At 41.7% G+C, this 119,450-nt stretch overlaps 11 protein-coding genes and 2 long non-coding RNA genes across 16 annotated transcripts; 5 read left to right on the forward strand and 8 right to left on the reverse strand.

Moving 5' to 3' along the window:
- Nucleotides 1-846: 846 nt before the first annotated feature.
- rheb (Ras homolog, mTORC1 binding) lies at nucleotides 847-7,429 on the forward strand. The gene is made up of 8 exons (XM_020099178.2): nucleotides 847-1,182; nucleotides 2,330-2,401; nucleotides 4,092-4,159; nucleotides 4,350-4,432; nucleotides 4,529-4,585; nucleotides 4,717-4,764; nucleotides 5,160-5,241; nucleotides 6,587-7,429. Exons 1-8 carry the CDS (start codon nucleotides 1,131-1,133, stop codon nucleotides 6,677-6,679), a joined length of 555 nt encoding a protein of 184 aa, XP_019954737.1. The 5' UTR covers nucleotides 847-1,130; the 3' UTR covers nucleotides 6,680-7,429.
- Nucleotides 7,430-8,735: 1,306 nt separating this feature from the next.
- On the reverse strand, nucleotides 8,736-10,283 carry ly97.3 (lymphocyte antigen 97, tandem duplicate 3). Its single transcript, XM_020106585.2, has 4 exons — nucleotides 10,146-10,283; nucleotides 9,744-9,814; nucleotides 9,279-9,401; nucleotides 8,736-8,981 (listed from the first exon to the last, which is right to left on the reverse strand). Exons 2-4 carry the CDS (start codon nucleotides 9,790-9,792, stop codon nucleotides 8,863-8,865), a joined length of 291 nt encoding a protein of 96 aa, XP_019962144.2. The 5' UTR covers nucleotides 9,793-9,814; nucleotides 10,146-10,283; the 3' UTR covers nucleotides 8,736-8,862.
- Nucleotides 10,284-12,174: 1,891 nt separating this feature from the next.
- Nucleotides 12,175-14,516, forward strand: LOC109646939 (gamma-crystallin N-A). Its single transcript, XM_020112714.2, has 4 exons — nucleotides 12,175-12,326; nucleotides 12,521-12,769; nucleotides 13,171-13,316; nucleotides 14,273-14,516. Exons 1-4 carry the CDS (start codon nucleotides 12,306-12,308, stop codon nucleotides 14,406-14,408), a joined length of 552 nt encoding a protein of 183 aa, XP_019968273.1. The 5' UTR covers nucleotides 12,175-12,305; the 3' UTR covers nucleotides 14,409-14,516.
- A 2,535-nt stretch (nucleotides 14,517-17,051) lies between these two features.
- On the forward strand, nucleotides 17,052-27,858 carry acvr2ba (activin A receptor type 2Ba). Its single transcript, XM_020112704.2, has 11 exons — nucleotides 17,052-17,537; nucleotides 19,530-19,737; nucleotides 21,764-21,879; nucleotides 22,424-22,575; nucleotides 22,804-22,947; nucleotides 23,479-23,622; nucleotides 25,172-25,320; nucleotides 25,502-25,616; nucleotides 26,124-26,262; nucleotides 26,525-26,655; nucleotides 27,118-27,858. The coding sequence occupies exons 1-11, from the start codon at nucleotides 17,486-17,488 to the stop codon at nucleotides 27,310-27,312; spliced, it is 1,545 nt and encodes a 514-aa protein (XP_019968263.1). The 5' UTR covers nucleotides 17,052-17,485; the 3' UTR covers nucleotides 27,313-27,858.
- A 3,842-nt stretch (nucleotides 27,859-31,700) lies between these two features.
- On the forward strand, nucleotides 31,701-59,792 carry LOC109644233 (rho GTPase-activating protein 29-like). 2 transcript variants are annotated; one of them, XM_020109584.2, is made up of 22 exons: nucleotides 31,701-31,907; nucleotides 32,729-33,077; nucleotides 45,716-45,859; nucleotides 49,385-49,481; nucleotides 49,779-49,851; nucleotides 50,106-50,166; nucleotides 50,669-50,818; nucleotides 51,263-51,327; nucleotides 51,422-51,532; nucleotides 51,904-51,984; nucleotides 52,197-52,370; nucleotides 52,482-52,619; nucleotides 52,912-53,099; nucleotides 54,158-54,327; nucleotides 54,866-55,000; nucleotides 55,420-55,518; nucleotides 56,067-56,230; nucleotides 56,333-56,521; nucleotides 56,620-56,757; nucleotides 57,007-57,239; nucleotides 57,530-57,830; nucleotides 57,918-59,792. In XM_020109584.2, the coding sequence occupies exons 2-22, from the start codon at nucleotides 32,792-32,794 to the stop codon at nucleotides 59,070-59,072; spliced, it is 4,152 nt and encodes a 1,383-aa protein (XP_019965143.2). In that variant the 5' UTR covers nucleotides 31,701-31,907; nucleotides 32,729-32,791; the 3' UTR covers nucleotides 59,073-59,792. The 2 variants fall into 2 exon arrangements, with proteins under 2 accessions (XP_019965143.2, XP_069366935.1); XM_069510834.1 differs by lacking the exons at nucleotides 31,701-31,907; nucleotides 32,729-33,077; nucleotides 45,716-45,859 and adding an exon at nucleotides 48,276-48,672.
- Nucleotides 59,793-61,047: 1,255 nt separating this feature from the next.
- On the forward strand, nucleotides 61,048-108,167 carry LOC109646879 (retinal-specific phospholipid-transporting ATPase ABCA4-like). 2 transcript variants are annotated; one of them, XM_069510832.1, is made up of 50 exons: nucleotides 61,048-61,184; nucleotides 62,121-62,233; nucleotides 62,727-62,820; nucleotides 62,952-63,093; nucleotides 63,531-63,670; nucleotides 64,147-64,274; nucleotides 64,405-64,602; nucleotides 66,704-66,793; nucleotides 68,699-68,936; nucleotides 69,341-69,480; nucleotides 69,866-69,982; nucleotides 70,149-70,346; nucleotides 89,521-89,726; nucleotides 90,653-90,829; nucleotides 91,312-91,534; nucleotides 91,714-91,935; nucleotides 92,107-92,311; nucleotides 92,398-92,490; nucleotides 92,645-92,848; nucleotides 93,261-93,438; nucleotides 93,527-93,658; nucleotides 93,869-94,008; nucleotides 94,128-94,265; nucleotides 94,916-95,097; nucleotides 95,181-95,286; nucleotides 95,613-95,818; nucleotides 96,147-96,201; nucleotides 96,434-96,487; nucleotides 97,319-97,482; nucleotides 97,573-97,697; nucleotides 97,817-97,915; nucleotides 98,374-98,655; nucleotides 98,823-98,855; nucleotides 99,374-99,479; nucleotides 99,564-99,638; nucleotides 99,913-100,082; nucleotides 100,264-100,441; nucleotides 100,572-100,687; nucleotides 100,879-101,026; nucleotides 101,521-101,644; nucleotides 101,874-102,003; nucleotides 102,145-102,265; nucleotides 103,223-103,285; nucleotides 103,547-103,653; nucleotides 104,523-104,664; nucleotides 105,444-105,578; nucleotides 105,846-105,949; nucleotides 106,136-106,228; nucleotides 106,825-107,074; nucleotides 107,501-108,167. In XM_069510832.1, the coding sequence occupies exons 2-50, from the start codon at nucleotides 62,168-62,170 to the stop codon at nucleotides 107,615-107,617; spliced, it is 6,954 nt and encodes a 2,317-aa protein (XP_069366933.1). In that variant the 5' UTR covers nucleotides 61,048-61,184; nucleotides 62,121-62,167; the 3' UTR covers nucleotides 107,618-108,167. The 2 variants fall into 2 exon arrangements, with proteins under 2 accessions (XP_069366933.1, XP_069366934.1); XM_069510833.1 differs by lacking the exon at nucleotides 96,434-96,487.
- Nucleotides 71,748-74,250, reverse strand: LOC109646891 (DNA ligase 1-like). The gene is made up of 3 exons (XM_069510839.1): nucleotides 74,078-74,250; nucleotides 72,085-73,311; nucleotides 71,748-71,968 (listed from the first exon to the last, which is right to left on the reverse strand). The coding sequence occupies exons 1-3, from the start codon at nucleotides 74,099-74,101 to the stop codon at nucleotides 71,843-71,845; spliced, it is 1,377 nt and encodes a 458-aa protein (XP_069366940.1). The 5' UTR covers nucleotides 74,102-74,250; the 3' UTR covers nucleotides 71,748-71,842.
- LOC138405044 (flagellar attachment zone protein 1-like) lies at nucleotides 75,074-77,775 on the reverse strand. The gene is made up of 3 exons (XM_069510837.1): nucleotides 77,593-77,775; nucleotides 75,411-76,826; nucleotides 75,074-75,294 (listed from the first exon to the last, which is right to left on the reverse strand). Exons 1-3 carry the CDS (start codon nucleotides 77,614-77,616, stop codon nucleotides 75,169-75,171), a joined length of 1,566 nt encoding a protein of 521 aa, XP_069366938.1. The 5' UTR covers nucleotides 77,617-77,775; the 3' UTR covers nucleotides 75,074-75,168.
- LOC138405042 (flagellar attachment zone protein 1-like) lies at nucleotides 78,587-81,364 on the reverse strand. The gene is made up of 3 exons (XM_069510835.1): nucleotides 81,169-81,364; nucleotides 78,924-80,402; nucleotides 78,587-78,807 (listed from the first exon to the last, which is right to left on the reverse strand). The coding sequence occupies exons 1-3, from the start codon at nucleotides 81,190-81,192 to the stop codon at nucleotides 78,682-78,684; spliced, it is 1,629 nt and encodes a 542-aa protein (XP_069366936.1). The 5' UTR covers nucleotides 81,193-81,364; the 3' UTR covers nucleotides 78,587-78,681.
- On the reverse strand, nucleotides 82,117-84,839 carry LOC138405043 (flagellar attachment zone protein 1-like). The gene is made up of 3 exons (XM_069510836.1): nucleotides 84,636-84,839; nucleotides 82,454-83,869; nucleotides 82,117-82,337 (listed from the first exon to the last, which is right to left on the reverse strand). The coding sequence occupies exons 1-3, from the start codon at nucleotides 84,657-84,659 to the stop codon at nucleotides 82,212-82,214; spliced, it is 1,566 nt and encodes a 521-aa protein (XP_069366937.1). The 5' UTR covers nucleotides 84,660-84,839; the 3' UTR covers nucleotides 82,117-82,211.
- On the reverse strand, nucleotides 85,633-88,125 carry LOC138405045 (flagellar attachment zone protein 1-like). Its single transcript, XM_069510838.1, has 3 exons — nucleotides 87,977-88,125; nucleotides 85,921-87,210; nucleotides 85,633-85,804 (listed from the first exon to the last, which is right to left on the reverse strand). The coding sequence occupies exons 1-3, from the start codon at nucleotides 87,998-88,000 to the stop codon at nucleotides 85,679-85,681; spliced, it is 1,440 nt and encodes a 479-aa protein (XP_069366939.1). The 5' UTR covers nucleotides 88,001-88,125; the 3' UTR covers nucleotides 85,633-85,678.
- On the reverse strand, nucleotides 102,865-104,598 carry LOC138405046 (uncharacterized). 2 transcript variants are annotated; one of them, XR_011238703.1, is made up of 4 exons: nucleotides 104,456-104,598; nucleotides 103,935-103,985; nucleotides 103,756-103,824; nucleotides 102,865-103,680 (listed from the first exon to the last, which is right to left on the reverse strand). It is a non-coding gene; the product is annotated as an uncharacterized lncRNA (long non-coding RNA). The 2 variants fall into 2 exon arrangements; XR_011238702.1 differs by lacking the exon at nucleotides 104,456-104,598 and having other exon boundaries at nucleotides 103,935-104,071.
- A 95-nt stretch (nucleotides 108,168-108,262) lies between the features above and the next one.
- Nucleotides 108,263-117,900, reverse strand: LOC138405047 (uncharacterized). The gene is made up of 3 exons (XR_011238704.1): nucleotides 117,807-117,900; nucleotides 109,672-109,730; nucleotides 108,263-108,663 (listed from the first exon to the last, which is right to left on the reverse strand). It is a non-coding gene; the product is annotated as an uncharacterized lncRNA (long non-coding RNA).
- Between the last annotated feature and the right edge of the window lie 1,550 nt (nucleotides 117,901-119,450).

Consider the following 119,450-nt stretch of genomic DNA (forward strand, 5'->3'; position numbering starts at 1 on the left):
GACAAGCTGATAAATAAACCAAGTTTATTTTGTTTGTGTACTGTTGGGTAGTCGACACAATACAAAAGTCATATTTTGTAAGCTCGTGTGTTTGTGACGACCAAAGAAGCAGAAAATGATTTTTTTTTTAAATTTGTTTTCACATTTGCTTTTCTGATCATTCTATTTTTGTTTTCCCTTTTGCTGCTGGAACACGAAATTTTTTTTGTTGAAGTAATATAGAATTTTATAATTGATCGATTAAAATTTTCTATTTTAATCAATTTATAAGCATTATATTTGTCATGTTACGTTATAGGATGTCATGTGATATTATGTTATGTTACGTTACTTTATGTTATATTATGTAATATGATGTTAGGCTATGCTACGTTATATTACATTACTATATTGTATTGTGTGGTATTATATTTTATTATATTATGTTATATTAATAAGTACCATACAGCTGCCCTAGTTAGATGCACTTATCTTTCACCACAGCTTGTATGTTTGTCTTAATCACTTTAAGACACCTATGATTGTAATTCCCTCTGTTTGCAGCCTCTGTATAACCTGTATGATACACAATACTCTGATCTATGTTGTGTATTTCTACACAGAGTGTGTATATTTATCACATGACGTCCTCATCACTCGGGCCTGTATCCCTGCTCCCTGACCCTTAGCACATGAATGACATTGTTTCCATCCACCCAGCGCGTCATAATGCCTCCAACAGCCAATGACATTCCAGGAACGTCGCACTGTTTCTTGACGGGCACCCTTCTCGTCCAATCCGAGCTTTACAACAGGCTCATAGACCCGCCCTCTATCTGCGCGCAGCCAATCACCGAGCAGAAGTAATTACTAATTCATTACATTGCAAAGGGGAGTGACGCAGTTGTTGTAGATCCACAGACGCTCCATGCCTTTTTTCCCCCCTCTTCTCTATGACCTGAAATAACATTTTAATTTCTTCCGCCAGCCGTGGACGTCAAGCATCCCAGTCCAGCCCAGGAAACACGAAGGATTCCCGGCGTCATCTGGAGGCTGTATGTCCCATCTGCGCGCCTCTTGAAATTTGGATGCCAGTCCGGTTGGAGGTTGCGGTGCACCCCGAGGACTAGATGCGATAACCAGGACGAGATATGCCGCAGCCGAAATCACGAAAGATCGCCATCCTCGGGTACAGATCCGTAGGTGAGTCCCGTCCACATGAATTCACACCTTCATCTGCACCTCAGAGGCCTCGGATGCGACGCACAGCCTCAGTTTCAGCGGCCTCGCGGGTCCGTTTAAGTCCATCATGAGGGCGGTGTACGCCTCCTATAATAAACTTAAATTATAGGGAGCAGGGTCGACATCTCTGCGCGCCACCAGGTGAGACGCGGCCTCGTGGTTTCTGTCCCTCCAAAGCACATGGGTCCCCCCGTAATATCCACCACATATATCGATAAGATATAATCGATACGTGTCTCATCAATGACCCCCCCCCCCCCCAACCCGGGCTGCGTAAGTTTGGTGCCACGCTGCGTAAAAAGGGGCCCGTTGGATTTGACGCATTACTCTGCACTTTGTTTGATCCTATCTGTGACCAATGGAAGCGCAATGTGTCTGCGGTAAAAAGGGATGTTGAGGATGGCACACACACACACACACACACACACACACACACACACACACACACACACACACACACACACACACACACACACACACACACACACACACACACACACACACGCCACTGCTAAGCACTGCGACTGGAGGCCCATGCAGCCAGAAACACCCATGTAGCCACATACTCCCCATGGGGACTCGGATTGTTTCAATGACGATTCTATAACCTCTGTAAACATGTCACATGGCTTCACTGGAGGGTGTGTATAATGTATTCACTGACCTTATATAGGTAAGGTTCAGCTTTACTAGTATTATAATTATTTTATTCGTATCATAAGTCACTCATCTCTATCTATTCTCTGTTTATTGAATATTCACCTGAGCCTCTGATCATGATACGCTTACACTCAATTATTAACTATTTCTATACTCACCACAATTTCCTTTCTACTGAGGGGTCCATTTATCTAATTATTAATATTATTATTTTCATAATGTTGTCAGGTCACCATTCACTCACCTTCTTTGTTCTTGACCCTCTTACTCACATACTTTTGCTGGATTGATGGACTATACTGGTTGACTTAAACTAGTTTCACAAATGTATGAATAATTGTATTCATTTGTTTCATTCATATAATTTTATGATAATTTTCGTACAACTGAAGTCTTATTTTCGATGATTATTGTTTTAAATGTCGTTGGTTTTGTTTTTGTTTTGTAGGAAAGTCCTCTCTGACCATTCAGTTTGTGGAAGGCCAGTTTGTCGACTCCTATGACCCAACAATAGAAAACAGTAAGTGTGGAGCGAGTGGGTTGTTACACCTTCATACGCAAAGAAGCACTCAGATCTCATGGTATGATCCATTGTTGATCTGTCATCAACAGCTACATTAAATATTATGACTTTATAACTTCACAGCTGCTCTGTTCTTCAAGGTAAATGCTGTATTTCTTAAATATGCATTGATTTATATTACATCCTGAAACTGTACAATGTAAAATGAAGGCAGGCTTTATTGCAGGATTGCTGTATTAGACAGCATTAGCTCGGTGTACCTAATAAACTGACAGCTGAGTGTACATCATCTCTACAAAGCGGCAACTGATAATAGTTTTTATCTATCAGTTGAGGGGTTTTTAAAGTGTCAGAAAATTGTGAAAAATGCTCGTTTCTTAAAGCGATAATGTCCAACCAACGCTCCAAAACCTACAAATATTCAGTTTAGAAGCGAAGCCGCAACAACAGAGGGTGGAAATTGGGAAATTTGTCGTTATGCTTTAAATACTTCTTTATTTATTCAGAAATTATCAAAATAGTTGCACATTATTTATCTTTCAATCAGTGGAAAGCCTTCCGCTGCAAGTATGGAACATCTGTATCCATGATATTCACTTTTTTTCAACCTATAATTGAGAAAATAGAGAAAATGTCATATTCTTTTGTGATGTTATTTCTTATTCTCTTGACCAACAACTGCAAAGTCAGATTTTAGATCTATAAAATATTTGGCAATTTTGTTTATAAAAATACAAACAATGATTCAGGTATAAAAATAGTTGGGTGTTTTGACTGGCAGGGAATTGATGAATCATTCAAATCTAATACAGTATCACAATATAATTTTGAGATCATTATTATATTATTGCATCGCCATCAGATTCTGCAGCGTGATAACTCTCTGACATGATTTCCCTGAAAGATAATAAAGGATACGACTTGAAGTGTTACCAGCAGGGTGTAATGTTCCCTCTGAACCATTGTGTCCAAACACCACAGCAGCTCATTTCACCAGTTCCCACACGTCCACACTCAGACTGAGGAACTTTTCTTCAGAGAAACTTTCCAGAAATCAGCTGGTAAATAACGTGTGGTGGAAATTAAATCCCTCTCTGATTCTTATATGACTGGACATCCCGGACTCAGACAGGGCGGCTGTGCTTAAAGGAACCTTTAACAGTATTTATGTTCTGAAGGGGAGAACACACAGCGATCCATCAACCTCCTAAACACACATCTTCCCAGACACTCTGGAGATTCGAGTCCAAACTTACCTGTAGGCTGTTTCTATTTTTTGCCGGCGTGTTTACTCACATCACCACCCTGCGTTTCCTCGAAATGTGTGGTCCTGTCTCTATCTATAAATAATCCTTGGATGGTGGACATAAAGTGAAGTATCAGCATTATCTACGAGGAGCCTCGGGCGCAGCTATCGCTCTGTCCCGCTATAGATAATATACCCATCTCCGGGCAGATATCGACATTCCTGCACCAAATGAACTCAGTGGTCCCAGTCCTACCAAGATGGATCCATAACAGGGTTGTGTCTTGGATGTCTCGGGATCTGCAGACTGGAAACATGCAGTAAATTAGACACTGTCGGCTGTGAGGCGCTGGTTCTCACCGTTTTTATCTTGCTCTCCATCTATTAAAATTTTAATTTTCCTTTGGTTGATTTCAAATTTGTCTTTTCTCTTAACTGCAGCGTTTACTAAAATGATCACAATAAACGGACAGGAGTACCATCTTCAGCTGGTCGACACAGCAGGACAGGTATGATACACTGCATTCTTTATCAGCCCCCGAGTGCTTAATGGATTTCTATGTGAAAATTGGATTTTATTTCATAGTTCGGTGTTAACTCTGCTCCATTAATCCGTCATTATCAGGCACTGATTTCTTCAAACTGTAAAACTGGACACTGTTCCCTTCTCTCTCTCTCTCTCTCTCCGTCTCCCCGTAGGATGAATACTCTATCTTCCCACAGACTTACTCCATAGATATCAATGGTTACATTCTGGTCTATTCAGTTACATCTAATAAAAGGTATAATTTCACATCAAACTTTCAAAGAGAAATTAATTTGGATTCTAAATGATGAGGTGGAGTGCGTAAAGTAAATATTCCGTTCGTTTCTTCCAGCTTTGAAGTCGTACAAGTTATCCACGAAAAACTGTTGGACATGGTGGGAAAGGTTCAGTGAGTATTATCAATGCATTCTGGGACATACTATGTTTATGATTATTTATATCGTATACTATGTTATACACTGTATTTAACATATAACATATAAAAATGCGTTGTGCCATTTATTTTTTCCTCCGATGCAGAGTACCAATTATGCTCGTTGGGAACAAGAATGACCTACATATGGAGCGGTATGTGACACACACTGTACCTTAGATCCACTACATACATCAAGGATATACGTTCTATAGGTTTGCAATAGGTTTACATATACAGTAGGTGCATAAATGGGTCAAAGCACTTACAGTTTAAATCATCATTTCTCTTCAACTTCTCATTATTTCAAAAGGCAGAAAAGCAAAACTCATAGAGCAGAGAGAATGAAGAGCAGATGTTAATATTTGGTTTGCAGACCCAAATAAAGAGCAGCGATTACAAATGTGTGTAATCTCTCAAACACAGCACATCCAGGACAAGGCCGTCAGGAGCGTTTATAAGAGCAGAATTCGCAGGAAATAAACTCTGTGGGTTTGTAAAAGACAAGCCTTTATAGTAAAATATTGGTGCTTTATTTTTCTTTCTGTAGAGTAATCAGTTGTGAAGAGGGAAAAGCATTAGCTGAATCCTGGAACGCTGCCTTCATGGAGTCCTCAGCTAAAGAGAACCAGGTAAGAGCCGAGGCTGTACGGATAATCCTAATCTTTAAAACAACACAAAACAAAACAACAACAGTTCCAGTTTAGCTCTGTCATCGTCCAGCAGGAAGGTTTGAACCTGTTCACTCACTCTGTCAGGGCCCGATCACACTCATCTGTGTGTCCACTTGATGCTTACTGCTTTGGTCTGCCTGGCGTTAATGTCCTCATCCGTCCATGTTCATGTGGACTCTATGCAAATGTTGAAGCAGGCCAAAATTTGTGACTGCACGTACTGTTCGCAGACAAGTGCCCTGACTCTGCACGCTCCAGATAACAAAATGGATTCTTGTTTTTGCGGTGAAACAGTTCTTTAGTTCACTAAGTGCTGGTAAGTGCTTCTTACCATAGTGCACGTCCCACAGGTGCTTGCAAGAAGGTTGAGGTGTTGTGTTTGTGCAGCTCATGTTGCTCGTGCTGTGGACAACTGCCTCGGACAGCTTCTTCAACTTCTTAATTTTATACCAGTTGGCAAACAGTGTTGTTGTTGTAGCCATCAGGTGGGGTTCAGTGAATGCTTTGAATTAGAGACCACTGCAGACCCTCAGTTGTAATGTGGATGAAACGTAGCTATCATGTGAGTAGAGACAAGTCTGCTGCTGTCCATAGATGGACATCCAGTTGTTGAGTGATACATGTCATGTGACAAAGGTCTTGGTCTCATCTACATTGATTATCCCTAAAGGGGACACACTTATTATTGAGAGTCATTACACACACACACACAAACACACAAAAACACAGTTGTGTGACGTCCACTGTGGCGCTGAGGGGAATTTTACCAAAGTCTAAGAATAATTTGACAAGACAAATTCTTACAATTTGAGGACATGGACATTGAAAGACATTTACCAGTTACAGGTTTAAATTATGTTGCATTTTGGATTCTACAGACACATAAACATGTCGGGAACAGAAAAAGTAAGCAACTAGCAATCGAACATAGTGGAGCATTAAGCAGCTAAAGATCGGGAATATGATACCACATATGTGGTATAACATGATACCACAATGTTAGTGTTATTATAAACAGTTTGTAATGCTGCCCCCAGGTGGCCAGAAAACCATTTATAAAACTGTCTTTCCCCTTTCTGGTGGATTTATTCCCCTCCGCAGAGAAGTTGCACATTCAGGAAGTCAGTTAATCTGCTTCAAATCAAGTCACGAAGCGGCTCTGCGTGGTTGTGTTCAAACGCACATACGAAACAACGCCATCTCTGTTGTCTGGCTGGATGTAGTGTGTGTGCTGCCGGAAAATTCAAAGCGGTGCGACCTAGACATGTGACAGCATCTTGTGTGTGTCTCGTTTTCTTCTCAGACGGCCGTGGAAGTTTTCCGGAGGATGATCCTGGAGGCAGAGAAGATGGACGGCGGCGTGCAGCCAGGAAAAACCTCCTGCTCCATGATGTAGAGCCGCCCAATCAACACACAGGACACTGCACTGGGATATCCCGTTACTTGAAGGCTAGCTGCCAGTTCTCCTCCACCTCAGCTGACTCCACCCCCCCCCCCCAGAGTCCTAAATATCCAATACTGTCTATTTATGGCTCTGAATCCACTGTTATTTATCAGTATTTCCAATCCCCCCCCCTCCATTGTCATCCTTGTTTTTCTTCATGTGTTTGATAAAAAAGAGTGGTGGTTCCCTTGTCTCATAATTACCCACAATCCACCCCTTCTCCATTTCTGTGTTGGGCACTGGTGCAAAAAACACAGAGCATCATTTGGGTGTATCAGATAAAAAATGTTTTCCTGTGCTGAGAAATGACGAGAACCGCAACCGAGGCCAGAGACGGTATGGGCTTGATTTATCTTAGCATCTCATTATGCAGCTTCCATCAGAGGCTGCGAGCCCAATCAGTTTAAACAACACGAGGTGGGAGAAGACGAGGGGAAATGTCATGTCTGCCATGCAAATGCTCTGAGAACGGTTTAGTAAACACAGACGTTTCTTCTGGTACATCACCAAGCTGTTTGGTCCCTCCAGTAAACAGCTCTTTTTCTACTTCATCCCCCACCTCCCCTCTCCACCTCAGTTTGTTTTCTTAGCAGTTACTGTCAGCCAAAACAAAAAAAAAGATCTGCATCCATTTTCTAATGTTGAAAATGTTGTACAAATGTTTTTGATTGTAATCATTAAAGCAAAAAGTGGTTATGTAAAGCAGGCTGGAGTGGGGATCGTTCGTTTTGCTGACCTCTGTGATATTTTTGGTCCCCTGTTGTTTATTTATCTAACAGTTGTCCAAGATAATTCAGTAATAAATACAGTAGATACACAATATTAAAAGTTTAAAACAAACTGAATTGTTGTGCAGTAAAGAAAACACATGAGCTACTGTATGAAAACAGAAAATAATTACAGTAAAGCAAAAAGAACCACAAAGTGAAATAAGTAAAACTAAACAGTCCCATTAAATTCAATCAAGCTGCACCAAATAGCACAAATTCAGTAATCAGTCCCCTACATATGCTCGATTCTCCTCATCAAGCTCTGTGAATGATTCTCCCAGAAAATGTATGTAACCCTCAAAAAAATTACTTCTCCCGCAACGCTAAAGAAAAATCCTGGATCCATCCCTTTGTGCAGATCCGTGCCAAAATTTCACAGACTCTTTCTTGGCCCGTGTCCCATCCCTCTGACAAGTTTTGCAGAAATGTGTTTGGGGGTTTGTGTGTAACCCTGCAGACAAACAAGCAAAGCAACGGACGGAGATTAAAACATAACCTCTTTGGCAGAGGTAACTACAAACATGCACCCATGTATGTCAGTCAGTGCAGGAAGTAAGTTTGCAACAGCAAAAGTATCCAACGATTTTCTGTACATTTGTTAACTGATGTGTTCTGTGAGTCCTCAGTAAAGTAACATGGAGAATAAATGTTCTGTAGTAGCAGGAGCCGTTTCTAGCTTCTTCTGAACCAGATGCTGCACCACTGATGCTGTGTGGATGCAAACCAACTCACCACACTGCAACTTACCATGGGAGCATCTGTCTGACAGATTTCCAGTTTCTGCTTTTCACTCCAAAAATGAACAAATCCACATCCTCATAACCTCCATACAGTCCTCTAACACGGACTCGTTTGGTCTGAGAGCGCCTAAGTATTTCACCCATATTTATTCAAACCTTTGAATGTTTGCTCCGAGTGTTGGAATGATTTCAAAACTCAAGTCCTGAGAATTTGACCAGACCCATTATCCGTCTTTTTCTTTGTGTCCATCTTTTGTTCATCAACAATCTGGTCAGAGAGAGATGAGATCTGTTGTACTGAGAACCTTTGAGTATCTCATAGAAATCAACAAGCAGAAATCATGTTGGGCTGTTTAATGAAAGCATGAATGAGCCTCTCTCTAACTCCCGTGTGTGAATCCTATGATTTACTGCTATTTTCAGGATCATCATATGGCAGTTAAAAAGAAATTCTCAAACAAAAGCTGGGATTCAAACACTTTATTAGTCTCAGGGTGATTGGGTTTACAGTGTTTATTATTTTCTTATTATAGCGCTTAGTAGCTGTTTGATTTCAGACATGTGCTCTGCTGAGGTCCTCGGGGGACGGAGCTTCTCCAATTCATCGTCATGCTCTTTGAATTCTTTATGCTGGATCGTCAGAGGTGTTGCACATGTCATCGCCACAGCACTTTATATCGATGTAGGCATTCATCTTCAGCATTTCACAGTCTGACAGAGCCATGCATTTCTGGTAATGGCCATCTAAGAAATAAAAAAAGAGAAAAGAACTGTGACCTTTCACTGTGTGGGAAGCAACTCACTGTAGTAGAGCATGATTCACAAACATCTCACACTCAGTTAACGTCCTGTTTACCTTTTTTGAAACTATCTTAGACCTTTTAAGGAAGTTCCTGATTTACATTGTTGAGGGCTTTTCAAAAGTTTATACAATCGAGTGCCAAGGTGTGCAGGCAAATGTTTTTCTTTAACTAAACTCTGATTCACTGCAGAGATAATATGTTCCACTGTAGTTTACGTGTAGTATTTTGAGAAACTCACGTGGAGCTTTGAGGAATTTGGCCGCGGCACAGCCGTCTTTCTCTGGTGCACAGGTTTCGACAGTGAGCTCGCAGGTTCCTTTGGCCATCCTGGGGACACATCGGTGGCAGTTCAGGGCCTCACCTGGGAACAGAAACGGCAACAACGTTTTTCAGTCATTGTTTTTCCTCTGGCCTCACTGACTCTCATTCAACTCTGTCAAGATTTGGCCTGTTTTTATTTGACCCAGGAATCAGACATACAGGATTACATCCCCGCTCGGACCATCACCAGTAAATCAGTTGTTTTTCACATGCAGTAATTACTTTAGTTTTTCAGATACGTTGCCGTGTTGCAAAGTGAAAAGAATTGCGTTTGGTTTTCAGACAGGTCTGCTGTGATTGTGCTTCCAGAGAAAGCACCATCTCCCTGTTGCACAGCAGCAGGGCTTGTGTTAGCTCAGTGGAGAATCAGTGACAGACTCACCGGCTGTAAACAGCAAGGTGATGCTTAGAGCTAAGACCAGCAGCTTCATTGTTCTCCTCAACAAAGCAGTACTAGGAGAGACAAAGCACAGGTTTGATAAAACATGTTATGTACTTCTGCGTTTCCTGGTTATACCTTCAAATGGAAGGTCTAACTTTTCTTTTTACAGCAATTAACCTTGTAAATTTATGGATTGATTGATTTGAAAAGTAACGTCGACACAAACTGAGCTGACACGCAATGAAAATGACATTTGACAGCAGATATACGGTTTACAATTCTAGCTCACACTGATTTTACATTGATTGTCATTTAACATACTTCAAGAAAAGCAGTGAAAATGGTTAAACATAAAAAAAGATAACTTGAATATGAGAGAAATGTAGTTTTATATGTACATACCAGGCTGATTTGTTTGTCTATCTTGGTTTCTGCCAGTGACTGAGATGCATTCAAAGATGTCTCCTCTTTTTATACCTGTTCATACTTTGTCCTGTCATGGCAACGTCCCATTAAGCGGCATATCTCTGTTAAGTCATATTTACTTAGCACCTCACTCGCCTTGAGCACACTGTGTTCAGGGGTTAAAGTTTCCAATGTTCAGTTGCCTGCATTATGCAAGACTCGTACACCCTTTGTCCATTTATCATTATTGTCAATATCAACGTATGCATTTGTCACAGACTCAAATAAAGATTTATATAGTGGGATTTGTACCTTGAAAGGACAAGAGGTTATTAGTCAAAGGTACAGTATGTATGCATGTAAGTATGTTTGCTTCAGGTGGATTATGTCTGACCCATATGAGGTATAATACCTTTGGCTTAGTGGTCTTCAACCCACATCCACGCCATGAATAGACTTGATAAATACAGTGCAGAGTCTGGAAAGACTTGAAGGAGCACTTGATATGAAGCTAATGCAAGTGAAGGCAAAGCTGTGAAACTCGCTGGCTGTGATATCCTCAAAGAAATACTTCTAAGTCTTACAGAGATAATGCACCAAAGACTCAAATATTTTATTCAGAGTAGATTCCATTAGTTTTTTTCTCAAGTCCACAAAGAGAATTTATCAAATTATCTAAAATGACAGACGTGCTACAATTATACAGCAATTAAGAATCTATGTTAAAACCTAAGCCTCCTGAAGAGACTGGATGACGTCTCTGGTGTATTTCCTTTAAAGATTAAAACCACACAGATACTAACAGATGTCTTTATAGAGGAATTAGTCTTATAATTTTAAATAAACCGATTTAAAATGTAAAATCTAAACAAACTGTGCTGATACACAGCAGTATTGACATTTGATATTGATTGCTACTGGGCATATTTCAAGAGATAGTGCAAAGGTTAAATACACATTTATCAAATTCACGAAGAGCTGACTGAAAAACACACATTAGAGCTTTACAAGAGAAATAAGAATGAATTTTAAATAAAAGCTCCTGCATGTGCTAAACACCTCGTCCGGAGTCATTCCTGTAAATAATCCGATAGAAAGAGAAACATTAAACCACCAGACATCAACTGACTCTGAGCTGATACACAGTGATACTGACATTTAGTATTGATTGTTATTGAACATATTTCACGAAAAGCACTGCAAAGGTCAAACACACATTGACCAAAATAATGAATGACTGACTGAAAAATAAAATAACATCAAGAATCTATTTTAAAACCTAAAGTATGGGCTTGAATATCTTGTCAGGTGTATTTTCTGTAAATAATCTGATCAGATTTAAAGTGATTTATTCAAACCGGTGTGTGGGACCAAGGTTTTACACAATTCATGGGTTCGATTCACAGCTTTAAAATAAATACTGACTGACTAATCTGTAAAAATCTGTTTTGGCCTTTTCAAGTTGTGTGTTTGACGTCTGGTGGTACTTGGGGGGGCACCTGAAAAACAGGTTTTATTTCCTGTGTATCCTGCTCCTCCACCAGCTTTAAATCTTCTGGTATTTGGTGTTGTAACCGAGTCTCTTCCCAGATTTGCATGAGTCAGGCTAAATTGATTCCTCTCTGGATCATAAACAACAGAGAGGAAACCAAAAAAAGAAAAAAGCTCGGAGGGGAAGCAGCGTTTTGAACCATGACACCAGCGGCAGCCATTAAAACTCAGACGGGGATAAGTAGCTAGAAATGAACAAGGACCACACCTGTTTTCATACTTTCACTTTTTATTTACCATGAATGTCATTTGATCTGCATGTGTGCTTTAACGTTTGCTCTCCGTGTTTTCCTCCACATCTGGACGCGACCCACATATTACAGTGCGGCTCCAGCTCAGTGCAGCAGCATCACTCTCAAAGCCCAATCAAAGCAAAATCCCCCGCTCCATTGTTTCGCTGTCAAGAGCCAAAGTCCAATATCAGCAGTGGCACATGTAAGAGAAAGTGCCCATGTGGCAAAACGTCTAAACCCCCCATTGTTGTGCCTTTGTTGCGACGGCCTCGCGATACCACCGCGCTCTGTGTCGGCCATATATATCTGGGTGTCCAAAAATTTTTTCTATTCCTATACTGTGTGACTTGTCTGGAAGAGCTATCAGGGGAAAATGTCTCAGTACTCAGGAAAGGTGAGTATCTCTGAAGCCTGTGTACCGAAGGTGTTTCACAAACAAATGTCTATTAAAAAAGACGGTAATTTGGTCGAACCTCAGGTGGAACGTGGAATTTTTGTGAGATATCTTTCTGTTTAACTGCAGCTCAGTGTTTAATTCCATCAATTGCCTCTTTTAATCTTCACTGTTGTGGGGGAAACAAAAAACAGATCGTGTTCTATGAGGGGAAATGTTTCACTGGGCGGAAGCTGGAGGTTTGCAGCGACTGTGACAACTTCCAGGACCGAGGCTTCATGAACAGGGTCAACTCTGTCCGTGTGGAGAGCGGGGCCTTCATCTGCTTTGACCACCCAGACTTCAAGGGTCAACAGTACATTCTGGAGCACGGGGAGTACCCGGAATTCCAGCGCTGGAATGCCCACAATGATCACATGGGCTCCTGCAAGCCAATCAGGATGGTAAGACTGTGTGTGTGTGTGTGAGAGACCCCAGGGACAGACAAATATTTGGACAGTAAAAAAAAAAAAAAAAGAGGCAGATCTCTTTTGTGAGACAAATCAAAGTCAGAATAGTGATGCATGAAATTATTCTGGCAGCACAGACTCATATCGGCTTCTCACATCTTGTAAAGACAGAAAGAAAAAGCATTTGGTTCACTTCAGACAAACTATGGGCTGTAAATATATATATATATATAGTTATTCACATATACAGGGAACCTTTAGATTTCAACAAGCAAGTGCCTGATGCACACAATGTGATCACTGCCACAATGAGAAGGCCTTGGCTCTTTGCAGTGAGGTGAAGTCGAACACTGTTGCTATGACTCAGCGAACCGGCATGTCATTATCCTCCCCAGCATGGAGAGCACTACAGGATGGAGCTGTTCGACGGAGACAACTTCGGCGGCCAGTGCGTGGAGCTGTGCGACGACTGTCCATTTCTGCAGGCGCGAGGCCTGAGCAAGAACTGCATCAACTCCATCAAGGTCTACGGAGATGGAGCGTACGTATCTCTGTGGAGAGTGGTTTGATTTAAGACTTTTTAACATCTGACAGAGTATTCTGGTTCAGTTTACTTCTCTGATGGATGCACTGCAAATTGTTTAAAAGTCATGTCACGCAAATTGCAAAAGCCATATTTTGTCACATGCCTCTTTTGTTGTTTAATCATGCAGATAGTTTCATTTGTCAAGAATGTGTAAAAATCCAACTGTGAGGGAAATGATTTTGTCTGTGGTGCTCTGAGCATTGAAAATGATTATTGTTGATTACTTTTTTCATTTTTTAGAAGAGAGTAGCAGGCAGGGGGGGACTTTAAACACAAGTCACTATGGCAAAGCTACAACTCAAATCAGGGACGATGTGGTGACATGGTCACAAACATTAAACAGAAAATGTTTGAGTGTCCTTGTTGCTGTGGACATGTCACTAACGCGTTTAGAAAATATTGTGAGAAGCTAACACAAATACTTCTCCTAATAACTGAGGGCAAGATAAACAGAGTTACATTGAATAAAATATTAGGAGAAAACAATGAGAAAATGTTTTCAGACATTAAACTTGCCATTCAAACCATAAACATCAATTTCAGATACAAGGGTTCATACCATCACACTGATTGAAAAATATAGACTTTAATAAAACATGGTTGGTTTTCTCGATTCTATTAAATGTGCAGCACAAAGGAAGAATAACTTTTTTTTAACCCCAATTTACTACTAGCTACTCTGGCAATAGCTACTTCATATTATCTGGCAGGTATGACGCATTAAGTGATTATTTCTAGGGTATATCAAGGAAGTATTCACTAGTAAGTGTAAAGTAGTACTTGACAATGCCCTTGTGAATATACTTAGAGTTTGAAACCAATGCCCTTTTGATTATCACATGTCCAAGCTTTACTTTGTAATGTATATATTTTGTTCACACTAAATATTGCACATTTATTTTTCCAAACAGCTGGGTGTTGTACGAGGAGCCCAACTACCGTGGCCGCATGTACATCGTGGAGAGAGGAAACTACTGCACCCACATGGAGTGGCAGGCGGAGAACCCCAACATCCAGTCTGTCCGCAGGGTTGCAAACTACTTCTGAAACCATCCCACTGTCACACAACCACATGACCGAGGACACACACTGTCACTTACTCTCACCCTGACTCTGTGAGGCTGCAAAATAATAAAAGATGAAGAAAATGTCTGACATTGCTTGTTGTTTTATTTTTGTACTGATTGATTCAAAAGGCTTGAATAAAGGAGTGATCCTACAATTTCTTCAATCTTATTTTCCCTTTTTGATACTTGCTCAGTGTGAAACTCCGAACTTAACCATCATATCTCACTGGAGAAACGGCTGCAGGCTATGATTCTGGTAATTGCTTTCTATTATGCGCCATAAGTACAGAACCTTTAAGTGCTGTGCCTTTCCTCATACTAATGGATCCATTACCAGGTTATATGAGGTATTCTGGATACCACTGAGAACAGATGATCAAATAGATAGATGGGCATTTTATTTATCCAGGAGGTAAATTAAAATGTTTTGATTGTAAAAGAAAAACTTGTGGCCGACTAAGCAACAAAACAAAATGCCATAATTAAAACTAAGAAAGCAGCCACACGGCCTTTTAACACAAACACACAAACACACATTGCCTCGTACTGATAAATGTTTGGTGGTGAACAATAGAAAGTGTGTATTTTCTCTATATACAGAGGATAAATCAAGGGTGAAAGACAGATATTGCACAGGTTGAGGGGGATCAGCGCCTGCCCCAGGGAGCTCTGCTACCACCTAGTGTCATTTATCTATTTTACTGTGACGTCTTGACGCTCACCTCAGGGTCCTCAAAGTGATCACAATGGAAAGTTTCAGCTGCAGTGACGCAAACACATGAAAATAACTAGAAGCTTTGGATAAATAAAGAAAACACAAGGACAGAAATGTTGATTTATTAATTAATCGATGAATATGTGGACGTCATCATTTATATTATGCATAAAGCCTGTATGTATTGTGTGTTGATGTGTGTAACTGAGGTCAGATTGTGTTTTTACCACACAATCGGCTCACAGTTCATAGCTCATGTTTGTTTTAAACACCACTGCATCATCTCGCCCCTTGTGCTCTCATTCTTCTAGGAATGTCACACCATGGCTGTGGCTGCTGGACCTTTAATGAGAACTCATGTGCTTTCTCTTCCAACTGTCATGACAACAGAGCATCCGTCTTTACAAGGTTTCACTCGAGGCCTCTATCGAGTTACCGGGTCAATATAGGATAGCTTAATAAGGAAATGCTTGGTCTTGAGTTACACTCCACGGCACTAGTTTAACAGCGATTACCTATAGCTAACCTTATTCCTGGGCCATTTGCTGCATGAATTGGCCGAGTGTCACCAACACGCCATTAGTCTGGATGTCAAAGACGAGTAAGGGAGAGGGACCTGCGAGCAAGGCCTAATGGCATTTTAACGACGTCACTGTTGATTTGTCTGTGATAATGGGATTTATTATTCTACACAGAGGACTCCAGATTTGAGAAAGCGTCTCTTAAATGCTACGCGGAAACTTGCGTGCCACGATACTCGATTACTATTGACAACTGTTTGTATTCAGAGATCTGGATGACTTGATTTAATGGAAGTAAAAAAACTTCTTAAGAAATGCTAAGGGGGGGGGGGGATATACTGTAATTGAAATGAGACATGTTTGTTGACATGGGGACAGATAGGGGACACATTACTTGACATTAAACGCACTATTTTAATGCAATGTCATAGTTTATACAACGATTAAGATAATAGTCTATTCAAAAAATGCAATATTTACATACATACATATACATTTCCAGTGTAAATAAATTGAAAAAGACATAGATACATTAAAATAATAATAATTCTAGTCAATTAAATAATATATTTAAATGAAAAAATATATATTATATAATCTTGAAGGTTATTGTTAAACATCATGTTTTGTGATGGGGATAAAATATGGATTCGTGTTGCACTGGTTAAATTTGTAATTTGTAATTATTGTATCACTCCAAATGAGGTCAGCTATTTATAGCACTGCTGCTTATGCATAAAAGATCATTCAGATAGAAAAAATATGATTTTATAATATTACGTGTGGATGTGAAGTTATTCATCACATAAAATAAGCCCATGTTGCTGTACAGGCTCTGATTTAATGTGTTTAGTGTGTAAGTGTTAGTTCATTGTACGAGTTCCTCTAAATAAATGTAATACTCAGGCTGTGTGTCTTCACTGTCTTTGTATCTGGTGTTGCAGCTGTTTCGCAACCAAAACATTGCATCACATCGTTTTCAAAGATTTTAAAAGAACAAGTCCAACGTGTTGCACTTTTCCCTCGACGCAAATGTGCGTAAACTCTCATTTAAAACCCTCGAGTTTGAGGATAGAACCCGAAAGAAGTCAACAACAACAAACAAAAAAAAAAACTCTGTCGAACACAAAGTGCCAGTGTTTGTGCGTTTTTCCTGAGCCCGGGACAAACAGCGACGAGGAGAGCGCACGACTTCCACAAACACCTCCCTCCATCCTCCCTAAGTGTCCCTGCGCGTAAAATAATGCGAACATGGTGAAAATTGAGGCTAAAATAAAGTGGGATCGGGCGTGAGTGTGTCTGCGGTGTCGTGTTAAGGTCACTCGCTGGCTGCCTGAATTCCCCTCTTTGTGTTTACACATCCGGGTTTCCCTGTTTGCAGCCCATTCCCCATTTAGAAGCCATTTTGGACACAGATCAGTAACATGCATGTAAACCCCGACCGACCTCCCGACGCAGCGGCGCGACTACCCGAGTGAGCAACCCCGAGAAAAAGAGCGCCGAGCGGCCGCCTCGGATGGTCCCACGGCTCGGTGTTCGGGCTCGGATGCGAAAGGCTGCGGCTGTGCCCCGGACTCACCGCCTGGAAGTCACCTCGGTCGCTCCCGTCGTTTTTCCTCCCAACATTGTTGCGCCGTCGCGGCTGCTGACACGCGCTGTGCCGCTGGTGCCCGGACCGCTGCTGGAGGGACCGGGGCGGGAGGAGAAGGCCCCGTGGTCGCGTTGGGTTCGATCCCGGACCGATGTTGCGGGCCAGCTGAGTTTGAATGTTGGCCACGGACACTCGGGGGAACGCGGTGTTTGCTGTATTCGAAAGGGAACATGTCTTTTTCATGGCTGACTTGTTCACTTCTTCTGGGAACTTTGTGCGCAGGTAAGCGGCTATTGTTGGACTCGGACCCTTCGCGACTCTTGTGTTTTCTCCTTTATTCTCACGTTTAAACATTTACACGTGTGCGTAACTGTTTGAAATCTCAACCCGGGGAACGAGTTTACGTCAGTTTGAACTTTGTTGGCACCGTTCAGCTCCGGCTTTATCCAATTCCCCCCCTTAATCGCCTTTTCCTCCATTTGTCCCTTAAACGCATCTCGACCCCCCCCCCACCCCCAACTCCAGCTTTTATTAGACCAGCAGCTGCTTCTTCCATTTTAAAACAATTGCGTTTTAACTGCTTTTAAATGCTTTGTGCGACGTTAAACATTAAAAAAAAAACACACACGTTTACTAATCCAAATTTAAAACTGTTGCGTCCCCCTTTATTAACAGAGGCAGGAATAGAAAGCAGCAGCTGCATCAACATCCCGAAACCTTAGAGGCTCCATCTCTTGTTTTGTGGCTGCACCCTGAGCTGCAGCCACACTTCCCCTTCTCCTGTTCCTTTTCTCCTTCTTTTCAACAAATCAATGGCGTTTGATTTGACATCAGCTGTTCTGTCTCCAGTCAGGTCTTCACCCTGGATTGAGGTTACTGTTACACACACAACACACAGATCTTGTTCCAAAAAGGCTGGGACTTGCTCACCACGTGAAATTGAGCATGAGGGTTGTTTTTCTTTTGTTTGGCTGTTTCCTCACAACTCACACTGGCTGATCTTCATGTGCAAATTCACCTTGGGTCACTAACAACAAACAAACAACACAATTTCCCCTTCGTGCGACGTGTGTGTGCGTTTTTTTTTCCTTATAGTTTTTCCTGTAATAATAATAAAAAAGAAATTGTGGCACAGCTGTCTCCTGTGTGCCAAATTGCGCACTGGGGCTGGTGCCTTTATGGTTTATAGATTACTTAGTGTTGTGTAGTAAGCTGCTTCTCCACAATTCGTGTTGTTGTGGTGTAAGCCTCGGTTAAGTGACACAGGGAGGGGGGTTGGGGAATGATCTAGTAGTAAAAGTCCTCCTGGATCATGTGACCACAGATATCACAAATGCCATCTCGGCTCAATGGAGCATTGAGCATCTCTGTTGTGTGTATTTTTTTATTATCTTCCTCCCTTTTAATATTGAGCAGAGATGTTTGCCCATTGCGTGAATCCTTATTATGAAGTCCATTGTATGGCTGCTGGACAACTAAATGCATGTATGTTTAAGTGGATGTGTGCCTGTGAGTGTGTGCGTGCGTAATGGGTTGGTGGGGGTAACACTGGGGGGATGGGCAGCCTCCTATAGGCATGGATTTAAAGAGACAGGCACTATTTTTTCCCCTGAACAAAGCTCAGGCATGGATGTCCATAGGATATATTGTGAATGACATGTACGGCTGAGTGTTATCTGCTTTACACGTCTCCTACCCGCTGCTCGAGTGTGTCCACCCTTAATCCACGAAGATGAATAATAAAAAAACCCTTTTTCCCCCCCTTTAAGGAATTCAGCATTAGGAGACTGACAGCCATTGTTACGTTTCGGCTTGGTTTCCCCTTAAAGAAGAAGCTCTTATCTGTTCTTTCCAGATGTGTCACACTCCAGGAGAATGCAGGAGTCGTTGTTATCTATAGAAGTGGCGTGTCGGTGTGTGTATGTGTGTGTTTCTACACCACAGCAGAGCAGATCATTGTTCTTCTATCGCTAATTAAATTCTGTCACCCCCCCCCCTCCTTATTTTTGCCTTGTCACTCTCGGACATGAGTTTTTATTGAATTATTTTAAGCAGAGAAACTATTCAGCGAAAATTTCCGAGCCCTGAGGAACTCCCGTTTCACTACAGAGACCTCCCAAAATTTGGCCGCGTGCCTTCAGAGATGAGAGAGGCTCGGCTCAAGTGATGTTTCTTGGTGGCACTGAGCGGAGCCTGCGCCATATGTCCGCGCTTCCGCCACTGAGTATCAATTCATTACGGTGTGAGCTGACTGAGGCCTTCTGTCCATCGCAGGGTACAGTCTGGGCGAAGCAGAGACCCGGGAGTGTGTGTACTACAATGACAACTGGCGCACGGAGAGGACCAACCAGAGCGGCTTCGAGCGCTGCGAGGGGGAGAAGGACAAGCGACTGCACTGTTACGCCTCCTGGCTCAACTCCTCAGGGACCATCAAGTTGGTGAAGAAAGGCTGCTGGCTGGACGACTTCAACTGCTATGACAGGTGGGGTCACGGAGCAAGGGTGCCGCCAACCCATGCATTTATAGTTTAGGTGTGTGGCTCGTGTCCTGAGTGAACGGCAGCGAGTACAACGGCCTCAGGTTCAGTCCATTATTATTTCCATGACCTGAAGTCAGAGATGCTAAAATAATTCCTTCATTTACTGATCACTTGAATATTTCCTGGTTGCAGCGCTTCAAATGTGACGATCAGCTGTTTTTCCTCTTCATGTTATAATGTAAACAATGGATCAACACATTCAAAATGATTAGATGCAACAAACATAGCTCTACAGAAAAAACATGACACAAAACAAAGAGATACAGGATACATACATTGGCAGATTAACTTGACCATTTAGAGATTGATTTGCTTTAAAATACGGATTTAACCGCCAGCATTTCTCTGAGTTCACATGGTCCATGGTTTTACTGCCACACTGCACACAGACCTAAGGCTACATCAGTACTACTAGAAGATAATGACAGGGCTGCTACTAATAATTGTTTTGATCATCAATCAATCTATAAAATATCAATCTAATGTCCAAAGATTGCTCATTTTTATGATTAATGTTTACAACCACTTGGATATTACTTTTACCGTGATATAAAATAAAGAGAGGCGGTAAATATATACATTTGAGAAGGTAATCAGCAAATCTTTTCCTATTTTTGATTGTGAAATTACTCAAACCTTTAATGAATACTCTAGATAGCTATGGATTAATATTCTGGCACGCAATTCCTCTGATATTTGTTTCATTTCATACATAAAATCTAACAAACTAGAACTCAGCCATCCACAAACACGAAGAGAGAGAAAACTAATTATACTGAGAGTAAGTCATTTAATATGTTACATGATACAAACGGTAAGGCCAGCCACACAGGTTGAGGGTAGACTGGAGTCATTTCAAAATTAAGTTTCCAGGCCTTCTATAAAAGCATTTACAGAAGCAGACTCCATTAGATGGGGGAAGTGATTTCCACAAGTAGAGATTTATTTTGGGAAAATGCTGTGCAACCAGCACAGCTCCTATTTATTCTTTCTGGAAATAACCAGGCAGCTCTGTGATGGCAGATAGATGCGGTGGCACCAGGCCGCTCAGGAGGAGAATTTGATCAGAAGTCAGAGTTGTGTGGCATCATCAAACCATCTAATCTTTCATATTCAAGCCACAGGGTTTTGAAGTAGTTCAGCTGCAGTAATCCGCCCCAGATGACCCAGCTGAGGGACCTGCAGTTTCCGCGTATTTCAGGTTCAAGACTCAAGTCGTTGAATAGCAGTTTAACGACAGCAATTTTCATTTCACAGTCAATATTTGATGATGATCCACGTTACATCAAAAAAGCCGATTTTTCACAAGCTCTGCCAGAATGGGATGCACACATACACATCCTAGGTTCAGATGCTGCTGCAAAAATGTTGACGGTTTCCAGGGAATCGCTCGGGGCCTGAAGTGCTGTTGGGCTGTAATTACAACCACTGGGGGAATATAATGGGACTCGCAAAAGTAAATTTGCTCCCGGTCAATTTAATCTGAGTGAAAAGCTCCGTAAAATAGCGGCAGACAATGAAAGGTGATTAAAAAGGTTGGGCAGGGTCGAGCGAGTCGAGAGACGATGTCACAAAGATTAATTGTGGCATTAAAGAGCAGAGATGGGCAGTTATGTGCGTATGGTATTAGAAATCCTGCGATTCCTCTCAATATGGAACATTTGCTGAGTTAGGAGGAATAAGATCGTTTGTTCTCATTAAAAAGAAGCTATTAAATAACTCAACAAATGTAGTCTTTTCTTACCAGGAACCAAAATAAAGGAGCGAAAAAGGTCAAAGATTGGATAAATGGGATAAACATTAATTTGCCGTTAAGTCACGGAAGCACTGTCTAGATGTGGAAAGGCAATCCTGGTTTGTGATGTGTAATTTGCTCTAAATTATTAAAACAGTTAAACGCGTATCTTGTTTTGACATTTTATTTAACTGTGCGATAATGTGTGTGTGTGTGTTTCATCTGTTGTTTTAGGCAAGAGTGTGTTTCCATGGATGAAAACCCTCAGGTCTTCTTCTGCTGCTGCGAGGGCAACTACTGCAATGAGCGATTCACCCACCTTCCTGACATGATTGGCATTGGCAACCGAGGTGAGCGGCAAACGCATCCTACATATAGAACAAGCAAAAAATAGGTCTTTGCTTTTCCCCTCTGATCAGTGGGAGCTTATCCCTGCAGCTACAGTATTAGGAAAAGAAAAATGCCACGATTGTGATATTATGATCCCTTTTACACACGCTTTGATTTTTTTCCTTTTTAAATGTCGCTAAATTATCCCCTGTAAGCTTTGTGTGTACCATAATCACATCCCTTGCAATTTGTCTCGCCGGTATTGTGTTGTTTTGCAAGCGGAATCCGAGACTAAGGCCGAAGCATTCTGTTTTAAGCGCTTGCACAGTCCACAGTGATATTCATCTGTCTAGAAGGTGACTAAGTGAAGCCTCTCACCTGCCTGTTTGCAGCATTTCCACAGACTAATCACTTTCCAGTCGAAGATCAAGGTTGAGCAGTCTGGATAGAATGTTGCTCTGCTCTTTTAAAATCTGATCTCAGTCTGGGAGGGATATTTGCGATGCCACCGGTAACCTACACGCCATGAAGCTGACAGGCTTTAATTATTATGCTCCTTGACAGTGAAAATCCGGCCTCCACCTCGGGTACCGTCCCTGCTCAACGTGCTGGTGTACTCCCTGCTGCCTTTGTGTGTGCTGTCCCTGGCCCTCGTCCTGGCCTTGTGGATGTACCGCCACCGCAAACCTCCCTACGGCCACGTAGACCTTAGCGAGGTGAGACACTCAACTCCGACTCTCATCTAAAGTGGTGACACGTGAGATCAATCTTTCACTGCAGAGGTTTTTCTTTTTAATTTCTTTTGTTGGAAGTTTCCTCTCTGCTCATCCGCCGTGTTGGCTGTTTCTGTCTATGCCGGTCACCCAGGTCATTAAATATTTGGTGTCACATTTGAGATACGTGTGGCAGGAGAATGACATGTGTTTTCCTCGTCTGTGATGTAGGATCCAGGACCCACTCCTCCATCCCCACTGGTGGGTCTGAAACCTCTGCAGCTGCTGGAAATCAAAGCCAGGGGGCGCTTTGGTTGTGTTTGGAAGGCCCAACTGATGAGCGAGTATGTTGCTGTAAAGATCTTCCCTATTCAGGTACGAAAGAAATATTAATATTACATTTATATGGTTTTATCTTGTCAAATGCTGTTTTGTGGCCCTGGTTTTTAAAACCAAGGTCGCCACTGGATCACACACTCAAATCTCTGTCTTCTGGGCAAGATGGCAGCGTATATATTTATTTTTGGATAGCGGGAGGAAGTGGAGATACGTCATCCCTCTTCACAGACACTCCATGGTTATAACTGATGTTTCTTTTCATTTAATGAAAAAATAGCAGCCACTTGAGAAATGGGTTAAAACATCTCACACTGTTGTATAGTTGACACACAACATATATTTTTCATTTAGGATTTTGGAAATGCCTTTTTATCACTCTCAGGTTTTTCATGGATTACTGGGCACTCGTAATCAGTTGTCACACTGCTTGAATGTAATCTCAATATAAGAGGCGCAAACGGAGGCTGTTTCTACTTAAGGGATGGACCAGGTTATTTTCAAAAGAGCTTGTAGAAATCCCGAAGCACTAAACCTAACTCTCTGGTTTGTATATCATGTTTTGTATAGGACAAACAGTCATGGCAGAACGAGCGGGACATTTTCTTGACTCCTGGGATGCGACATGAAAACCTCTTGCGTTACATCGCTGCAGAGAAACATGGATCCAACCTGGAGACGGAGCTGTGGCTTATCACAGAGTTTCATGAGAGGGTGAGAACACGTCTACTTCTACACATCCATATACACATACACATATATTCAATTCACTGTTATTTGTATATTGTGCTCAAATCATAATACACATTATCTCAAGGCACTTTACATAGAAGGTCAAGACCATAAAAATCTTATTTAATATAGAGAAACTCAACAGTTCCCACAATGAGCAGCACTTCGGCGAATGTGGAGGAAAAAGTCCCTTGTTAACCTCTAGAACCAGGCTCAATGTGGGCGCTCATCTGCCTCCACTGGTTGGGGTGAGCGGAGAAAAATGGGGAGGAGAGGGGAGATGGGTTGAAAAGAGGGGAGAGAAGAGAGAGATAGTTCTCTCACACACAATTCATGGTAAGGTACAGGGCTTCGATGTTGACCTGGACCTCCTTCCTATATTGGCTGATGCCTTTTATTTACCTGAACAAAAGACGCTCACAGCTTTTCATTAAAGATGGGATTTTATTACTTATGGCAGCTTTGCAGTGCCCAGTGTGCCTTTAAGAGATGTGTTGCTCAGATCGAGTTTAAAAATAATACACACATCTATGTCAAATACGAGCAGCCATAAGCCCACTAGAACTCTGCTCGTCGCTCTGGTCTTAAACACTCAATGCAATAACCACGAATGCAGCATTACAATCGTTCAGTGACTTTTTATGGCCTTTCAGACATTTTGACATGTAATAAGGAAAATAAGGAAATGTAAAATGGCTCAGTTCAATTTAATCTGCATCAGGTTTCTGGTTATTTGTCCTTGCTTGCTCACCCTAACACTTACTGGGACACTCGAACTGAACAGAGACATTTGTAATGCTAACAGGAACTCGTGCTTTTCCTATGATAACATTTCAAAATGTCTGCTGTGAAAAAAGACCTTTAGCCACAGTTAATTGCTTTAGTTCTGTCTGTGCCTTCGTCGTGTCTGTTAAGTTCAATGTTCATTTTCGTCAACACTTGGGATGATATTTAAAGGTACAGTGTGTAGAATTGTGTGATATCTAGTGTTGAAATTGCATGTTGCAGCTGAACACCCCTCACCTCCCCCTCCTCTTCCAAACATGACAGAGAACCTGTGGTAGCTTCAGTTGTCATAAAACCTCCAGGTGTTTAGTTTTTCCAGTCTGGACTAACGTAAAAAACATGGCGGCCACCGTACAGAGGGTCCCCTCGATGTAAATATAAAGTATTTGAATATAAAGGGTTTTTTCTGAGGTAAAGAAAACTACAATTCATACAATTTAGTTGAAACAAACTAGTGAAAACATCATGATTGGGTTATTCTACATTAAATTTCTGCCAATAGTTCCCTTTCACCTAAATCTTACACACTGGACCTTTCAAGCTCATGCTTTATGAATTTTCACTGGCTCGAACCTCAAAGCAAAAAATAACCTACTCCTGCTCCTTTTGTGCATTGAATGTCCGTTCTCAGGGTCACGGTCGACTAACTCCTTGTACTCTGACTAAGATTCCTGCAGATGGATTAAAGATTAGATTCTCGGGCGGTTGTTAATCCTTGTCCCTGAATCTGCTTGTGTGTGCCCAGGGCTCACTGACGGACCACCTGAAGGGTAACATGGTGTCCTGGGGTGAGCTGTGTCACATAGCGGAGAGCATGTCCCGCGGCTTGGCCTACCTCCATGAGGACATTCCCAGCTACAAGGGCGAGGGGCCAAAACCCACTATTGCACACAGGTAAGAGAAACATGAGCCATTTCTGTCTTTCCTGACTTCTGTACCCGATCCGCCCAGTACAGTGCACTCCTGTGGTTTTACCTGATTTCCCAATTTCACCCTGAAATCCAGGAATTAATTTGTTTGACGTTCTGTCTCTAGAGTTACGTCATTTTAATACCCTCTGAAACTGTTTTCCCAGGGACTTCAAGAGTAAGAATGTGATGCTTAGCGATGATTTAACTGCAATCATTGGAGATTTTGGGCTCGCTGTACGATTTGAACCAGGAAAACCTCCAGGAGACACTCATGGCCAGGTATGAAATGACCACACTGTGTTTTTAATGTCTGCTTGAACACTGATGCATGCACAAATAACCCTGCCCTTCTTTTTCTTGGAGCATAACACAGGTTCACTACCTATGCAGTCAGTTACTTGATTCATACTTTATTTGTATGACTCCAGGGGTGCGATGAAAAAAATCTTTCATTGCATCACTGAAAAAAACGTGAAAAATTTCAAGTGTCAGTGTTTATACAATAAGTAGGAGTCATGAATAAAACACACAGAGGTTGTTTCCTATTGCAGAGGAAAACACTGAGTTAATGATTCATCATGAAAAGAATTCTAAGCTGTTTATTCAGGCGACAGAGTAACAGGATAAGTTTGGAGACTGTTGCCTCAAATCGAGCCGGTTTACCCTGCAGCCTGTCTCCATGTTGTTTGATACTAAAGCATTGTTTTGCATTAAGGATGGTTGCATGTTAAATGTAAAAGGTTACCGCAAACACTCACAAAGACTTGAATCCATTTTTCCTGCCAGGTGGGTACGAGGCGTTACATGGCCCCAGAGGTGCTGGAGGGAGCCATCAACTTCCAGCGAGACTCCTTCTTGAGGATAGACATGTACGCCATGGGCTTGGTGCTTTGGGAGCTGGTGTCCCGCTGCTCGGAATCTGATGGTGAGTCAAACAGTGCAGGAATGCTGCTTCCCCCACAGGTGATAGGTCACTGTGCCTCAGGCCGACCTAATAAACAAAGGATTAGTTTTCGTTTTGTCTCCGAACGCCGTCTGACCCAGGTGAATGGTGTAATGTGGGTAAAGTTACTGTTTAAATATATAACTAGTTGATTTTTTTTGCTCCGTCCTTTTAAAGTTAGAAATACTGCGCATTACCCCTGTGTAACGTTTTTCCATCCTGTGGCCTCGCTGCGTCTCTTCAGGTACGATTGGTGAGTACATGCTGCCGTTCGAGGAGGAGATTGGCCAGCATCCCACCCTGGATGATCTGCAGGATGTGGTCGTGCACAAGAAGATGCGTCCAGCCATCAAGGAGTGCTGGCTCAAACATCCTGTGAGTAACAGTGGAAGAATAGCTCCTGGAATTTTAAATGCAATCCCAGGATGCATTGCATCCTTTGTTCCAGTGAATCGAGCTGTATTTACTGGAAACGTGTTCATAGTTCCCTGAATCAGTTATGACTGTTATTTTGGAAGCTTTGTCAGTTGGGTCTTCACCTTTAGATAATGGAGAAAGTGAGGGATTACCTTTCTAAATATATCAACAGAATTCTGTCACTTTTTCTTTATCAACCTCTTCTTTGGTTTCTTCGGTGGCTCTGCCCTGATGTCAGCTCTTAGAATGGCGAGATTTAGCTCGCTGCTCTGGTTGTCGGTGTGTGACATATGCCATAAAGCAAGTCATACCAGCCTGTTATTTGAAGGTGTATAAACAACCTAGTGTTGCCTTAATAAGATAAGAAATAATAAAGATCTACAATTTGTAACTTTTCTAATGTCTTGGTTGTGACTCCAGGGTTTGAGCCAGATGTGCGAGACCATCGAGGAATGCTGGGACCACGACGCAGAGGCCCGATTATCAGCCGGCTGCGTCGAGGAGCGCATCGGCCAAATCTCCAGGATGATCAGCAGCACTACCTCAGACAGCCCCGTCTGCATCGTGACGTCTCTCACCAACGAGGACCTACCTCCCAAAGAGTCCAGCACCTGAACGGGTGACACCATCCTTCACCTGAGCTCCTGACTTTTTATTTTTCAATCCCAAACTCAGCGGATCTCCGTGAATATTTAAAAACATGAAAAAAAGAGACAACAACTAGCCACTTGAATGCAGCTGCTATTTTATCCCAATACTGGTATTTTTTCCTGTTTTAATGTTTTCCGTGTTTAAAGTCAGATCCTACTAACACATCCATCTGCTGTAGTTTTGAAGTAGTAATAAGCTATGCGATGGGCACATCCGATAACACCCATGTGTCAAATCTTTAATGTTTTCATTACCTCATGTATTTCTTTTGTGTTAGTCTATTTTTTTTTTTTTTTATTACCTCATCAGTTATCGTTTTTCCTGTCTTGGTCATGACCGTCTGTGGCCAAATGAAATGAATCTTTGCTCCAAACCTTGGACAACGTGCTGCACACCTCGGAGGAACCGTTTTGAGACTGTTAGACGAAATATATTCATCTTCCTCAGGGGTCGAAGCTTCTCGATTTTTAAGCTTGAGTGTGCTCCCTTATTTTAAACCGGCGAACGCCTCAAAAAGAAAAAAAAAAGATCAAAAAGAAACGGAGCACAGCTGTTTTATCGAATGGGAAGGAGCTAAAATGGAAGTTGAACAGTTGCATTGGACGTTTATGAACTTTTTTGAAGATTTGGGACAACCGCCTTGTCCCGGGGGAACTACCTCTCAGGTATCCAGTAGGTTTCTTTGGAACATTTTCTCTAATTTGAGAGCCAAGCTATCCAGCTCGCTATCATGGACATATTCCTGGATTCTTTTTTTTTTTTTTTTTTTTAATTGTAGAAATTCAGAGTTACTCCTTTGCCAGTGCCAGGGGCATTGATGGATGCTGTCTGGAGTTGCAATGTTACACATTTTTGATTTTAAGCGTGTGTGTGCGCGTGTGCGTGGTTGAGCGAGTGCAAGAGAAGCAGAAGACAAAATGAAATGAGATTTTTAGTGTTTTAACGTAAGAATCAGTTGGGTTTTATCTTTGCGAGGGCCATACTTGAGTAAGCAACATGTCTGTTTTTTAATTTTCATGGGTGTTTGTTCAATAGACTCAGTTCGGACACCAGTCCCCAGATACCTCAGTCACTGTACGTCATGCAAGGAGAGCTCAGATGGTTGCCTTTGTCTCAAATGCAATGCCATAGTTGTACCATAACATGAATACCATACATTGAATGTCCGTTATGCTGCTGTGACTATTCCAGGATACTCAAGGATATGTAGATGTACATGTATTCTTTGTTAATATAACGCTAACATGTGATAACTATCCATGATATTATGTGAGGCTAATATTCTGTTTTTGTGTTGTTGTTTTTTTTTCGACTGGGTAAGCCCTCAGCTGCTTACTCCTCCAGACTGACCTCAGATATTCTGACAAGTACCTCAGGCCTTTTCTACGTGTATATCAAGTCGTGTTATGTATTTTATTGTGTTTTAGTAGTTGAGATATTTTATTGCCGGCTTGGCCTCTTTGTCTGTGGAGATTTGTTTTTAAAAATAGAGCCTGACCAGTTGGCACAGTGTTAATGCTGTACAAACCCTAAAAGAAGAGAGGCAGATTCTTGTAAATAGACGTGCACACACACTGATGTGGAACCATGATCTGTTTTTATTAGAAAAAGACAAAAAATCAGGGCATTACAGTTCTCAGAAATAGAAAGGGATATCTCATTTCCACCCCTTCACATTTAAAAGTCATTTGGACAACTAAATTAGCCCTGTGGTGTTTTTTTTTTTTTTTTTCTTTCAGGAATTGTGGTTGTGTTACAGATTTTTATGAATAATGGTATCAGTTCCTCTGAATCAGAAGTTGTGTGGGTAGCACTTGCATCAGAAAGTTTTGTTAATATCCTTAAAAGAAAAAAAGGCAACAAGGAAATCGTAATGTTCGGGGCGGGCGGCTTCCGCGTTTGGCCGCCTGTTTAAAATGCCAGTATGAACAGTATTACCTCAATATTAACCTGCTGATGTGATGTTCAGACCTGTTCAGTGTTCAGCCATGTTGGACAACACACAGGCTCATCTGTTGTGCTTTGATTAGTGCTGTGCAAACATGGTGATTTTTATTTTTTTGACAGTGGTCTGTAACGCTTGCTCTTGTGCAGTTTTGGTAACGAACATGCGGAACAAAAAAAAAAACATAAATTAAGACGGAGCAATGTTTTTAGTGTTTGGAAATTATCAAAGTGTCTCTAACCACTTGATGGATTGGTTTTTGATAGTGCAGCCCCGTTAGGAGTGATGTAAACTGTGGCATATGCGTGGTCCAAGGGTCCAGCAATATTTATTATACAGCAATAGTCATTTGAACTTCATAGTTCAAAGTCATTCAACTCACCTGTGACTTAGCGGTTTTCCTCCTGCAGATCAGTGGAGTACATCTCATCACACCTGGATCATGTTCTGACGAGGACACGTGTCAGAGTCGGGGGTTGAATTTATTTTTGCGTGTGAGCTGAACGTGACCCAGGTGCTTCTTACGTATTGTGCCAGAAAAACAGCAAAAGACGTGAGAAAGTCTGCTGTGATCGGTGGTAACTTCCAAATGCTGTCTTACACCCGGCTCCTCTGAACAGAAAAACCAGTTACCTCATGCAGTACCTCATTAGTAACACTAACATGGAGTCGGTCTCATCTTTGAAAAGAAAAAAAATAAAAAAATAATCAGTTATCGTGTATATATTTACTTGACAAATGTAAAGGGTTTCTTCCTTTTCATGTGTGAATCCTGTGAAAGCAAAGCCTTTTTTTTTTTTTTTTTTGATTTACAGTCAACATATTGTTCATTTCTTCTGGTGTGAATGGATGTTGGACTGAACTGTGTGACCTTCCCTGTTTATGTGAACTGTGCGTGTGTGAGAGCGTGTGTGCAGGTATGTTGGTCGGTTTCACTAAAACAGTACGAATGGAAACTATCTGTGAGTTGAAATGCTTAGAAATATAAACTAGATGAGAATACATCCATCTTTTTGTATATTTAAATAAAGACACACTGATTAACCATAAAAATGAGATTTGAATTTTTTTTTTTATCCAGTTCACATTTGCAGACACATACACGACACCACCTTCACATGAAAACGGGTCAGAACATACAACCGAGATGAAGCTGTGGAACATGCAAATAGCTTTTAAGAAGCATGACACTATTTTATTTTAACTTAAAGCTTCTTATATGTTTGTGTTCTATGTAAAAATGTATGTACAATAAATATATGCAACGCTTAGTATCTCGCTGTAACACTGGGCTCTATTTCTACATTTGTGCACCAGGTGGCAGCAGTGGTATCAGCACGTTGACTTGGTTGATTCTTTTTTTTTAAATATCTTTACATGAACCAGATTGAAGAGACTGATTATTAATTTAACTGACCAACAATTTAAGGATATAGTCAAGTACACATTTTTATTACACAGTAATTATTTCAGCAACAAAATCAGGAATAGTTGGCCTGTACATGCTCTTCGTTGCTGCCAAAGCTTTCACCGAATAATAATAATAGTAAACTTTACTTGTATTTCATACAAGAAATGCAGCTCAAAGCGCTTTGTATACATTATAGATAAAACTAAAAACGTGTTAATAAAAGCAAAAGCATGTTTATGAAATAAAAACTTGTTAAAATGTAATTCACAGAAGAAAACAGACTTTAAGTAACATCAGAATTGTTTTTTTATTGCCAAGCAGGTTAACACATGGCTGTGGTTGTATTTGTGCGAGTATACATTTGAAACATAAAAATATATGGAACAAAAATATAAATACAAACATGTTAATATGACATTTTAAAGAAAGGGAAATGAGAAAGACATATAAACCAAATTGAATAGAAAAAGAAAAGAGAGAAAGTGAAGAAATTATTTCAAGATCTCGTTAAAGGCTGAAAGTAAAGACACAGTTTTATTTTAAACACATTCACTGAACTAGCTTCTCTTATTCACATTATGAAGAGAAGAAACCAGACTTATAGGCTGTGTATTAATATATATTAATATGATTGTGCACATTTAACAAACGTGAAAACTGTGACATGTGGGTTTATCCCCTGGATGTAAATACAACTGAGGCCATGTTTGATTTGACTTTTAGAATAGACCCCTCCGCACATTCACGGGCAATCAGAAGAATCTCTATTCATTGACAAAATGCAATAAAAACGACAATAACTACCTTGGAAACGCATATTTTAACGAATATAAACTTTATCGTCACATAAATCAAAAATAAAACTCCAACAGCTCGAGGTAAGAAGTTTTTGATGTTTATTTATTCAAGGTATTGGGTTATAGTTCCGAATCATTCGATGCTCCGTGAAGGCATCGCGGCTCTAGCCAATCAGAGCGCGTGTGGCGGGTCACGTGACGGAGGGACTGCTAAATTACAAGTGAGCGGAGAGTTGCGGGGAATCTTCTTCGTCTTCCTCCCGGAGAGCAGAGGCTGCGAGCGGACAACTTTCTTCCGTGCCTGCCGGAGCTTGTGCGTTTGGAAGGGAAATGTCGTCGTTCCACGGGCGATCTTAGACAAAGTGCTCGGATGTCGCCGCCATTATGTCAGTGAACCGCCGAGCAGGTGAGTTTAAACAGCGACTTGTTCTGTGTTCGTGACCCGGGTCCGCGGTGTTTCCACCGCAGCATCACTGCTCTCCGTGAACTGCGCTTTAAAAACGAACGAGCTGCGTAAGTTTCCTTTCTCGTGAAAACTTACCGTGATTTATTTATTTATTTATTTATTTATTTTTTTAACTTAGTTGTGTTTCTGCGAAAAAGTGTTGCTGCGGTTTTTGACCCGTTATTAAACATTAAACATGGCGTTAAACTAAGCTAGCTAACAGTGGAGCTATGCTCGGGCGTAAAATGTAAACGAGTCCCATCAGGACAGAGAAGATCATTCAGAGACTTCGAGATGAAGTTTAAAGGTTCAGTGTGTGGAAGTCAGAGACATCTAGTGGTGAGGTATCGTCTTGCAGCTGAATTTCTAACCTGTGGTCGCTCGCCTTCAGCTGTCATAAAAACTCAAAGCTGTAAAAACAAAAACATGGCGGCCTCCGTAGAGAGGAACCACTCCACATGTAAATATAAAGTATTCAAATATAAAGGGCCCGTTCTCGGGAGAAGAAAACAACAATTCATACAATTGCTCCAACCTCCACTCAGTTAAACCTTCAAATCAGACTTTAAACTCTAAAGATATATTAATGGGACATTTACTGTGATGATTATCACTATCGACTGATATTTAAGAGTTCATATGTCACACATGTAACAGGTCTTAAATGGACAGACATACACAGACACACAATCGCCTACATCATCCTCACCCATCATCCTCACCCATCATCCTCACCCATCATCCTCACCCATCATCCTCACCCATCATTCTCTTTCTTCCAGCCATCCAGGGATCAGTGCTGTCCTCCCCATAGAAGGGGGGTGGCAGCTGCACTGGCTGCGGTGATGCTCCGGAAGAGCAGCAGCAGTGGTGGCATCGGGACAAACCACGCCCAGGGTCCGCCACGACACCTCCCCAAGTCTCACACGGGGTCTCTGTCGGCCCGGTCCACTAAGACCTTGGACATGGGCCACAGCTCCAAGAACCCCAACCCTCTGAGCAGCATGGGGCTGTCGTCTCGGCTGGTGGGGGCACCGGGAGTGGACCCGGAGTATGTGATGCAGCTGGTGAACGATGTGCGATGGTTCGCCGATGTGCTGCTCAGCCTCAAGGACGCTTTCCAGTGCAAAGGTGAGTTCAAGAGCAGATTTCATCTTCACAGAAATCAGTGTGTATTCTAATGAGGAGCCCTAATTCAATATTTTAGGTGTCACTTTTCCCCTTGTCTACTTCTTCTTCAGTTTGCATGATAGAAAACGTTTCATCAGGCTTCAGATAGTAGTGGGTCGTGTGTTGGATTCAGGTGATAGTTGAGACAGCGTTATCCGTACCATGATAGGAGCCTGAAAGTTTCACCTTTTCTAGTTGAGTAAGTGCTTTAAAATCAAAAGTGTCAATTAGGTACTTTACCCTTTGGTCTGAAGAGGCTATTGTCTGTGGAGAACCCGTCTCTATCTCTTCTACAATGCATTTTTTCCTCGTGTATTTGCCAACCATTTCTTTAGAAAGGATCCATTGTTCTTTGAACTGAGGTGCTGACACTAAAACCTGATATTTACCAATGATGCAGATAGCTGAAATTCTCCACTAGCAAGTCCCATTGTACATTGGGAATGCCTGTTGATGAATGAATGTTATTTGTTTGTCCAGTTGCAGACAGGAATGACAAATACTGATGTCACACACACCTTTAGCATTTTAAACAGTGTTACAGTGAACATTTTTGTGTTGTCTGTGTTAGTATAGCACAACAGCACTGTCAATGTTCTGCTTTGACGCTTTGTGACTTTGGATAAAATGTCCAGGAAGGCTCTTTGTGTTTTTGTTATGTTACAGATAACTAAAGCACCAGATTTTGCCATTGTGACACACAGCCAGAACCACCTGCGTGTGAGTTGTGTGTGAGTGTCAGTTTATAGTGTGATAACAGCCTCGCTGCGAACGTGCCGGAGCGCTTGTGGTGCTGTTAGCGTCTTCAACAGCTACACTTAGCCACACACCACTACACACAAGTACACAAGTGGAGCAGGCATCAGAGCTGACGCTGGTGTCTCTTTGTTTATCTCACTTGGTTTTGATGGCTCGGCGGTTGTTTGCAGACATGAGGAAACACTAAACCCACACAGATGCACACACAGCATTAAACTGATAATTACTTACTATATGTTATCATGTGTGTGTGCAGCCACAGTTTTCTTCACTACCAGTCAATCTGTTTATTGCTTGCTATGCTTGATTGTTGTCTGTCTATGTTGACGTTATAAAATATAAGAGATGTTTCAATACCAAGGCCAACATCTGCGAATACACAAATGTATGTACTGATTTTAATTGGCATTCACCGCTGGGACAAATGTCTCTGCAGTAGAGACAGGTTCTAATCAGCTCTGATCAGCAGCAATGGGCAAAACATAGAGGTGGGACAGCACCTACGTTGCCTCGAAGCAAGAGAGATAATCTGCAAACTTGTTGAGTTCATTGTTCTGGACGACCAACCCCTGTTGATTGTTGAATATGTGGGGGATTTCAGTTATTAATGGAAAATGTAGAGCGGTGGTACGGTTTCCTTTGTTTAAAGTTCTCAGCTTCCCAGAGCCCGAAGGGACATCATTGCTTTTTCCAACCTAATGTACTAGATTAACTGATCGATCAATCAACTATTAAGTAGTGTTAAAAGTTTATGTCATTCATAAAGGCAGGACATTCTCTCATGTGAGCAGATCTCTGATTATGCTTTTATATTCCTGTCGTATGAATGACTATACTATTTTCCTTTTGTGGATAAATAGATAAGCCAGTGTTTCATTTACTACGGCTCGTACTGTAACTGCTTTAGAGACTCATACGTACACTGTGAAGGTCTGGCAGTGGGAGTTTGTTGTTTAGCCATTCCTCTGGCTGGAGGAGTGAGGCCTCTGTGAGTGAGCCTTGGCTTGCATCGTGCTGTGTTGTTCTGAGCCATCACAAAAACATTTGGGATATTTTGCCTCCCCGTGTGTACAACGGCTCCTATTCAGCAGGTGGGGATGAAATCATAGCATATATGAGCCCACAATGTCACTCAGGTATTTGTCAGTTAGATTGACGATTTATTTTTGTTTGTTTTTCTCTGAGGCACTGACGCAAGTGATCTTTGGTGGAATAACTTTGTGAAGTAACTGCTGCTATGTGGCTTACCGTCCAGTTAAACATGAAAACTGAATCATTTTTATTACTAATTCATGACAAAGACGGGTGGAAGATGACCCTGGTTTAAGAACATTTATTTTGTCAGTACTCCTCCCTGCTATAAATAAACATCGTGATCCAAGAACACCAAACAAACAGGGAGCGTTAAAATTTGATTTAGAGAGCGACAGTTTGGTGCCTTTGTGCATGTGTGTGTGTAAACTACTTAAGCAGTTTCCAGATCCCCATCTACTTTACACTCTGAGAATTGTTAGAGATTAGTCTGGCTCCCGTTTGCTGGCATTTGAACAATCTTGATGGTTGTTTCTCAAAGACAGCTGCTGATTATCACTAAAAATTGTCTTTCTTTTGCACAGGTTCATGTGATCTTCATTTCCAAAGCCACATCAAGTGTTTGCTTTATATCGTGCAATAATAGTGATTTAATCGATCTCTCTCTCTCTCTCTCTCTGTGTGTGTGTGTGTGTGTGTTGTGTGTGATTAATGACTTTTCTGTTTTTGTCTGGGAGGTCAGGAGGTTACACAGTCTGGAAAAAGCAACAGACAGAGGTCTGTTTTCCACTGATTTAGCAGGCTATATACATCTATAGTGTTTTCTAAGTAGTATCATGTATACAAGATGCACAAAACATATTTTGAATACACCTTCTCTGTGTTGTCCATTACATTTTATTGAATAGGTTTTAGTAATAATGATAATGGATGTTTATCACAATGAGCTACATAAAAATATCTTCTTAATTGCATGATTGCACTTCCAATATTGAATTCACATAATCGCAGTTGTTACTAGGGGTGTATGCTGTCTTACCTCTTGACTTTGCCTGAAGACATACCTACATTCACTAAGTCTCTGCATATAGTGTTTGATGTGTGATTTACAGCATGTGCTTTTCTTGAAAAGAGCTACAGCGGGCCTCCATGAAGTTAGGTAAAGCTGCAGCAACAAAGAAGTGGGGAAGAGGTTAAAGAGGTACATGCCAACTCTTGTGTTGTTCTTTTCATATTTGGAAAGGTCTGACACTGGAGTACTGTGTGAAACTGGCTTTATGCTTTTTTTGCTGATAGGCGTGCTCCCCGTTGAGATCTGGCAGGCTTGTATTCCTGTGTCGAGAAGCAGGTTTGACTCAGTGAGTCACATAGCTCCTCATGCAGAGAAAACCCTGTGGAGGATTTAGCTTGGAAGATGCTCATTGTCCGCCAGTTTTTAGCTGGAGGCCTCACATACAAGCAGCGTGTTTACTCGACAGACATTAATTTAGTTAAGCAAAGTAAAACCACTGGATTAAAACCCTCAACTTGACACCAGTAGATCCACCAGGTTCAGATTGTGGTTTAGATTTACACTTGCTGTCATATTTTGACTTTTAGTCACAGAATTGTTGCCCAACAATTATAAAGCTGTCAAAGAATTTGAGGCTGCACGAGTTTTGACGCACGAGTAGGTGACCCCTGTCCTCATCTCGCTGTTACTCTGAGATCATCTTTGACCACTTACATGTGGCGTCACACTCATTGGGGCTCCAATTACCCCAATGATACTTGTAATTTTATTTTACCATATAACTTTATTTATCTATAACATTAACATATAACAGCTGCTACTAGGTGCTGAAAATCTAAATAAAAGTAAATAATTCAATTATTCAATTATTACAAAAATAACAAGTTTAATGGGGCAACACATTAAAAGAATAATATACAGATAAACACACAATAAACATCTAAAAGCCATTCAGTAAATAAGATGAACAGACGGTGAAGATATGAGAAGCATTTTATAGTAATAGTAGACGAGTAGTAATTGTACTGCTTTTCAGGGCCAACTCGATAAACAAGAAATGTGACAAAAATATCAGGATATTATCCTCTTTCTGAAGTTTTCATTTCAGCGTGTGTAGCTGAAGACAGCCTGGTTAATGGTTTTAATCAGGATGAAAAATAGTCCTCTGCACACACAGCCGAGCCGCTGTCCCCCTCCCATCCCCCAACTCTCCTGCATACTCGGCATTCCTTTAGAACAAATGTTCACTTGTGGCTATAGTGCCTTCAATAGACTAATGGTAGGTGTGAGGCAGATTTGACTGCGGAGACTCTCCTTAAATAAATTAAGTTTAGATTTGTGGTCATAACTACAGCTGCAGTGATCATCTGCTCAAAGCTTGTCTTTCATTTAGAAATTTAAAGCGAGGAAAGTTGTCCCTGAGGGAATCGCAGCATGTGCGTGGTAGTCAACTAAAGTAAACCAGGAACAGTTACTTAAAGGAATTTGTTCTTTTGCTTATCAACGAGAGTCTTAACAAAATGCCACTGTTGCACAAGCGCCGTACTTCACCATTTCACAGCTTTGTTTTGCTTTTATTGTGGTGACCACACAGGAATGAAACAGCTGCATATTTCCCCTCAAAAATATCAAATTTGTTCCCACAATGTGTTAAGAATTTCATTGTTGCAAGTATCTCAGAGGGTTTGACCTCATTATCAAGCCAGAAAAAGTTTAGGAATGTGTGTTGAGAAATGTGCGGCGGTTATTAAGTTATGGATAGTGGACGGGCTTACAGGGCTCATCAGGGTGAGGTTTAAACTTTAAATAGCTTCTGCTGCGGCGACATCGGGACGCCAATTTAAACTGTACATCCTTGAAGGTTTCTTTGCTCAAGAGAGTCTGGGTTGCGTACTTTATCCCATTAGCCACAGGTGGAAAAGAAGAGAAAAGCTTTTACGGTTCCACTTCAGGGTAGAACAAACATCTCGGCACAGCTTAGCATGAGCTTGAAAGTTTGTTTATTCAATGTATGGTGTGCATTGTGCAGTTTGTTTGACCACAGATAAACTCTGGATCACATTACCTCCCACAATGCTACAGAAGACATTCTTCGTACACTGTAGTGCTGTGAGGAGGAACAGTTAAAGACTGTACACGGCGAGGAACATGTTTGGTTGAGCCTCATTTCACCATGATAACTGTGACTCCTTTCAACTGATGTGTCATCCTGACATGCTGATAAGATCTGGCTGCGCTCCAGTTCAAATGCGTTGTTCACAGTTACACAGCAACTGTCTCTTAACACCATTTTTACACCAAAAGGCCACAGACCTCACTCTGTGTTACCTTTTTATATCTTTTACCTGACTCCCTGCCAACTGAACGATGATGGAGCGCTGCTTGAACAGAGACATATGGAGTCTGTGGTTGAGATGGCAAAGAGTTGCAGAAGTTACAAATATAAGTGACAAGACTTCCCCCCCCATGATGTGTCAGTACTATGTCGGAAAACGGTAGGAAATTAGCGCGTACAACCAGGGTGTCATGTTTCCGTCACTGCTGAACGGAGCTGGAGCCGTTAAATACCCACGATTGCTGTCTTGAGTTTGACCTGGGAATAACTGCTGATTGTACCCTTTCCACTCTAACAGCTAAAGCCAGATGTTAGGACGTGCTAATGGGGTTCTCTGTTCAGTTCAAAAGTGGCTCTGTGTTGTTGTCAGAATGGCCAACTCTTCCGTTCGAGTGGTATTTGATAAAAATGTTCATTCAGGGTTTCAGTCACCTTGATAACTGTTTTAAGAAAGTACTTTCCCTCTCTGCTCAGCACACTTTGAATTGCAGTTGTAATGAGAATTGGACATTTTAGTTCCACTGAGTCAATTTCAAAAGACTGGAGTCTATGTACTTTACCAGTCTAATTAGAGGTAACGTTGGACTGCGTCTTATCTTGTAGAATGAGGCAATTTTCTTTGTTTAACCATTTCAAAGTTCCAGTTTACTCACCATTAAAGCCATCGCTACCCTGTGCAAAATAAATCCAGCAGTTAGTGCCAGAAATATCTACCCTTCTCACACAAGAGCCCCTGTGCCAACTGAAGTGGCCACTTGCGGGTGGTGCCTTCAGTCGATAGAAAAGCCCAATTCTAACACATAATGCTTTAATGGCCTGCTGCTCTTGGGAGAAAGAAAGGAGAGATTTGTTGGGCAGTAACTTTCCCCTGTGATGCTGAAGGATGTTTTTGTGCAAGCTTGTGGTCGGGTGTGTTTCCTGGGGTGGGATTTATGGTTATGGGCTGTAGATGTTTGTGTAGAAGATTGGTCATGGCGAGGGGTGGATTGGCCGGTGGAGCTCCTGCTAGCACAGGGATGTCACTTGCTGGCGATTGCACAGACCTGCTGAAATTTACAACTCAGTCCGCTGCAGGAAGGGGTTGGACTTGTGATGCTACTCTGAGTTTTTTTTTTTTTTTTTTTTTTGAGACACAACAAATTCCCAGTTATACTTGTCCCAACAAATTCTTGGTCCTTTGACTCACATGTCTGAGAGAGTTAGTCACCTTTCTTGAGCAATAGTTTCACACATTCTCCCATGCTGTTTAAGGTGACATCATTAATCCAGGTAGGTGGAGATTCATTCATGAAACCTTGTACTATCAATGTGTTGAGGTGAAGTCATCCACAGATTCTTAAAGTAGTGGAATAAAACTCTGCAACAGTACCAACATTTCTGTGTTTGGTAGGATTACAACATCTGAGCTGAAACAATTCGCTGATTAATTGATTTGATCATTTTGTCAAATGGGACGTTTTGCTTTTTCTTTTGCTAAATGCAAATTAAATAGGATGAAACATAATAAATAAATAATAACAGAGAGTTGGGACATGTACCAAGAAATAACCCGCTAAATTGTTTGGTGATTGAGACTAAAGGGGTGGATCCAGGAACTTTCTTAATACTGTGAGTTATGGTATTTTGATGCTTGGATCATGATGAATAAAACACAAAGCATTGTGCTGCAATGGCTTATCTATGAGGCTTGGTTGAATTTATGGGGATTGTCGGGTCTTGGTAGAAGTACACACTTGTATTGAGTGCCATTGTACTTTTTTATAATCAAATTGATTAATTGTTCAAATAATGACCTACCGCCCTAATTCTAGTTGTCAAATTTTATAAAAATTTAACAAAATAGAACGTAGATTTGTTTCTCAACTCTACAATTTGGATTGTTTGGGTAGGCGTTAATATAAAGTGGCTTTTATTTCTCATGTTCTAATGTACCTGACACCCGATGGACTGTGTTGATTCAACAATGCGCTCTTGCTTTGCACCTGCTCTGAAGTCCCCCCAAACATGTAATGAAGTGTTGATGAATTAGCCTGACCGTGAAGAGCGGACCCCACAGAGTGTTGTTCACTAATAGGCCGAGAGCGTGGAGCTGTTTATGGAGTGCCTGCTGTTTACTGTCTGTGTGATGTCTGGGGCCCTGCTCTGTCTCCAAACAAGGCATGGGAAAGACAGCGAGGCACCCAGCAATGCAGCGTTTGTTTGGAATGAGGGGGAAATTAGTGTTTGGAGATGGAATCCTGACCAAACAATTCCACCTGTCGCAGATCAGGTTGCAGGCAGCTCAGAAATGCAAGCAGTCTGTTAGTATTTCATGTTTTCTGACCTTCTGGTTTGTGATTGAAGAAACTTGAGGAACATCTGAGCTCATCTTATTCAGTCCCAGTTTCTCTCGGGAGACGACAAAAAGTGTCTGTTTCCATTTGCAGCAGTTTGGGGTGATGACTGATTCTGCACAGAGAACAATACGTCATCATCGTGGTTGTCGACAGACATAATACACACATCTTAAAGGAAATCATCTGCCTCTGCGGGTGTAAATCCACCACCACCACCCCCTCCCAGTAAAGAGACAGAGGGGGGAGGGATGCTGATGGGGAAATGTGGCCTCCTTGGCCTTTCAGTAAAGCCCTGCGGCTGTTTCCCAAGTAGCACTGTGTCACCAGAGCTGCTGAGGCTTGTTTCACGTCGAGCCGATCGCGTGTCCAGACAGGCCAGTTGATTGCCTGTTGTTATCAGTGGGGGGAGCAGAGGCTGTAACCTCTATCGGGCCACCTGAAGATTCGCATTAGAGTGGTCTTTCCCTGCACCACACACACAATGAGCTTTGTTAAAACACAATGGGACCCCCTGCCACACACACAGAGCAATTTAAAGGGTGACATTAATTTAAAAGGAAAATGTTTGAGTGACTGTATTGTGTTAAAGTTGAGTCACCACTTAAACCTGCAATTTTTTGGCAAAGATGATGGTACAGCATGAAGAGTGACAGCAGAAGAGCGGCTTACTCTGGATGAGAGGGCGGACAGGTTTCTGTTGAAGTTTATATCTGCCTTCCTTAAATTGAAACAAGATGATCACAGTGCAAGATGTAGTGACTCATAAATAATTATTTCAACTAAAAAAGAAAACACAAAAATGGAGACATCTCCCAATGCAATATGGGTATATATAGCAAGAATGCCATGTAATTGACACGTTACGCACCAAGGGGCTGCCGCCTCCCACCCGAGTTGTGTGTTCGTTACTGCGGGCAAATATCCTCTTATGATAACATTAGTGCCACGCAGGCAGGCTTAGCGGACTTTTCTTTGACTAAAGCCCAGCTCAGACTACATGAGTTTTAAAATCCCATTTTTAAAACCGTTTGCATCACACACTTGAGGAGAAACTGTGCAGATTATCTGTTCTCTAATCTCAAACATGCACACACTACAAGATTTTAAAATAATGGCTCATCACACACCACACACACGACAGGATATTATTGAGATTAGCGTGCCAGGGGGAGCAATCAGGGGGTAATGCACATGATCTCATTTCACATGATCTCATGGGGAAGTAAATGTAAACATAATGGAGAGTGTCGTGCAACCGTTGACTGAAACTGTAATACTTTGTAGAGAGAGCAAACAAAAGCAGAAGTCCGTAGGAAAAAATCAATTGGGAGATGTGGTCAGCAGGGATTATCTATTCCTCAGTCACTTTAAATATCTGACAGTAGCATGCTTGCTAATGTTAGCCTCAAGGGCTCAAAGGCTAATCACCTCCATTTAAATTCTTTGTTAAACTTGTTATCATACATATTGATCAGGACAGTCCTGATGAGTCAGCGAGCAGTTTGGGAGTTTTAAGAATCGTAAACTCCTCACATTACCAGAACCAATGTCTTTTGGACCTGTCCATGAATATACAATTGTGTGGTTTCTAGTCTTTACATTAGAATATCTTATCTCACTCCAATTTTTGAAGTATTTTTAGTAGTAAATGTTTTTCCTCAAATGGAGGGAGGTCTTGATCTTTGCAGAAATTAAATGAAGCAGACTGAGCGTGTAGCCCGGCTGGAGCACCAGCTCATCCCACCACTGCAAAGAAAGGCGATGCGGCCTTGAGCTGCGTTGGCAGGGGGGGTCTTCCTTTAAACAATATGGCCCAGCTCTCTGCCTCAACGCTGTTATCTCTACCAAAACAATAGCAGGGTCCCCACAATTGCCAGCAAATTTCCAGTGCGCTTTCTGATGCCATTGTTGTGACAAAACCACTCACCACTGATTTTTACCAGCTTTTTTCTCAGCTGTCTCACGCTACACTGAGCACGGATCCTCTCACACTATTCAAAGCACAACACTGGTGGCGATCAGTATGAGCTGTCACACAGAATTTGACCTTGTTTTGATAACTTTATTCCCACTCTTGATTGTTGAATGGAATGTTTTTGTATTGAATTTTTTAATCTGGGTTTTAACAGTGATCTGAGTAGCCTAATTTCACACAGACTGTGCCCGCATATACACAAACAAACGGGAAAGTCATGTGCACACTGACAAAAAAGGGTCAATTTAACCATCATGAAATATATTTTTAAGATATTTTGGATTGAAATATAATGATTCAAACGTTGTCATTATCAGGCAAATGGAACAACATAGTTTTTGCCCTGAACCCAAAAATGAATCTTCGAAAATTCAGCATCTGCTTAATTATATATTCCTTTTATATTCCAACAGCACAGTACATGATTGGTCCAAAGAGGGTTTACATCAGTGCTACATACAAATACAGCCTCTATTTTACAATTAATTGTCAATTATGAAGCTTTGTTGGAAAATTAGACAAACACTCAGTTTTTCATATGTGCAGTTAAAGTCATTGGTATTATAAATGCACAAAGCTGTGCTGAAATGTTTGTGGACACAGTCCTGGTTTACTGAAGGTCACTATCACTGTGAATATCATCCATTAAAATTGCTGGCTGCTGTTTATTTCTTTGTGCTTTTCCATCGCAGTGTTTGAGCTCTGCACAGTGGTGTGCTAGCTGGCAGTGGGTGACAGTAAACAAAGGATACAGCCTGTACCAGTCCATGACAAAATTTCCTTTTTGGCCTGGACTTGGTCCAGCTGATTGGCTCGGGACATCCGTCTGTCTTTGTTGCCACAACATCACAGCCTTTAGTTTTTTCCTCTTACAATTGTTATCTCCTCTGCAGAACAGCTCAGTCTTAATTAAATTCTTTTCTTTTTTAGAGGAAAGGGAAACGGGTGATCCTAACCTACATTACATCTGTGATTCCTTCAGTCATGCTCCTCTTCTGTCATGCAAAGTGAAATTTCTCTCGGTGTGTATACCTCATTAGGACGCAGCTCTCATATGCTAAGAGCCAAACCTCACTGTTAACTTTGATAAGAAAATCTTCAAACACCAGTGAGCTTACCAAAAATACCCCAACGACCACAACTGAGGAGGAGGGTTGAAAGGAAGGGGAGGGTGCCTAATGAAGGCCCATTGTCGCTGTTGGGAGCGAGGGGGACTTCAAAGTGTGTGTTGCTGGGTCAGGGACTTTTCGCCTTGGGGCTGGGAAGCAGGTGAGTCCCTGATCTACAGAACTTTTACTAATCCTGAGTGGTGGAATCTGGGGACAAGGATTAGTTAACTTTTGACCAGCAAGATTGACGTTGTTTGTATTTTCCTTTTATTTGTTACCCTGTGATTCTTGCCTACTGTTGTTCATTTACAGTGTCAGTTGTAGATTTATACTTCAGCCAAATCATATAGTGTATGAATAAGAGAGGAGCAGTAAAGGTGTAACGCACACACATAGGCCCTGATTTTCCCTCCCTCTGTAACTCCAATGAATTCAGCCTCTCATCTCACTCTGCTGCCTGGTGGGATGGCATGTATGAAAAACAGATGGCTATTTTCTCATTTCCAGATGGTGCCACTGCTTCCTCCAAAAACAGTGAGATAGACATGAACTCACCTATTGTCTTGTGCCAGCTTGCACAGCCTCCGCTGATTAACACGCATCAGATTCTGACAAGGCCTGGAGAAAATGTATCATGTCTCTATTTGCATTTTCTTTCTTGTCATCTTTTCTTTGTAGATTAAGAGCTTAAATCCCTGTGAAACACAAAGCAACACTGTTTTTTAAAGCAGTGTTGGGTTTATCTTGAAAAAGAAAAAATCATATAGAGGACCTTTAAGGCTGTGAATAACTCTACAGAGGGTCAGGAAAACCCTGAGCTGTGGAAATATCTGGAGCAATTGATTTGAACATTTGTGTTTTCACGTACATTCCTGCAAGAACATTTCAGGAACATTTCTGAAGTTCATAGAACTGAAAGCCGCTTGCATAAACACAGGTAAATGAGGGTACTTCTGCTTTGCGTGGTTCTACAGGAAAGGCATGCCACTCATAGCAGAACTACTGATAGAATGTGATATGGTCAAAAGGCTAATTGTTGACGAGCAACCTGAATGCATTTTGCACATTCTTTCCCTCTTCATGTGTCATCTTCTGAAAGCTCACTGCTAACAGAGAGCAATCCAACATCTTTCTCAACTCCTCCTTCCACTCACACCGTCTGCTGCAGATAAAAGCTGCCGCGTGTGCCACATTAGTCACCTCTGAAAAGCTGTTTTTTCATCTTTAGCATGACTGTCTCTTCATAGTTGACAAATTACATCACACGGAAACTCAGACTCTGCACCACGGCTCTACTCATTTAGCTTTTAATCCGTAAATAGTCAAATAAGCAAAATAAATATGGCATTTAATTGTATCTGAAGTCAAACAGGGACTTATGACAGATTTTGATGTGCTCATCAAGTAAAGTCCCGTGTTTGTTGTGTAGATAAAACCTGTGGCTTTTGTGTTAAGTGTGACGTTTGTCTAACATGAGATCGACTGGGCCTCATACATAACCACATAGCACAAAGGCATACAATCATTTCTCTATGTCTCTTCTTCACCTGAACGGAAATGTCTGTTGTGACTGAGACATGTTAATGATTCGTGTCCCTTTTGTTTTCACTCTCGGCCTGGAGGAAATTCAGAAAACATTGCATCAAAGTAGTTTCATGCAACTCAGTTTGTCACTCACTTTTAACTGCCTCTGTCTTTGTCCACTTTTCATCCGGAGGAACAACCACACACACTGATAAAACAGAGCACACACTGTCTTTTTTCGCCCTGAGGGGAACTGTCTAGATTAGTCAATAGATGACAACATAGTTTCATAGTATGCAAATGATATCACAAAAGGAATGCCAAAAATGTATTTGATACTGTGACTCAAAGTACATTGTTGTATGGTAGTTACTTTGACATATGAATGGAAACGAATGACTCAAATCTCTCCATCTGAGGCATTTGGATTTAATGATTCTTCTGTTGGTCTTTGTCATGTCCTCATATGTGACCTCCCCTTTGTGACGTTGTGCTATCTCGTTTTGTTTTGCTTCAGAGAATCTGGAAGGTCTTCAGAAGGTGGTGCAGGAACGTTTGACAGAGCTTCTACGTGTCCTCAAGGCTGTCATTGGCAAGCACCAGACCCTCAACTCGGTGGACATCCTCGGAGCGGCTGGCACAGTCATTGCCAAGGTCAAAGGTCAGTAGATACTCCCTGGCATGCATGAGAGCACACGGACATGCAGGTAAACACACACAGATGCCTGAATGATGATCAAATGTCTTGGCATGAAATCCCAATGTGGCGTTACTGGTTGAAACAAAGGCCTCTGTCAGTCTTTCAAGCCTGTGTGGGGAATATTTTATTGATTTCTGCTCAGTTGGAGTTGCCTACCCGATTTTTTTTTTAAATTTTTTTTTAAAGAACTCCATGTTAGAGGTTATTATTCCTCACGCAGCTGATCCATTCCCCGTCCACTGAATGAAAACAAACACAAAGCCTCTCAACTCACAAGCTGATCTGCTGGAAATGTGATCCACCGCAATTCTTCACTTGACTTGCACACAAGAATCTCTACAGCGGAGACAACATGACTGTAATTTGCATTCCATATTGCAGCGACTGCGGAGGCCCCTTGGCGCACTGCTTGTCAGCCAAGCGCATCCACATTTCTTCATTCTTTTCCGTGTCAAGAGAGAGTCAAAGGTTGTCTGACACCTCACCTACCCTTGCTTGTTTTAAGACAAACTTTATTAAATCTATTTTAACAAAAAAAATTACATAACAGATTACGAGACAATCTATTCACCAAATTAGGGTTCAACTTAAATTGTCGGTTTCAATTGTTTAGTTTTATCTTTTAACAAAGTGACAGTGTATTCATTGTCACCTTTCCCGGTGTACAGGTTTATGATTTAAATAAAAGTATATTTAGCACAACTTGAAGTAGTTTCTTTACATAATATCAATAAATAAAAACATTTAAAAAATCGGACTCAAATTTGGAATAATCACATTTCATATGACGATGCCTTAGACGGCCTAACGCCAGCATCATGAGCTCTAAGTTCAAGCTTACTCTATGCTTATTGACATGGCATGTTTTGATATTGTATAGTATCTCAGCATCTATGTGGTTAGCATCTTTTTAAAATATTTGAGTTGGGTACACCCTTCCTGTTAATACTGGAGTTGTACACACGTCAGCGATGTTCAACCCACTGAGTGCTACCTTTACAACATATAAAAGGAAACAAGATCCAATCTGATATATGGTTGTGATATTGTTATGTAACTGACAGGATGGCAAATGCCTCCAATAAAATTCTTACCAATAACTTAATGTTTCTATTATTATTACACTTATTTATGCATCTATAAAGACTTGGGCAGCACTTTCTAGGAAACTAAAAGGTTTTCCTAAACTTACAGATTTACAAAGTGCTGAAATATATACTTTTTGTAAGTACAAGTCATGATGCATATTAAACAGTGTAAACTCATTTAATACTTCCATAAGGAAACTAGTTGTGTTTGTGTCCAGTCGACATAAACTTGCTTGGAATTTGCTTTTCCACAAGGGGGTGCTTTACATCTCCATACCCTCTGGCTGGACTGTCTCTAATGGCCAGTAACACAATAGTGATAAAGCCAGAGAGCCAAAAGAGGAAAGGGGAGTGAATCAGCCAGACGTCAGAGATGAAAACTCAAAGGTCTGGATGATAACAGGTCTCCTCTCTGTCTTTAGAGTGTGTCGTCTCATGACCTGTGTTTCTCTCTGAATATCCTCCTCCTTCCCTCCCTCTTCAAACACAGAGCTGCCGAACCAGTTTTAAATGTCATTTACATGTATGTGTCATTCCACTCAAGCTGCTCACCTGCTACAGTTTTTAATTTGACACTGTAGGCACATTTTGACAAACTTGTAAATGTCAGCAGCGTGCTCTGCTCCACTCAGCTGTATAATGAGTAGTGTGTTTTTTCTAGACGATTGGACTGCATGTCCTCCTTCTCGTCGTTTGTGTGTGATCATATTATGATCATTGCAAAGGCTTTTATTGGCCTGAAAACCAGACTCAAACAAAGTTTCTTTCCTGCTCACGTTTTGAGCTAATGTTCATTTCCCTCTTCTGGCTGAAAAACTGCAGGACGCTGCAATAAAAGTGTCAACCTCCTCAACTTATTGAAATTCTTTCCCTGCTCTCTGTCCTCCTTTGTCTAAAGGAGAGGTTGGCAGCTGACAGAGTGTGTTTTGTTTACAGCAATCAATCTGGCCAAAGACACTTTCTTTGTCTGTGCAGATAAACACATTGTTGTTGTTTATTTTATTGATCTAAAAAAAGAATACTGTCCTGTGACCTCTTCTGCATGTGCTATTATCGTTTTTATGAATTTCCACTAAGAATAAACGTATTATTTAAACTTTCAATCTATGACACCAGTGGAATCATGTTATATAAAAGAATTAAAATGGTCAGACATTCTTTAACTCACTCGAGGGATTTTTTAGGGGTTAATTGTCCCAGTTACGGCTCAACCGTGAGAAAACAATGGCCTCTGTACTTGAATGATGCAGCTTCCATATTTCAGTGGTGACAAGGGGGGGGGGGCAGCGCTCTGGAATCATTGTTATGAGATCCACAGGATGTCCTGAGGAAGAAGTCAGTGCAGAGTTGTACGCTAGCATTCAGGGGCAGGGAGGTGCACGGCAGGGAGGCTCGCACCGCTGCGTCTGCCTCTCTTTCTGTCTCCCAGAAGAGTCTCCCTGGAACGTGGGGTTCCCTCCCCAACTAAGGAGGCCATGACTTTTCTGTGCTTCTTCGTGAGTCGGGAATTTACAATCATCAAGCCGCCATTGATGTGGATTTGTTTGCTCAAAAAAATGGAACCACAGAAGCTAGATAGCCGATTCGAAACTGGAACTGTTGGGAGCTATTTTTTTCCACTAACTGATTGTTGAGGATTTCTGGTCCTGGTTACTAGACAGTGACGCCAGGTAACTAAGAAAAAAGGTGAGTCTCGTCGCCGCTGTCTAAAACGTTACATGTCACAGAACTCAAGCTGTGTGAGTGTTTCCTGTTTCGGGGCAGGCAGGAAGTAGTCGGATTTCACTGACTGTGTCTTTGGTTTCTCTGACTGCTTTCTGCAAATGTCTTCTTGCTGAGTGAACTGTTTCCTGAGAACGAAAGCGGCGTGCACATGTTTACTGAGGTTTGTCAATCTGTAATGGCTTTGCGTGGTATCTGAAATCTCAGGACGTCTTGCTGCCAGTAGAGCTCAAAGCAAAGAATGTGCACAATCGATTGTTTTCATCAACATAAAAGACGACTTTTGGAATTATAAGACATTGGAACTAAGGAGGGAAGGTTTGGAACTGTTTCTGAATAATCCTTAAATATACATTCTTGAAAGTCCTTGAGGTTGCTCAGAAGAAATCTTTTGATTTGAAAATCACTCCCTACATGAGCCAGGTGGTTATGTATGGTCTCGTTTCAGTATTAATTCAGCAAAATAAAATAAATTACAGGATCCAGTCTGGATTTAATACATTGTTGTTGGGTTCAGAATTTAAACCTAAACTTTCTGTTTTATTTACATTTATTGAATCTGTTGTTGCTGTGTTTAGAATATCTGTGAGAACACTTCATACAATTGTGAAAATAACATTGTTGAATGTTACATGAACTGGTTTGTGTTCTTTTGTGTTTTTATCATTCTGCACAGGCGTTAACTTCAAGGAAGTGAACCCAGAAAACAGTAAAGCTATATTTGGCGAGATACACACATCCATCGACACTTTGGCGTTCACATTTGGCAATGTGTGAGTACAACGTTTGTTTGCCTTTTCAACACCACTGGATTTTCTTTTTATTGCTGTTTAGTGTAACTGGCAAGAGACGTGTTGCAGATTCCAGCCAACAGATGTGGGCTTGTTTGTCTTTTCAAACGTAATCTTTCTGGGATATATATATATATATATATATATATATATATATATGTTGTCAGTCATTCCCTTTGTCTGAATTTGTCCCTCTGAATAACACCATACTTCTCAAACTGATTGACTTGCAACTTTGACCATATGAAACTGTACTTATAACACACATCTGCCCCACAGAGTTTCTGACTTCCTTATGGGAGATGTGGACAGCGGCTCAGGGTTGGGGATCCCCCAGACCAGGAGAAGCAGGGTGAGACACCATTTTCCAAGTCCCAGCTTCCAGGCCTGATTTTTTTTTTCTTCAAAGCTTTGTTTTGAAACATGACAGTTTTCCAAAGGGTGCACTAAAGCAGCAATTTGACCATGCCTCCATTTAAAGAAAGCCTCAAAGACTTGCTTTCTGCTCTTAATTGGTGTGTTGAGAACCCAGCCGCGTCTGATGTCTGACTTTGATTGTATGTCTGCTTTTCTCTCCTTTTGAATCTAAAATGTCTTTTTTCACAGTCTTTCGACAACCTCTCTGTGGATCCTGAGGGATACGTTTCAGAGAAAAGTGACCTTGTGGGTAAGTATCATTCACATGTTGTCATCTACATCTGAGCACAGCGAATGTAAAATAAACTTGAATTTTGAAATCTTATAGCTATTAACAACTGCTTAACAAATTGTTCAATAGTTGCGCTTTAGCCCTGAGCGGCGTGTGTGAGTTGGCCGAGTGATTTAGGTTTTGAATCCTTGAATGCCTGAGGTAGACCCGCCCTAAACCTCCACTTCCACCCCTGTTATTTCTGCTCCTTTTTTCATGCACGCTGCTAGTTTCTCCCTCTCCGGCCACATATCTGACATTCTTTGCCTGTTTAGCCGTAGTTCCGTGTGGGATGGGCATCACATCTGATTTGTGTTGATACCTGACACTTTTACATCCTCATACTCTGTCAAGTTCATTTACCACCCACACACATATGGTGGCACTGAGACACATCAATCAAGTACCTGGCAACTTTGTTCATATCATGTGTTTCTGGTGGCCTCTGTTGATATGTGTATCTCCTCTGCCGACTCCTCAGGCCCGGAGGTGCCGCTGTCACGGGAGGAGGAAGTCGACTTGACCCTGCTGAAGAATGACAGCGGGGTGGAGTCTGCTCTACTCTACGCCAAGGCCTGGTCCAAGTACATCAAAGACCTTCTGGCCTGGATGGAGAAAAGAATGGCCATGGGTGAGACACTGAGACTATTGACAGTGCACTGCATTGCAAACAGAGATATCCTGCATCACAACATTATTGTAGAAATGATATGAAAGGACATTTTCTAAGCTTTCTAAAACTGCACATTGTATCTTTTATATTCAGAAATATCTCAATTATTGGAGAATGTATTTATCAACCATGATAAGACACCTGCTAGGGTTTATACCATCGTGTTTTAGCCGATTTTAACAAAATTACAGAGCTTAACTTGACTGAGATCACATGAGCCCAGCTTATGTTAACTATTCAGAATCCATCTTTATTTTGTAATACTATTTTGTTAAAAACCCATTTCATATTTGCCTTTGGTCTCCATTTTGCTCAGTGAACCTTAATGAGTTCCTGTATCACCTGATGTGCTTGTAGCCAAATAACACTTCGTTTTCCCTTTTTACATTTCTTCTCTTTCAGATATCGAGTATGCTAAAAATTATGCCAAAATGGCAGAGTCTGCAAAGACACTGGCCAGTCAACAGGTAACCAAACAGAACTGTTTCCACACATATTTTGTTAAAATGGTTGTTATTATAATTAATTGTAATTTAACAATTCATTTCATTCCTTCCCAAGGACTACATGCCATTCAGTGATATCTACGTTTCCACATTCAAGAAGGACATTGAATACAACCAGCTGCTTATTCAAACTGCAATGGCTCTTCAAACAAATAAATTCATACAGGTAAGAGTGAAATAAGTGTAGTCTACATTGGGCAAACTTTAAATGATCTTATTTCAACATTTTGAAGATGTACCTCTTTTATTAACACATCTATTGCTTATACTACATGTGTCGTTCTTATTCTAACCAACACTTTGGACACAACCAAAGCCTGTAGTGACGTTAATGGTCAAGAAAGTTTGGAAAGAGAAAGTTCCAAAGCATCTCGTTGAAATTAGTATTCCAGAAAGCCAACTAATTAGGACACAAGCATTTCTAGCATAGTTGACTTCCAAATCATTTCTTTTGAGTAAAGCCTTTTGAGAATACACTTGGCCGGAAAACATTTTGAAATGCCTCGTTGTAATTGTTGAGCTTCCATCTGTTCCCAGCCTCTCCTCGCTCGCAAGAATGAACTAGACAAGCTGAGGAAAGACATCAAGGAGCAGTGGCAGAGGGAACAAAAGAAAACGGTATGTAAAGAGTCCCTATATGGTCAATTACTATAAGGGAGTTACTGTTGAGTCAGTAACAATGTGAACGAGCTTCCTTGTATAAGAGACTAATCCGGCGAGAAATGTTGTCAGATAGCCAAGACATTGTCAGATATGCAAATGTCAATAATATGTATCTGTTACACACCCACTATTTTAATGACTTCGACTTATTTGCGTGGTTTTGGCAGCAAGAGGCAGATGCAACCTTGCGTAAAGCACGAGCGCTTAAGTCCCAGAGGAGAGAGGAGTACCAGAAAGCCCACTCATCTGCCAACCGCTCCCAGGAGGAGCAGCAGCCCAATAATACTGGTAACAAACAGCTGGAGAAGAAGAGGAGGCTGGAGGAGGAGGCTCTGCAGAAGGTATAAAATAACAATGGGAAAATAAATGGTACTGCATCATGTATGTTCTTGACAATTCAGTGCTTCAGTCACATCCTCACACTGTTCTCTGAATCCATTGTTTTGCTTCAGGCGGAGGAGGCACAGGACCAGTACCAGAGCTGTATCGATGACGCAGGCGTCAGGAGGATGGATCTGGCCAACGCCAAGAGCACCATCCTCACACAGCTCCGAGAGATGGTCTTTCAGTGTGACCTCACCCTCAAAGCTGTGAGTTGACAGAAAGGAAATTTAAATGTATTTTAAAGAAATATCTTAAATGCATGCTGAATGATACAGTTGTAAACAAATGATAAGCCACACAATGAGAAATTGAAAGTCAAGACTGAAACCATCTATTTCAATTTAATTGGAATATTTAAAGGACTAACACTTGATATACCTTATGTTTAAATGATTTCATATGATTAATTTTGTTTTATTGCTTTAGAATCACTTTTTTCATTCACTCATGTCTCACCTGTTCCTTCACTCATTCAAACTTTAATTTGTTATTCTTCAGGTGACCGTGAACTGGTTTCAGATGCAGCAGGCTCAGACCATGTCACTTCCTGCCCACTACCAGTCCCTGAGCGAGAGCGCCAAGTTTTATGAACCGGGGGAATGCTACGCTGAGTTCGTCAGGAACCTTCCCAAAAACCTGCCTAAAGAGCGACTGCACTCCGACTCAATCTCCTCTGACAATACCAGGTACCCGAGGACTGTGGCTTTGAAACTCCTAAGACAGCATGAAAAACTCGTCTGAGACCTAAGTTCCTCAACTTGTGCAAGTGTGATGAAATCTGCTCGCTGCACTCGTGTTTGAGGGTTTACAATAAGATAAGCACGGAGGTCACTGGGCAGATTGTTGCAAATGCAAAAGACACAGGCCATGAGGTCAAATGTTGTGTTTGTTCAGCTGTTGAGTAGTTTTGGGTCATTTTGGATTCAATTTCAGTTTCATATAACAGTGTTTTGAAATAAGTCTCTCCCACTGTTTTAGAAGTTACTTAGTTCTCCTTTCAGCAAAGGTAACTGTGAGTCAGTGTGCGAGGAGGCAAGAGAGGGGGAACCAAGGAGAGACAGAATGCGTGTTGAATTTGTTGCCCTTCCTCAGGAAATATCTGTGGCGCAGGCTGAATGCAGCAGGGGAGATTGTGAGCGTGAGAGTTTGGCTCTGGTTTAGCTCACTACCCTGACAAAATAAGCAATGCTTCATAACTTACGTTTGTACGTTAAATGTCGGATATATGACGCTGTTGTTCAAATAGCATTGTTAGTTACACATAACAAATCCCAGCGAGAATTTTGGATTTAATGACTTTGAGCAATGTCTATTTAAAACTAAGGAAATACAAAACCCTGAGGGTTCTAAAGCTGAGCCTGTAATGGACAGAAGCAGAAAGGTTACTTCTATAGCAAAGATGAGCTAATATTCCTATATACACTGTAGTAACCACAGTACTACAGTATATTAGTCCATAGTATTAGTACTGTCTAGATGACAGATGCAAATTTGACTCAATAGATAACATAACATAACAATGCAGATACATTGTTTGACATTAGTTATTAGAAAAACAGATTACATGCTAGGAAATGAAAACTAAAACTCTTAGTGCCTGATGAAGCAATGCCTGAGTCACTTGTGTTCAACGAACAGCTGCAGATTCACACAGTGTAATATAATAAGACTGAACAACAGAAGTATTGCTCAGCAGTGAAATTCATCATATGTAACCTTAAGCACTGAATTTTTATTTCCCCAGGTTTTTGTTCAACAAAAGGTCAGTGGGCAGCACTCATTCCTCCCACGGAAACCTGTCGCAGGCATCCATCACCTCCTGTGACGTGCTGAGCGGAGACGAGGTGGACAGTCCCTCACACAGGCCGGCGAAGATGAGCGAGCGGAGGTCCAACAGCAGCACAGACATACAAGGTGGAGATGAGTTAATGGTACTCGTGGCAAGATCACAAGTCAAACAAGGAGAGCCTTTGTATTTACAAGTGCTGTGATTATCAGCAGACTTCAGAGAAGCTGTCATTTGATACTCAGTATTCACACAAGCATGACTGTGAGTAATTGATGAAATAACATTTTTAACACATGGGTCATTGTAGCTAAGACAGCTTGACAATTTTCAGTATGTAGTGTTTGATTGTTGTTGCTGGAGGTTGCAGACAGAATATCCCTGGTTCAGATGAACCTGAAACCTGCCTGTATCTGCACATGATCCTCTCAGGGTCTTATCGTTTGATCTGTGTCATGGGAATTTTTTCTGGACTTTACTCAAAACAATTTGAGTTGTGTGTTGCTTACTCATCATAGGTCTGGAATATCTGTGTGACTGTTCGTCTCTGAAAATAACTCAAACAACTGCTAAGAATATCACTAAGCAGGCAGTGGCATGCTACTGTATTTCTCTTAAGTTTCTCAGTCTGTGTGTGAACGGTGGTCTGTATTTGTTTTCGTGCAGCGCTCAGAGGCCAGGCCCCGCTGAGAGCCTGGGCCTCCAGCAGTCAGGGAAGCCAGGGCGGAATGTGCAGTGACTCGGAGAGCGCCGGAGGCAGCAGCGAGTCGAGGTCCATGGACTCCCCGACCGCAAGTCCAGGTATGAGGAATATTTCACCAAGTTTTTATTAGCTTAGAAGTATTAAAATAAAGAAAAGAAAGGGGCAAGGATGCAATATTTGTGCAGATAAAATAGCGAAAAATACATAATCATCACTTTGAAAGGCTAAAAAGAAAAAAATATCTTTACTCTGATAACAAGGCTAAACGAGAATGTAGGCACGCAGTTATTTCTTCTTAACTTTTGTGTAACTTCCTTTTTGTACATTGGACCCACACACTGCTCATATAATTCTGCACTTCCCTCTACAGCTGAAATTGCGAGCCGAGCTGTGCAAAGCTATAAAATATGCTCGCACTAAATGTACACAATGTAGAGCATCGTAGCTTATCTTTGTATAATTTCTATATACTAAATGAACGGTTTAAAATTATAATTACTTTTCTTTATGTGTGCAGGTGACTTTAAACGACGGCTACCCAGGACTCCCTCTACTGGAACCATGTCTTCTGCTGATGACTTGGATGAGAGGGAGCCACCATCACCCTCAGACAATGGTTAGACGTGTGTGTGTGTTGTGTTGATAAAGATGTGTTATATGCAGCCCTCTTCTTTGAAAGATGCATGTTGCTGTATTGTGTACACCAGCTTTAGACTTGTCTGCAGTAACGCAGTCAGTCAACGGGTCTATTTATGTGACAGGAGTCGAGGGAGCCCGACAGAGCTGCGCAGAAAGGGGGTCGTGTTAGTTTTGGCATTTAGCCTCAGCTCGCACTTCCTGTATCTACGCTGAACTCTTCCAGTTAATGCTCATGTTTGTTTGCTCATTGTTAAGTGAAGCAGCAGACCACCTCTTTTATTTGGCCTAATTTATTTTCAATTTTCCGCGAGAATTGAAATGTAATTGTGTGTTACGTAGTGAAATAATAGCTTCTGGTCATTATAGTTTCTATCATTTAGGTCGTTGTCATATCTTATCTTTTGAATTAGATTGTGACTCAATTTGTGAATAACTAGAAACTGTTAAAGGAGAACTAACCGAGACACAAACAAGACCTCAGTGTGTTAAGTTCCCTCATCTGATTTCACCTCATGTGATATCCAGGTCTGGCAGAGATGGTGACGGAGACGGCCAGTTCTCCTGGTCCGTTCCGAAATGCTCAGATGTCCAAAGCTGCTCAAACCCACAAGCTGAGAAAACTGCGAGCGCCGTCTAAATGCAGGGAGTGCGACAGCCTGGTTGTTTTCCACGGAGCTGAATGTGAAGAGGTATAATACTTTTCGATATGTCACATTTTTCCATGAACTCATTCGTATTTATTAATCTAATAAACTAAAAACATTTATGTTTGTTGGGCTGTCTGTTTCCAGTGCTCCCTGGCCTGCCATAAGAAGTGTCTGGAGACGCTTGCCATCCAATGTGGCCACAAAAAGCTGCAAGGCAGACTTCACCTGTTCGGCATCGACTTTACCCAAGCAGCAAAAAACAGCCAGGATGGAATCCCCTTCATCATAAAGAAGTGCACGTCTGAGATCGAGAGTCGAGCCCTCAACATCAAGGTAAAGTCAGTTTTATAATGCAAGTGGATTTGTCACTTAAGATCTTTGATAACAGTAAAAAAAACGTTCTGATTGATGTCCCCGTTGTTTCATCACAGGGGATTTATCGTGTGAATGGAGCCAAATCCCGCGTTGAGAAGCTCTGTCAGGCGTTTGAAAACGGAAAGGACTTGGTTGAACTGTCGGACCTCTCACCTCATGACATCAGCAATGTCCTCAAACTCTACCTTAGACAGGTACGTCTCAAATGCTTCTTGCAGTTGTTTAAGAAGTTAAAATGATCATTATAAAAGACAGTCAAAGATGATTTTTATCCCAGAATTTAATCTTAAATTTGGTTCTTAGTTTGCAATTTATGTCTTTTACTATTTTTCTGTTTATACTTCTTGAAATTAAATAAAATATATACAGTTCATGCTCGGGTAGGTTGATTTTCCACCACACAATTCCCTGTCACACCTCACAGTGTATCCTGTTTCCTACAGTTACCAGAGCCACTGATCCTGTATCGATACTACAACGACTTCATCGGCTTGTCCAAAGAGTGTCAGAGGGTGATAGTGGAGGAGGCAGACAAACCTCCAAACACCCAGACCGGAGAGAAAGGCGGCCCGAGCATACAGCTCAACCGAGTCATCTTCAAGATCCGAGATCTGCTCCGCCAGCTGCCCACTGCTAACTATAGGACCCTGCGCTTCCTTATCGCTCACCTGAGCAGGTAAGAGCTGGAAACAGTAAATATTTGGGCCATTCTGCTCAAACACACTAAAGCAAACTTCCTCAAACGACACAAAGGTAAATCGAAACTTCCCTAAAGCACAAAGGAAGTGTTACAAAGAACATCCCGTGCTCTATTTATGGTTTAAGCACGGATCATTTTTTAATTTAAATGATCAATCTCCATTTCCCTATTATTTAAATTTTATGATTTTCTAGAAATATAATCTAGAAATGACTGCTGTTCTTTATTGTTATAAATAAAACTGACAATGACTCCTTTTACCTCAGAGTGAACGAGCAGGCGGAAGAGAACAAGATGACTGCGAGTAACCTGGGTATTATCTTCGGCCCAACGCTGGTGAAGCCACGGCAGACCGATGCGGAGGTGTCCCTGTCCTCCCTGGTGGATTACCCCTACCAGGCTCTGATGGTGGAGCTGCTGGTTCGACACTTCCAAACGGTCTTTGAAGTGTCGCCTCTGTCCGGTTCCGACCTCTCCACCACTGGCCAGGGGTCGCCCAGGCTCACCCCTCAGGAGAAGCTGCAGCGGCTCAGCAGACACTCCACCTCCCTGATGGACATCAAAGAGGTGAGGAGGGATTCATATAAAACACACAAACAGATCTTGTTTTTTTAGTGACTATTTAATCCTGAATTGTCCGTTTTGTTCCTACAGGGCGCCAAAGTGTACAAAAGATACTCGTCGGTGATCCCATCCTCACACATCCTGGATGAGGTGGAGGAGGTCCAGCCTGGAACGGACCGAACAGATGACTCAGCCCAACTCAACGGGGTCCAGACAACGAGCGGGGGAGAAGTCCAGAGGTCAACTTTGGTGTTTGGCCGCCCCAGCATCACCAACCCCTCTTCTACCAACGCGGCACCAAAAGTCCAGTTACGCACCCAGCGCGCCAGACAAGTGTCCCGACCAATCAGCATGCCGCTGGAACGTCTGCCCGCCCCTGTTCAGATGAGCGAGAGGAATAATCGAAACGCCGCTGCTAATGTTGACGCCACCTCTTCTGAGCGGGAGAGCGTTTCTGAAACCATACGGGAAATACCAGAGCTGGAAAAGTCACGGCAAAGTGGCTCATCCAGAGTGAGCACGTACTACATCACACCTTTCATTGACACGCAGACAATGCAGAGGAGAACCTGGGACAGGAAGTATAAGCACTATGATGTCACACCCAGGACTGCTATGATTGTGGCCAACCTGCCGCCTTCCAGTGCTGGAGTGCAACCTGTAAAGGCGACGGTGCCCGTCACACTTAACCCGACTGTGACCACCACCTCTGTGGTCTCCACCACGGCCAGTCTGACCAGCATCTTCTCCACCACCCCCTACATGGTCATGCCTGGCTGGACGTCTAAAAGGGAAAACGACACAGGCAATTCAGTCAGTGGATCTAGTAGCTCACCAAACCTTCCACTTACGCTCAGGGCCCCGAGAACTCTGCAGCCTCCTCCCGGAACTTTCTACAAGCCCCCGGTTTCCATTAACAACAGAGCTCGGACGCTTCCAAACTGGACTACAACTGTTACCACCACCACAACCACCACCTCCACACTCGCTCCCGTCACCCCCTGTCAGGTAGTCACCCCGTCCCCTGCCCTTACAAGCCCCCCGCAGACACGGCTCCAGACCCAAGACTCCACCGACAGTGCCATCGACCCCGGGGTCCTGACCTCCGCTTCCCTTTCACCGCCGCAGTCCCCACCCCCGAGTAGCCCCGACGACCTCAGCCCCGGTGAGACTAAACCCGTCTACCAAAGACTGCGACCTCGGCGGCTGCAGGAGCTAGAACACAGAGAGGCTCATTTTGTCTGATGCCAAATAAAAAAACATTTTATCTGTAAATATGAATGTATCTGTGCCAGAGTGTATAACTGGGGAGGTTTTATCAACAAGCTGAGGGTGGGGGGAAAATAATAGGCCTGTGAAATAAACCATGAAAGTGTTATAAGTACTAATATATTCTATTTTACACTTTGAAGTCCTGCGTCAACATTGCTTGGTCGAAGAGTTCAAAACAAGCGAAACAAAAAAAAGTGGCACCAACGTTGAATGTTCAGTGTCACGTTCTTAAATATCAAATATGTACATTGTTTATTTTTATGACAAAGGAAATTTGCCAACCACAATTTTTTTTGTTTTGAAAAAACATTTTAAGTCTTGTCCTGTTTTATTTGTCCCATAATTATATTTTATTTTAATCACACAATGCACTTAATACAGGTTGTAATTCTAATGATGCCTTCATTGTTAAAATGTGCTAAATGTTGCATTTTATTCCACGAGGAATAGATGGCGGTAATTCTTTTTAACATGAGGTTCTTAATTTGAAAGAATTTTCCATCGTAGCCTGTGATTGGTACATTTGTTTTCTCAGTATGTAAGCCCTATGTATCTGTTTACGTTTTTTATATTCATACATACTGCATGTTTGTCACAGTCATTTTGTCTCATTACAATTTTGTGACTATACAAAAGAAAGAAATGACATGCAACAATTCTTGCTGCAAATTAAAAATGTACTTTATACTGTTATTTCTGCTTCAGGGGAGTGTTCTTTTAGTTCAGTACAAAAGTTTTTGTTATTTTATGTTTGGTGGACGTGCATAAACAGTTTTATTTGTAGTTCTTAACTATTCCCTGTTTCCTCTGTTCTCTTCATGTATCCAGATTATCGGCTTTATTTTGCTGTAGTGGACAAATTGCAGTGAAATGCATGTGGATTTAGATCCTCTGCTATAAGTTATGATTTTCAGTTCTGATTGATCTGCAAATTATTTCTCGATCAAAAACTTTAGTCCATAAATGTTCACGATGTAATGGGTAAAAATTAAATCTCTTTAAAGTATTGTCCGACCAACAGCCCAAAACTCAAATACTTTTAATTTGAAATGATGTAAAGGAAGGATACATCTTTCCAGTACTTCCTGTGATTTCTGAGGAAGTTTCCTGTTCAGTGGAATTTTGGGCAAATAATATGGTAATTAATTGAAAATACAAAATAATTCACCTATTAATGGAATTTGTTCATGAATTATAGGAATTATAAGGAAACTAAAAAAGCAAAATAATGAGATTCAGGAAACTGCTTAAAAAAACGACTCACACGATGAATTGATCGTCTGAGTATTTGACAGGAGATTTTTATCCATTAACTTATCAACTAATGTTTTCAGCTCCAGTGTTTCTGTCTCAGAGAGCCAAGGTTTTATAAGAAACATTATTGACCGACTCTCCTGTGACCTTGTTTACTTTCAGTGAGTTACTTCAGTGTTTTACTGTATTTGTCGGTTCAGGGAGTGAAGCAGCCACTTGAGCCACCAGGACTCTGTGTTGAGAGTTAAGCTGTGAACTGTTTTCAAGTGCTCTCACTCTGCCTCCGTCGGGGCTCCACATTCTCTCGACCTAACGACCCGTGTCACTTGCTCCGCCTTGTCGAGCTGCTCGGAGCGACGACTCGCTTCAGACTCCTGTGACCCCACCACCCCCTTCCTCGCCCTCCTCCGTCTCTTTCAAACTCTGATTCGCTCAGTGTCAGTGTTTGGCCGGGGGCTCCCAATGACTCTTGCAGGTGAATCTTGGCCCTGTGGACAAACACTGTGGAGGCGGATCAAACCTGTGAAACCCCATCCCCACCTCCCCTCCCTTTTCATCACATCCTCTCCACTGCACATCTCCTCTACGTTTACCTCCAAATGGATGACTGTTGTCTTTTTTCTGCCTGCCCATGTTGAGCTGGGAGATTAGAGCAATCAGATTAGGAGTGCTGCTGACCTGGAGGAGAGAGAGAGAGAGGGAGAGGCAGAGAGAGCAGCTACAGGAGACGTACGCAGCTCTTCGTCCTCGCTTATTGTTTTCTATCACTTCATCTTGTTTGTGAACCTCTTTGCCTCGATGTCGTGCAACTTTAATATCGCTCTGTAAAAGGTAGGAATCAGGATTTACTCTTGTGATTGTTGTTGTGATTGTGCTGTTAGAGCTGACAGATGCTAATTTAGCTTTTAAAATACCTGCATCCGATCCTCCTTTATTTATTTTTTAAATTTATCTCTTAATCCCATTTACTTAATTCCTAAATTTCTGTTTCTATCAATCTTGCTCAAAGATTTCCTGTCATGTGTAATTACCTCGTTACAGTTTGAGTAATGAGATGAATTCAGAGAAGTCGGACACATAATAATCGCCTCTGCTCTCCTGCTGTAGTCTCTCGTTATTTTCCTGACGAGTATTAACTTGTCCCTCGCTCTGACGGTCAACACAGATCTATTGGACACGTCACTCTGAACAAATTACTCCTCGTGTCGGACATTTTCCGAGGCCATCTGCACACAACCTGTGGACGTGATTGGCATTTGAGTTTTTTTTTTTTTTCCAGTAACAACAAAATGATTGTGGAACAAGTCGGCATGAGAAAAAACAAATTGCTTTTTTACCAATCACATTTCCAGAGTCATGTTTGTACTTAAAACTCACATTCAACTAAACATTTCATTTTACTAACTTGTATTTTGTTGTCGTCTTCCTGCCAACATGAATACAAAACCTTTAAACTGGCAGTGTTTTGCTCAGGGGCACTAAAGCAGAGGCTCCATGATTATGGACAAAACCACCTAATGAAGATATTCTGCATGAGGCCCAGTCCAGTTTGAGTCAGCAATAAAAGTCTGTTTGTTTTTAATGAGTTTTAAAACATGATTAGAAAAATCTTAACTATCCCACTTTTGCAGAGCGATGTAGATGTTTGAGCACCGTCATGTTTGCTTCAGCACAAGACTCCTGCTCTCTGACGACCAGGCTCAGTAACATCTGATTTTCACAGTGTCTGTATGCAGCCTGTATGTGATGACTCGTGTGTGTTTGTAGGTTTGTCACAGGCTGATGACCGCTTCCAGGGGCTGAGCTGCGGAGCGATGAAGACAGGCTCTCAGATCCGCCTGTTGTTGTGGAAAAACTGGACTCTCCGCAAGAGACAGAAGGTACGGACCTTAATGTGAGCTGGACAGACAACGTTCATACAACTGTTCAGCATCATGCACAACACAAACCACAGCTTCCTACAACAGCCTGAACAATTTCACAGACTTTCCCGCTGTCAGTGTTTGTATTTGCAGATATTCACCAGTACAAAAACTTTTATTTCATATAAACAATACAGATAAAAGATGTGCATTTATATTAAATATTTTCTTAATTCAGGTTCTATTTGTGTTTTCTTTTTTGTTATTTATAATTAAGTCCATGGTTAAACTGTAAAATATCAAGCCTCAATTACATTTGATGACATTTTAGGAATATCTTCCTCTTTGGTATCAGAGTTTTTCCCTAATATCGATATAAGCATCAGCCCCAAAACTTTCTCTCGGTCTTGGATAAAGTCTCAGAGTTATGTATGAAGTGTCAGTATAGGAAGTAGTAGTAGGTATTTGTATTTTGGTACTTTCAGTTTGACTTGTACCTGTTTCTGTCCAGATCCGCTTCCTTGTGGAGATCTGCTGGCCAGTGTTGTTATTCATTGGTCTGGTGTGGCTGAGGAAAGCAAATCCACTGTACCAGCAACATGAATGTAAGAATGAGACGGACCCGAGGACGCCAGTATCTTTTTATTGAACCAGCAGCACATGTTGACTCTGTGGAAACACAAGTCTAAAATCACAAGCCCTCACGTGCCCTCTGACATGTTCTCTGCTTTTTCAGGTCACTTCCCCAACAAGGCCATGCCCTCCGCAGGCATCCTGCCCTGGATGCAGGGCATCTTCTGCAACGCCAACAACCCCTGCTTCAGATACCCAACCAGGGGAGAGTCTCCAGGAGTCGTCTCCAACTACAACAACTCAGTGTAAGAAGAATCACAGCCTCAGACGTTGTAGAGGAAATAATAAAAAACTGGAATAGCTTGGAAAGTTATAATTTGTTTAACTATGATAGTGATAAACTTTATTCATACATCACACAATTACAAAGTGCTTTACAAAATAAAAACTTGAAGCCAAAGAATAGAAAACAATGAAAAGCAGTGTAACAACATTAGAGCACAATTACAATAATAACAAATGTTAAGAGTAAAAATTATAGAATCACAAAAATATTCGATAAGATTGATTGAAAGTGAATAAATAAAAAGGTGAATACAGACCCCAAATCCTAAGAATATAAATGAGATAAGATAAGTGTCACTGATCCCCTAATACATAAAGTTAAATAAAATAAAAACCTCATTCCACCTAATCTAGAATAATTTATACATTAGAAATTAACGCAGAGTCTTTTTTCCAGACTGGCTCGGTTCTATGTCGACGTCCAGGAGCTTCTGCTCAATGAGGCCGAGGTCCAGCAGCTCGGACGACTTTGGGGAGAAATGACGTCTTTCTCAAACTTCATGGACACGCTACGGAAAAACCCATCAGTGGTGTCAGGTAAAGGAAAATAGTAGAAACAGGACGTTACACAAAGTAAAACTGTTTTTCTTCATCCTGTTGTCTTTATATCCTCTTTCTGTGCCGCCAAAGCGTTTCCTCACTTTCTCTTTCGTTACTTAAAATCTCTCCTTCAGGGTTATTGTTGCAGATTGTCTATTTGTCTTATTCCACTTTCTTCTCTTCTGATTAATATATATTTTTAGTTATTGTCCATGACCAGGCCTGAAGGCACACTTAAAGATGTATTTTTTTAATATAACTCAGTTAAATGAACTTCATACCATTGGCGGGGACACGGTGTATGAAGCCGCTCTTCCACTCGCTCACTGGTCTTTCCCTGAAAAGTCAAATCCCTGCCTTGTCTGTCTGTCTGTGAATCATTTCCTTTGAGTGGTCCAGCGCTGCCCGGGTCAATATTTTCTTTAGTGGTTCGGTGTCTCTCTCACTGTCTCTGTGTCGGATTTTCCATCCAGGCCGTGGGCTCAAGATAGAAGACATTCTGAAGGACGACGAGGTTCTCACAGCCTTCCTGCTGCGAGACGCCGGCCTCTCGAACTCCGTCATCCACCAGCTGGTCAATGCACAGCTGCGACTGGAACAGGTGCATCTGCAGAATAAAGTGATATTAAATCACCTTAGCTGTGTTTGTGTTACATCTACATGCTGGGAGACACTATTACAAGTTTTCTTAGGCCGAGGCAGTCATACCTTCTCCTTCTTCCATCGTTTAGTTTGCCTATGGCGTCCCGGACCTGCAGCTGAAGGACATTGCGTGCAGTCAGGCGTTGCTGGAGCACTTCATCATCTTCCCCAGTCGCATGGGACTCCACGTGGTCCGCAACGCCATGTGTGCCCTCAGCCAGCAAAGGCTGCAGAAGATCGAGGACATCCTCTACTCCAACCTGGACTTCTTCAAGATCTTCAAACGGGTAAACACACTGTTGTATTCATCATATCCAGTGATCCTCGCTGATTCCTGTCGTTGCTTTCATCTGTTCCTCCGAGTCCTGATCATCATCAACATGTTCGGAGAAGATTTCTTGCTTTGTTATCGACACTGCAAATAAGAAACTAAGCAAATGGCTGTTTTTCATTGACGTCCTGGTCGTAGTTTCCTCTGTGAAATCCTCTGGAAGGCGATTTGTTCTATATTCCTCAACAATCGCACAAGAAAATACCACAGATGTGATTTTTAATCCAAAGGCTGAACTTGTTATTATGATAAATTCATTGTTATTAGAAAAGACAATATAAGATATCACCAGATGTTTCTTTTTAAATACTTAAACCTGTTTATTTACACAGTGCAAACACTGTGTTAGTACTGCTGGCACTGAAACCTGAGCAGCTGCGCATTTAAATCATTTCATAATTACACGTCGCTGATGAAGTGAAGACAAGTTGTTTTACTGGTATTGCTTGTGCAGGTCTAGCTGACATCTTGGATTTCTATGGGATGTTGTTGCAGAGCCTGTAGTCGTGCCAGAAGAGCATGTGAGGCCGAGTCGCAGATTGAAGCTCGGAGGTGACTCTGCCAAACCTGTTTACTCAGTCATTGGCTTTATCTGGAGCACGGAATAAAGCTCAGGCTGTTTGACACAAACATGGAGGCCTGCAGCTCGAGACAGATTTTCTTTGAATGGCACAATGACGACATTTTAATGAAAGAAAAAGACTTTTAATTTCATATGTATTTTAATGTAATTATTAATTATATTCGGTCTGTGAGAGGAAGATGAATCTGAGCGATATTTAAAGAAGCATAAAGAAAATGTTACTAAAAGAAAACAGATGGATCAATATCGATGTTTCTATTCAAACTTTTTCCTCGGCCTCCATTTCCTCACTGTACATATGTGTTCAGTTTCTACCTGAGGGAGTCAGGTGATAGGCTCAGGGAGTTATCCGTCTTGGCCTGGTTCCCTAATGGGCTTAGCGAGGCCCCTCCCACAGCCTGCGAGCCACTGTGAGTGACGTGAGGCTGCGTCTCTGATAAACACTAAAGCAACATGTGCCAGTGTGAAGCTTCCAGAACGCCCGGTTACCTGCTGGAAAACAGGAAACATCTGAAACCGAGACAGATAGTTGAACTTCATTTTTCTTTAATTGTATAGGTTCAAATTGTGAATATTAGATGTGACAACCTTAATTGAATGATTAATCAATTATTAATCCATCCATCTATTCATCCAGCCATCCATTCTTGAGCGATTGTCCATGTTGGTTATATTTTCAGTGAACACGAGACATTTCCACGTCTCTTACACCAAACAAACAAACTGGATCCTCAGTTCCTCTCAGGAGTTCAGTAGTATCTTGGTGGCGATTGCTTCAATTAGCTCCAGTAAGTTAAAGCCCATTACCACACTGACCTCTTGCCTTGCACCAACTCTCCTCCCCTGGTTACGCTCCCGTGTCCCGTCAACCTCTCACCGCCACCCCCTCCTATTCCCTCGCTTTCTCTCTTTCCCCCCCGAGCGCCGTGCTGCCTCCCTCCTTCCTCCTTTCATTGAAATGCAGGCACAAGGAATGCGAGAGGAAGGATATCTCATGTGCGTGTTTGTCTTGGCATTCAGGGTTTCCGTAGCCCGCAGCCCTCTGACCCAACGTTTTCTAATACCTGCTGCTGCTGCTAATGCTTTCACGATACAGTCACTGAAGGTCTGAAGGAAAATTCAAGTTTGATGCAAGTTCACTAAAAACTATTTGGTTCCTTCATAATTTCATGAGCAGATTGTGTGGCAAATAAAAGTAAAATGGATGATGTGTGTGTGTGTGTGTGTGTGTGTGTGTGTGTGTGTGTGTGTGTGTGTGTGGAGAAAATGTGATGGTTTCCTCTTAATAAAAGTTTCTTGGAAGTTTCCAGTTATTTTGGTTTGTTGTTTCTTCATCACGGGACAAAGGCAGCCGTGGTTTTGAGATCAAAGAACAAAGAATGAATTGTTTCTAGTGTTTCATGTTTTATCCTGATTTTTATAAAGAACAGAATGAATGTCGGTCACTTGACATCTTGTGACTGTGTCTCCACAGATGCCTCAGGTTCTGGACAGCAGCTCCCAGGGGGTCGACCTGCACTTTTGGGGTCGGGCCCTCAAGGCGTTGTCAGAGAACGTCCAACTTGTAAGTGTCCAAAAGTCCTTCATAACCCAACACCCCTGTCTCTGCTCCTGTCTCGGCTCCTCCTCCTGGTCCTAAACCCTGCTCCTTCTAATTCTCCTCATTCTCTTCTGCTTCTTTTTCTCCTTCACCTTCGTCTTCACCTTCTCCTGCTCCCTCTCTTTCTTCTCTCCCAGAACTCCACAACCTTCTCCTTCTCTTCCTGCATGCTCTCTCTCTTCTCTCTTCTCCTTAACCCTACTACTCCACCGTCTCCTCCTCCTCCTCCTCCTCCTCTCTTCTCAGTCCTGCAGGATCGGTGGCTCTGGTATTTTTAGCCCTGCAGGAACCTCACCTCTTCCGCTGCTCCCTGTTTTATACTCACTCCCAGAGGAGGCTAAGTGATGGACTGTGGCATACATGTGTACATGTACATGTATGTTAACATGTGCACTGGGCCAGAAACGATATGTGTGTTCATGTGTTTCTCCCAATGGTGTATTTGCTATGAAACAAGCTATGTGTATGTGAACACGTGTGTACACAGCTTGTCTTTCACAATAGAACCGAATAGAATAGAATACAGAAGAATAGTTCCTGCAGAGCAAAACAGAGCACAATAGAATTGAATCAAATAGAAGCTGAGATTTCAGTGATTTCACATGTTGAACAAATACAAAATAGTCTTGAGAAGAAATAGAAAATAGACCAGAGGATAAAAATCAGAAGACAAAAACAAGTAAAGAGCCAAATAAGAAAAGGTCTAGATGAACTGTATCAAAATATAGAGAACGCAGAAAATAATATAATAAAAAAATAAATGATATAAGGTGCACGTATGCACACATGCACAAACACACACAAAAGCAGATAAAGGGTCTGGGGCTGTGTGTCTCAGCACGTTCACTCCATGTCTGGGGGGGGGGGGGGGGTATCCCATCGTATCCCATCGTCACCTTAGCTGTGTGTGTGAGTGAGTAGGGGGAGGGGGTGAGGTATAGGGGGAGAGAGACATTCCAGTGAGGTGACACATCCTGTAGGTGGGACCTTCATATCACCGTGGTGACAGAGAGGCGAGCCAAAAGCTGCCGTCATCCACATCTACTTCCTTTCAACCGAGCGAGTGTGTGATAATACATTTAAAAAAAAGGGAGGAAAAGGGAGTGAGAGTGAGAGAAAAGCCGGGGGGGGCAAACTCACAGTTCACACGTAATAGTGAGCTATGAGTGGGGGGGGGGGCAAAGAATAGATATGAGTCACTTTCATCACTGACCTTTGAAACCAGGTTGATTGTCATCGATGCAGAAACTGAACTGCACCTCACTCATCTGGAGCCGGGTGGTGTTGAAACCTTTAAAACATCTCTGACTCCATCACTTTACTGAAAACAGATTACTTTGGCTGATCGCGTGTTTGGAATCACTTTGTTAACGTCTCAACTCAAATGATTGGCAGCCTCCTCTGTGTTTCTTCAGGGAGGAAATGATGCTGAGAAATGCACCCGCTATTTTAGTTCCATCAATTGGAGGATATTTAGTCCACCCCTCCGTCCTCATCATGTGAGAGGCGCCCGTCCGACATGTTTGCTTATCTTTCCAACTATTGTTTAGCTGCAACGGTTTATGCTCGGAAATAAATGAATGTGAAGAATATAAATAGCCCTTGTTTATAATTATTCAGAGCTAATTATTTACACTGTCTAGAAATAGTTCAGCATTTAATCATCCTGTCAGAGGCTGCATGAAATATGACTTTGCTTAAACTCACACAAATCAGTTTCTATCCATATTTGTTTGAGCCTCGTTGTGCATCACTGCACTCATTTTCCTCTGGTCATAATTAGTAGCTAAATGTTTCTCGTCCACTCTTGCACATTATGTTTTCTACTGTCTTGTACAGTTTATCTGACCCTCTGCGTCTCTCCCGCAGCTGACGGAGCGGGCGAGTTCTCAGGAGCTGCTGAAGGCCGTCTCCTCTCTGTTCAGATCCAGGGGTCCCCCCTCCTTCACCCAGCTCATGTCCAGCGTGTCAGGCCTCTTCTGTGGTTACCTGGAGGGAGGCGGCTCCAGGGTCCTGTCCTTCAACTGGTACGAAGACAACAACTACAAGGTGTTCCTGGGGGTCAACGGCACCAAGAACAAGAACTATGTCTACGATACGTCTGCCAGTAAGTGCAGAGACTCACATGTTCCTGAAACTGGGTAAAATAAAGAATAATTACAGTAAATCATACACATTAACTGACTTTTGCAATTATAGTAGAAATGAATGTATTTATTTTAACGGGCACTGTGAGGAAATCAAACAATCTAAAGATGGATTTATGAAACCTTCTGGGGCCATAAATCTTATCACACAATCTTCTTGTGCATGTGTCAGGGAGGCAAACTACAGAACTTATTTTTATATATTAAAATATTATTGATGAAGTTATTAAGCTATTATCTGAATGTAAATTGTGGCGGATGTGAGACAATATCTGTGTTCTCTTCTGCATGATGCTCTTCTGTTTGTCTTTGTCTCTTCACTCCTCTTCATTATGGACCGTTATTGATATTCTTCCACCCACAGCTCCGTTCTGCAACGCCCTCATGGAGAGCCTGGAGTCCAACCCTGTCACAAAAATTGTGTGGAATTCAGTCAAGCCCCTGCTGATGGGAAAGATCCTGTACACCCCAGACTCCCCTGCCGTCCGCAAGATATTAAAGAGTGTAAGAGAAACCCACCTCCAGCCTGACCCTTCACCTCCCTGTCCCTCTGCTCCCTCTCTACACCCTCACAATCTGTTTATGTGCATTCGAACCCCCACCCTTCTTAGGAATGAGCTGACTACCACAGCAAAGGAGGGCGGAGGGATTGGGGGAGAGAGGGAAGAGAAGAGGAGGGGGGAATTAAAAAATAAATTACAAAAGGAGATGACAGCAATGAAAGGAACACTGAATATTTTACACCACACAAAACAGATCTCATATGTTTTTTATGTGTGACAAAATTCCTTACAACACAGAGCTCCATATTGGTTTTAATGCTGTCAGCATAGATCAACAGATCTATCGGTCCTTTTTTATCGGTGTGTGTTTTTGCTTGTGTGTCCAGGCCAACACGACCTTCGAGGAGCTAGAGAGGCTCCAGAACATGGCCAAGTCCTGGGAGGAGCTGGGACCTCAGCTCTGGGCTTTTTTCCACAGCAGCGTCCAGATGAACATGATCAGGGTATGAAACATAGGCTCTACAGAAATGCAAACACAAACACTGTTCACATGAGCTGATTCACAGTTATTCCCATTATTCAGTGTGCAAAGAAAAAACACTTTATATACAAAAAAAAGTTACCAAATCAGCAATAATAATAGAGAAACGTCTGTCTCCATCACTGCAGGACACCCTGAGAAACCCCACAGTGATGCACTTTGTGGACACCAGCCTGGAGGACACTGACTTTACCACCAAAGACATTCTGAACTTCCTGCACAGTGGTCCTGAGGAGCAGCGGGAGGCGAGCATGCCAAACTTTGACTGGAGGAACATTTTTAACATCACTGACCAGATGATTCGCATGTTCAACAATTATGGAGAGGTGAGAAACCTGTTTCTCTGCTTCTCTCCTTTGCCTCTTCACTATTTGCCAAATCTTGCATATTCCCAGGACGGAGGGTTTGGTCTTTTCGTGAGACTCGCTCTCGATTCTCCCGACAGGAGCATCAGTCTTCCAGGTCTGCTCCCAGGAGATTGCAGCCAGGCCCCTTTGAATCATTGCAGGCCACTTAGCACGGCTATAGAGCCGCTCTCCCCTCCAGTTGGCTGAAAGGTGGAGAAAACAAGCCTGCTGTCACCCCCCTCCTTTGCTCCCATTATGGAGCCAGTGATAAAGTAGAGAGAAGGTGGAAGTGAGTCACCCCCCCAATGAGCCCAATACTGTTTTGGTGTATGGCCCCGCATTGAAACAGACCCCAGCTAAATAAAGTAGGGCAAATCGCTCTCTCCTTCCTTCACGCCCTCCCTCGCTCCTCTCTCCTCTGATGTAAAGGAGCAGGGGGAGCAGGGGTTGTGGTTTTGGAGGGAGCCCTATCAGTGCAGGCATCTCAATCTCTCCTTTGTTCAGCACCGAGACCCTTCAGAGCCCCACAAACAAACCCAGGCGATTTAGCCAATTAGATATAGCTGTCTGCGATCATGGGGCCTCAGGATCACTGCTGCGGTTAGCATGAGGTCCTCTCGCTCCATCAGGGGTATGTTTCTCACACCGACATCCCGCTGGAACATGTGTATCGGTGAGGATCCGTCCCCTCGGCCCGTCTCTGAGTGAACATCATTGTGTCGTGAATGTATGGTCCCGCAAAGATGAATGGGAAGTGGGCTCTGGTCTTTCGTTGAGCTCTCTCAGGGTATTGTACAGTAACATGAATGGAAACATTAGACATGGTGTGCATAGCAGTGTGAAGGGGGGGCTGTCAGAGATCAGTGTCGGTGTGTATGTTTTAATGTGTGTGTGCAGCTGGGTGGGAGTTTCACATGGCAATTACATGTTTCACAGACAAGGAGAGTCTGTGTGTGTGTGGGGGATAAATATGTGTGTTTTCATGTATGTATGTGCTTTTATCTGTCACTCCGGAATGACCTCTGCCACTCAGATTTTCCCACGTCACGTTTTTTTAAGAGAGGTACATATTTACAGACTTGAAGCGGAAACAGAGGAAACACTGGACCATCTTATACAAAAGGAGAGGAGAAAATGCGGCCCCATAATTCTTTGAAAAGCGACGCAGCGTCCTAGTTTTATTCTCCTGAAACGAACCAAAACTTATAGAAATCCTCACACGCCCTCCTCCCCCTGCAACCTGCACCCATTGGACATTACTAGCTGTCAATCACATTATATATACAGTATATATCATATACACATCATATATTTGACTCTATATAGAACCATGACTTACAAAATGAACACCAGGGTGTGTTGAGGAAGAAACAAGAGATGTTGATTAAATTTCAACTTTATTTTTTTTTTAAGAGAGGTACATATTTTCTTTTTAATTTCCTTTGCCTCTTCTCCTCCTTCTCTCTGTCTAGTTTCTATCTCTTCTCTTGCTTCTTCTTCTCTTTCAGCTCCTTCTTTCGCCTCTTCTCTGCCTCTTTTTTTGCTTTCTTTTGCTCCTTTACTTTCGTTGCCTTGTCCTTGTCGCTCATCAAGGCCAGTTCCTGAAAAGACAGAGACGAGTGTGTTTAGATGTTTTCTCTTTCAAAAGTCTGAATTAAAAACAAACTCAAAGTGCAACTAGTTCTTATTCAAATCAAACGGAGCTGATGTGACTCACCTGAAGCTTGATCTGTTTCAGGATGAGCATCTTTATGTCGGCCTCGTACTTGGCCGCCCACATCTGCTCAGTGTCGCTGACCAGTCTCTCCAGCTCCTTGATTTTTACTAATCCAGCCTCTTTCTCCACCTGCTCACAACTGAGATGGTCCTCCAGAGCGTGAACTTTTGTCTCCCACTCATTCTTGTTCTGGAGGACCCTTATCTCGGTGGCTTGCTGCATGGAGATTAGTTTCTGGTTTCTGGCTTCCAGTGCTATATTCTGACTGGTGAGACTGGCGATCATCTGATCCATATGGAGAATTTTAGCCTCATGCTTGGTCACCCACTTCTCTTCTGTGACCTTGAGCATTCTCTCCAGCTCCTTGATTTTATTGGAGCCAGACTTCTTCTCCGCCTGCTCACGGCTGAGCTCGTCCTTCAGAGCCTTGATTTTGAAGAACCCATCCTTCTTCTCCGCCTGCTCACGGCTGAGCTCGTCCTTCAGAGCCTTGATTTTGAAGAACCCATCCTTCTTCTCCGCCTGCTCACGGCTTAGCTCGTCCTTCAGAGCCTTGATTTTGAAGAACCCATCCTTCTTCTCCGCCTGCTCACGGCTTAGCTCGTCCTTCAGAGCCTTGATTTTAATGAAGCCAGAGTTCTTCTCCGCCTGCTCACGGCTGAGCTCGTCCTTCAGAGCCTGGATTTTCATTAACCCATCTTTCTTCTCTGCCTGCTCACGGCTGAGCTCGTCCTTCAGAGCCTTGATTTCTGAGCGCCAGTCAGGCTCATTCTGGAGAACTTTTGTCCCCATAGCTTTAAGCTTGGTTGTGAGCTCATCAATTTGTTTGTCCAGCGCCTGTTTCTCATGCAGAGTCCTGTCGATCACCTGTTCCCTCTGTTTTATCGAGTACTCCAGCTCATTCACCTGGTTGCACTTTTGTTTCAGGTCACGTCTGATCTTGTGGATCTCTGCCTGCTGGCTTTGATTACGAGTACTCAAAGACCTGTACTCCTTCTCTTGGATCCTCAACTCCTTCTTGGCATCCTTTAGATCGAGCTCTAGTTCCTCCTTGAGTCTTTCAAAGTCTGCATTCTGCATGCTCTCCTTTTCCTTCCGCCATGTAGCTTCTTTGCAGGACATGGCCATCCTTAAACTGGCATTTTCATGAGCCAGATTCAAATTCTCAGAGTCCAACTTCTGTTTTGCTTCAAGGAGGTCCTCAAACAATTTCTCGGAGTCTGGCACCTGAAAGACACAAACATATAACAGTTAAAAACACAGTCCCAAACTCACTTTGAATTAAATGATGATGAACCAGACCAAAACAAATCATTGATTTAACCACCAGTACATTTAAATACAGTTTCTTCAATTCTGTTAAATACAGTCTCTACATATGTCACGATAGGAAATTTTGGTGCCGATTATTGTCAGAGGAAATATCACAGTTTCACGATTTACACGATTATTGATTAAATGAAAAACAAACAATAAATAGCTAATAATATAGCTAATTAACTACAATATTTATGATTATTATCAACAATATCCAGTTAGTTTTTATAGTGTAACATTTGGCCATTTAAAAGTAATTTATGTAAGCCGTTTCATTTAGTTGCCTTATTGTGGAAGGTTGGTCAGTGAATTTGTGTATCCTGTCCTCATAAGCAGTATATCTGTATGGGACTTTTATTCTGGTTCTTTGTCCAGCATTGGTGGAAATAAGGCTGTTAAGTCAGTTCCCTCTTCTCAAATAACGTTTCAGTAGTTCGTCCACACAAATTACATGACTTGTGAGAGATTTGACCACGTGGTGCACACACAAATTAAAAAAAAATCACTAGTATGCTCATGCTAGCATTCTAGCATTAGCACCAATATGATGGGTTTATTTAAAGTCCATCCCCTCGCAGAAAAATATTTTTGGGGTTTGAGCCAAACAATGGAAAAACAAAATAAAATCGTGTAAAGTGTAACACTGAAAAACATGTTTCCTGTTTAGAAACCTTACCCTTTTTGACTTGTTCTTCGGCATGTTGGCTAAATACAGGAATAGTGTAGGTTTACTGAAGTATATTCTGTCTTCTGACGGTCTCGTGTATCAAAGATTTGTGGATCTGTGGTCTAGTTTTGGAGCTGTTGTCCTCACAAGGTCTTCTCCTGAACTCTTATAGGCACTGAACCTGGCCTTGATGGCTTTGAAGTCCAGATAAATGACATTTAACAATCAAGGTCAAATATGACATCATAAACACTGTCACATGGGACATTATAGACACTTTCACATGTGACATCACAGACACTGTCACATGGGACATTATAGACACTTTCACATGTGACATCACAGAAACTGTCACATGGGATCCCAGACACTGTCACATGTGACATCACAGAAACTGTCACATGTGACATCACAGAAACTGTCACATGGGACACCACAGACACTGTCAGTTAAATGTGATATTAAGCAAACAGTTTTCCATGATATAAGCCCTATGAGGCAAATTATGATAAGTGAATATGGAGTATATAAAAAATGTATTTATTGATTGATCGATCAGTTTTGAAACACAGTACCACAAACTGTGTGATTTCTATTGGAACAGTACAAAAAGCACAAATATACTTTTGTTACCCAACATATGTTATAATCACTTCAAGTCTTTTTCAAACAATATTAAACTATAAAATGTCATTTCTCTTCACCAAATCGAACTTCAACACACTAGTGCTGCTTTGTAGCCTCTCGTCTATTTGGTCCGGCACCATCTTGTTTTTTTAAATCAGAAGTGACCACATTAGTAGGAGCGAGGGGTGGAGCCTGACTGAGAGCTTGAGGACACTGCACGCCCTCCTCCCCCTGCAACCTGCACCCATTGGACATTACTAGCTGTCAATCACATTATATATACAGTATATATTATATACACATCATATATTTGACTCTATATAGAACCATGACTTACAAAATGAACACCAGGGTGTATTGAGGAAGAAACGAGAGATGTTGATTAAATTTCAACTTTATTTTTTTTTTAAGAGAGGTATATATTTTCTTTTTAATTTCCTTTGCCTCTTCTCCTCCTTCTCTCTGTCTAGTTTCTATCTCTTCTCTTGCTTCTTCTTCTCTTTCAGCTCCTTCTTTCGCCTCTTCTCTGCCTCTTTTTTTGCTTTCTTTTGCTCCTTTACTTTCGTTGCCTTGTCCTTGTCGCTCATCAAGGCCAGTTCCTGAAAAGACAGAGACGAGTGTGTTTAGATGTTTTCTCTTTCAAAAGTCTTAATAAAAAACAAACTTAAAGTGCAACTAGTTCTTATTCAAATCAAACGGAGCTGATGTGACTTACCTGAAGCTTGATCTGTTTCAGGATGAGCATCTTTATGTCGGCCTCGTACTTGGCCGCCCACATCTGCTCAGTGTCGCTGACCAGTCTCTCCAGCTCCTTGATTTTTACTAAGCCAGCCTCCTTCTCCACCTGCTCACAACTGAGATGGTCCTCCAGAGCGTGAACTTTTGTCTCCCACTCATTCTTGTTCTGGAGGATCCTGGTCTCGGTGGCTTGCTGTATGGAGATTAGTTTCTGGTTTCTGGCTTCCAGTGCTATATTCTGACTGGTGAGACTGGCGATCATCTGATCCATATGGAGAATTTTAGCCTCATGCTTGGTCACCCACGTCTCTTCTGTGACCTTGAGCAGTCTCTCCAGCTCCTTGATTTTATTGGAGCCAGCCTTCTTCTCCGCCTGCTCACGGCTGAGCTCGTCCTTCAGAGCGTTGATGTTAATGAAGCCAGCCTTCTTCTCTGCCTGCTCACGGCTGAGCTCCTCCTTCAGAGCCTTGATTTTGATGAAGCCAGCCTTCTTCTCCGCTTGCTCACGGCTGAGCTCGTCCTTCAGAGCGTTGATGTTAATGAAGCCAGCCTTCTTCTCCGCCTGCTCACGGCTGAGCTCGTCCTTCAGAGCCTTGATTTTGAAGAACCCATCCTTCTTCTCCGCCTGCTCACGGCTGAGCTCGTCCTTCAGAGCCTTGATTTTGATAATGCCAGCCTTCTTCTCTGCTTGCTCACGGCTGAGCTCGTCCTTCAGAGCCTTGATTTTGAAGAACCCATCCTTCTTCTCCGCCTGCTCACGGCTTAGCTCGTCCTTCAGAGCCTTGATTTTAATGAAGCCAGAGTTCTTCTCCGCCTGCTCACGGCTGAGCTCGTCCTTCAGAGCCTGGATTTTCATTAACCCATCTTTCTTCTCTGCCTGCTCACGGCTGAGCTCGTCCTTCAGAGCCTTGATTTCTGAGCGCCAGTCAGGCTCATTCTGGAGAACTTTTGTCCCCATAGCTTTAAGCTTGGTTGTGAGCTCATCAATTTGTTTGTCCAGCGCCTGTTTCTCATGCAGAGTCCTGTCGATCACCTGTTCCCTCTGTTTTATCGAGTACTCCAGCTCATTCACCTGGTTGCACTTTTGTTTCAGGTCACGTCTGATCTTGTGGATCTCTGCCTGCTGGCTTTGATTACGAGTACTCAAAGACCTGTACTCCTTCTCTTGGATCCTCAACTCCTTCTTGGCATCCTTTAGATCGAGCTCTAGTTCCTCCTTGAGTCTTTCAAAGTCAGCATTCTGCATGCTCTCCTTTTCCTTCCGCCATGTAGCTTCTTTGCAGGACATGGCCATCCTTAAACTGGCATTTTCATGAGCCAGATTCAAATTCTCAGAGTCCAACTTCTGTTTTGCTTCAAGGAGGTCCTCAAACAATTTCTCGGAGTCTGGCACCTGAAAGACACAAACATATAACAGTTAAAAACACAGTCCCACACTCACTTTGAATTAAATGATGATGAACCAGACCAAAACAAATCATTGATTTAACCACCAGTACATTTAAATACAGTTTCTTCAATTCTGTTAAATACAGTCTCTACATATGTCACGATAGGAAATTTTGGTGCCGATTATTGTCAGAGGAAATATCACAGTTTCACGATTTACACGATTATTGATTAAATGAAAAACAAACAATAAATAGCTAATAATATAGCTAATTAACTACAATATTTATGATTATTATCAACAATATCCAGTTAGTTTTTATAGTGTAACATTTGGCCATTTAAAAGTAATTTATGTAAGCCGTTTCATTTAGTTGCCTTATTGTGGAAGGTTGGTCAGTGAATTTGCGTATCCTGTCATCATAAGCAGTATATCTGTATGGGACTTTTATTCTGGTTCTTTGTCCAGCATTGGTGGAAATAAGGCTGTTAAGTCAGTTCCCTCTTCTCAAATAACGTTTCAGTAGTTCGTCCACACAAATTACATGACTTGTGAGAGATTTGACCACGTGGTGCACACACAAATTAAAAAAAAATCACTAGTATGCTCATGCTAGCATTCTAGCATTAGCACCAATATGATGGGTTTATTTAAAGTCCATCCCCTCGCAGAAAAATATTTTTGGGGTTTGAGCCAAACAATGGAAAAACAAAATAAAATCGTGTAAAGTGTAACACTGAAAAACATGTTTCCTGTTTAGAAACCTTACCCTTTTTGACTTGTTCTTCGGCATGTTGGCTAAATACAGGAATAGTGTAGGTTTACTGAAGTATATTCTGTCTTCTGACGGTCTCGTGTATCAAAGATTTGTGGATCTGTGGTCTAGTTTTGGAGCTGTTGTCCTCACAAGGTCTTCTCCTGAACTCTTATAGGCACTGAACCTGGCCTTGATGGCTTTAAGGTCCAGATACATGACATTTAACAATCAAGGTCAAATATGACATCATAAACACTGTCACATGGGACATTATAGACACTTTCACATGTGACATCACAGACACTGTCACATGGGACATTATAGACACTTTCACATGTGACATCACAGAAACTGTCACATGGGATCCCAGACACTGTCACATGTGACATCACAGAAACTGTCACATGTGACATCACAGAAACTGTCACATGGGACACCACAGACACTGTCAGTTAAATGTGATATTAAGCAAACAGTTTTCCATGATATAAGCCCTATGAGGCAAATTATGATAAGTGAATATGGAGTATATAAAAAATGTATTTATTGATTGATCGATCAGTTTTGAAACACAGTACCACAAACTGTGTGATTTCTATTGGAACAGTACAAAAAGCACAAATATACTTTTGTTACCCAACATATGTTATAATCACTTCAAGTCTTTTTCAAACAATATTAAACTATAAAATGTCATTTCTCTTCACCAAATCGAACTTCAACACACTAGTGCTGCTTTGTAGCCTCTCGTCTATTTGGTCCGGCACCATCTTGTTTTTTTAAATCAGAAGTGACCACATTATTAGGAGCGAGGGGTGGAGCCTGACTGAGAGCTTGAGGACACTGCACGCCCTCCTCCCCCTGCAACCTGCACCCATTGGACATTACTAGCTGTCAATCACATTATATATACAGTATATATCATATACACATCATATATTTGACTCTATATAGAACCATGACTTACAAAATGAACACCAGGGTGTATTGAGGAAGAAACGAGATGTTGATTAAATTTCAACTTTATTTTTTTTTTAAGAGAGGTACATATTTTCTTTTTAATTTCCTTTGCCTCTTCTCCTCCTTCTCTCTGTCTAGTTTCTATCTCTTCTCTTGCTTCTTCTTCTCTTTCAGCTCCTTCTTTCGCCTCTTCTCTGCCTCTTTTTTTGCTTTCTTTTGCTCCTTTACTTTCGTTGCCTTGTCCTTGTCGCTCATCAAGGCCAGTTCCTGAAAAGACAGAGACGAGTGTGTTTAGATGTTTTCTCTTTCAAAAGTCTGAATTAAAAACAAACTTAAAGTGCAACTAGTTCTTATTCAAATCAAACGGAGCTGATGTGACTTACCTGAAGCTTGATCTGTTTCAGGATGAGCATCTTTATGTCGGCCTCGTACTTGGCCGCCCACATCTGCTCAGTGTCGCTGACCAGTCTCTCCAGCTCCTTGATTTTTACTAAGCCAGCCTCCTTCTCCACCTGCTCACAACTGAGATGGTCCTCCAGAGCGTGAACTTTTGTCTCCCACTCATTCTTGTTCTGGAGGATCCTTATCTCGGTGGCTTGCTGCATGGAGATTAGTTTCTGGTTTCTGGCTTCCAGTGCTATATTCTGACTGGTGAGACTGGCGATCATCTGATCCATATGGAGAATTTTAGCCTCATGCTTGGTCACCCACGTCTCTTCTGTGACCTTGAGCAGTCTCTCCAGCTCCTTGATTTTATTGGAGCCAGCCTTCTTCTCCGCCTGCTCACAGCTGAGCTCGTCCTTCAGAGCGTTGATGTTAATGAAGCCAGCCTTCTTCTCCGCCTGCTCACGGCTGAGCTCGTCCTTCAGAGCCTTGATTTTGATGAAGCCAGCCTTCTTCTCCGCTTGCTCACGGCTGAGCTCGTCCTTCAGAGCGTTGATGTTAATGAAGCCAGCCTTCTTCTCCGCCTGCTCACGGCTGAGCTCGTCCTTCAGAGCGTTGATGTTAATGAAGCCAGCCTTCTTCTCCGCCTGCTTACGGCTGAGCTCGTCCTTCAGAGCCTTGATTTTGAAGAACCCATCCTTCTTCTCCGCCTGCTCACGGCTGAGCTCGTCCTTCAGAGCCTTGATTTTGATAATGCCAGCCTTCTTCTCTGCTTGCTCACGGCTGAGCTCGTCCTTCAGAGCCTTGATTTTGAAGAACCCATCCTTCTTCTCCGCCTGCTCACGGCTTAGCTCGTCCTTCAGAGCCTTGATTTTAATGAAGCCAGAGTTCTTCTCCGCCTGCTCACGGCTGAGCTCGTCCTTCAGAGCCTGGATTTTCATTAACCCATCCTTCTTCTCCGCCTGCTCATGGCTGAGCTCATCCTTTAGAGCCTTGATTTCTGAGCGCCAGTCAGGCTCATTCTGGAGAACTTTTGTCCCCATAGCTTTAAGCTTGGTTGTGAGCTCATCAATTTGTTTGTCCAGCGCCTGTTTCTCATGCAGAGTCCTGTCGATCACCTGTTCCCTCTGTTTTATCGAGTACTCCAGCTCATTCACCTGGTTGCACTTTTGTTTCAGGTCACGTCTGATCTTGTGGATCTCTGCCTGCTGGCTTTGATTACGAGTACTCAAAGACCTGTACTCCTTCTCTTGGATCCTCAACTCCTTCTTGGCATCCTTTAGATCGAGCTCTAGTTCCTCCTTGAGTCTTTCAAAGTCTGCATTCTGCATGCTCTCCTTTTCCTTCCGCCATGTAGCTTCTTTGCAGGACATGGCCATCCTTAAACTGGCATTTTCATGAGCCAGATTCAAATTCTCAGAGTCCAACTTCTGTTTTGCTTCAAGGAGGTCCTCAAACAATTTCTCGGAGTCTGGCACCTGAAAGACACAAACATATAACAGTTAAAAACACAGTCCCACACTCACTTTGAATTAAATGATGATGAACCAGACCAAAACAAATCATTGATTTAACCACCAGTACATTTAAATACAGTTTCTTCAATTCTGTTAAATACAGTCTCTACATATGTCACGATAGGAAATTTTGGTGCCGATTATTGTCAGAGGAAATATCACAGTTTCACGATTTACACAATTATTGATTAAATGAAAAACAAACAATAAATAGCTAATAATATAGCTAATTAACTACAATATTTATGATTATTATCAACAATATCCAGTTAGTTTTTATAGTGTAACATTTGGCCATTTAAAAGTAATTTATGTAAGCCGTTTCATTTAGTTGCCTTATTGTGGAAGGTTGGTCAGTGAATTTGTGTATCCTGTCCTCATAAGCAGTATATCTGTATGGGACTTTTATTCTGGTTCTTTGTCCAGCATTGGTGGAAATAAGGCTGTTAAGTCAGTTCCCTCTTCTCAAATAACGTTTCAGTAGTTCGTCCACACAAATTACATGACTTGTGAGAGATTTGACCACGTGGTGCACACACAAATTAAAAAAAAATCACTAGTATGCTCATGCTAGCATTCTAGCATTAGCACCAATATGATGGGTTTATTTAAAGTCCATCCCCTCGCAGAAAAATATTTTTGGGGTTTGAGCCAAACAATGGAAAAACAAAATAAAATCGTGTAAAGTGTAACACTGAAAAACATGTTTCCTGTTTAGAAACCTTACCCTTTTTGACTTGTTCTTCGGCATGTTGGCTAAATACAGGAATAGTGTAGGTTTACTGAAGTATATTCTGTCTTCTGACGGTCTCGTGTATCAAAGATTTGTGGATCTGTGGTCTGGTTTTGGAGCTGTTGTCCTCACAAGGTCTTCTCCTGAACTCTTATAGGCACTGAACCTGGCCTTGATGGCTTTGAAGTCCAGATAAATGACATTTAACAATCAAGGTCAAATATGACATCATAGACACTGTCACATGGGACATTATAGACACTTTCACATGTGACATCACAGAAACTGTCACATGGGACATTATAGACACTTTCACATGTGACATCACAGAAACTGTCACATGTGACATCACAGAAACTGTCACATGGGACACCACAGACACTGTCAGTTAAATGTGATATTAAGCAAACAGTTTTCCATGATATAAGCCCTATGAGGCAAATTATGATAAGTGAATATGGAGTATATAAAAAATTTATTTATTGATTGATCGATCAGTTTTGAAACACAGTACCACAAACTGTGTGATTTCTATTGGAACAGTACAAAAAGCACAAATATACTTTTGTTACCCAACATATGTTATAATCACTTCAAGTCTTTTTCAAACAATATTAAACTATAAAATGTCATTTCTCTTCACCAAATCGAACTTCAACACACTAGTGCTGCTTTGTAGCCTCTCGTCTATTTGGTCCGGCACCATCTTGTTTTTTTAAATCAGAAGTGACCACATTAGTAGGAGCGAGGGGTGGAGCCTGACTGAGAGCTTGAGGATACTGCACGCCCTTCTCCCCCTGCAACCTGCACCCATTGGACATTACTAGCTGTCAATCACATTATATATACAGTATATATCATATACACATCATATATTTGACTCTATATAGAACCATGACTTACAAAATGAACACCAGGGTGTATTGAGGAAGAAACGAGATGTTGATTAAATTTCAACTTTATTTTTTTTTTAAGAGAGGTACATATTTTCTTTTACATTTCTTTTGCCTCTTCTCCTCCTTCTCTCTGTCTAGTTTCTATCTCTTCTCTTGCTTCTTCTTCTCTTTCAGCTCCTTCTTTCGCCTCTTCTCTGCCTCTTTTTTTGCTTTCTTTTGCTCCTTTACTTTCGTTGCCTTGTCCTTGTCGCTCATCAAGGCCAGTTCCTGAAAAGACAGAGACGAGTGTGTTTAGATGTTTTCTCTTTCAAAAGTCTGAATAAAAAACAAACTTAAAGTGCAACAAGTTCTTATTCAAATCAAACGGAGCTGATGTGACTTACCTGAAGCTTGATCTGTTTCAGGATGAGCATCTTTATGTCGGCCTCGTACTTGGCCGCCCACATCTGCTCAGTGTCGCTGACCAGTCTCTCCAGCTCCTTGATTTTTACTAAGCCAGCCTCCTTCTCCACCTGCTCACAACTGAGATGGTCCTCCAGAGCGTGAACTTTTGTCTCCCACTCATTCTTGTTCTGGAGGATCCTTATCTCGGTGGCTTGCTGCATGGAGATTAGTTTCTGGTTTCTGGCTTCCAGTGCTATATTCTGACTGGTGAGACTGGCGATCATCTGATCCATATGGAGAATTTTAGCCTCATGCTTGGTCACCCACGTCTCTTCTGTGACCTTGAGCATTCTCTCCAGCTCCTTGATTTTATTGGAGCCAGCCTTCTTCTCCGCCTGCTCACGGCTGAGCTCGTCCTTCAGAGCGTTGATGTTAATGAAGCCAGCCTTCTTCTCTGCCTGCTCACGGCTGAGCTCCTCCTTCAGAGCCTTGATTTTGATGAAGCCAGCCTTCTTCTCCGCTTGCTCACGGCTGAGCTCCTCCTTCAGAGCCTTGATTTTGATGAAGCCAGCCTTCTTCTCCGCTTGCTCACGGCTGAGCTCGTCCTTCAGAGCGTTGATGTTAATGAAGCCAGCCTTCTTCTCCGCCTGCTCACGGCTGAGCTCGTCCTTCAGAGCCTTGATTTTGAAGAACCCATCCTTCTTCTCCGCCTGCTCACGGCTGAGCTCGTCCTTCAGAGCCTTGATTTTGAAGAACCCATCCTTCTTCTCCGCCTGCTCACGGCTTAGCTCGTCCTTCAGAGCCTTGATTTTAATGAAGCCAGAGTTCTTCTCCGCCTGCTCACGGCTGAGCTCGTCCTTCAGAGCCTGGATTTTCATTAACCCATCCTTCTTCTCCGCCTGCTCACGGCTGAGCTCATCCTTTAGAGCCTTGATTTCTGAGCGCCAGTCAGGCTCATTCTGGAGAACTTTTGTCCCCATAGCTTTAAGCTTGGTTGTGAGCTCATCAATTTGTTTGTCCAGCGCCTGTTTCTCATGCAGAGTCCTGTCGATCACCTGTTCCCTCTGTTTTATCGAGTACTCCAGCTCATTCACCTGGTTGCACTTTTGTTTCAGGTCACGTCTGATCTTGTGGATCTCTGCCTGCTGGCTTTGATTACGAGTACTCAAAGACCTGTACTCCTTCTCTTGGATCCTCAACTCCTTCTTGGCATCCTTTAGATCGAGCTCTAGTTCCTCCTTGAGTCTTTCAAAGTCTGCATTCTGCATGCTCTCCTTTTCCTTCCGCCATGTAGCTTCTTTGCAGGACATGGCCATCCTTAAACTGGCATTTTCATGAGCCAGATTCAAATTCTCAGAGTCCAACTTCTGTTTTGCTTCAAGGAGGTCCTCAAACAATTTCTCGGAGTCTGGCACCTGAAAGACACAAACATATAACAGTTAAAAACACAGTCCCACACTCACTTTGAATTAAATGTTGATGAACCAGACCAAAACAAATCATTGATTTAACCACCAGTACATTTAAATACAGTTTCTTCAATTCTGTTAAATACAGTCTCTACATATGTCACGATATGAAATTTTGGTGCCGATTATTGTCAGAGGAAATATCACAGTTTCACGATTTACACGATTATTGATTAAATGAAAAACAAACAATAAATAGCTAATAATATAGCTAATTAACTACAATATTTATGATTATTATCAACAATATCCAGTTAGTTTTTATAGTGTAACATTTGGCCATTTAAAAGTAATTTATGTAAGCCGTTTCATTTAGTTGCCTTATTGTGGAAGGTTGGTCAGTGAATTTGTGTATCCTGTCATCATAAGCAGTATATCTGTATGGGACTTTTATTCTGGTTCTTTGTCCAGCGTTGGTGGAAATAAGGCTGTTAAGTCAGTTCCCTCTTCTCAAATAACGTTTCAGTAGTTCGTCCACACAAATTACATGACTTGTGAGAGATTTGACCACGTGGTGCACACACAAATTAAAAAAAAATCACTAGTATGCTCATGCTAGCATTCTAGCATTAGCACCAATATGATGGGTTTATTTAAAGTCCATCCCCTCGCAGAAAAATATTTTTGGGGTTTGAGCCAAACAATGGAAAAACAAAATAAAATCGTGTAAAGTGTAACACTGAAAAACATGTTTCCTGTTTAGAAACCTTACCCTTTTTGACTTGTTCTTCGGCATGTTGGCTAAATACAGGAATAGTGTAGGTTTACTGAAGTATATTCTGTCTTCTGACGGTCTCGTGTATCAAAGATTTGTGGATCTGTGGTCTGGTTTTGGAGCTGTTGTCCTCACAAGGTCTTCTCCTGAACTCTTATAGGCACTGAACCTGGCCTTGATGGCTTTGAAGTCCAGATAAATGACATTTAACAATCAAGGTCAAATATGACATCATAGACACTGTCACATGGGACATTATAGACACTTTCACATGTGACATCACAGAAACTGTCACATGGGACATTATAGACACTTTCACATGTGACATCACAGAAACTGTCACATGTGACATCACAGAAACTGTCACATGGGACACCACAGACACTGTCAGTTAAATGTGATATTAAGCAAACAGTTTTCCATGATATAAGCCCTATGAGGCAAATTATGATAAGTGAATATGGAGTATATAAAAAATGTATTTATTGATTGATCGATCAGTTTTGAAACACAGTACCACAAACTGTGTGATTTCTATTGGAACAGTACAAAAAGCACAAATATACTTTTGTTACCCAACATATGTTATAATCACTTCAAGTCTTTTTCAAACAATATTAAACTATAAAATGTCATTTCTCTTCACCAAATCGAACTTCAACACACTAGTGCTGCTTTGTAGCCTCTCGTCTATTTGGTCCGGCACCATCTTGTTTTTTTAAATCAGAAGTGACCACATTAGTAGGAGCGAGGGGTGGAGCCTGACTGAGAGCTTGAGGATACTGCACGCCCTTCTCCCCCTGCAACCTGCACCCATTGGACATTACTAGCTGTCAATCACATTATATATACAGTATATATCATATACACATCATATATTTGACTCTATATAGAACCATGACTTACAAAATGAACACCAGGGTGTATTGAGGAAGAAACGAGATGTTGATTAAATTTCAACTTTATTTTTTTTTTAAGAGAGGTACATATTTTCTTTTACATTTCTCTTGCCTCTTCTCCTCCTTCTCTCTGTCTAGTTTCTATCTCTTCTCTTGCTTCTTCTTCTCTTTCAGCTCCTTCTTTCGCCTCTTCTCTGCCTCTTTTTTTGCTTTCTTTTGCTCCTTTACTTTCGTTGCCTTGTCCTTGTCGCTCATCAAGGCCAGTTCCTGAAAAGACAGAGACGAGTGTGTTTAGATGTTTTCTCTTTCAAAAGTCTGAATAAAAAACAAACTTAAAGTGCAACAAGTTCTTATTCAAATCAAACGGAGCTGATGTGACTTACCTGAAGCTTGATCTGTTTCAGGATGAGCATCTTTATGTCGGCCTCGTACTTGGCCGCCCACATCTGCTCAGTGTCGCTGACCAGTCTCTCCAGCTCCTTGATTTTTACTAAGCCAGCCTCCTTCTCCACCTGCTCACAACTGAGATGGTCCTCCAGAGCGTGAACTTTTGTCTCCCACTCATTCTTGTTCTGGAGGATCCTTATCTCGGTGGCTTGCTGCATGGAGATTAGTTTCTGGTTTCTGGCTTCCAGTGCTATATTCTGACTGGTGAGACTGGCGATCATCTGATCCATATGGAGAATTTTAGCCTCATGCTTGGTCACCCACGTCTCTTCTGTGACCTTGAGCATTCTCTCCAGCTCCTTGATTTTATTGGAGCCAGCCTTCTTCTCCGCCTGCTCACGGCTGAGCTCGTCCTTCAGAGCGTTGATGTTAATGAAGCCAGCCTTCTTCTCCGCCTGCTCACGGCTGAGCTCGTCCTTCAGAGCCTTGATTTTGAAGAACCCATCCTTCTTCTCCGCCTGCTCACGGCTGAGCTCGTCCTTCAGAGCCTTGATTTTGATAATGCCAGCCTTCTTCTCTGCTTGCTCACGGCTGAGCTCGTCCTTCAGAGCCTTGATTTTGAAGAACCCATCCTTCTTCTCCGCCTGCTCACGGCTTAGCTCGTCCTTCAGAGCCTTGATTTTAATGAAGCCAGAGTTCTTCTCCGCCTGCTCACGGCTGAGCTCGTCCTTCAGAGCCTGGATTTTCATTAACCCATCCTTCTTCTCCGCCTGCTCACGGCTGAGCTCATCCTTTAGAGCCTTGATTTCTGAGCGCCAGTCAGGCTCATTCTGGAGAACTTTTGTCCCCATAGCTTTAAGCTTGGTTGTGAGCTCATCAATTTGTTTGTCCAGCGCCTGTTTCTCATGCAGAGTCCTGTCGATCACCTGTTCCCTCTGTTTTATCGAGTACTCCAGCTCATTCACCTGGTTGCACTTTTGTTTCAGGTCACGTCTGATCTTGTGGATCTCTGCCTGCTGGCTTTGGTTACGAGTACTCAAAGACCTGTACTCCTTCTCTTGGATCCTCAACTCCTTCTTGGCATCCTTTAGATCGAGCTCTAGTTCCTCCTTGAGTCTTTCAAAGTCTGCATTCTGCATGCTCTCCTTTTCCTTCCGCCATGTAGCTTCTTTGCAGGACATGGCCATCCTTAAACTGGCATTTTCATGAGCCAGATTCAAATTCTCAGAGTCCAACTTCTGTTTTGCTTCAAGGAGGTCCTCAAACAATTTCTCGGAGTCTGGCACCTGAAAGACACAAACATATAACAGTTAAAAACACAGTCCCACACTCACTTTGAATTAAATGTTGATGAACCAGACCAAAACAAATCATTGATTTAACCACCAGTACATTTAAATACAGTTTCTTCAATTCTGTTAAATACAGTCTCTACATATGTCACGATATGAAATTTTGGTGCCGATTATTGTCAGAGGAAATATCACAGTTTCACGATTTACACGATTATTGATTAAATGAAAAACAAACAATAAATAGCTAATAATATAGCTAATTAACTACAATATTTATGATTATTATCAACAATATCCAGTTAGTTTTTATAGTGTAACATTTGGCCATTTAAAAGTAATTTATGTAAGCCGTTTCATTTAGTTGCCTTATTGTGGAAGGTTGGTCAGTGAATTTGTGTATCCTGTCATCATAAGCAGTATATCTGTATGGGACTTTTATTCTGGTTCTTTGTCCAGCGTTGGTGGAAATAAGGCTGTTAAGTCAGTTCCCTCTTCTCAAATAACGTTTCAGTAGTTCGTCCACACAAATTACATGACTTGTGAGAGATTTGACCACGTGGTGCACACACAAATTTAAAAAAAATCACTAGTATGCTCATGCTAGCATTCTAGCATTAGCACCAATATGATGGGTTTATTTAAAGTCCATCCCCTCGCAGAAAAATATTTTTGGGGTTTGAGCCAAACAATGGAAAAACAAAATAAAATCGTGTAAAGTGTAACACTGAAAAACATGTTTCCTGTTTAGAAACCTTACCCTTTTTGACTTGTTCTTCGGCATGTTGGCTAAATACAGGAATAGTGTAGGTTTACTGAAGTATATTCTGTCTTCTGACGGTCTCGTGTATCAAAGATTTGTGGATCTGTGGTCTAGTTTTGGAGCTGTTGTCCTCACAAGGTCTCCTCAAGAACTCTTATAGGCACTGAACATGGCCTTTATGGCTTTGAAGTCCAGATAAATGACATTTAACAATCAAGGTCAAATATGACATCATAGACACTGTCACATGGGACATTATAGACACTGTCACATGTGACATCACAGAAACTGTCACATGGGATCCCAGACACTGTCACATGTGACATCACAGAAACTGTCACATGTGACATCACAGAAACTGTCACATGGGACACCACAGACACTGTCAGTTAAATGTGATATTAAGCAAACAGTTTTCCATGATATAAGCCCTATGAGGCAAATTATGATAAGTGAATATGGAGTATATAAAAAATGTATTTATTGATTGACCGATCAGTTTTGAAACACAGTACCACAAACTGTGTGATTTCTATTGGAACAGTACAAAAAGCACAAATATACTTTTGTTACCTAACATATGTTATAATCACTTCAAGTCTTTTTCAAACAATATTAAACTATAAAATGTCATTTCTCTTCACCAAATCGAACTTCAACACACTAGTGCTATTTTATTGGACTTTTTGCACAAGAGGCATTAAGATGGGGGGGGGGGGGGGGTTTGGTTCAACACATGTCACCGTCAGCTGCCTCTAAAATCCGAACAATCCATTTACCACATTATATGTGTGTGTGTGTGTGTGTGTGTGGGTATGATGGAAACCTGGGGAGTTGTTACAAACACACTTTTCACCTCCCAGACTGGTTTAAATACTACAGACTCAATAGCCAGAGAAATTAAGGTTAGGACATAAACACACAAAACAACGGCTATGTTGACTTATTAAAAATTCATTTTTGACTGTGTTCACAGACCAGATTCACTCATTCACGCTGAAGTATAAAAGAATACAAACATATGAATGGCCCAACAGTCATTTTTAATCCAATCAAGCATCATCAAAAACTGGGCTGTGGGGGCTGTAAATATGTGTGTGTTTTCATGTATGTCTGTGTTTTTGTCATCCCGGAATGACCACTGCCGCTCAGATTTTCCCACATCACCAGATCACTTCAGTGAAAGACACAATAAATGCAAATTCACAAAACTAGCTACACTTCAATGATAGGATTGTTAAGACATATTAACATAGTAACCTCTGGACTGAAAGAAAGTGTTGCAGTTTAATTGCAGGCTCTGAGTAGTTTCTAAATAAGGCAAATGCTACATGCACTTAATCCCGTGCACAATTTAATTGAGCACACAGACATTTAGACGTGCACACACATGGTTGCAGTAACACAGCACGATACTATTTGTTGTTTGCTCGATCATCAGTTTCAAAAACATCACGGTCTGAAAGATGTAAAAACGACACATGCATAGAAAATTATTCCACTGGCATCTATCAGCTCCTCCTCCTCTTCTCTGATTGCAGTGCATCAGTCTGGATAAGTTTGTGGCCTTCACAGACGAGTCCCAGATGATCCACCAAGCCTTGTACCTGCTGGAGGAGAATAAATTCTGGGCGGGCGTGGTCTTCATGGATATGTACCCCTGGTCCACAAGTGTTCCGCCACACGTCAAGTATAAGATCCGCATGGACATCGATGCAGTGGAGCGCACCAACAAAATCAAAGACAGGTCAGTAAGAGAACTTCCGAAGCTTTTTAGATCTTGAAGTTATCTGTTGTATACAAACTAGTGATTTTTTAGCATTTGCACCTATAGTTTTTTTAATATTAATATTTGAGACAGCAAAAAGTTAAAGCAGTCGTGTATTTCAACCCCCGTCCCCAAACTTTTCAACTTCTGATCACCAAAATAAAAGTGCCAGAGACTTGCAACCCAAATTAAACCCAAAGGGTCCTGACCTCTGGTTTGGAAATCACCAGAAACGTCTATCCATCAAACAATCATGAAAACCTGCTGATCTGATACTTTTCATGTTGTTAACGGCATATTCATTAATTAATGGATTTGTTAATGGAAAGTTGTTCCACCTGCTCTTATTGTTTTTCAAAAACCTCCTTATAGTTTTACATTAAGTCGATATCTGATCCTTCATCCCCCCATGTGAAGCTGTTACGTGCATTTTCTTTTCCTTTTCATCTCCAGTGTGTCAACAGCCCCCGAGAGAGAACAAACACTTTTTATAAGCACTGTTTATAGCGCATCCAACTGTGTGTAATGGATCCACTGGGAGTCCTGCTGCGACACAACTGAATAATCAGATTGTAGGAGGGCTTTGCCTCAGACTTATCTGCTTAAGTAAAAGCTGTGTACGTGTTTGTTTGTGTGTGTACGTGTGTGTGTGTGTGTGTGTGTGTGTGTGTGTGTGTGTGTGTGTGTGTGTGTGTGTGTGTGTGTGTGTGTGTGTGTGTGTGCAGCTTTACAGACTTTGGCTTCAGGATGTTTTATTATTTAAATGTTTTGAATAGAAAAAAAACACTCAAACCATTCAGTTGTATCACAGGTCATGTGATCAATGATGTAGTGTAACATCATCATCAGGAGAATAAAACCTCACAGACATGAATCAATCATTCCCTGTGACTCCCACCCCTCAGGTACTGGGACCCCGGCCCCCGAGCTGACCCCATGGAGGACCAGAGGTACATCTGGGGAGGCTTTGCATACCTGCAGGACATGATCGAACACGGCATCATCAAGCTTCACACAGACAACGACTGGCCGCTCGGGGTCTACGTCCAGCAGATGCCTTATCCTTGTTACGTGGATGATCAGTGAGTAAACCGCTCACTGCGCATGACTTTACCCACAAGTCAATGTAACATACACAACGCATAATCATAAAGTTCAACTATATACGGTCTGTGCGGACGTCTGAGGGTTTCATAAATCTCAAAAAGACTTCAGGCAGGTAAACAAATATAAAAATTAAAATAAATTAAAAAAGGTGAAAAAAAGAAATAATAACCTCCTGAGAAAGAGAGAGAAGGAAAACCAGAAATGAAAGTACTGTATTATATTTATATGTATAAATTAAAAGGTAATACCAGAAAAACAATCATACAATATACATAGACTCGAAATAACGTCATTGGCAGCGTTCGTATCCGGGATATTTTGGCTTAATTCGTGTCGTCCATCATTACATACTGTTTTCCATGTGGTCGGATCTATGGGGTCACTCACAGTGTTATTTTTGACACTGACACCAGAGGATGCTTAGATCTTTTCTCACCGGGGTTTACTCTGTCTCCAGCTTCATGATCACACTGAACCGCTGCTTCCCGATGTTCATGGTGCTCGCCTGGATCTACTCTGTGTCCATGACGGTGAAGAGCATCGTGCTGGAGAAGGAGCTGCGCCTCAAGGAGACCCTCAAGGCCATGGGGGTCGACAACGGTGCCATCTGGTACACGTGGTTCATCGACAGCTTCGTCATGATGACTGCGAGCACGGCGCTGCTCACCTCCATCATCATGGTGAGATAACAGGAGGAGGACAGAGGGACAGGGGGTTTAATAGCCGGTGTGGAGGTGTAATGTCTTGCGGTGTATAATAGCATCCTCTTGTGGAACATTTACAAAAAACAATCCTCAAACTTCCAGTGGTGTGTGGGTAAATATCATCTCATCACTATCCGTCTCTTTTGTCCTCTCAGGGTGGGAAAGTGCTGAATTACAGCGACCCTGTCCTCATCTTCTTCTTCCTGCTGACGTTCACCGTCACCACCATCATGCAGTGCTTCTTGATGAGCGTGTTCTTCAACAAGGCCAACCTGGCGGCGGCGTGCAGCGGCATCATCTACTTCACCCTCTACCTGCCTCACGTCCTCTGCTTCGCCTGGCAGGACCGCATCACCAAAAACATGAAGTTGGCAGCTGTATGTCCAAGAGTGTTTTTACCTCAACACTTTTTTAGAAAAAGACAAAAACACAGATGTTGATTGAGCACAGTTAAGATAAACTGAATTTAGTCCAGTTTCTACTGTATATGTAGATATTCTTCATCGCTAAATACGTAAATCCTGTTTGTATCCTTCTTGGCACATCAGAGCTTGTTGTCTCCGGTGGCGTTCGGCTTCGGGACAGAGTACCTGTCTCGGTACGAGGAGCAGGGTCTGGGTCTGCAGTGGGACAACATCCAGACCAGCCCGTTAGAGAAGGACACCTACTCCTTCCTCACCTCCGTCCTCATGATGGCACTGGATGCTGTCCTCTACGGTGTCCTTGCCTGGTATCTGGACAATGTCTTCCCAGGTTTGGCTGCGAATACACTGTGTGATTCACCAGATTTCTAACATGTCACAGGTTGTAGTAGTTCTCATCAACTCTCCCCTCCACAGGACAGTACGGCATTGGTCAGAAATTCTACTTCCCATTTCAGCCCTCGTACTGGCAAAGATCTGCATCTTCTCACTCAGAGATGGATGATCCAGGTCAGTATCACTGCACATGGTACTGAGTCCCACATAACCTGCATGAGTTTGGACTGTTGGATGGATTTTTTGGAATCATGAGCCCGTCTCGACAAAATGATAAAACAGTTAAGACGTGAACCCAACACAAGATCTTTTCACACGTCTCCTCCAGATCCTGAGAAACCTGAACCAGACGACCTGGAGAAGAATGTGGAGGGCAGAGATACGCCAGAGATTTACACCTGCAATGGCTCCAGCAGGAGAACGTGCAAGCACCAAGGCAAGAGGAGGCAGCTGGAGAGAGAGAAGGAGCTGCTGAGACGACAGCAGGAAACTCCCAACGAGGACGAGGAGGGTCAGGACTCAGGGAGGGAAGGTGAGGACACAGACACACAACCTGAGATTAACTGAAGTGCATGTGGGAAACGCTCTGAGGACATCTGGTGGACAGGCAGAGTAACACATCACACCTGGAAGAAAGAAAGAGAAAAGATGAGATGTGAGAAAGAAGAAGAAGAAGAAATGGAATAGACAGCAATGGCTGATATGGACATTGAAAATGTAATATTTTGTGCATTATATGTGTTAGGAAATAAAATATAAACCCAATAGGACTTGTCAGGTTCCTGGTTTGTGAATGTCAGGAATGATTAGATTAAATATCATTAATTTGAGGGACTAAGACACTTCTCATTTAACATTTTGCATTTTAATTTGATATGAAGACCCCCTCTACTTTGTTCATCCATTATATTTTTAATTTATAATTTATCTGTTTTCCAATGCAGGCCAGTTGTTCTTTGAGCCCGAACCTGTGGGCCTGATGTTGGGGGTGCAGATCCAGGAGCTGGTGAAGGTGTTCCACGGAAGCTCTCGACCAGCGGTCAACTGTCTCAACATCAACTTCTACGAAGGACAGATCACGTCCTTCTTAGGTCACAACGGGGCCGGAAAAACCACAACTATGTATGTATCAGATTTCATATCATATAATTTAAAATAATATAAGATAAGATAATATAAGATAATATATCGATGTTTTACTGTTTTCCAGGTCCATCCTGACTGGACTGTTCCCTCCTACATCTGGCACAGCCTTCATTAATGGAAGAGACATTAGGACGGACATAGACATCATCCGTTCTTCTATGGGCATGTGTCCTCAACACAACATCCTCTTCAAACAGTGAGTTATGCTGAAGATGCTTTTAAAGTTCAGTTCAGTGTGATTAAATGATTTACCTGCACAAAATAACTTCAAACTTGTTGAACAAAAGAGAAAAATGAACAGAAAATACAAGAATTATTCCATTCAGCCTTGATACAGTGTGGAACCGACAGATCTTACACTTCCTCTGTAAACACAGTTTTATTACTGCTGCTGTTTTTATTCCAGTCTCACAGTGGAAGAGCACATCCTGTTCTACTCGCTGCTGAAGGGTCGGACTCAGGCGGAGGCAGAGAAGGAGGTCGAGGACATGCTGGTGGATCTCGGGCTGCCTCACAAGAGACACGATGAGGCTCAGAACCTCTCAGGTCAACCATTTGTTTTTCCTGTGTGTACATATGTGTGTGTGTGTTAGAGAGAGGATGAGAAGGTTTCATGTATTATTTTATCCATATTCATATATTTTCATACATTCGTTATCTTGCAGGAGGAATGCAGAGGAAACTGTCTGTTGCCATGGCATTCGTCGGAGGGTCAAAGGTCGTCATCCTGGATGAACCCACCTCGGGAGTAGACCCATATTCCAGGAGATCTATTTGGGATCTCCTGTTAAAATACAGAACTGGTAACTGAGAGAAGTCACAAATCCACATTTTCTTCTATATGTGTGTAAATGCTCATTTCATAGCGGCAGGTACACATCTCACCCCGGCCTCCACTTCTTCTTCTTCCTCTTAAACTTAAGAGGACCAACAAATCCAAATCTGTTGCAGCTTCTCCTGAGGCCCTTGAATTAAGTAGTGAAATGATCAAACAGAAAAATTCAGCTACACAGTTACAACAAAAGCAAAAAGATGGAGTCATAAAATCAACGTGTTTTAGAATTTGTTGACAAAAGCACTTGAAAACTATGGTTAACTATTTTTTTTACAGCTAGACTGGACTGGAATTTCCCTTTGATTCAGCAGAAGCTCTCTTTTATTCAGTTATCTCATGTTTGAAATGTTTATTGCAGCAGAGCATATTCAGAGTTTGGCCTCGAGGCTCAGACCTCATATATAGTATTTTAGATCACTTTCACCTACATCTTACACACTGCACCTTTACATAGACGGCCACATTAGGAGGATTGTATTTATTTATTTGTGAGGGACAAAAGTTTCGAAACACTACATGTAAAGTGCCTATCAGATGCTATGCCTTATGCAAGACGGGAAGGTTTGGCATAGTTCTTGATTGTTATTTAATTCGATTGTTATTTAAACTCTCGTGCAGGCCGGACAGTGATTCTGTCGACCCATCACATGGACGAGGCCGACTTGCTGAGCGACCGCATCGCCATCCTCTCCAAGGGACAGCTGCACTGCTGCGGATCCCCGCTCTTCCTCAAGAACTGTTTCGGAGTTGGTTTCTATCTGACGCTCGTAAGACGCATGAAGGACCTGAGGAAGAGGGAGGTGAGTTTCAACTCTGACACCAAGTCAACCAGCTGCAGTCTTGTATCTCTGCCTTTTATATCGTTTCCCATTGTTTCTGTCAGAACGACTGTGACTGCGCCTCAGACTGTTCCTGCTCCTGCTCCATATGCACCGCATACAAAGACCAGTCTCAGAACCAGTCCCAGCACCTGGACCGAGTTCTGGATGGTGAGTGTGACTCCTGCATCTCTCACCAGCTCCTCAGCGACGACGCAGAAACAAAACATTACTTTTCCACATTTATAATTTAGAGGTGATATTGACCCAACAGCCTTTTTCCTCCTAATTCTGCCTGAGGACTCTGTGCTTGAGAGGCAGTGCCATGAAGTTGTCCCAGCACGAATTACTAATGCATCTTACAGCTTGAATAATTATGTTTGTTTTCAGTTTTTTTTTTTTTGTCATAGTAAGCAGTTTCCCGCTCCTTCCTTCGTCGTCTTGGTTTCTGCTATTTTTGGGAACACGTTATTCTTTAAAAACTTTTTCTTCCTCAGGGGACATAGAAAACATCACCAGCCTCATCCACCACCATGTCCCAGATGCCAAACTGATTGAGATGATTGGACAGGAGCTCACCTACCTGCTCCCTAATAAAGGATTCAAGCACCGTGCGTACGCCAGCCTGTTCAGGGAGCTGGAGGAGACTCTGAATGATATGGGCCTCAGCAGTTTTGGCATCTCGGACACATCATTAGAGGAGGTAGGGACTTTTTCTAACTTAAAAGTGCTGTGGATGTACTTTTAATCAAGTTCTGTACTTCAGTAAATTTAAAATGAAATATTCTCAATACTGTTGAAAAGTTTTTACTCCACAAAAAACTTCTCAACAAAAAATCTGACTCATTATATTGATATTATATATTAATTTGTTCCCTTTGTAAATGTTACTCTTCATCTGAAAACATTCCTGGTTTTAACAGAATCCTCGAGTTTGGAAAAGTACAAACCTGTATCCTGTAAGATCTGAGATTAAAACAGGAACTTTTTGTTTAATGAGTGGATCTTAAAATATATATTTCTTCCCCCAGATATTCATAAAGGTCACTGCAGATGGAGAAGCAGCGAATAATTCCACCACTCCTGGTAAATACCACCACTGATTTATTCTACATGGCCTTTTCCTGGAATTGAATTTCTGACCCTCTGCCCCGTCTCTCTAACGTGTTGTTGAAGCACTTGTTAGCTGTTATTGTTGTGTCCCCCAACAGACCTGTAAGCTCTCACTTCAGCTGCTGTACTTGTGGTGCGGAGCATCATTCGTCTAGTTTGTGTTCATGTGTTGTGTCTCACTTTTGTGTCGCACTCCCACCTCTAGAGCAGTGGATGTTAAAGCGGAGAAAAAACGATTCTGGTGTAGAGGGAGACGAAGGTCAGAGACCCGAGAGCCACTTATCGACTCATCTGCTGGACCTGGTCGCTCACAAGAAAATTCTGTTGATTATAAATTATTTACTTTTTTTAACGTGGAGTTATCGCATAAGAACAAATTTGATATTTGTATGAGGCTTCCATGACTACATAACAATAATAGGGACGACCCTACGACCCTAGACTCTAAGAAAAGGAGGAAGAGGAAGATTCGTTTTTCTATTTTGCGTTTTGTGAATAAACTCAATAATTTATTAATAATAAACTTTTCAATATTACATCAAAACTTTGAAGGTAATATAAAACTCCTGACATTAACAAATATAACTGCCCTTATACAAAAGGCCTTGTGTAGATGAATTGGTTCAATTCTTTTCTTCAGTCTCTCAACATTTAGAATTTATCCTCGAAATGCAAAAACACGATCTTCCTCTTTTCATTGTTTTCTTGAATCCTGAATCCGTAAACAACAGATACAATATTTTTTTGAATAAAAATATTTTCTCAAAATTTTTGCAGCGATGACAAAGTGAAGTTTGATTCATTTGGTGGTCATGAGTGATCCAGGTCTGGGAAGATGAACATGTGCAGCACGCAGGAAGCTTTCAGAAAATAAGTTCTGCTGCTTCATTGCTCGTTTCTTTCTGCTTCAAATTAAGATATTTACTCATTTATACTTTAGACCTTCACAGAAAAAAACCCAGAAACCTCAGATGACTTTTAGCTGCTGATCCCAAACCTGCTTCTGCAACTTTATAGCTCTGCCTAAGCAAATGTTTTCCTGACACATTTTTAAGAGCAATACTTACTGTGTCTATTCTTTTCACTCCAGAACACAATGGCGTGAACGGCACTACCCATGGTGCATCAGACAGCAGTGCAGGAAAGGGCTCCCGGCAGGTGAAAGGTGCCGCTCTGACCTCGAAGCAGTTCCACGCGCTGCTCGTGAAGAGGTTTCACCACGCCAGCAGAAGCCAGAAAGACTTCCTGGCACAGGTTTGTGCCGTTGAAATCCATTTTTTACTTTATGTTATTTTTAATAGACTTCCAGATTCTGGTGACGGATTTATTCCTGTGTGATTTCAGATCGTCCTTCCTGCCAGCTTCGTCCTGATCGCTCTGATCTTCACCACGATCGTCCCTCCGTTTGGAGAGTACCCCAGTCTGACTCTAACTCCCTGGATGTACGGAGAACAGTTCACTTTCTTCAGGTCAGACCTCTGTGACAAAAAACACTGTAAACTTGACTTTTGTACTTTTACTGGAAATATCTGAACATATCTGAAAACCTTCACCTGTGATGTCACATCTGTGTGTGTTCTCTCTTTAGCAACGAGCAGCCGTTCGACCCCAAAATGAAACACTTCACGGAGCGTCTGTCAGCTCCACCCGGCCTGGGGACACGCTGCATGGAAGGAGAACCACTAGGGTGAGTATCAGGACTGTTAACAGATAGTACAGTACATTACTCAGAATACTTGGTGCAGGATTCCTGGACCATTTAAAGATAATGATGAAAAGAAATCCCCTTCTCGATGACTGAGAATCATCCTGTTGACATATTTCAAACATATCATAGACTGAAAATAAAGATGGATGACTTGACAGTACCCGCCTGGTAGCCAGCTGCAGTATAAATCCTACCTCCTCCATGTTAGCAGATGGGATATGGACCAAACTAAATATAAAAATTCAAGATGGCAGCTTGATAACCAGAAATGCGGCTTCCTTTCTTGATAGTGGGAGGAAGCTGTGAAGTGTCGTCCATCTTTATCTGCAGAGATTCAACACAGTTTACTGAATATAAAAAATTATAAATCACACATTGCAGAACTGCCTCTAAAAGCTCAGTGATTTTACCATTTCTCTTTACTCCTCTCCACCCAGAATGCCCTGCGGTAACATCACATCAGCGTGGGCGTTTCCCGACGTCCCCCCTGTTGTCAGCAATATCTTAGAGAGTCCTGAGTGGAACCAGAGAAACCCGTCTCCGACCTGCTTGTGCAGCTCCAGTAAGAAGCTGACCATGATGCCCATCTGTCCCGCCGGAGCCGGAGGCCTTCCCCCTCGCCAGCGAACCGAGGCCACGGGAGACACCGTTCTGGATCTGACAAACAGGAACATCTCCGACTTCCTGGTTAAAACCTACCCCAGTCTAATAAGAACCAGGCAGGTTTTTATCAAATGTTAGGACATATCACACAAACATGTCAAAACGAGAATAAAGGTGTAAAAATAATGAAATATGACGTGTTTGCTGTGTAAATCTTTGTGTTTATTAATCAGCCTGTTTCAATACATTTCTGTTTAATCAAACTCTGATTTCCATTTCACAGTTTGAAGAGCAAATACTGGGTGAATGAGCAAAGGTAATGAACTTTACGTTGTTGCTCAGGGTTTCTGCAGAGTCTTAAAATATGTTTAAATATTAGGCACCAGGTTGAATAGGTTTAGTTTGGTCTTAATTATGGTAATGTTCATTTAACACTAATTAAGACAGCCTTGAAATTAGTTTTTTTAAGAAAAATGTTCTACTGGTCTTCATAGTTTCCTTCTCAAAGATACGTATACAAACAAGACCAACATGGAACTGAGAACTGATCGTCTACAAACATATCAGTCGAGTTGACTCAGAATGTCTGTAAGAAAGACTAGATATCCACTGTCTCTACTCAATTACTTCACCTTATCTTGAATTACTAACAGATACTCCTTCGTATCTGTCGTACTTGACAAAGGTCTTAAATTTAATTAACTACGTTCTTAAAAAGTCTGAAATTTCTCCCGGAAACCCTGATTGCTGTTCGCCTCTTTCCTCTTGTGCACCATTCATTACAACTTTTAAAGTGCGGTTCATGTGGAGTAATGAGTGTAAATCTGTTCCCAGGTACGGGGGTCTGTCAGTAGGAGGACAACTTCCCATCCTGAACGTGAACCCCAAAGACATCCAGACTGTTTTCCATCAGCTCGGACAGATCCTCAACATCACAGGGGTATTTACTGGCTCGACTTCTTTACTTCACAAACAAGATTAATGTTATTACAATCTGTTTCTGATGAATGTTTTTATTTTATAGGGTTACTATTCAGAACTTGCCCTGCGGGAGATTGGTCCTTTCTTACGATACATGGAAAGTGAATTTAATGTGAAGGTAAGAGTTGTTCTGCTCTAACCGCTGAGTGGTGGATGTATCTGCACTTTCCTTTTAAATTACAAACTTTTCAACTTTGTCATATCACAGGAACACTGACTGAAGCTCAAAGTGCTTGTTTTAATGGCTCGGCCTCCCACTTAAAATAATGGAGGGTTTTATGTAATGTCATGTAACTGTCAGCCGGCAGGTCCACGTATTGTAGATCAGCTCTGTAATCATCGCGTCAGAGGCGTGTGAGATGTGCTCAATTAACTCTGCTCTCGGCTGTCAGGTCTGGTATAATAACAAAGGCTGGCACGCCATGGTGGCTTTCATGAATGTGGCCAACAACGCCATCCTGAGGGCCTTCTTACCCCCAGGGGCCAACCCTGTGAAGTTTGGAATCACAGCCATCAACCATCCGCTAAACCTCACGAAAGAGCAGCTCTCTGAAGTCACTGTGTGAGTGTTTGTATTTATTAATTTGATTCTTTTTGTACATTAAGCAACAGAATATATCAAAATCACGTATAACTTTAAATTTGAGATCCTTTAATCACCACAGTAAATCTAGACAAGCAGATTTTTTGAAGGATACTATGGACTTTTTAAACATACTGACTTCACTGACTTCCTCCTTCAGGTTGACCACCTCAGTGGACGCCGTGGTGGCGATCTGTGTTATTTTCGCCATGTCCTTCATCCCCGCCAGCTTCATCCTCTACCTCATCCAGGAGCGGGTCACCAAGGCCAAACACCTGCAGTTTGTCAGCGGCGTGAGTCCGTTAGTTTACTGGGTGGCCAACTTCTTCTGGGACATGGTGAGTCGGGGACGGTTGGAATCAATGTCCAATACTAATTTCAAAGGTTCAACTCTTGAAGGAGATTGATATCACCTTTCTTTTGATTTTTGCGGATTAATTTTAAATGACTTGTGTTTCTCGTTTCTAGATTAATTACTCTCTCAGCACTGCAATGGTGATCGGCATTTTCATGGCTTTTGACAAAAAGTGTTACACGTCACCGACCAACCTGCCTGCACTGATCGCACTGCTCCTCCTCTATGGGTAAGACTTTGACCGGTTTCATTTAGTCCGAGTTGTTTCCCACAAAATCACAAATGATAAGAGAAAGAGGAACTGGATCATTTCACCTACATGGGAATCCAGACACAAAACCCAATACATGAATGACTTCAAGGAGGTGAAATAAACTAAATACTAAATAATCTGATTACTGTCATTTATTCCTCTTACAGATGGTCGGTGACGCCCATGATGTATCCTCTGTCCTACATATTCGACATCCCGAGCACCGCGTACGTCTCCCTGTCCTGCATCAACCTGTTCATAGGCATCAACAGCAGCGCCATCACCTTCATCCTGGAGCTTTTTGAAAACAATCGGGTAAGAAGACGCAAAAACAAACTCAGATAATACAAGATAAGACTCCCGTTATTTAACTTGGTGATCATTGAACTCAATGAGATTCAGTTTCACAGGTTTCATTTCACTCAACGTCTCCGAATCTGCAAGATTTCCAAAACTTTACATCAGCTACTGATCGCATATAAAATCTGTCCTTAAAATAAGAAACACCAATAAACTGCAGTTTTACTTGCATCTCACATCACTGAAAAGGTTCAAGTTAAACAAAAACACAAGTTATTTTAATACTACTACTACTAGTAATAATACTTCTAATAATAGGTTAATAGTGTTTGCAGTGGTATGAGCTGTGTTTTAGAACAAGCTACTTTTGAAAATGCAAAAAAAAGGTTAATTCACCTCAAGATATTTCTCCCACAACCAAACTGACCAAATTTAGTTTGATATTTATGCCAAATCAATTCTGCTCTTCAGAAGAAATGTGACTTTAATGTGTGTGTGTGCGTTTCCAGTCTTTGCTGATGGTTAACGAGTGGCTGAAGAAAGTCCTGCTGGTGTTCCCTCACTTCTGCCTGGGGCGAGGCCTGATCGACATGGCCATGAACCAGGCTGTTACTGATGTCTATGCCAGGTTTGGTGAGTCCTCTGCACTAACCACACTTTCACAAAACCAGCAGCTCCAGCTTGTCAAGATTTTCCTAGTGACGAACATCTGCAGTAAGAATGAGACGTCACTGTCCTCGCTGTCTGGAAGAATTCTGTTTGTGCAACCGGTGAAGCTTATGAAACTAAATCATGTGGGGTTTTTTTATTTACTCACTGAACAAAAGGTTTATTTCCAGTAAGACCTCGTCTGTGTTTCCAGGTGAAGAGCACACAGTCAACCCGTTCCGCTGGGACTTTGTGGGGAAAAACCTCACCTTCATGGCAGTGGAAGGTTTCATCTACTTTATTCTCAACCTTCTGATCCAGTACCGGTTCTTCTCGGACCGCTGGTAAGGGACATACTCTAACTCAGATCCCTTCTCCTTAACTTTTCTATAACGTAACCACGATAAAAGAATTCAAACAGGATGAGAACTCGTGATAAGTGCAGCTCTGTTGTACTTGACGTTTGATTTTCTCGTGCCCCTCAGGTTATCAGACTACAAACAGACTGCTGTACGAGATGAAGACGATGATGTGGCAACAGAGAGGCTGAGGATTTATGAAGGAGGGAGCAAGACAGACATCCTGCAGATCAGAGAGCTCTCTAAGGTAAACGTCCCTAACATAACTTCATATAATCCAGATTCTAGAATCATACTTTACACTGTAAATACATTTAAAAGTAGACAGACAGTTTCAAATCAATCAAGCAGCAACACATTACTCACACTATACATATCAGTCTTTTAAATATGACAGATTCTTTCCATCAAGATCTATGAATTATTCCCCAGGAAATGCACAAAGTGATAAAAGATTCCTGGATCTGTCTAATTGTCCAAATCCATGCCAAATGTAATTTATTCTGTCTTGGCCTGTCCTTCCACTAAGTTTTGTAGAAATCTGTTCAGTAGTTTTTGCATAATCCTGCTGTCAAAGAAACCAGAAAAATCAACCAGTGGACAGGAGGTTATAAGCTCCGGTTCCTTTTTCCGTTCCTCTGAAATCCAATTTAATTTCTTCTTAAAGTTTTAGTTCAGCTATATTTTCATTAATCCTTTTCATCCTCATTGAAATACAGTTCAGTGAAATGTCAGCGTGCCAAGCAGCAAAGAATAGTTCGAATATTCATATGCACGTCCACAAAACCTGCACAAAAAACACAGAGTAAATAACAGAATTTCAACCACACAACAATTACAGCTCGCTTGAATTTAAAACGATTTTATTTGCATAGTTTCAATCAATTTCAGGTGTTGTGTCTTTAAAGAAATGGAAAACAATGCACAAGAACTGGATAAAGAAATAAAGACAAAACAGTGAAGAAATAATAATCCAGCAGGTTCTAAAAAAGCTGGAGATCACATAATAATATTACGTATGTTGTGTGATCTTTAAGATTATGAACTGCAGCATTAACAGTAAATAAAAGACAAAGATGAAGAGAATACAAATAGAACATGTAAATATGTAAAATATATGAACGTGTACTCGTTTTAAAACCTGTAACTTTGTGAAGTGTGCACAGATATAATGGGTTATTGTTTCCGTGCTCTCTCTGCACAGACGTATGTGGGCAGGAAGAGGGCAGCTGTGGACCGGATTTGTGTGGGAGTCCCTGCAGGAGAGGTAAAGTCACTGAGTTCACTGAGAGAAACGAATCCCCCCTTTTTTTCCCATCTCAATATTCCGATGTATTCTCACGTATTTGCACAAGTAAACCTACACACCGACTGATCTCTGAGCCCGACAGATACAGATGCAGATGTTGACATTTACCGGCAGCAGATAGAAGCATCGTTGCCTCTGCTCTTATTTACTTATTTCATAGTGAGTTTGTGTCTCAGCTGAACGCGTTCTCCAGAGCATGATTGCTTTTTGTCCCGTTAGTGCTTCGGCCTCTTGGGAGTTAATGGAGCTGGAAAGACGACGACCTTCAAAATGTTGACTGGTGACACTGATGTCAGCTCCGGGGAGGCGACGGTGGCCGGTTACAGGTACATAAAGATCAGTCCGTGTTTTCCCTGGACAAAACAACACAGAGCACTTACAGGGCTGGACTGAGTGGTATCAAAAAAAAAAAAATGTTTTTGGTTTACCGTGCTCACAGTTCCAGCTGGATGAATATGTAAATACTGGAAACAGTCCAATGAGTTACAAAGAAAAACCTGAAAGGTCGTTTGGACGGAAAGGTGAAGGATTATTACCAGCTTTGTATCATTGTACAGTATTAATAGAACACAAAGAGGGGCAATATTTAATTTCCTATGGTACTCACTGCACTCAGTTCTCCAATCCAGCGCTGTAAGAAGACAATGTTCCGACTCTTCTACAAGAAAATGATTTAATAGTGTGATTTGCTTTAATAGTTTTTGTTTTGGTGCCAGTATTTTGTTATAACTATACCAATAAACAGTCTTACCCTTTAGAATTATTGTTAGAATATGTGTATCCAAATGTACACACATAAAATTGAAATGTATACATCATAAAAATCCATTATGTGTGTAAAAGAAGGAAAAACATTTCATTTTTACTGTTTAAGAGAATGTGTTTTCTCAGTGATTACACATTAATCCAGAGGTGAGTGGAGCATCACGGTGCATCGACTCTGGTTCAGCTTTGCCACCAATTATTTGCCGTCACTCATGAATGCAGTCAGGTTGCTATGACCACGCACATGAATTCTTCTCACCCTTCTGAATCATGCAATTGATTTGTATCTCACCTCCCATGAATCACCGCGGCGTGGCCGACACATGGTTTGCCCCTGTCACAAAGTTCCCTCAGTGCACTCACCTTCCTCAGGAGGAGTCATCCAGTTCAACTCCCTGACACGAACGGTACCTTGTGTCTTGTTTTGCAGCATCCTGACAGAGATTCTGGACGTGCACCAGAACATGGGCTACTGTCCTCAGTTTGACGCCATCGATGAGCTCCTCACCGGCAGGGAGCATCTGTACCTGTACGCTCGTCTCAGAGGGGTTCCAGAGTCAGAGATCCCGAGAGTGAGTGAGACTCCTGCAGCTTCACACATCAGAGGGGACATATGACATTAACATCATATTCAGGTTCATTGTTTTAATTTGAGTTATAACTTGGATTGGAAACAGAAAACACATCACTCTTCTATAAAACCCAGTCAGCTCTGATGGTTCAACCACTTTCAGCACTCGCAGGGAATGTCGGTCTCACTTTGGGCTTTTTAACTTTGCGAAACTCTTACATTCACTTTAAAACTTCAACACACAAGAGGAACAAACACAAAAGCAAAAGGTTCAGTGTGTAAGATTTAGATGAAAGGGATTGCTTTGCAGAAATTTTATATAAAATAGTGTTTTCTCTATACTTACATCGGGAGCGGGTCCTCTCTCCTGAGGCCGCCATGTTTTTTCTTGTCGTCCAAAGTGGACAAAATAAACACTTTGAGTTTTTATGAGAACTGAAGCTACCAGAGGTTCTCTGTCATGTTTGGAAGGGGAGGGTGAGGGGAGGGTGAGGGGAGGGGTTATTCAGCTGCAACATGCAACTTCACCACTAGATGTCACTAAATTCTACACTCTAATCCTTTAAACTGCTTAAGGCCATTTGAACCTGTTACCATAGTTACACTATTATTAGCCCGAGCAGTAGAGCTGATCTGTATTCTTAATTTTATACGTCTTACTGGTCAGTGTTTGTTTTGTCATTTTTAATTGTGTTGTTTTGTGTCCTCCTCCCTAAAATACACGCAGTACTGTACTGTGGGTATAAGTACCTTCTAAAAAGTATCCTGTCTCCCTCGCAGGTGGCGGAGTGGGGCGTCCAGAAGCTGGGTCTGACGGAGTACGCGGGTGTCTGTGCGGGGACGTACAGCGGAGGCAACAAGCGTAAACTCTCCACTGCTATAGCGATGATCGGCTGCCCGGCGCTGGTGCTGCTGGTGAGTTGAGCTGGTGAAACCATTATCTGGGCTTGGGGAGATTTATCGATACAATTGTCCATGGATCCAGATGGGAGGCCATATGGGTTGAGTCGAGCCTGGCCTCCAATGTTTTTATCCATTGGCAGGCAGCGGCTCAGTTTAATTCAAATTGGCATAAATCTAAAATTTCCACCATATGCTGATGGAGATAAGGATTTGGTCCCTGTTCATGTGTAATTATTGCAGTGTCAGGTTTTTCTGTTGTTTGTGGCCGTGTGTGTTTAGGACGAGCCCACGACGGGGATGGACCCACACTCTCGTCGCTTCCTGTGGAACGCCATCATGAGCGTCATTCAGGATGGCCGGGCCGTGGTGCTGACATCCCACAGGTTCAGTATCTATCCGCAAACATCTGCCCGCAGCAGCTGACCAAACACAGTTAACTGTCCTGCCAAGAATTGTTGATGAAGTCATGAATTAACTTCACCACAGAGATCAGTGAAGTTATTTACTTGTTTGCTGCCGACAGACGTGAAATAGCTGCACTAAAAGCAGGATGTTGTTGTTTTCACCAGCATGGAGGAGTGTGAGGCGCTCTGCACACGACTGGCCATCATGGTCAATGGGACCTTCAAGTGTTTGGGAACCATTCAGCATCTCAAGTACAAGTAAGAGGCTTTGGGTGTTTCCACAGAATTATGATATGAGGCTTTCACTGACACATTGGTATCAGCATTTATTTTTTATTAAGTTTTAAGGAAAATTATGAAAATTTGAAGAAAAATCTGAGGAATTATTGACATTTTTAATTTTTGTATACATTTTAAAATAAAACTTTAGCCAATATTTTACTGAATATCAGTATTGACCCCCCCCAAAAAACTCAGTTCTCTAGTTCACTTATAAAAGCATCAGCCAAATGATATGTAATGTAGTTCTTCTTTTAATATCTGGGTTCTGGAAGAGTTTAAAAACACATAATCACTTTCATTTTATCTAAATATATTTGTCAACTTTATTTGTATAGCTTCTTTCAAAACAAGGTGCTTTAAGTTAAAAATTTAAGGCAAACAATTTGAAACAGTTAAAAAGCAATCTGAAGAATCTCACAGCAGTGTGTAATGAGCAGTGATGAAGTATCTGCCTTAAACTATGGCTCCTCCCTCGTAGTAAAAGCTGTAGGTTTCAATATTAAGTAAGAGAAAATGTACAATCTGTCCTTAAATAAATTAAACTTTAATTAGTCTTTTTCTTTGTCCTCCAGATTTGGTGACGGCTACATAGTGACCATGAAAATCAAGGCAGCTAAAGCTGGCGTGTCCCCAGAGCTGGAGCCTGTGGAGAGCTTCATCGAGAGCTGCTTCCCCGGCTGCGTTCAGCGGGAGAAGCACTACAACACGCTGCAGTACGAGATCGCCTCCTCCTCCCTCGCCAGGATATTCCAGGTGGTGGTGGCCAACAAAGAACGGCTGAGCATCGAAGATTACTCTGTGTCTCAGACGACACTGGACCAGGTACGTCCCCAGCGTCTGTGTGTTTAATGAAGTCTGTCCTCCTGACATTTGTGAAGGAACAATCTTCAATCGCCTCCTACATCTTATTAAAGTACTACTTTCATATAAATCTTTGAAAATATTCTTTCTTCTGCACACGATAACAAAGAATCTCCTAAACCGATATCGACCAGACTTAGTGAAGAGATGGAGCCTGGGACAAACCTAGGATTTGTTTTGCCACAGGCTTTAACAATTTCCTGTGACAAATGAACTATTCAGTTTTTTTCCACCACTTCCTCTTTTCTTTTATGCTTTTACTTTAAAAACCAGACAATTGTGTGCGTGTGATTGTTCGTCCTTGGCGGAGGTCTGCGCTCTACTGAGAGACGTTCTCATTGCTCCTTTGAGATCACTTCACTGACTGTGGTTTTTTCTGTTGCTCAGGTGTTTGTCAACTTTGCCAAGCAGCAGACAGGAGAGGACGAGGACGTTACATTACAGCGGCGAATGGCGGGAGGAAGAAAAGACGTGAAGATCGCCCCAGTGAAGAGGAAAACATGAAAGTCAGCTGTGAATGTGCAGAGACACAAACAGAGAGGTGTTTCCCCACAGGGCGGAAAACTAACGGCCACCTGCCAGTCACTGGTGCAGTTTATCAAAAACCAAGCATGTCTGACACGGTCCCTGAAATCATGTGTGTCGTTTGAAACTGATGCAAAAAGAGAATTCCTAAACTGAAATTACTACATACATTGACTGACCTGTATTAATATGTACATATTATACGTTTATAAATACTTAAGCACCTTAGCAGTACGTCTACAGTTACACACACACACACCTCAATTTTATTTACCACGTTTTAATGAAGTGTCATTTAATGTTCTCCGAGTGCAAAACCTGTTTACTATCTTTTCAGTCATTTACTGTTGTAAATGTTCAGTATTTCTTTGTCTACACTGCCATTTCATGTCGTTCCTGTGTCAGTACAAAAAACATGTTCTTCTTGAAGGATAATATCGGCAGTAGAATAGGTTTTAGACGATAATAGCTGTAAATAAGAGGAATTCTATTTTGTATCTGGCCAAATAAACTTTAAACATGCTTTCTACTTCCTGCAGTGCTCAGCTGATTTCTGCTGCATCAGACCCAAATAATAGTGTTTCATAAGGTTTATGTGAAGTTCAGTATTTCTCATTAAATATTTCAGACCTGTCTCGCTTCTCCTCTCTAAAAAAAAAAGCAGAGCCACTGGATGCTGCAGTGGCTTATTTGGAGTTGAAAGGCTTTTCACTCTGCTGACCTACAATAAATCCTCTGACCTCCCCTGAAAAAGCTTAGAAAGCATCTCTGGGTCAGCTGCGTGGCTTCGCATTGGGGCCGAGGCAACGCTGTGCCGAGAGGTTCGTCACAACCTGGAATTTATCAACGTCCAATTACTGCTGCGAGTGTCTGTGTGTGAATTTCACTGACTAACCTCAAAGTAAGAAGAGGGATGACGGCACCGTGGAGTTCAGGGCTGCCAGTGAATCCTCTGGTGTGGATCTCATGCTCTTCTCCGGCCCATATGGTCGCCTGGATGAAGCCGATGAGCTTGAATACCGCCGCTGTGGGAGGGTAAATGAGTCGTACTATTTATATCCTGTGGAAGGTTCATTTAGAGCATGCTGAGACTGAAAACCTGTTGTCTCTGCAGAATGGAACACACTCATTACCAGCAACAGCACTGCGGTGGAATGATACCAAGTACTGTACTTGTTCCTGACAATTGTAATTTAGTATTTAAATTTTATGCTACTTTAACCTTTATTTTTTTACTCAGCTACACGTCAGACCAATGCAGCTGCTTTACAAATGAAGATTTCACATTCAAAACATCTGAAGGACTTAATTTAAAAACACTCTGGATCCAGAAACACAGTATTTGCCTCTTGAACGTGATGGAATGAAAATGTAAAGTATTTTTATCCTCTTGTAAAGTAGAAGTAAAGACTGTAATATGTGGTACTTGAGTAATGTAAACTGTAAGATTTTTTTCATAGAGTAAAAAATAATATTTTGCCGACTCATTGTTGCCATGACAGTTTTTAAATGATGAAGACAACAAGTGACATTGACATGTTTGAGATCAGGTCAGTGATGGAGTCACGTCACACATCAGTGCACAGCTCTTTCTTCATTAAACCCTTTTCTGTGGCAACAAGTCGATCTACTGGAACTGGAATCATCGCCATCAACGCTTATTGTTTTAACTTGACACTTCTCTGTCACGTCTTTTGCCTGAAATTAAATTTTAATGAAGTATAATGAAACATAGTCTGTGTTAATAAACTCTAAGATCACGAGCGGAACAAGAGGAAAGTGAAGTGAATGTGACCTTTGAATGATACACGTGCAAATATAAGAATCGTAATTAATTACTGCGGCTCACATAAATGGAACCTGCCTTAACTCACTTAACTTTAATTTAGTAATTGACTTATTTTCAAATCAGTCTCAAACTATACAAAACAAAGTTTTACAAAAAAATGATCATTCACTGTGAAAGACAATCTTTTCCTCAGCATGTTTTTATATCTGAATTTCTGGCTTAATATGAGAGAGGTCTGACTCACCTGTTGCTTTTCACAGCAGGAAATCAGAGAAGCTGCAAACCCCCAGTGGCTCACCAGCTCTGAGGAAGAAGAAGAATGTGAATTGTTTTTCTTTTAATGTTGTGATAAAATCCAAACTTGCAGCCCACATGTTGCTTTTAAAACCCAACAAGCAGATATTCCTGCACAGAGCTCTCTTGCCTTTGCAGAAATGGTCGGCGGCAGACAGTCTTCATCATTAGCATCACGGTGCAGAGGGAACGTGCATCTATGAAAACTGAGCCCTGGAGAAGCGCAGGCTCAGGATTGCTCTGTGGCTCATCAGTCTGCACTAATCACGTACATAACGTGCATTGATCCAAAGCTTCCGGCCTCGGATCGATACATATGAACTTAATTATGTGATAAACTGCGTTTACTACAAAATCAATTCTACACTGCAGCGATTCCACTTAAAGAAAACTGTCCTGAACTTTAAAAGTCGGACTCTCTCTGCTTTTATTTCAGTGTTTTTTCCCGTAAAACACATTGAATTTTTCTCTGTATGAAATATAGAATATAAAATATATTGACCCTAATTAAACCGGTATTGATTTCTGCTTAAGCAACAGACAAAAACCTGGAAAAGTATTGGACGTATTTAAAAACAGGATTCATCAACAAGAGGTTTTTCTTTTTTTTTTTTATGATTTGAAATTATTTATCGGAATAATCTTGTTGAATGTCTCAGAAAAAATGAAACAAAGCAACATAAGCACTGATTCTGATCGTCGGTCTTGAATTTGTCACAGGAGCAGTTTGATTTTAGTAAATGTTCAATCACTGAACCATATCTTCAGTCTTAAAATACGATGAAACTGAAAATCTTTCCTTATTTAAACGCAGATGACAGGAAACTTTATCCTCTGACAAAAACAAAACTTAATTATCATAAAATTAAAACATCATTCTTGTAAAAAAAAAAAATTGTAATATTACAACTTTAATCTTGTAATATTTTGACTTTTTTCTCCTAAATTTACGACTTTGTCTTTAGAATTAAAACATTATTCTTGTCAAATAAAAATTGGATTCGTTGAAATTACGACTTCCAGTGTTATGCTATGACAATGTTACAGATGTGAATGGAAGCTGTAATGAAAAGAAAAATGTTTCCACACAGGTCAATGACGTAAAATAGTTTTTTTTCACATGTGGAACAAACTATACATTTTAGTTTTTGATTGCATAGAAAAACCTGGTTCCATATTTTCTATATTTGAACACACGTGTTACAACCCTTACACACGTGTGCCTGTGTGTGTGTGTGTGTGTGTCTGTGTGCGTGTGTGCATCTGTGCTTCTTGCAGACAGAATATTTCTCAATCTTTTTTGAGTCACATCATTATAATGGTCTTTTTAAGTCCTGTCGTTAAAGCTGGTGAGACAGAGTGGTGGATGTTTGGGTCATAAGTTTAATTGGGGGCACTGGCTGAAGGATGGAGAAGAAAAAAATTAAGTCCTAGATGAAGAGTAAAGTTTCTGGCTAAGTATGAGACACAGGAAAAAAAAAAGAAGAGGAGAGTTATGGGTCCTCGTTGGTGTGTGCGTGAAACTGTGTCCTACTGTCTGTGCAAGAGAGTGAGACAGAAAAGAAATTGAAGAATGATTCACACGCAGGTAAAGATCCTGATTGCACCGGACATGAGGACCATGAGTGTCTATCTCTGACGACACATTCACAACTCAATCACTGTGCATTCAGGCAGCTCTTCACTCACACACATGTCTGCAGCATTATCTTCAAGAGTCCAGCAGCACAATGATCTAACGCACCATGAGACAGCTGACCACACACGAAAAGCACGAAGAGAGGAGACAGAAATGCAGCCTGTAACTTTGGAAGTTCATTTTACAAAGTTCTGCAAAATGTGTATTTTTCTCTTTTTTTCCCACATTTTTACCAATTGTTATTCTGGAACAACAAAATATCAAAACCTGGTTGGACCTGGATTTGTCAGATTTTAATTTGCCCAACTCTGCAAAGACTGCAACACATTGATGCACAAAAAATAATCAAAATACAGCGAAACGTCTGAGGGAGTTTTAACGTCTGCGTTGTTTCTTTTTACAAGTTCTGACTTTCAGCAATAAACTGAAAAAAGGTGAAATGTGTCGTCTTTACCTCCCATCATATAACGCTCAAATCAACGAGGACATTTATTTGATGCATTTGACCTCGTATGCAGTACTGCGCCTAAAGTTGGTGATACTATATGGATACTACTGTGAAAGTATTCAAATGAACTATTCATTTCCCCCATTCAAACAGAAAGCAGACATTCTTCCAATGCACGATTCATTAAAAGTTAGTTATCCAATGACTGAATTGACAACATGCTGATACCAGACACAGGCCCGTCTATAAACCAATCAATGTCAAGTACACGTAGACCACGTAGGTGAAGACAAGACGTACATATGTCACATACAAAAAGTCTTCATTTTGCTCCCTGAATCACAACGTGAAACCAAAGCTGACCACATCAAATGCAAATGACGTAACAAAGCCATGAACTTTGGTTGAAAACATCAGAGAAATCTCAGGTCCACTTAAAGAATCAGAGAGAAACTCGTCTGTCGATAAAGTCAGTCCTGAAGAAAAGCTCAGCTGTTTCCTGAATTACAACAATCATGGTATTTTCCCTGAGAGCTGGACTCATCAATCGTTTGTAGGTAATCAACCAGTTACTGTGCTGACTGAATCAGTGTTTATAGTTTACAGTGGAGGAGGACTATCATTCAGCAGGGTCATCAAACTTTAATGTTGTTTTGGAAATGTTTCTGACCTGATCCTGACCCAGAAGCAACAACAAACACACCAGGTTTATAAAATACAGAACCCATTAATGTCTAATGTCAACAAAACAAGGAATCTGTGCCGAGGCGTCTCGTCTCCTCAGTTCTGTGCCCCGAGCCTTCAGAAGGTGTCATTTGAAGTCGGAGGGATGTGTGAGCTCATAGAAGGAATAGCTGATCAAGTGCATCTGAGCCGCCACCGCACACACAGCCTGCATCTTCCTGACTTGTGTGTTTGCGTCTCCGCGGCGGCTGCAGGAGTCGCCCTTGAGACACCTTGAGCAAATACTTCTCTCTCGCCGTCTCACATCTGCACCCACAATTATTCATGCTACATAAAAACGTACTCGTGAAACTCCCGAGAATCTACGAATGAAAATATGCTTCTGGCTCAAACTTTCATTTGTTCACACCTCAACACTCGTAAGAAGGTAGGAATAACTTAATTTAGGTAATTTAGCTTCAAGCTCATTTGTGGACTATTCACTGTCATTTCTTAAATCGGTGTTAAGACATTTCTTTGCCACAACCCGGGACATTTGCATTTAGAGTGCATGCTATAGATAATAAAAAATACAGCCTAAAGATGATGTCACTTGGGATTTAATGGAAGTAGAAGAAGTTCTGCTGGTGGATTAGATTTAAGAGGCAAACACAGGACAGTGAGAGAAAGTTTCAGGAGTTGGTATCAGTACAGACATCTCGCTGTAACTTGAGATGTTGATGTTGTGGGTGCGGGTGTGTGGGCTTCTGTGAACCCAGAGGGACCCAAAATAAGTTCCAATCAATAGTAGTTTTCATATAGTAATAGAAGAGTTGGCTCATCGTTAGTTGCCACTTCTTTGCACTCGTGCTGATGTGAATACCGACTTCTAAAACTCCTTAGGCTGTAATTTGCCGCGGCGCATGCCAACGTTTTCACAGGTTGGGCTCAGAAAAAGACTCGGATGCCGTCAATTTAAAGATCCCTGAAGGTGTCTCATCAGTGCAGGAGAAAAGAAATCCTAAGACAATATGCATTTACTTCTCTGCAGTCACGATTACCATAAAGCTCCAGCCAAGATGCTGTGGTGATACAGTGAGCCATTATGACTAATACATTCATTAGCTTCCTCGCTGCACCTCAGCTTCACGCTGTTCCTCCCTGGGGAAGGTGAGACGACGCAGTGGTATACAGACCCTACAGGGGTACCAGCGGAACAGATGATTGAGAGAGATGGATCAACACGGCTCACTGTCAACTGCTATTCTTGGCCTATTGATTATAATTATGAAAAATGTCAGTCAAAGTTAGTTTTTAGCTTCACCTGCCGGTCACAAACATAAAGAGAGAAGAGCTGTCACGACTTTACTCGAGAAAATCTCGCAAAGTCTGAGTGATGCCGTTTTCGAAGGGGTGTGGTCAACCGAAGAAAATAATTTTTTTCAATAAATCGAAAAAAAATCTCCTGTTTCCCCATATACCAGTCGGCCATTCTTCATCCCTGCCCCCCCTCCCTGCCCTGTGCTCTTCCTCAGCTGCTCTGGAACGCTCTGACACCGCAAATCTGCAGAGCTGGACTCTACTGGTCTGTTCAAATCACATCTCAAAACACATCCGTAAATACATCTGATCCATCCTTCACTAATCCGATTCTTACCTTAGTTTTATTTCTAGTCCCTCTTGTGTTCATATATGTTGTGCAGTTCTGCGTCTCTGCCTCTTCACCCCATTTTAACTTTGGTTTTACGTTGAGCTATTCTTGTGTCACATATGTATGACAAGAGTTGGTGTCTTCTTAATCCCAATAAACATAATAAAGCATGTGAATCTGTAGAAAACAAGTGGAACACATTGACCGAAATGCATCTACTGCCATTTTTATTTATCTGCAAATACGAAACATATCACTGTGTTTTATTCGGAGAAACTTTCGACTACGATAAAAGAAACTAATCAGTTTGTAAACAGAGAACGGTGAGAAGACATCTTGGACCGGACATCCGCTGTCTGCACCGATGCCCCAAAGATTCAAATTCTTCATCAGGCAGAAGCCGATGGGCTCTGAGATTGTTTCTGATTCTAATATTGGGCTTTACACTTTAATTATTTACGAGTTTATTTATTATGCATGGTAAGAAGTCCTTGGGTGTGTCTAGAATGGCATCATTTAATAAAATGCATCTTTTATCATTCGTTTTAATATTGTTTATTATTAAATCAGCCACAGTCGTGGTATCACTAATAATCTACATGAATTATAATTACACATATTTGCAGCAGATCAAACATATTGAAATACGCCCACTCCGATGTGTTCCCATTCAAAGTAAATCCCGTTTTTCAGATTGTAGAACAGTAATTACAGATTGTGTTGTATCCTGACACTATCGGAGACGCTCTGATCTTGTGAGACCTATTTGATGCATCAGTGAACGCAGCAGAAACATGGAGGTAATTGTGGAAACTGAACATTGATCTGGTTCCCTGTCTAAAGGTCAGCCTCTTCTTCAGAACATAATTGAATCACTTGCCTGGGGAATGCAGATCTCTCGTGAATCTCTAATTCATTTCATTTTAGACCATTAAAAATGAGACTTAAACCCAACTGAAGGGACGAGGGACACGCGACATCCACAACATCACACAGGCTGATTACAAAAGGTCTCTGAGACAGAAACCCATGACAGTCGCTGAGTGACGGCTTCTAGAAACAGATGTCCACGGTCTGCTTCAATCTGTCTTAATGTAGAGGAGGCTGACAGCGAATTTGTCCGACCTAACCAGCTGCAGGAGCTGATGTAATGGAAGGAGCGTGTCCACATTCCCAGGGTCCTATGCTCCACAGTTCATTATTCTCTTAACAATCATAAATATCAGCATTTCACAAATGTTTTCCAGTTCAACTCAAAGCCTAATAATCAGAGTCTTACAAATTCCTACCAAAGAATGCGTCATTTTAAGCAAATACTTTTTCAGGGTCCCACTCTGCGTCTTAAAGCTTGGGGACCGACGACCCTGGGAACATAGGACTGTCAACGTCTTATTCTTTCTATGACTAATGCAGAAGACGTGCTTTGTTGGACTACAAGCTACAAACAACTGCGAAAGTCCCAGTTTGAACTAGAAACACAGACGTCAAACTGAGTAATGACTGGGGACAATCACACAAATACATTCCCTACATCTGCAACTGCCTCCACTGTGCAGTGAGTGTGAAAGTTCATTCAAAAAGAAATGAGAAGCGAGTGTTCCTCCACAATCCATACATCCACTCTCATCTCTCAGATGAATCTCTGAGGATCGAGCCGTGGAAAGTTCATCTGGAAGAGGAACCCGTTCGTCTGTGCTTCCACTCGCTCGGCTGTCAGTCAAAGATTCTGGCGAGCACCTGTCCTGGCAGCCGCAGCAGCTGACAGCCCAATTGTCCTTCCTGGGACCTGACGACGGTTCCCTCTTTATCTTCCATCGGCTCATTTAAAAATTCATGAGAAAACCTCAAAGTTGATCCAACGCTGTATGTGACCTCTACTCTGCCGTGGATTTTACTTTTATATTTTAGGAATTTAAGTGACACTCACATCCTGAGCCACTTAAAGTACTGCAGGACATGAAAACTGTTTCTGCCAAGGTGCCCTCGTGATACTTCACCTCAAACGTTTTCCTTTGGCCATATGATGCACATCAATATCAGAAACAATCAAGAATACTTCACAGAGTACTGCATCGTGTAGAGTTCAAAGCTGTAATAATTTAATAATAAGTAAATAAAGCACGCCAACTTCTGTAGAAGCAAAGAAGTGATGGAAAAGAATCATTATAAAGCTACGCTGTCTTGTTTTATAGACCGACTCAATATATCTCAACGGCGCCTGAAAACAAACCAGAAAGCAACAAACAAGTGGAGTACATTTAGTGACTTTGTGTTTTAATGGCACAGGCGTGTGTGAGCGGAACATCACGTTGTGGATCTGCAGCCAAACCGAAGCCAATAAAAAGGATGGATCCGTGTAACCTGACTCAGTACAGAGTCAACAAGTCTGGGCCGTGACAGCTTTATTGAGCCCATTCATTCAGGGAGACGAACCCTTAGCTGCTGTGCACACAGATAAGGGATGATTGCAGAGGAGTGCAGCCAAATACAGAAAATGCAGGAGAAGAAGTGACATTCAAAATTAACACAGTCGCTCAGGAGCAGCGGCACGAAGAACAAAAGTCTCTGGCTACATCTGCCCCTCTCTTGCAAAAGCTGAAATAAACTTAAGGGTATTTTCCTTGTTTCTTTACTTTTATCTCCCACCATGAAATATCAAAACAATCTGAAACGATCAATCCGCCTCAGGGTTGAGTGGTTGGGTTTGGTGGACGGAGCAGAGTTTACAGTAGCTCTGGTCATCCAGCAGCTCCGGGGGCATGTGACATTTTCGCCGCTCATGCGAACGGGATCGTTTGTGAGTAATCGCTGTTGGAGGAATTAAAGAGCAACGCTGTAGAGAAGTAACAGGAGGTGTTGGCAGATTTATGTGTGTGTCTCTTCTTGAACTACAAATCCAAAATCTTTGAAACAGGCTCGTGGATTGATTCCCACTGTGGTGACTCATGCATGAAGAGTTATTCATTTATACAACTGTCTCCAACTGTTAGAATTCCAGCAAAGAAAGGTTGAACTTTAGGACGTGTTTAATCGAATCATTGTTTATATGAAGCAGAGTAGCCGGTGGTGTTTAAAAACAGACAAAGCAATGATAACTCGAAGCTGAAGATTTCCAGAGGTGTTTGGAAAGTTTGCTCAGAAACTAGAATGTCACTCAGTGGAGCTCATATCTCCGGCCAGGCCGCACAACCCTGATTGTCTGGTTCTTATAGCAGAAATATATTTATTTAAAAAAGGAAGTGGTCTGGTAATCTAAATGGATTGTTTGTCATAATCCTGGATGTCGATGCCCTTTAATCCACATTCACTCAAATATTTAATAGATTTTTTTCAGGCCCCAGACCTCCACCAAGTTTGGTGCAAATAGGTTAAGTCAGTTTTGTGCAATCCTGCTAACGGCCAGAGGGTAAAGAAAAGGAAAATAATTTAAAAAAGAATCAAGATAAGTAACTTTCCACAGTTTAACCAAATAGAAAATTCAACACAAATGAAAAAGCCCGAAGCACAGAAGTCCACAAAGAAATACAGCTTTTAAAAGAACTGAAAGTTTTTACCAACATTTGATTCTAAGATTCACTGAGTGGAAAGTAAATTAGTTTCTGGAGGCTAATGTTCAACGTGGACAGTGAAACATGAATTCCACTATAATAATTTATGTTCAAACACAACGTGAACGCAGCTCACCTCTCTGCAGGTTGTTGTCTCATTCCACATGTTCTCAGTCTGGGCCTAAGGTCTGGGCGCCCAATGATGATGCCTTCAAATCAACTGCCCCAAGAGGATTCTGGGTAATGTAGTATAAAAAGTCTGTGCTTTTATCCAGTCCTCGCCTACAGAAAAAGAGTTTACACTGAGTTATCTTACTGATAATAACTACAAAAGTAATTTACCCTCTATAACCACTAAACATTTTTGTTACAAGTTACAGCAGAAAGTTTAAAGATTTTAAACACTCATCTATCAAAATAAGGCTTCTCCTCTTAAATTAAAATAATAATACATGCACATTATTCAACAGTGAGTTTGAAAATGACGTGCATATGATACCTATTCTATCATAAATCTATTTTTATGGAAAATATATTTAGAGCATCTTCTCTCTTTTTTCCTAAACGGGTTTGTTGTTAACATGTGTTTGTGAGCCCACATACACAAACAGTGTGTCTGACTCAGTGAGAACTGTGTGTTCCACTAAAGCGAACACTTGAATAAAGGAGTTAAAACCTGCGTGAGTGTGAGTGTGAGTGTGCTTCACCGAATCAGCTTCACATAGAAAAAGTGACATGTTGGCCGGTGGCAAAGTTAGTGGGCTGGTATGTTTGTGGTTCATTGTGCTTCTGCTTGGAGGAGATAGGAAACAGTACTTTTAGATTTACTGCCAGGATTTAACAGAGCTCTACGACGTCTACTGCACATCTATCATGCTGCACCACACACTGTGAATAAAGATGGACGACACGCCTCCACTTCCTCCCATTGTACCAAAGTGAAGCTCAATCATCCTGGATTCAGCTGCTGCCATCTTGTGCTTTTTGCGTCAGTGTAGCGCAGATCGTTTAGAATGATGGACGACGGGACTGCTGCCTAAATGTGAAGCCAGTGGGGTTGATTGCCCCCTGGTGGCTGGCTGCAATATAGGTCATAAACCTCGCCTCCTCCATGTTAGTCGGCCAAGTCAAAATAAACACAAAAAGATTTTTCTCAAAGCTGATTTCTGATATTTTAACCAGGTTTGTTTGAAACTTTATAGTTTTTGATTTGATGGAATATAATCAGGATGAAACATCATGATTGACAGCTGAGATCAACTCAGGATTGGTCGATGTGTCTGCGGCCTCTCGCTACTGAAGCCCCACCCCCTGATCGCTACTGGGTCCAAATGACGTCTTTCATAAACGTTCCTGTATAGTGGGAGGAAGTAGAGATGCATCATCCATCTTTATATACAGTCTATGTGCTGTGCAAAACTTTGTCTGTGAATGAATTTAAATATTAGAATGCAGTGCTTCACAACGCTTGCAGAGGCATGTGAGTTGACTGCACATGGAGACGTGCCTAACATGGCTCCTCTGCAGGGATCAGATCAATATCTGTGGAGATCCTCACTGTAGTTTCCTACAGGCATGGAGCTGCTGCGCCTCTGACCTTTCAGATGCTTCCTGTCTGGCTGATCCGCATCGATCTGACCCGGAGGTGAGTTTCAACATGGAGCCTGTCAGTTGGATACCAGCATGTGTTTGTGAGTGTGTGTGTGTGTGTGTGTGTGTGTGTGTTTGTGAGTGTGTGTGTGTGTGTGTGTGTGTGTGTTTGTGTGAGGGTGTGTGGGTG

The sequence above is a fragment of the Paralichthys olivaceus genome, chromosome 16, assembly GCF_024713975.1.
Source record: "Paralichthys olivaceus isolate ysfri-2021 chromosome 16, ASM2471397v2, whole genome shotgun sequence".
Taxonomy (NCBI): Eukaryota; Metazoa; Chordata; class Actinopteri; order Pleuronectiformes; family Paralichthyidae; genus Paralichthys; species Paralichthys olivaceus.

Excerpts from the sequence above, each read along its gene's own strand:
- rheb (XM_020099178.2), top strand. The coding sequence starts at position 1,131 with ATGCCGCAGCCGAAATCACGAAAGATCGCCATCCTCGGGTACAGATCC. Across the intron at positions 1,183-2,329 it reads CCTCGGGTACAGATCCGTAG|GAAAGTCCTCTCTGACCATT; the intron begins GTGAGTCCCGTC and ends TTTGTTTTGTAG. Across the intron at positions 5,242-6,586 it reads CCTCAGCTAAAGAGAACCAG|ACGGCCGTGGAAGTTTTCCG; the intron begins GTAAGAGCCGAG and ends TTTTCTTCTCAG.
- ly97.3 (XM_020106585.2), bottom strand. The coding sequence starts at position 9,792 with ATGAAGCTGCTGGTCTTAGCTCTAAGCATCACCTTGCTGTTTACAGCC. Across the intron at positions 9,402-9,743 it reads CACCTTGCTGTTTACAGCCG|GTGAGGCCCTGAACTGCCAC; the intron begins GTGAGTCTGTCA and ends TTCTGTTCCCAG. Across the intron at positions 8,982-9,278 it reads CAAATTCCTCAAAGCTCCAC|ATGGCCATTACCAGAAATGC; the intron begins GTGAGTTTCTCA and ends TTTATTTCTTAG.
- LOC109646939 (XM_020112714.2), top strand. The coding sequence starts at position 12,306 with ATGTCTCAGTACTCAGGAAAG. Across the intron at positions 12,327-12,520 it reads TGTCTCAGTACTCAGGAAAG|ATCGTGTTCTATGAGGGGAA; the intron begins GTGAGTATCTCT and ends AACAAAAAACAG. Across the intron at positions 13,317-14,272 it reads AAGGTCTACGGAGATGGAGC|CTGGGTGTTGTACGAGGAGC; the intron begins GTACGTATCTCT and ends TTTTCCAAACAG.
- acvr2ba (XM_020112704.2), top strand. The coding sequence starts at position 17,486 with ATGTCTTTTTCATGGCTGACTTGTTCACTTCTTCTGGGAACTTTGTGC. Across the intron at positions 17,538-19,529 it reads TCTGGGAACTTTGTGCGCAG|GGTACAGTCTGGGCGAAGCA; the intron begins GTAAGCGGCTAT and ends TGTCCATCGCAG. Across the intron at positions 26,263-26,524 it reads CCGCTGCTCGGAATCTGATG|GTACGATTGGTGAGTACATG; the intron begins GTGAGTCAAACA and ends GCGTCTCTTCAG.
- LOC109644233 (XM_020109584.2), top strand. The coding sequence starts at position 32,792 with ATGCTCCGGAAGAGCAGCAGCAGTGGTGGCATCGGGACAAACCACGCC. Across the intron at positions 51,328-51,421 it reads AGACACTGGCCAGTCAACAG|GACTACATGCCATTCAGTGA; the intron begins GTAACCAAACAG and ends TTCCTTCCCAAG. Across the intron at positions 56,231-56,332 it reads ACGGAGCTGAATGTGAAGAG|TGCTCCCTGGCCTGCCATAA; the intron begins GTATAATACTTT and ends GTCTGTTTCCAG.
- LOC109646879 (XM_069510832.1), top strand. The coding sequence starts at position 62,168 with ATGAAGACAGGCTCTCAGATCCGCCTGTTGTTGTGGAAAAACTGGACT. Across the intron at positions 101,027-101,520 it reads AGCTTTTTGAAAACAATCGG|TCTTTGCTGATGGTTAACGA; the intron begins GTAAGAAGACGC and ends GTGCGTTTCCAG. Across the intron at positions 104,665-105,443 it reads CAGAGTCAGAGATCCCGAGA|GTGGCGGAGTGGGGCGTCCA; the intron begins GTGAGTGAGACT and ends TCTCCCTCGCAG.
- LOC109646891 (XM_069510839.1), bottom strand. The coding sequence starts at position 74,101 with ATGCCGAAGAACAAGTCAAAAAGG. Across the intron at positions 73,312-74,077 it reads CGAAGAACAAGTCAAAAAGG|GTGCCAGACTCCGAGAAATT; the intron begins GTAAGGTTTCTA and ends TGTGTCTTTCAG. Across the intron at positions 71,969-72,084 it reads TGAAACAGATCAAGCTTCAG|GAACTGGCCTTGATGAGCGA; the intron begins GTGAGTCACATC and ends CTGTCTTTTCAG.
- LOC138405044 (XM_069510837.1), bottom strand. The coding sequence starts at position 77,616 with ATGCCGAAGAACAAGTCAAAAAGG. Across the intron at positions 76,827-77,592 it reads CGAAGAACAAGTCAAAAAGG|GTGCCAGACTCCGAGAAATT; the intron begins GTAAGGTTTCTA and ends TGTGTCTTTCAG. Across the intron at positions 75,295-75,410 it reads TGAAACAGATCAAGCTTCAG|GAACTGGCCTTGATGAGCGA; the intron begins GTAAGTCACATC and ends CTGTCTTTTCAG.
- LOC138405042 (XM_069510835.1), bottom strand. The coding sequence starts at position 81,192 with ATGCCGAAGAACAAGTCAAAAAGG. Across the intron at positions 80,403-81,168 it reads CGAAGAACAAGTCAAAAAGG|GTGCCAGACTCCGAGAAATT; the intron begins GTAAGGTTTCTA and ends TGTGTCTTTCAG. Across the intron at positions 78,808-78,923 it reads TGAAACAGATCAAGCTTCAG|GAACTGGCCTTGATGAGCGA; the intron begins GTAAGTCACATC and ends CTGTCTTTTCAG.
- LOC138405043 (XM_069510836.1), bottom strand. The coding sequence starts at position 84,659 with ATGCCGAAGAACAAGTCAAAAAGG. Across the intron at positions 83,870-84,635 it reads CGAAGAACAAGTCAAAAAGG|GTGCCAGACTCCGAGAAATT; the intron begins GTAAGGTTTCTA and ends TGTGTCTTTCAG. Across the intron at positions 82,338-82,453 it reads TGAAACAGATCAAGCTTCAG|GAACTGGCCTTGATGAGCGA; the intron begins GTAAGTCACATC and ends CTGTCTTTTCAG.
- LOC138405045 (XM_069510838.1), bottom strand. The coding sequence starts at position 88,000 with ATGCCGAAGAACAAGTCAAAAAGG. Across the intron at positions 87,211-87,976 it reads CGAAGAACAAGTCAAAAAGG|GTGCCAGACTCCGAGAAATT; the intron begins GTAAGGTTTCTA and ends TGTGTCTTTCAG. Across the intron at positions 85,805-85,920 it reads TGAAACAGATCAAGCTTCAG|GAACTGGCCTTGATGAGCGA; the intron begins GTAAGTCACATC and ends CTGTCTTTTCAG.